The following is a 144,179-nucleotide window of genomic DNA, read 5'->3' as shown; positions in this document are numbered from 1 at the left end:
GGACAGACAGAAGCAAATCCCTTTTGAAAAGGGATAGGATGAAAGAAGATGGATAATAGAATAAGTATCATGGGTAAGGGAATAGGATGGAAGTGAAAGAGTTAACAATAGTAATCATGAAAAAGAAAAAAGGGTGAAAAATTATGCAAAAACTATTTATAGCAACTCTTTGTGGTGCCTAAGAATTGAGAATCAAGGGAATATCCATCAATTGAGGAATGACAGAAGAAGCTGTGGTATATGATTGTGGTGGAATGGTATTGTGCTATAGGAAATGACAAACAGGATGATCCCAGAAAAATCTGGAATGACTCATGACCTGATGAATAGTGAAGTGAACAGAGCTGGGAGGACATTGTGCATAGTGACAGCAGTATTGTTCAATGAGCAATTATGAATGACTTAACTACTCTCAGCAATGCAATGATCCAAGACAATCCCAAGAGACTAATGATGAAGCTTACTATCTACCCCCATAGAAAGAACTGATAAAAAGGGCACTTGTGGATTGTCCATATATAACCTGGTTGTGGTCTTGTGGAGGGGGGAGGAAAGGGAGGGAGGGAGGGAGAAAAATTTGGAACTCTAAATCTTATGAAAATGAATGTTGAAAACTACCCTTACATGTAACTGGGAAAAATCAAATAAATGTTTTTGATAAAAAAGAAAGAAAGAAAGAAAGAAAGAAAGAAAGAAAGAAAGAAAGAAAGAAAGAAAGAAAGAAAGAAAGAAAGAAAGAAAGAAAGAAAGAAAGAAAGATGCATGAAATTTGTTTAATAAGAAGCATCATTTTTATGCACAAAACTATTGTTTCAATGTCGAATATTTATTATTCTTGTAAATATTCCCTCCTCTGATGTTAATGCCAATTCCTCCATGCCTTAGCAATTTTTCATGAGTTGTTATGGCAATAGCATCATCATCATCAGTAACAGCAATGAGGATGGAGTCAATGACAATTATCCTTAGCTCAGGTCAAACTCCTGGATAGAAATATCCCAATTTTCCCTATGCTAGAGATCATTCAATGAAGATAAAGTCTATTGCAATATTTATATTAGACTTTTTTCCAGCTCGTTAATATCCATCAGCTCTTGTTTGTATAATGATAAAATTTTCTTTGAGAAAAGAAGATCACCTCAATACAATTACAATATCAAAATAGGACTTTAGAGTGTTATTAATAACAAAAAAAGATCTGTGGCATCTATATGCAGATTGAACCATGATGTTTCTAATTTTTTCTTTTTTGAGGTTTTTCCATTTTGCTCTAATTCTTCCTTCACAGCATGACTAATATAGAAATATGTTTAATGTTATTGTACATATATAACCTATATCAGATTGTTTACTGTCTTAAGGTGTGGGGGTAGGGAGGGAAGGGGGGGGAGAAAAATTTGAAACTAGAAATCTTATAAAAACAAATGTTGAAAACTATCTCTACATATAACTAGAAAATAATAAAATACTCTTATGATTTAAAAAATAATCAAACAAAACTATTTTACAATTAACCTTTTGTAATTTGGGGATTACATGTTTTTAAAAAGAAGTTTATTTTCATCAATATTTATGAATAACTCCTGAATAATTCTAACCTTTCACATATGTGTAATACTGCAGTGACCTTTTGAAGCACTCTTTTCTAGATCCATCCATAATATTGTTTATAAAGGGCACAGCGAGATAACACATAAATGGCAAGATTTCAGTTAAAATCCAAGTATGTAAAACAATAATCATCTTTAACCCGAGTCAATATTTTTATAATAGTTCTGCCAGCTATTGATATTTTTAAAAGCCATATTCATTAAGATTTTTTACACAGAACATTTATTGTATAGCTTTATCCTTCACTCATTAAAATCATTACTGGCAACTTGAGCCTGGCAATGTTTAATTAAATAAAGAAGCCTGTCTTCATAAAGCAATGAAGAGTAAAATATGAAACTGAATAGAGATGTGAAACTGAGAGATAGCCTTTAATATTTAATCTATATCTATTCTCATATATACTATCATAATCATCATAATTAGGGGGAGAAAGGAGCAAACAGAGAAATAAGGGATTTATTAATGTAGGAAGAGAAAATGAGAATAGAAAGTATAGAAAATCATTATTCTGATTATATTTAGCAATTTAGTTGTTTTTTAAGGTTCATGAAATTGTATATTATTAGAACTGGAAGAGACCTTGGAAGTCACCTAGTCCAACTTCCTACTGTATCCAAGAATATATTTTGAACATTGCTGATATATGTGGCTGTCAAATCACTCCTAGAGGGCTAAGGAATGAGTCATCACAAGGCAGCTCATGCTATTTTTGTACTGCTCTAGCAGGAAGTTATTTCTCATCGAATAGAAATCTTCCTTTCTCTAATGCCTTCTCTTCAGTCTCTCTGTTCCCTGCCCCACACACCACATTCCTACTTATTATAGTCTTTGGAGCTAAATAAGATTGTGTTTCTGAGACCTTCATGCATTGTTGTGAAGTCATAACTCCCTCATTATGGATTTAAGTATTGACTTTTTGAACCTAAATATAAAACTTTACATTTATCTCCTTTAAATTGTTATCTTCATAGTTTGTGATACTCATTCCCCAATTGTCAAAAACTCTACAATTGGGTTTTCTTCCCGCTTACTGTTTTCATCATCTTCCCTAGCCTCACATAAAGAACAGAAATAGGGAAGCTTCCTGTTTTCAACCAAATTGCTGATTTTTAAAAAATGATAGGAATGTGACTTAGGGAAGAGCCCTTTTTTATGCTAGTACTGACTTCTCTCAAGCTTGAGTATTTAGATTTGAGTGCCAATCCTCTTAATAGTATTCTACATTCTTCAATCATGTCTATGAAGAAATTACTGCCACCTGGCCAAAATCGATTTTTCTTCCCTACCCTTCCCCTTTTCTTTCCTCCCTTCCATTCCTCTTCCCTTTCATCTCCAATCATTTCCTCTCCTCTTCTCTCTTCCCCTTCCTTCTCCTCTCCCTGCTTCCCTCTTTCCTCCTTCCCTTTCTTTTTCTTCTCCCTCTTCTCCCCTCCTCTCCCTTTCAGTGCCCCCCCTTCTCCTCTCCATTCTTCTCTGCTTTTCTTTTTTTTCCCTTAAATTTACCTTCTTCCCCCCCCCCCTTCCTTAATCCCCCTTTAGTTTAATCTGGATTTGGTCTTTCTAATATTCTATTTACAGGTTCATGACAATTTTAATATATTGTTGACTGTATGACTTTATTTCACATTTATATTTATTTGTACTATAAAATCTTCCTCATTGAAAAAGTCTCTTAAAACCACATTTCTTTGACAAGGAATAATTTGTGATAATGTTGCAAAAAATTTTTAAGGCAGCTAAATCTCTATTCCCTGAACCTTTTGAATTCAACTTTTAAAACAACTACATTGTTAAAGAGATTATGCCAATCTCCCTATTCTTTGCCATCTGAAGTCTCAGATGGCATGGTCACTTTATCCTAAAGTTCTAGTAACTTCTATTTCACTACTTTTTCCTTTATGGTGAGAAATAAAACAGAGGATCAATTCCCTAAATAAAAAAATTAATTGGTATGTAAAAGAAGTAAAAAAAAAAAAAAGGTCAGATTCAGCAAGTTCTGAATAAATGTGTAGCTTTCTCTGTGCAGTTAATGATAATGTTTCTTGAAGGGATCTCTAGTGTCAGTCACATAAATGAGTATTTATTATGTACATACTATGTGTCAGTACTGTGCTAAACCCTAGGATTACTACTACTACTACCACCACCACCACTACCACCACCACCACCACCACCACCGAGAGAGAGAGAGAGAGAGAGAGAGAGAGAGAGAGAGAGAGAGAGAGAGAGAGAGAGAGAGAGAATGTTCTCTACCCTGAAGGCACTTAAATTCTCATGGCAGAAGATAACACATAAAAAAAGATAATCAAATAGGGAGAGGTCTGGTATTGGAATGAGGAAGAACTTATATAAGGGAATATTGGTAAAATGTAGAAAATGAAGGATTTCTGGTTTGTGCCTTTCCTCAAAATGGATGTTCCAGAAATCTCATTGATGGGAGAAAGAAGTACTTGAGCAGAGAGAGAAAGCAAAGAATCATAGGTGGCTGTTCTGGGTCCTTCCTCAAAATATATGTTTCAATTGCAAGGACTTAGAGTAAGCTTGCTATAGTTATGAAATAAAAAAATTTAATTTCTTAGAATCATATTTTTAGAGCTTAAAAAGTCAGTACAAAACCAAAACAAAACAAAATATTGTCTTTAGAGTCAGAAGCAAATGTTTTAAGTAAATGGTGCCATTTACTATCTGTGTGACATTGAGTAAGTCAATTAAACTCTCTTGGCGCTGGTTCTTGATCTGTAAAATGAAAAGACTGGACAACATGACCCCCAAGATGTCTTTCAGCTATAAATCTATGAAAATATGAGATAATATAGTCTGGATTCATCATTCTTTTTTTTTTCACAGTAGCAGGCGATATTTATTGGTCAGCACTGATGGCAGGGCTGTTGGCACTAGGGACAGCAGAGCAGCAGATGGGGACAAACCCCCCTCAGTCTAACACAAATTCACAGAGTCAGGTTCGTGAATTTCCTTTCTCATCCTCATTCTCCAACTGGTAGGCTGGTTCAAGGCAACATTCTTTGTATTCTCCCGGCTGCCAAGTGAAGTGTAGCCCCAGTTATACAGGATGCAGTAAGGAACAAACAGTTGATGGAGGAAATCCCAGATGTCTCTATATGTCCAGTCCAGTAGTGGGTTGATGCGCATATACTGGGGCCAGGCTGGGTTGGTGGGACTGAGGGGACTGAGGCTTCGGGATGAAGGATCCGTCCTCCTTGTACCCATCAGCACAGCCTCCAGATGGGGGTTCTGTGCCCGAAGTTCACTCAGTGCCTGCTTCTTGTCACCCTCAGCCTGTAAGACCTGCAGCTTATACCTTTTGGCTGTCTACTTCAAAAACTGCTCCAGCTCCAGGAAGGGGGAGATGCTATGGGCCGACGTAGAGAATCTGCAGTGGGACCTTGGACTCTGGGAATTTCCTCTGTACATCAGCGTGGAAGAGGTGCAGGAGGGCAGTGCAGTCCTCTCCCCTGTTGAAGCCCACACAGAGCTGGGTCAGGCTGTACCTTGACAGGGCCTCCTCCATTGTCTTCAAGGGCCCTGCTACCTTCTTCGCCAGGGGCGTCCCTGACTGGGCTAGTCTGTACACAGCCTCTCCAGCCTGCTCCACTGCAGTGGGCACAGATGACACCAGGGCTCCAGGGGGGAGGTGGGCAGTCAGGTAGGCCTGGGCTAGTCTGTACACAACCTCTCCAGCCTACTCCACTGCAGTGGGCACAGATGACACCAGGGCTCCAGGGGGGAGGTGGGCAGTCAGGTAGGCCTGGGCTTCCTTCACCACCTCCTCCTCATCTGAGTCCAGGGTCAGCTTAACCTGGTAGTAGTTGCTCCTCCAGTCTGGATAGGAGCCAATGACAAGTCGGTGTCAAAAGTAGGCCTGTGCTTCTGTGAGGATGGGAGCGACTGACGATTCCTCCATCGTCAGGTATAACTCACAGAGGAGGAATTGCATCCCTTCATTCCTGAAGAGATCTGACAGCCCCCTGAACACCCGCTGCTGCCGTTCTGTAATGCCCGGGAAGAGGTAGACATTCCGCACAGAAACCAGGGGGAATCGGAAGGGCATCCTGGTACTGACTCTTGTAACCATAGTGGAGACGGGCAGTGGAGGGCACCTGAACCAGCTTCTCTTTCCCTGTGCCTCCCAGGGCCCTCACAACTTCTTCCAACTCAGGGTGGGGCTGCAGTTTGTCTCCAAAAGCCTGGACTACAGCCTCAAAAGTGATATCGTCGTGAGTGGGTCCAATACCACCGGAGGTGAGGAAATGGGTGAAGCGGATGGAGACGGAAGCCAGCCCTCTGCAATGGCCATCACCTCATCTGGCACCACAGAGATCAGGGACACGCAGAAATCGATGGAGCGAAGGGTCTGGCACAGGAAATACGTGTTGGTGTCATGAGTATAGCCCTTAAGGATCTCATCTCCGATGATGATGATGATGATGCCAGCAGTCACATTTTTCCTGGGCATAGCCATGGTCTAACTTCTTCGATCTGACAGTATCCTCCAGTAGCCACCCAGGCCCCTAGACAGCACCCGGAAACATGAGGGTCCCGCCAGCTCTACAGAAAATCAGAAGCTATGGCTCAGTGGAGAGATTATCAACTCACTGTGTGACCTTGGATAAATCATCGGACTCTCTGGGTCTCCGTTTCCCCATCTGTGTTCTTAATCACCCGCCCCTTGGGCCCTGCCTCCCCTTCTCCGGGCCCGACTGCGAGCTTTTCCGAACTGTGCCCCCAACCCCGCTCAGGCCACGATTTCTCCGCTCTCACTTGCCCCCTTTTCCCCTTTGCCCCTTCTCTAGTTGCCTCCTACAACTCCCTCCCAGCTGTCCCCTGGTTTCATCATTCTAAACATTAACAAACAGAGGTCCTGAAACTTTTTTTTCTTTTTTTTTCTTTTTTTTTTCTTTTTTTTTCTTTTTGCGGGGCAATGGGGGTTAAGTGACTTGCCCAGGGTCACACAGCTAGTAAGTGTCAAGTGTCTGAGGCTGGATTTGAACTCAGGTACTCCTGAATCCAAGGCCGATGCTTTCTCCACTGCGCCACCTAGCTGCCCCGGTCCTGAAACTTTTAATGAATTGCTTAAAGTCATGGAGCTACTTAAGAGGAGGAAAGTGATAGTATTTGAGGAGGAAAGTGATAGTATTTGGGTCTTTGATTTAGGAATCAAGTACTCCTTCCACTATATCAAAAACTCTTACTTTTTCTATTGTCTTATAATGTTTGTTATTTATTTTCTCATCTTAATTTTTAATCATCAAAGTTTTACTAACAACACTGTAGCTATGTTTGAAAAAAAGTACTTAAATTCACTAAATATCTAATTTATTAACTAGGAGGTGACATAGTAGTAAGGAAAAGAAGATTTAACATTTTTCATACAGGAAAGTTTTTTTTTTTCTTGTCTAATCTTCCTTAGTACTTCCCCATACACCTTATTCTTCTATGCCTGATAAATTTTCAGCCTCTTTAAAATATTCCTCCCTTCACTTGCTTATAATAATCAGACTTTGCCCTTATTTAATAGAAGGAAATAACAGAAATAACACATATATAAGACAATACCCAGGGCCAAATGACTTCTGTGTGTCACTAGTAAGACAATCCTGAGTCTGGCTCCAATACCACTATACCATACTGAGTAATTGACATTTTCTTTTCCTATTCTGTGCCAAAGTAAAAATGGAGTTTTAAAAAACGTGGAAAACATTAAAAGACAGTATAAAAGTAGATAGTAAACTGGCAACCTCGGGTTTACAAAGTCTTACCTCTGATATACAAGCTATGTGGCTCTAGGCAACTAGCTGCTATTCATTGTTGAATAGAATATTCTCAGAGGTCCCCATACCAAAGAAATTTCAGTCCTAGAAGAAGCAGGAAGGAAACAAGCAAATAGAAGGAACTAGAAAGACCTATTAGGAGAACATGTTGGGGGAGAAAGGGAAGTTTTGTAATAGTTTAGTTATTTCTGATCTCATTCCTCCTACTGGTAAGCAAACCATTAAATTTGGTAGCTTATTTATGCCTTATTTGTCACTCTCTTGGTTATTATTATTATTATTATTTTTACTAAGAAACTGTTACTTAAACAGAAGCAACAGGCTTTTGGTTTTAAGCAGCTTGTTATCCATCATACTGAACTATAGTTATAGACCCAAATTTAATCCCTTATTATTTGTGAATACCATCACACAATTTCAGATCTAGTGGTAATACTTTTCATTAGCAATAGGGAGTTGTTTTCGTCCTGTTAAGAAAATATATCATTATTATATCAGGTCTATAGAAGTAATCATAATTCTTTCATGAAATATTTTATTTTAAATATGTTTTGTTGTCTGGATTTTTCTTTACATCACTGAGTTAGAGAAAATACCAGGGCTTAGCTTGGGATATAGAAGACCTATTATATATTCTAGTTAACTGACTCTTTCTCTTTTCCCCTGCTCCTTTCAGACTGAACCCTCCTTTGTAACACACAAACACACACACACACACACACACACACACACACACACACACCAAGAAAAAACACTCTAGTAACATCCCATATGACAATGTATGTGGCATTGAGCCCTAATCATCTCTTGCTTCTGTGCATGAAGGAAGGAGAGATGTTTCATTATCTCATCTATTTTCCAGGGCCATCATGTTTTTTCAGTTACTCAATGTTCACCATACTTTTTATCAATCTTTCATTTACATTGTCCCAGTCAATATATGTATGCTGTTCTATTGGTTGTACTTATTTCAACCCACTTCAAATAATACAAATCTTTGCGATTTAAAAAATTCATATTTAGCATTGCATACAGCATACAACATCATGTGGTATATATTAATAATCCAGAAATTTTTATAAATTTCCCAATCCATAGGGATCCACTTTGCTTCTAGGCTAATGATATTTTTTGTTTGCTTGTTTGTTTTACTTGTGGAAGTTGGGAGGGAGTTGTTGTATGTTTGTTTGCTTTGTTGTTGTTGTTATTGTTGTGTTGTTTTCCCACAGAAAGTATGCCAGTGTGAATATTTTGGTTATGTGTTAGAGTTTCTCTCTTTTCTGTTTTCAAATTGACATTAGAGTAACAAAATTTATGGAATTACTTTTCTTGCATAATTCTAAATTGTTATTGTAAACATTTAGGCCAATTCATAGCTCTCTTAACAGTGTACTGATGCCCCTATCTTTTTAAAGTTCCTCTAATTTTATTATGTCTCCTCTTCCTCCTCCTTTCTCTTCCTCTTTCTCTGTCCCTTCTATTTATTATACTTCTTCCTACTTTATTCTTTTCTTTTTTATACTCAAGTATCATATCCTTTTGAGCAGCTAGGTGATGCAGTAGATAAAGCACTGGCCCTGGATTGAGGAAGACCTGAGTTCAAATCTGACCTCGACACTTATTAGCTATGTGACCCTGGGCAAGTCACTTAACCCTCATTGCCTTACAAAAGAAAAAATATATATAATGTGTGTTTGTATGTATGTATGTATGTATATATATGTGTGTGTGTGTGTGTGTGTATATATAAATAAATAAAGTTAATCATAATTTCTTCCAACCTGCTTTCTTTTGCACGCAATTCTTGTCAAAAAGTGAGGCCTTCTGATAACTTGTTTTATGAGATTTATCAATAACTGTTTTACATTGCTTCCATTTCATGCTTTCCTAATCTTTTTCTGTTTTACAATTCTATTTTTAACCAGAACCAACTAGTTTTGATGACAACTGCTTTATATTATGAAGTTTGTTAGTCCTAAAAACCCTTTCACTTATATTTCCCTTTGTTTCCCTAGTGATTTTGATAGTTTTTTTCTTCCAAATGAATTTTGTTTTATTTATATTATTATATAAAGTCTTTCTTTGTTAATTTGATATGTACAACATTAAATCCATAAGTTAATTTAAATAATATCATCATTTTTATTGTGTTGGCACAGTACAAACACTTCATAAACTATTAAGTATCTGAATAGTACATTGTAAATGCTTACCTTTCTGGTGAAAGAAAGTGGTTGGGGGCAGCTAGGTGGCACAGTGGATACAGCATTGGCCCTGGATTCAGGAGCACCTGAGTTCAAATTAGACGTCAGACACTTGACACTTACTAGCTGTGTGACCCTGGACAAGTCACTTAAGCCCAATTGCCTCACTAAAAAAAAAAAAAAAAAGAAAAAGTGGTAGAAGAAACATTGTTAGAGTCCTTTGACTTGACTGAATTTTCTAAAAATAGACTAAATATGCAAATAAGAATTCCTATCTCTTGAGTAGTAAGTTCTATATAACATATGAAGTTTGATGTTTGGGGTGGGGAGGAAAAATAATTTAATCCAGTGATTATAGTATAATTGTAGTCTCCTTTCTCTTCTCCTTTATAGGCTAAAATGTTGGTCATTTGGTAACAAAGCCTTCCTCCATGGAATCTTCATACTTTTAATCTACCATAAAGTTATGACTTACTGACTTAAAATAAATTAGGGATTTAAAAATATTATTTTGTGGAAAGCTCTTTCATATTAAATAAATTTTAAATTAAAATCTGAGAAATAAAACCATTACCCTGGTTTCCATAACTCATACCTTTTATATTTTATAGTGATTCCTTTTATCGATACCTTTGTCCTTTCCTATCAAAGTCAGGTACAAATAACTTTTTTTTTTAAATGAATTTCAGCAAGTATGAGATAAACTTTTGTCTGAAGTTCCACACTTAAAAATTAATAAATAAATGCCTGGCTACTCAAATTCAACATCATATTAAAATCCAATATTTTTGATTATCCTGATGGAAGATTCTGAAAGGCTTTTTTTTCTGGCCATATTTATATTTCTTTCTTTTTTTTGGGGGGGGGGAGTTTGTTTTGTGGGGCAATGAGTGTTAAGTGACTTGCACAGGGTAATACAACTAGTAAGTCTCTAGTGTCTGAGGCCGGATTTGAACTCAGGTCCTCTTGAAACCAGGGCTGATGCTTTATCCACTGCACTATCTAGCTACCCCAACAGATTTAGATTTCTTAAAAAAGAAATTGTACCAATAAGGAATAATATGAAAATAAGTTACTCATCATTATCTAAGCATTTCCCCAAAATAACTAATTTTAAGTGTCAGTTTAATTATATCATATTTAGAGTCAGTTCTAAAACTAATGGAATGTGACAGCACAATTAGTAATAAATTTGTTAACATATGGAAATCCTATAATAATTTCTTTTTTAAAATAGCTTTGCATAACGTATAATTGTACCTGGAAGTGTCCAAATACAAAAGGTTCATGAAAGTTTGTGTTTGTCAGGAAGCAGTGAACTTTAAAGATCCAAAAGCTTGTGGTTGTGGTGTACTTCCCTGGATGTTGTCTGTGTGTGTCTCTGTATTTATTTTTGAGGGGGTTGGGTACATGAGAAAGAGAAAGTGAGAGACTAAGAGACCAAGAAAATCATGTTAAACCAGGTTGAGAGTAACTGATAGGCCTCAAACCAATCAGTGAGTTAGTGGGGTATCTACCTCAACTATGTGAAGATTTTCCCCAGCAGAACAGATGGATAAATTTGGTTTTTGTTTTTGTCCTCCCCACCCCTCACTGTCCATGAAGGCAGATGAAGAAGTCTCTGTGGAGAAATTAGAGATTATGCAGACATTGCAAACACCAAGGTCATCCACTGCATTCTGGGCCATCACCAGTCATCTTGACTTTTGTCTTCTCAGTAAACTTTCAGGACTCTGCTAAAGAGAGTGAGACTGAGGACTTTGTGCAACTCTGACTTGCTTGAATCCAATTCATGGGAAAGCAAGGTATCCTGGGCTACCAGGATATTATTGGTACTCTTGGAAAATGGACAAACAACAATGTGTATACATATATGTATACCTATGTATATGCATATATGCATATTTACATATATACCTTTCTATACATACATATAGATATTTTGTTTCCATCTCTATTATTTTGCACCTTGTTAATTTTAACTCATTGTTGACATCTTCTTCAATCTTAAATTTTTTCCTTGGATCCAATTGTTATTTCACTGTCTTCTATCATCTATAAATTTGATCATTTTGCCTGTCACTCTTTTCTCCAAATAGTCATTAAGATAGGTTGATCAGGATGAGGTGGAAACAACTCTGTGCTAAACCAGTACTTCTTTGCAAATTGATATGGTTCCATATGTGCATATACTTTAAGTAAGACTCCTCGGGGCAGCTAGGTGGCGCAGTGGATAAAGCACCGGCCCTGGATTCAAGAGTACCTGAGTTCAAATCCGGCCTCAGACACTTGACATTTACTAGCTGTGTGACCCTGGGCAAGTCACTTAACCCCCATTGCTCCACAAAGAAACAAACAAAAAAAACCAAACAAGACTCCTCAAAACCAGCTTTACATTGTCAGTCAATAAACATATATTAAGCCCCTATTATGTGTCAGGTACAGTGTTAAGAACTGGAGATACCAATAAGAAAAAAAAAAGTCCCTTCCCTCAGAGACCTTATGATCTAATGGGGATAGACAATGTGTGAAAGGAAGCTGAAAAGGGAAGGGACACCAATGGGATCTTGTGAAAGGGCATAATGTTCATGGAATGAAACCCAAGCAGAACAGCTAATGGAAAATAAAGCATTAAAAATAAAGTTTCAAGCACTCTATAAATGAAGGCTTTGGGAAAAAGTTTACTTCTATACCCTTCCAGGCTTCAAATCAGATTGGGAGCTACAACTGAAGGTGCTGAGGTGTTGAATATCAAAGCTGAGTCAATTTGCATGATAATGAGATTTCAGGTGATGAATTGATCCTGAGGGAGGTATGATGTTGATGGAATAGAGACCAAGCAGAGCTACTGATGGAAAATGAACTAACTGTATAAATTGATTAGAGTGAAAAAACAAAACAAAACAAAACAAGCAAACAAACAACAACAATAACAACAAAACCTGGGTTTTTTAGGCATCAAAACCATTTCCTGCTCTTTGGTTGTAACTAAAGGAACAAAATAGAAAGAAATTGAATACACACACACGCACACATACACACACACATATATACATATATATATATGTATATATACACATATATATATATAGTGAGTTTTTATAGTACAAAACAAAGGACAAGAAAACTTGGTTTCTATTACAAAAATACTGCAAAACATAACCTTTGAAGCAGTACCAAAGCTAAATTAGCACTTTAAAAAATTACTTGTCCAGTAGGTTTCAATATATAGCCATACTTTTGGAGGGGAGGAGGAGTTTGTCCACACTTCATTGAAATATCATTGTTAAATTTATCATCCCTTATCAACTGGGCTCTCAAGGCAATTTTTCATTCTATTCTCATTGATTCTCCATTTTACTTGCCACAGAAGTTATTACAAAAGTTCTCATCTTTTCTCAAGCTTCCCATAGATTCACCAACCACTCTTAGCTGAGGACCTAAAAGCAATCCTTTATAGAGAAAATCTAGTCTCTTTGCCATGAGATATTATTCCTCCCCTTTTCTTCATCTCAAAACCTCTTTTCATCCCTCTCCCACACTCCTCCCCAATTTCTCTAGTTGTCAATAATGAGATAACCCTTCTGGCCAAGTTCAACCCCTTTTCTTCTGCCTTCAATCCCATTTCATCCCATCTTCTCCAGCATATAGTTCTCTCAATCATCCTTTTCTACTAATTGTAAAGAACTATGTTCTTGTTCCTTCTTTATTACCTACAAGTATTCCTATTTTGCCTCGTTCTTTGAAAAATCACTAGACCTTACCATCTCTTCAACCTATGGCAAACTATTTCTCCATCCTTCCTTAGACCAATTTTGAGAAAAATTTGTCCCCATTTATTGCCTCTGTTCTCTCTCTTCTGACTATGCTATCTAGTTTCTGATGTCGTTACTCCAATGAAACTGTTCTCTCCAAAGTTACCAGTTATCTCTAAATTACTACATCTAATGGATTTTTTCTAAGTCTTCATATTTTTATCTTTTCTGCATTTGGTCACACTGACCCTGCTCTCCAGCATACTCTTTTTCCCTGAATTTTTTTTATCCTGCTCTCTCCTAGTTCCCCTCCTAACTATTTTGACTGTTCCTTCTTATTCTTCTTTGTTTGTTCATCATCTATATCATAACCCTTAACTATGAATGTTTCCACAGGCACTGAACTGAGAATTCTGTGTCTACCCTCTCTGTGTCTTCTTTTGTGTCTGTATCTCTCTATTGCTGTCTCTGTTTCTGTCTCTTTGTCTCTGCCTCTCTCTGTCTCTCTCTGTCTCTTTCTCTCATTATCTCCTATATGTTTTAGGTTTAAATATCAACTTCATACAGATCCAGTTCAGTCACTCTCCTCTAGGGTATATTTCCACACCACTACATCCCTATTAAATATTTCAGATACAGAGATATCTCAAATTCAATACACCCCAAATAGGAGTCATTATCTCCTCCAAGCCTCTCTTCTTTCAAATATCCCTATTTCTATGCAAGGCATCACCATTATTCTAGTCTCCCAGATTCATACCTTTAGTATTACCATCAACTCATTACCCTTCTTTATATCACACAACTAATCATTTGCCAAATCATGGTACTTTTATCTTCATAACATCTCTCATATCAAATCTATGCTTCAAAGTACCATAACAATAAATCTTTAGACGTCTTTATTCAGGTATACAGTTAATGTGGTTTAATTTGGAACAAGTGAAGTTCAGTTCTTTGCTGTCTATCATTGTTTCACAGCATTCTATCTCTTAACAAGCTTTGCTGGGCTAAGCATTTGCTCAATTCAGTTTGTCGGTTTTTGTTTTTGTTTTTGTTATTTTTGTAATTTTGTATCTCACTCACAGTCCTAAAACTAAAACTGACCAGAATAGTAGATTTGACCTGCTCAACTTTCTAACCTAGTGTGGTTTGTTCCTAATTGGGCAGTCTGGTGGACCTCTGCAAATATAGTTATCATTATATTAATGATATATTTACTGTAGACAACTGATTGACTTTAGCCCTATTGCAGCTCAGAACTCCCAAATCCAAACAATCCACCAGTCTCAGCCACCATAGCAGGATAGATGAGAGGTGCATGCCTCTGTTCTGCAAGGATGACAGCTATGCTGTTGAAGCTACCATCCATTAGTTACAGTGAACTTCTCAAGAAATTGGATGTGGTATATAAAGTGAACAAAAGCAAGCTTCATAGTGTGATGTAAAAATTTATCACTAAATTTTATTACTTTTAATAATTTTTTATTTTCCCTAATTGCATTTTAAAATAATTTTTAACATTTGTTTTTGTTAAGTTTTGAGTTCTAAATTATAATTTTTTTGACCCTCTATTTCTCTAGGACAGCAAGATCTTATAACTTCTTGTTTACTGAATTTGTTTGTTAGTTAGTTTTGTTTTGTTTTGTTTGTGAGTCAATTAGGGTTAAGTGACTTGCCCAGGGACACATAGCTCATAAGTGTCAAGTGTCTGAGATCAAATTTGAACTGAGGTCCTCCTGAATCCTGGGCCGGTGCTCTATTCACTGTGCTACCTAGTGCCCTTTGCTGAATTTTTATTATAGGAAGTCTTCTATATAATTCTTGGCGAGTTTTTCAAACCATGAAAGTGAGAGAGAACTGCTTTGGTGGCCACCCAAAATGAGAGTTCTCTAAAGAGAATACTTCCCAAAACAGAAAGAATATATTATGTATTTCTTTATTAAACTATCTTTGAAAGTTTCCTAAAAATCATTCATTATCTTCTCTCCAGAAAGTCTCCATGTGGAGATTCTTCTGAAGGTTTTAGACAAAATTATATGTTCATTTTTTCAAGTTATTTAAGATTTTATGGTCATTAAAAATATACGCCCTCCTTTTAAAATAGAGATCATACTTGAAAAAAAGGCGGCTAGCAAAAGATTGTCTTTTCATCACAGCCATATGAACTATAACTGTGCTAATTCTAAATTCAATTTTACTGGTTGGAACTGGGTAGAGAGGGAGTATTTTATTAGGGTCCCTACATATAACTATATTACAGGTGATGTTGTTTAAGTCAACGATGATATTTTCTAAGATATCTAAGCAGGTGAGTCCCTGATAGTTATTTTAAATAAATGTTAAGTATTTATCCCTGTGATTTTCAAGTATAGAGCTTCTAGCATTATACAATCATATTATTTTATACCAGAGAGGATATTAGTAATCATCAAACCTAACCCTTTGTTTTCATATGTCAGAGGTTGAGACATTTACTTCAGATCCTAGAGAGAAGTTCTGATGGACCCCAAAATTAAAATTGTTGACTCCTAGCCAAGATTTCTTTTTATGTTGTTGTCTCTTCATCACTATTTCAAGAAATGTTGTCTCCTTTCCTCCCATCTCCCCAGTTAAAAAGAAAAAGAAAAACTGCTTCTCTGACTTTTCACAGTGTCATTGGTTCATTGAGTTTAAGGAGGTTTCTATATGGAAGGAAATACATTGTGATAATCGCTTCCAAATACAGTTCTATTCAAGTGAATAATTATGATCAGTTTGTTCTTCTGTGCTTCTATGTGTTCCATGATATGAATGCCTTGATGATAATATAAGAAATAACATCTAAACACAAATGGAGACAGCTAATATTGGGGGAAAATTTCACCAAAATAACTTGGCTTTCAATTATTGGCAGGGCTGTTAAGAGCCATTGCTTGGGATCAGTTAAGACAGTGACTTCACCAGGGAGCCTTTTAAGATTCTTCTTTCTCAATAGTTTCAGTGCTTGGCTCACAATCTTTCTCTTCTCAACTCTTAATATTACACTAGGGAATTTCAACATACATACTGATATTCCCTCAACATCCTAACCTCAAAGTTTTTCAACTTACTCATCACATATGGCCATTCCTCCAACCTACATTAGCCATCACTAATAAAACACCATTTCCATGTACATGAACTTTAAATTCTCTTAACTGATCACAATGTATTGTGTTTCCATAACTCTCTCTGCCTTGCAGCCCTAAGCTCTAGCTTTCATCTTTACCCTTACCTCTAATTTCTCAACCCCTCAGTTCTTTACCAGGTCATCATCAATGCACTAGCTCCCCTCTTTTTTCTTCCCCATCTTGATCTCTAGAGGAACCAAGTCAACTCCACATTCTCCTTTTCTCTTGAATCTTTTGTTCACTTATTGCATCTCAGATCTCATCCTGCCAATCCCCATCCTTAAAGCATTTCTACTTCATTCCTACTCATGTGCTGCTAAAGAAATCTGGGGAAAATCATAAAACTATTTTGCTTGAGTTCACTGTGTTTCAGTGACACTGGCATCCTTGCTATTACACATGTAAGACATTATGTCTCCAGCCTCTGGGCATCTTCATTGGCTATTCCAAATGTCTAAAATGTTCTCCCTAAACATATCTGCTTCCAGGCTTCCCAAACTTCCTTAAAGTTCCAGATAAAAGGTTTCCCTTCATGATTCTCATCAGACTTTGCTGATACCTCTTACTACTACTGCCTTCACTCTGTTGATTACCTTCAATTTATCCTGTATATATCTTATTTGTATGCCTCAGAGTCATACCTACATCCTTCTTCAATCCCTTCCCAATGAATAACTGAAAGTGATGAACTTGTGCTAAGACAAAAGCTGAGATGTGGCGGGATTTATTAGGATATAAAAAATTAATGTTAAAAATATGAGGCCTAAGTACATGAAATCTATGATATAGCTCTTATTCACAGCCAGGTAAAATAACCATGTATCAGTAAGTAATTAGTAAAGAAAAAGAAGATAATTTCTCCTCAAGCCCACCTCACTATTTCTCTTTCCTTTAAAGCTACTTCAGCATGACATTTGCCACATTTCATTGATGACATAGGATTTGAATGAGGACTATTGTTCAAATTTTGTTAAGCATTAAACTCCAATACATTTTACTGTCAAACTCCTTACATATTAGTACCTCACAGCAAAACCAGAACTTTCTTTGCTTGAAATATTCTTTTTAAAGGAGAAATTCGTTAAACAGTGGCTTTCTTTTGATATTGTTATAATCTGGGCCTTTGGAGAAATCTGTGGTAAGATTTCATGACAGTGCAGCATGGGTTAACCCACAGTGAAGCAAATATAATGGTTTCTATTTGTGGTACGGGATAAGAGTGAAAAGAAGAAAAGGGTATTGGCATAAATATTTTTTGGGAACTTCTGTATTTTCTGCAATGCTTAGTATTTTGGCTGTCAATTTCATGTGGCATGCTTTTAATAAGGTTTTTGGAAATCTAAAGGTTTTAGGAAATCTCCTTGGATAAAAAACATCTTTCTAATTGGTTTATCGCAATGCCTGAAGTTCCTACCATTAGTGCCTTGTTCATATGAGTGAAATTAATGACATCAAGGAATTCCTGTTAAAAGATAAATATACTTGAGGACAATAAGCCATTTTAGACATTAACATTTTGACATTAATTCATAAGATTGCTTTCTATTTAGCATATGTGGGTGAGTAGGGGGCCTGGGATCTTGGTATAAGGAAGCTGAGATTAGGACATAGAAAACTTCTCCTACACATTTTTTTTTTTAGTGAGGCAATTAGGGTTAAGTGACTTGCCCAGGGTCACACAGCTAATAAGTGTTAAGTGTCTGAGGCTGGATTTGAACTCAAGTACTCCTGACTCCAGGGCTGGTGCTCTATCCACTGTGCCACCTAGCTGCTCCACCCCCCACACAAAAAATTTAAGTAGATAGACATATTTTTTCCATTTCCTAATTATTTTTTCTTCACTCATTTTCACTTTTATAAAATATTTCTTACTTTCAAGCTCTATGAACTCCTTCCCATCAACTCTACTCACCTGTGAACATACAGAAAAGTATCTGAAATAAAATGTAGATTACTTAACATTATTTTGATTTAAGTATCACTTATAAAAATAAATCTTCTTTTTATGGGAGGGAGGGGTCAGACCCTATGAAATCCTTAAGCCAAATAGATAAATTGAAAGATAAATAAGGAGATAATAAGGCAGTAACTGGCTAACTCAGGAGAATTACATTTTTATATATTGAAACAATTGGCAGATATGATTATTAGTATTCTTTGAAATATAGAGAAAGGGAGAGATACTTGAAGTATTAGAGAAAGATATGTGACTCATTTTAAGGGTTTGGGGGTACAGTCTTCAAATCATTATGGGGCAGCAATCTTGATTTAAATTCGTAATTATATTCTAAAATGGCTTATTAAAAGAATAGTTAGTGAAAATTTAGGAAAGTAGTTATCGAGAGAGAGAGAGAGAGAGAGAGAGAGAGAGAGAGAGAGAGCCTGAAGGAATTTATCAAGTACAGTTCATTACACACTGAATAGATTTCCCTTTTTTGACTAGGATAATTAGCTAATATAGTCAGAGAAATGTTGTTAGTATAGTTCACTTAGATTTTAGCAAATTATTTGGTGAAATCTCTCAGTAAATTCTTATGGAATAGGTGAAGACCTCTGTGGCTTCTGAATCAAGTGGAAGAGGTGGTTTTCTGGAGCTTTCAGTGAAAAAATATAATGCTATCAGATAATTGGTGACAAGTAGATGACAGGAAACCTTTTGCTGACATTTGGAGCAGGACTTTGTTGCATTGCGCATACATAGTTCTGTGTTGTGGTCTTAGGATAAGGAGAAACACTAGCAGGAGTGGGAACCCCCTTTACAATTTCAGAAAGAAACTACTGGTCACTCGCAGACCAAGGCACAGGGTAGGAAAGCAGGGACCATGCAGTCCATACAAACTTAGGAGAACTTAAAACTCCCAGACTCCCAAAACTAACTTTGAAAACAGCAGCATTAAAAATCTAAATCTTGGGACAATGTCCCCTCTAACTTAAAAGCAGAGCCCAACTTAAACATAAACTCAAATACCTAGAAATAGGCTGAAAAATGAGCAAGCAATAAAAGAGAACCTGACTATAGAGGGTTTTCTCCTTGAACTGGAAGCTCTGCAATATGAGCATAATATTCCTGGGTTGTTTTTTTTTATTTATTTGGGAGACAGGGGAAAAAAGCTATTTAGTGAAATTGATGACTTTTAATAATCCTGATGAAAAGACCAGATCTGAATAGAAAATTTGACTTTCAAAAATACAATGAATCCAGAGAAGCATAAATAGGTAAACAGGAAAGAAAAATACAAAGGAAATCAGTAAAGTCAAACTATTTGCATTCCTACATAGGAACACGATACTTATAATTCCTAATAAATTTATCATTAGGGCAGCTAGAATAAGTATACCTAGACAGAGGGCATATTTGACATACAAAGTCAGAAAAAAATGAAGTCAAAGCAGCTATAAGCAAAACCTAAAAGAAAAATGTAAATTGGTCTCAGGCCCTAGAAGTACTCAAAAGGGATTTTTAAAGTTAAATAAGAGAGGTAGAGGGAAAAATGGAGGAAAATGAGAGTGATGCATAAAAACCATGAAAAAAGATTTGATAGCTTGGTAAACAAGGCACACACATGTGAAAACTATGGATCAATTTCCCTAATTAATATTGGTGAAAAATTTAAAATATAATAATAACAAGGAGATTATAGCAATATATTAGAAAGATCACACACTATGATCAGGTGGAATTTATACCAGGAATGCAGGGCTGGTTCAATATTAGGAAAAGTATCTGCATCTCACATAGAGAAAAGGCTTTTGAAAAATTACAACAATCATTCTTCTGAAAAACATTACAAAGCACAGGAATAAATTGATTTTTCCTTAAAATGATAAAAAGTATCTACCTAAAACCATTAGTAAGCATTATTTGTAATGGGGATAAGGTAGAAACCTCCTTAATAATATAAGGGGTAAAGCAAGGATGCCCATTATCTACACTATTACTCAATATTGTACTAGATATGCTAATTATAGCAATATCAGAAGAAAAAAAAAGAAATTGAAGTAATTAGAATAGAAAATAAAGAAAGAAAACTATCACTCTTTGCAGATGATATGATAGCATATTTAAAGAATCCTGAAGAATCAACTTTAAAATAATTAAAATAACAATTTAGTGAAGTTACAAGATATAATATAAACCCACAGAAATCATAACTATTTCTATATATTATGAACAAAGTCCAGCAGCAAAATATAGAAAGAGAAATTCCACTTAAAATAATGGTAAACAATATTAAATACTTATGAGTCTACCTGCCAAGGCAAATGGTGAATCTATGTGAACACAATTACTAAACACTTTTCAAACAAATAAAGTAATTTATATATAATTAGAAAAATATTTATTCCTCATGGATAGGCTGAACAAATATAATATAAATGGGAATTCTGCCTAAATTAATTCACTTTTAAAATGTCATACAAATCAAATTACCAAAAATATAACTTATAGAGCTAGGAAAAAAATAACAAAATTCATCCAGAACAACAAAAGGTCAAGAATATGAAGGGAAACAAGGGGGAAAATGTAAAGGTATGTGAAGGTGACTCAGCATCAGATCTCAAACTGTATTACAAAGCAGAAATAATCAAAACAGTCTTGTAGAGGGGTGGAACCAAGATAGCTGAGGAAAGGAAGTGATTTGCCTAATCTCTCCCCAAGACCCTTTTGAATACCTTCAAATAATTCCATAGGACAATTCCTGATGAAGCAGTACTCACAAAAGGACAGGGTGAAATAATTTTCTAGCCAAAGATAACTTAGATGGGCAGCAAGAAAGGTCTGTTGTACCAGGGTGAAAGTGGAGTGCAGCCCAGCACAGACTGGACCAGTGGAGATTGAACCTCAGCACAGACCCAGCCCCAGTGAACCAGGAGCAGGCCTCAAGTGGCAGCAGCGACCTCTTTGAACTCAGTCCAAAGATACTAAGGGGGTAAAACAATTCGCCAGAAAGAGATTACAGGGGTCTCTTTGCTAGCACTGAGGCAGGATTCTGTTGTTTTGCCCATACTCAGACCCAGGTCATAGTCTTTGGTGGTAGTCCCAGGCAGGGGAGGAGCACAAGCACACCAGAGTTTGCAGACACAGTAGAGCAGGATTCTGTTCATGATTCCAGGGCAGAATAGCAGGTTTGTGGTTGCAGACTGGAGTGCAAGCATGGAGAGTAGTAGACATACCTCTCCTTAAATCATTCTAGCTTAGAAGAGTTAAGGACTTACAAGTTCCTAAAGGTATCTCAGAGAACAGCTGCTCAAAACCCCTGAAGCTTGGGACAATGTGCCCTCCACCCTAGAAGTAGTGCTCCACTTTAACAAAAAATTAAAAGTCAAGAATTAGCCTGGGAAAATGAGCAAACAGAAAAAAGTTTCTATGGTTACAAGGGAAGATTAAAATAGATCCTCTGAAGAAGATAACAAAGTCAAAGGTCCTACATCCAAAGCTTCCAAGAAAAATATGAATTGGTCTCAGGTCGTAGAAGGGCTCAAAAAGGACTTTGAAAATAAAGTAATATAGAGGTAGAGGAAAAAATGGAAAGATAAATGAGAGTGATGAAAAAATATAATGAAAAAAAGTAAAGGACACACATACACATACACACACACACACACACACACACACACACACACAATACTGAAGAAAATAACACCTTAAAAATAGACTGGGCCAAATGGCAAAATAAGTACAAAAAGCCAATGAGGAAAAGAATTTCTTGAAAAGCTGAATTGGCCAAATGGAAAAGGAGGTACAAAAACTCTCTGAAAAATATAATTCCTTTTAAAATAAGGATTGAGCAAATGGAAGCTAATGGCTTTATGAGAAATCAAGAAACAATAAAGCAAAACCAAAGGAATAAAAAAATAGAAGGCAATGTGAAATATCTCACTGGAAAAACAATTGACTTGGAAAATAGATCCAGGAGGGGGACAGCTAGGTGGCACAGTGGATAAAGCACTGGCTGTGGATTCAGGAGGACCTGAGTTCAAATGTGGCCTCAGAAACTTGAAACTTACTAGCTGTGTGACACTGGACAAGTCACTTAACCCTCATTGTCCTGCAAAAAAAAATTAAAAAGAAAAAAAAAATAGATCCAGGAGAGATCATTTAAAAATTATTAGACTACCAGAAAGCCATGACCAAAACAAGAGCCTAGGTATCATCTTCCAAAAAAATTGTCAGGGAAAATTGTCCCAATATTCTAGAATCAGAAGGTAAAATAGACATTGAAACAATCCACCAATTATCTCCTGAAAGAGACCCTAAAATGAAAAACTCCAGGAATATTAGAGCCAAATTCCAGAACTCTCAAGTATTCTGCAGCCAAAATCAGAATAACACAAGATCTAGCAGCTTCTACATTAAAGGATCATAGGGCTTGGAATATGATATTCCAGAGGGCAAAGGAACTGGGATTACAACCAGGAATCACCTTCCCAACAAACTGAGTATAATCCTTCAGGGAAAAAAGGGTAATTAAATGAAAGAAAGGACTTTCAGGCATTCATGATGAAAAGACCTGAGCTAAATAGAAAATTTGACTTGCAAATACAAAACCCTAAAGAAGCATAAGCAGGTAAACATGAAAAAGAAATCATAAGGGATATTAAAAAGTTAAACTGTTTACATTGATAAATGGGAAGATGATACTTGTAACTCATAAGAACTTTTTCATTATTTGGGCAGCTGGATGGAATATATTTAGACAAAGGGCACAGGTGAAAGTCAAATATGAAGGGATGATATCTCTTAAAACAATAAAATTAAGCGGGGAGAGGAATGCATTGGGAGAAAGGGAAAGGGAGAGGTGGAATGGGGTAAAGTATTTCATATAAAAGAAACATGAAACAGCTTATCCAATGGAGGGGAAGATGGGAGAGGTGCTGGGGAGTGAGATAATCTTACTCTCATCAGAATTGGCTCAAAGAGGGAATAACATACACACTCATTTGGGTATAGTAATATATCTTACCCAGTAGAAAAGTAGATGAGGAAGGGGATGGAGGGGTGATAAAAGGGTGGCAGATTGGGGGAGGGGGAAGTCAGAAGCAAAACACTTTTGAGGAGAGACAGGGTGAAAGAAGATAGAAAATAGAATAAATGTCATTGGGAAGGGAATAGGATGGAGGGAAATGCAGTTAGCAAAAGTAACTCTAGGGGCAGCTAGGTGGCACAGTGGACAGAGCACCTGCCCTGGAGTCAGGAGGACCTGAGTTCATATCCAGCCTCAGACATGTGACATTTACTAGCTGTGTGACCCGGGGCAAGTCTCTTAACCCGAATTGCCTCACACACAAAAAATAAATAAATAAACAAAAGTAACTGAAAAACAGTATTTGAAGCAAGTTTGTCTGACAGGCCTCATTTCTCAAACACATAGAGAACTGATGCAAATTTATTAAAATAGGATCCCTTCCCCAACTGATTTATAATCAAAAGATAAGAATTTTTCAGATGAAATATACAAAGATACCTAGAGACATATAAAAATGCTCTAACTCACTATTGATGGGAGAGATGCAAGTCAAAACAATTTAGGGGTACAATTTCATACCTATTGGATTGAATAATAGGACAACAGAGGAAAATGACAAATACTGTAGGGGATATGGGGAAATGAGGCATTCATGCACTCTTGGTGAAATTGTAAAGTGATTCAAACATTCTTTAGAGAAATTTGGAACTATAGCCAAAGGGCTATAAAACCATACATACTTTTTGAACTAGTAATACCACCACTAGCTTGATATCCAAAAAGAGATAAAACTCAAAAAGTTGAATTTCAAATTGAGGAGATGTCCATCAATTGGGAAATGAATGAACAGGTTGTGGGATGAGATTGTGATAGAACGTTATTGTGCAGTAGGAAATGATAAGCAGGATGCTCTCAGACAAGCCTGAAAAGACTTACATGAACTGATGCAAAGTGAAATTCACTGTATTCAATATAACAGCAATAATGTAAGATGATCAGCTGTGAATGACTTGGCTATTTTAAGCAGTACAATGATCTAAGACAACTCTGAAGGACTTAGGAAAAAGACAATCCATCTCCAGAGAAAGAACTGATAGTGTCTGAATACAAATTGAAACATAATATTTCGTTCCTTTTTCTTAATTTTTTTATCTGCTTTCTCTCACAACCTGACTAATGTGGAAATGTTTTCCATGACTACACATGCATAACTTGTATTAAATTACTTGTATTCTTAAGGGGGTTTTGAGAGGGAGGAAAGAACAGAATTTGGAACACAAAGTTTTTAAAAAACGACATTAAAAGGTGTTTTAAATGTAATTTTGGGAAAAAATGAGATTCCAAATAATTAATTTTAAAAAAGTCTTGAGGCAGCTAGGTGGCACAGTGGATAAAGCACTGGACCTAGATTCAGAAAGCCCTGAGTTAAAATATGGCCTCAGACACTTGACACTTACTAGCTGTGTGACCCTGGGCAAGTCACTATTTAAACATCATTGCCCCAGGGGGAAAACAGCTTGTACTGGCTAAGAAATAGAGTGGTAGATTTAGTGGAATAGATTAGGTACAAAACAGAAAGTAGCAAATGACTATAGTAAACTAGTGTTTGATAAGTGCAAAAATTTATGTTTTGGGGAGAAGAACTCACTATTTGAAAAATACTGCTGGGAAAACTGAAAGCAGTATGGCAGAAACTAGTTGTAGAATAACATCACACATTATGTAGGAAGATAAGGTCAAAATGTATGATATCATGAGCAAATTATGAAAGCATACAGTAGTTTACCTGGAAGATCTATAGGATGTTAAATGAATAATTCTGATTACATAAAATTACAAAGGCTTTGCACAAACAAAACCAATATAGCCAGAATTAGAAGAGCCAAAACTTGTGAGGTTGGGGGAAATTTATAGCAGGTTTCTATGACAAAAACCTCATTTTCAAATATATAGAAAAGTAAGTGAAATTTATAATACAAGTCATTTCCCAATTGATATATCAAAGGATATGAACAGGCAGTTTTCAAATGAAAAAATCAAAGATATCTATAGCCATATGAAAAATGTTCTAAATTTTATTGATTAGAGAAATGCAAATTAAAACAACACTAATATACCATCTCACACCTATCAGATTTACTAGTATGACAGTAAAGGAAAATTATAAATGTTGGAGGGGATGTGGGAAAATTGGAACAATCATGTACTATAGGTAAAGCTGTGAACTGATCCAATTATTCTTGAGAACAATCTGGAACTATGCCCAAAAGGCTAAAAAATTTTACATAAGCTTTGTCCCAGAAATACCACTACTAAATTTATATCCCAAAGATATATTTTTAAAAAGAAAAAAGGAACTATATGTACAAAAATTTATCATAATACTTTTTGTTGTGAAAAAGAATTGAAAATAAAGGGGATACTCATCAATTGAGGAATGGCTGCAAAATTTATGGTATGTGATTGTGGTGGTATTGTATTTTGCTAGAAGAAATGATAAGAAGGATGCTTTTAAAATCCTGGGAAAATTTATATTAACTGAAGCAAAATGAAGTGAGCAGAACCAGGAGAACATTGTACACAGGAACAGCAATATTATAACATGATCAAATGTGAATGACAACTATTCTCAAAATAAGTGAAGGACTTATCCTATCTACCTCCAGAGAAATAACTGATGAGATCTGAGGGAAGATTTAAGCATCCTATTTTTTATTTTTTATTTCTTTATTTTTCTTGGTTTTCTTGGGTTACTTTTGGGGAGGGGTCTGTGTTTTCTTTCACATTACTAATGCAAAAATTTGTTTTGCACCACTGTACCTATATAACCTATATCAAATTAAAACATTCTCAATGAAGGGAGCAAGGAAAGGAGAAAATTAATTCAACAATTTTTTTTTTTTTAGTGAGGGAATTGGGGTTAAGTGACTTGCCCAGGGTCACACAGCTAGTAAGTGTTAAGTGTCTGAGGCTGGATTTGAACTCAGGTACTCCTTATTCCAGGGCTGGTGCTTTATCCACTATGCCATGTAGCTGCTCCAATTCAACAGTTTTTAAACAATCAAATAAAAAAAACTCGCATGTAATTTGACAAAAATAACATTTTTTAAAATGGGTATATAAATTATTTCAAAGAGACTTGAAAAGACTTGTAAGAAATGCCACTGAAATTACAAATGGATGCAGCCACATATTCAGAAGTTTGGTCTTAGGGATACATTGCCAGTTAAGCTATGACAGTATAAAATTGGAGTGCTAAGTTGTATGTGGACAGCAAGCATAAATGAGGTCTTGGAGTGGTATACTCTAAGTTGACCTTGGACAGCATGAGGGTGCTGATTTATTGAAACTCATGATCAGAGATTGTGATGTACATAAATTTAAAAGATAAATTATATATTATATCATTTTGGCAACGTTTGATTCTCCCTAGGTTAATCTTCTACCAAACTTATTGGGTGGATGCTCAATAAGAAATGCTTAATCATTTATTTTTTTATTGAATTCTGATTTAATCCACTTTCAACTCAAGAGATCAATCCAAAACCATTATTTATTAATATCTTACTATGTTCAAAGTACTCTGCTAGGCACTGGCCCAGAAGGAATGTTCCCACTAAGAATGAACATCAGGTAAATAAATAGCTACTTGTGTTGTGGCCAAGAATATTTGGAAAGGTAAAAGTCTAGAGAAGCCAAACATGGACTAAGGCCATGGCTCAAATATACTGCAAAGCTGTCATCTGAGTCATGTCTAGGATATATTGTCCACAACACATCTATGCATATCATATCTTGGGAAAAAATGTCTAATCACAGTTGTCATAACGTTGGCTTTTGCTGTTACTGATGTTGAGGTCCCTGCCACTGTTGTGGACTAGCCAGAAAGGGGAGACTGGGAAGAATGGTTTACATGGTGGCAGAACACAATCAGTAGTACCTATGGAATCAGTATGTCCCTACCTTGTCCACAGCAGAAAGTGAAGCAGCTTTCTTCTAGCATCATCTTCAGATCAGTATGGCCTTCCACCTGTAGGTAAGGATCAAACCTCTTAGTTTGTCAAATATGGGAGTACTCTGACTCCCTTAATGAGAACCAGAAGGGATCTGGGAGCCATGCAAAATATAGATTATGGTTAATTGTCCTTTAGCAAGTTTATGGATCAGATGAGACAGGCAGTCAAGATGTCAAGACATAGCTGGTATTGAAAAATATCATGCCTTTGGTCCTGCAGTGCTGACACTACTATCACATGCTTTTCAGGGAAATCTTTATTTACCATGACATTGGGAGGAGATCTGCTTCCCAGAAGAGTCATGTTTTAAGGAAAGACTTAGATGAAGGAATAAGGTTTAAAAGGTCCAAACAAAAAAAAAATCTATAAAATGAAGGGAGTATGTAGCAAGAAATTGACACAATAGTCTGTGAAGGGAGTGAGCCATCTTCTTATTGGAAATCTTGCATCTGATGCTTAAAGAGACATATAATTTGTAACCATGGAGTTAAATCCTGAACTTTTTCTTGTTCTTCAATTTTCTTTAAGTCCATACCTTAAAAGATGACTGGTCAAATAATGTCCTAGGAATTAATGATAGTAAAATCATGACTCATTTTTATATGATTATAGTTATAGTAACATGAAAACACCCTTACCTTGATTTTGCAAGATGAACTAATGAAAACTGGCATGAGCATTTTCTAGTCACAACGTATTTTGACTGTATTGAGTCAGAAAGAGCTAGCTAATCAGATAAGTGTGTTACTTATGTGCTTCCAATAAATATCCCAAACATTTGTGCAAAATACATTTTCAACAGCATCAGTCCTTCTCTTTAGTTAAGCAATCAGTCTTAGTTAACTCAGATCCCTCAGAATCTATTAGAATAAAAATTTATTTTTATTAAAGCTCTTTAGTACAGATGATATTTTAAAAATCTTACAGAACAGAGTAATAAAAGGCAGTAAGAAGAAAAACAGCATATTTCAGAGGACCTGAATCGAATGGAGAATCAATGATCAGGAAAACATACACGCACACGTATACACAGCAGTGCATTGCCTAATATGAACAAGAATCTGAGACTTGAAATTGGTCAATTTTGGTAGAAAATGCCTTAATCACTACACCAACTCCTTTTGATTTGCATGCTTCCGATGGTCGGATGGAAACAGTCATCTTATCTTTTACACACAAAACACAGACTCCTGACTTGCATAGTCAAGGTGAGACGAGTTAGTTAATGCGATTCAGTCAGGGACAAGGCCAATTTCAGGTGGTTGTGGAATGATTAATGAGACAGCCAGCAATCCCAGCCCCGTGCAGAGATGCTTGGATGTGGGGATTTCAGAAAAAAAGCATAGGGTCAGAGAGAACGCCAGTTAATGCGAGCACCAACCACAGCCAGCCTGAACATGCCATACAGTTGTTCCAGCTGCTGCCGCAAGGCTTTCTCGTTCTCATGGCAACCCAGGGTTCGGCTGCAAACTCAACTCAGGCTATGCTCTGAAGTTAGGTATCAGCTACCCCAGTTTAACAAATACAAAAGAAAAGAATAAGGGTTAAGAGAGAGCCTGCACTGTTAGTGTTTGCGAGAAGAGAAGCCGACCAGGAGCTAAAAAGGTCGGTGGGAGGGAAGGGGTGAGCAACGCAGTTTGGCTGCTGTTTCAGGGGAAGAGAGAATTTTTACCATTTTAGCTTTAAAAAAAAAATTGAGACCCTTTCATGCCTGACGATCCTCATGAGATCCCCCCGTGGAGGATGGAGTCTGCAAGTCTTCTCCCTCTATAGGGAATAGGGTGACAGTTACAAAGCCTAATCAACACAGGTTGCATACCAACCTCCCCAAGGTGCGCTCAGGTGCCCTAGTTATTCAGTTGTGCCTGGGGAAGGTTAAGACCGGCTCGGCCTTCTTCTGCCCAGCTAGATCACATGGGTTTCTTCGTGAAGAGAAATTCTGAATCCAAAATGAGTTGGGGAAGAAAATCAGTCAGCCCTGAAGAGCTGGGCTGTCTGGGGACACAGAGCCAGTGGAAAGGTTGGCTCTCTCTCTCTCTCTCTCTCTCTCTCTTTCTCTCTCTGTATGTGTGTGTGTGTCTCTCTGTGTCTCTTTCTCTCCCTCTCTGTCTGTCTGTCTGTCTCTCTCTCTCTCTCTCTCTGTTTCTCTCTCTGTCTCTCTCCTCTCTCTCCCTCTCTCTTTCGCTCTCTCTCTCCGACAGGGATATTGATCAAACCTGAACCAACTTGGCTCTCTAGCTTTGAACCAGAAAAGGCTTTGTTTTTCTTTTCTTAATTCCAGTCTATACCAGAATCCCAGACCATTCTCCCTTTCTAGTAAAGGAAGCCCCACCTCTCGTAGCCCCTGATTCGCCCAACACTTTTTAAGCTAATTTATGCCAATATTTTGCTGATCTTATTGGTCACGCTGGCTCCAGTCCTCTCAGCATCTGATGCTACCTGTTTGGGGGCGTTTTTCCGTCCTCACACTCTCCCTTTCTCACTGGGGTACTGCTGAGATGGTAAAATAAGTATTCTGTTTGGAGATTAAACTAGCACCCTCAGAAAGAGAAGAACTAACTCAATGGATTCTTGGAAAAGTCCTTTTCTTTTTCCTTTATTCCTATGGAGTCACTGCGGAGGGGTGAGGCTCCTGCTCCTGTTGCTGATTCTGCGTTTGGGGACTTGGTGAGTACAACTGGGAGAGACTTAAGCCTTTTCCCCTATTTTCTTGTCTTTGATTGACCATTCTGTGTTCAGTGATGAGCATTTTATGGGAAAACATGTTACACATCTTTGGCTATTCTAATTAGATATGGATATTTAGAGGGTTGACAGTCTATCTCTCAGCATAATCATTTTACTTTTTAAAGTAAAGTGCTACTCTGTCTTCTAATATATCAACAATTACCCTTGAAAGTAAATATCTGTTGGTCGAGTTGTTGAATATACACTAATGATATCAAAATTTCCTTAATGATTCTTGATTATAAAAAAGTTTGGGGATTTTTGCAGAGACCTGTTACACTTTTGTTATTCATTTGGGTATTGCTCCTCTACCTACTTCCCCTCCATTTTTCCCTTCTCTAATTTCTCTCATATCTATTATTCTTAGAACTTAATCTTATATGTTGTATGTTATATAATCATTATAGGGGGTTATTTAGTCTAGTTTATTTAAAAGCTGGAGGGGGGGATTCCTATTTGGTCAGAAAGAAAGGGATATTTAAGGTCATCCACTAATTGTAGGTACCGTATTGAAACAGTTGCAAGAGGAATTTTCAAAATCAATTTATTGAGTACATTTTAGTTAATTTTATAATATTTTCATCCTATAATTGAAGAAGTATTTTAGTTATTTTCATAGTGTACTAAAGCATATCATAAATAAATACATGAATAACTACATACATAAATACATATATAAATACCACTTCCCACTCTTCTTTTCCCAAAATGAAAACAGTTTGTCTTTCAGTGAAACTCTCATATCATTTTGGAAGCACAGTAAAATGAACAGAGATTTCTATTGGATGGCTGCTTAAGAAGAAAAAAATAGCTGTGAATGAAGTGAATGTTTACTGTCAAGATTTTAAACCATTTTTATAACATACACTTTTCGCTTTTAATGAGCACCCATTTTAAAATCATAAAAACACATTATATTACTCTATTAGAACCCAAGAGTAAATATATGACATACTTTTACACATCGCCCTTTCATCATTGTTAAAATGAAATGTTGTTCAGTGAGTTGGGCATTTTAACAGGACAAATTTTTTGTCATTCATAGCACATGATGCACCTGTACATTTTTCCTCTTAAGAAATCAAATAATATGTCAAAATGTTTTTGTATCTCTATTCTTTTAAGAGTATTCTGATTTGAGCCTATTATCTAGATTAAACATGCAGCTACCTAAACTCAAAAATAGAATAGATTAAACATTTTTCAGATAAAAGTCTCATCTCTTAGATCTCACTTAAGAAAAAAAGATGGTTGATGAGTTATTGAGATATTTTAGGAGGAATTAAAGAGCAATAATACCAGCCCAGATATTCAGTTCTATACTTACTCTACACTAGGTATCAATAATATCAGAAGTATGGAGAAAATCATCCTGAAAGAACAATCTGAATGCTCAGTAGTGAAAAGCATTGGACTTCCTTTCAATGTATAATCCATAATATCAGGTGAATAAAACTTTTAATCCATAGCAAAGACAAAAGATATAGTTACCCTTAAAGAAATATCTCTTTTCTGATAAAAATTGTTCTGACTTTGGCATCATATTTTTTACATCCCAGTCTATGCAATTGAATCTAATGTCATATGCAAGGTTTTGAGAGGCAAGACCCTTGATTGGTGAAACACTGAACAAACATGTGTAGTCATTTTTCTGATGAGAAATTCCTAATGAATAGTTAATTGGATAGATAAATCTTTAGAGAGAGAACACACTGAGGTTAGGCCTACACACAAGCAAAGTAGACTGGAGACGTTTCTAGTGCATTGAGAAAATGTTGACAGTCTTAATAGGTAATCCCATCCAAAAACATATTCATATGCCTTTAAGAGCTCTTTTTACTTCAGTTTTATGGATAAGAGCCTAAGTTGTCCACTTCACTTTGCTTGGGCAGAGTTAGTCTCAGTGTTTCTTAAATGATTTTCTTTTCAAATAAAATTCAGTGCTCAACACAAATATATACATGTAGGTACTCCTCCCAATCTCTCTCTCTCTCTCTCTCTCTCTCTCTCTCTCTCTCTCTCTCTCTCTCTCTCTCTCTCTCTCTCTCTCTCTCTCTCTCTCTCTCACACACACACACACACACACACACACACTTTGCCTTAGTCTGGCTCTGGGGAAACTTTCCCAAAGCATCCACAGACAGGCCTGTTCATCAAAGTTCTAATCATTAACACAGATTTCACTTTAAAGGGGATATATTTTTGGATTTAAGGATTAGAAAGCCATTGTTCCTTGAATCTGATAAGAACTATGGCTTCCTTGATTGCATTCCATTAAGAAGATAGAGGAGGAGAAGTGTATTGATTTTAATATTATTGAATTAGGAAACATTGTCTTTTTATTCTTTTCTAATATTTGGAATTAAGAATAATCAACTGTTTTCTGTATACTACTGTCATCCATATCAAAGAGCTACTATTTTTGGAAATAACATACTAGTTTTTTTTTTCTCTTAAGTGTCAATTTATCAATGTTTAATGTGGGTTCAACAACTTTTTTTTAATGTCAGGTCTTTGACATTGGAGGAGTATTTTGAGGGGATATTGGAGGAGCTTTAAAAAAAATCTTGCCCTGTTCTAGCAGTCCATGGTAACACTGGTTTTGACATTACCCTAGGGTAAGGTAAGGTCCCAAATGGAGGGAGAGTAGAATTTAAATCTTCATATAAGTGGATGAAAGAAAGCTTTATGACTGCTGTCCTATAGCCAGAATGAAAATATTGAACCATGCTCCTTTATTTTCAAGTTTAATATTTGAATAGATTTTATCATTGCTATTATTGGGAGAGGGGAAAGAATAGACTAAAGTTTTCTGGTTCCTGTCAACTTCAATTGATAATAACCATTCTGTTTACTGATATTTTATGGGAAAATTTAGCCAAATGATATTTATTTAATGAACACATTTCTTTCCTCAATTCTACATGTTTTTATATTATAATGGAAATAAAATAAATCTCAGAAGAAACTGGACCTATTTCTTCAGGTTAAGAAGAAATAAATAGAATAAACATATACTGAGAATTTCCTGTGAACAACTGCATATTTAGGTTAATCAAGACAATGATTATTACTTTGTTTTTCTAGACTCTATCTTCTTAGTGATAGTCACTCAAAGTCTAAAAGTACAAATAGGAAGGAACAGCAACAACAACAACTACTACTACTACTAATAATAATAATTTGTGAAGCATGTAAGAAAACTAATGGTTTTACAAATTTGGGGAAAGGAGTGAGGCAAAGAATTTAAACAATTAGACATGCATGTAGAACTGACTAGAGAAGCAAAAGAAGGAAAGAGGTGATAGAATGGAGAACAGAACTATAGCACATTATATAATGGAGTAGCGAAAGTGAAATAAGAAGGTAGCTAATTATAATCTTTTTTTAGTAGGTTTTAGTAAATAAATTGAAATTTTCATATTCAGTAGTTACAACTCTAGTCAGCTCTTTATAAGCAGTTCTAAAAGAAGTATTTGAGAAAGAAAAGATAAGTAAAAAGTTGGTCCCATAACGATAAATGGTTCTCAGTATTTGAAAACATAGTCAAAGTGGTTTAAAGTCTGAAAGAGGATATATGAGGAGCATTCATTTTTAAATTTTGAACTATAGATAGAGTACAAGGAATTTGCCTTGGATATTAAGCAAAGTAAGAATATATTAGAATGACAGAGAATGTGTAAAAGATAACCATTTCTTTCTTTCCACCATGCCTATGCTCTCTGAACCAGCTGCACCTCAATAGAATTTTAGACTCTATTCCTGAGTCTTATGGATAGAATAGATGAGCTTTTTCACTTATCTGGCCAAGTCCAGGCCCTCTGTACCACTTCTTGCAGGCTCCGTTTCATTCCTCTACTCAGATATAATCCTTTTTTATCCACTTTCCCACAGTCTCTTGCCTGTTCTCTTTTATCCCTATGATCTTATTTTTAGAATGTAAGCTCACTGAGGACAGGGAATGTCTTGATTGTTTGTATTTGTATCTCTGGCACATAGCACAATGAGTGTCATTATAACTCCTCAATAGATGTTGTCTTTCTGACTTGATATCAATTACTATGTCTATTTCTTATAGGGGCATATTGACATAGTTTTTAAATGTAATATTATCTATGGGGCTTTTTTTGTATTTTATTTTGTTAAGTACTTCCCAATTACATTTTTTTTGGATGAGGCAATTGGGGTTAAGTGACTTGCCCAGGGTCACACAGCTATTAAGTGTCAAGTATCTGAGGTCGGATTTGAACTCAGGTCCTTCTGAATCCAGGGCTGGCACTCTATCCACTGTGCCACCTAGCTGCCCCTTACTATGTCTATTTCTAAGGCAGAGAAATGTAATAACATAATGTGACCCCTCATGAAAGAAGTGAGTTGTTAAAAAGAAAAAAAACAACATGAGTTTATTGGGAATTTCCCTGATATGATCATTTACAAATGCTTATTTCTCCCACATGAAATTGCTTATCAGTCCTTTTAGTCTTTTTTTGTTTGTTTGTTTGTTTGTTTGATTAGTTGACGGGCCTGGACTCCTTCTGCAGCTCCTCATTTGGGAGGGAGAGGGAGAAGCATTCAAAGAAAACAGTTGAGTGGAGTAATGAGGCAATAGTTAGTCTGTACAGGGGACTTTCGGAAAGTCTTTTTTTCAGAATTAAAATGAGAAAAAGACATCCTAAACTTCACAGGAAGATGCCATTATCACAGACTAATCTAGACCTGCTGAAAACATTCCTTGCTACATCATAAAAGGGACTTCATGAAGACTCTCCTTTTTGCCATCTGCAAACAATAACTGGCAGGGGCTTTGGTTTGTGGTGGTGTTATTACTATTAGTAGTAATTTTTGTTTTCCCTATGACTAGATTTTCACATGAAATACTCTCAGGCCAGGATTTAATTTTCTACCTGAGATAAATGGACTATCTTGGGCATATGAACCCATCCTTAAAAACATTGTCTTATCACTCCCAGACCAATCCGACCAGGTGGATAGGAACATTCAAACACAGTTTCAAAGAACATAATTACAACTGTTGTAACAGGGAGCTGGCCAATGGGAGTCCTGCCCTCAAGTCAGTCCATGATGGTATAGATTCTTAGTTCATTTCAGCAGACAATAATAAGGCTTTTCTATGCCATGTAGTAAGTGGTTAGGAAACAGTCAGAACAGGCTTGTGAATGCTCCAAATTACTAAGTCACACTCTATACATCATGATTCCTTCCAAAAGCAATATCACAACATCTATATGGATTGGCAGCAGGTAGATATTTCTGCATGTGCTCTTAATGCTGAGCTCCTATTTGTCAATCCCTTATTAACTAGGTACAATCTTTCCTTAAAAAATGACAATATGCTATAGGGAAGGCTAAAATTATTGCTTATTTTTCTTTTGAATTGGTGTTTGGCTTAATGTCCAGAGATTACCAGGAAGCATTGGAAAGAAATTCGTAAGAAGCCTGAAACTACTTCTTTTTTTTTTGGTGAGGCAATTGGGGTTAAGTGATTTGCCCAAGGTCACACAGCTAGTGTCAAGTGTCTGAGGCCGGATTTGAACTCAGGTACTCCTGAATCCAGGGCCGGTGCTCTATCCCCTGTGCCACCTAGCTGCCCCTAGAAGCCTGAAACTTCTAAAGGTGATTGTGTTCTAGGCATGAGGAAAGTGAGCAGAAGCAATGAAGCTTGTACCTTAATAATAGGCTCAGCTTATTAGCAACAAAAAACAGCTCTATAAAGTATCTATATTGTGGTAATACTAAATGCTGTCATCAGATCATTCCATCTTCTAAGGATATAGATGCTTAAACTTATGAAATCATTTCTATGTAATGGTATTTTACTAGGTGTTCTTTATATCTGATACATTCTCCTTTCTCCTCCCCATTTCCTAACTTCCCTGGTTTTGTTCAAGGCTCAGCTAAAGTGGGATCTTCTGCAAGAAGCCTTTCCTCATTCTCCATAACCTAGTGCTAGTGCCTTCCCTCCATTGAACTTAGATGGTGGCCATATGAGTGGAGAGAAGGAAATGAATATGAAAAATATGGTGGAGGAAAATTCAACAATACATGGTGACTGATTAAATTTGTGGGTTGAAGGAGAGTGAGCAGAGGTGAGCCTGACCCTGAGGTTATATACTGGAATGACTATAGTGGGTGACCATACTATGAACAAAAATAGAGCTGTTCCAAATCAAGGACAGTAAGTTACAGGGATAGGGAAGAATAAAAATAACAAGACTTCTTTTGAACTGAATTTAAGGTTTCATTGGGACAAAAAGCTTAAAATGTGCAATATTTAGTTGATGATGTATGACAGCAGCTCAGAAGAGAAATTAAGGCTGGATATAAAAATCTGGGATTAATCATTATAGATATTATAACTGAGTCCATGGAAGCTGGTTAGCTCATTGAAATAATATATAGAGATAACAGGACCCAGAATAGATTCTTTGGATATGCTCACAATAAGAGGTTGGTCATAGGTAAGGTATAAGTAAAAGAGGATAAAGAGTGATACAGATACCAGGAGAACCCAGAGTATTAAAGTAACCTTGGTTTCAGAAAGACTTTGGCTCAAGTCGTACCATGCACATGCACAAACTGTGTGACCATGGGCTTTTCCCATAGACTATTTAACATTTCTAAGGACTTTATCTAAGACTCTACAGTACAGTACACTGAGGAAATCACAGGATATCATCAACAAACAAGCAAAAAAACTCCTAATTTTATGTTTTTTGTTTTTGTTTTTTTGCTTTAATGTCTTTTATTTCTGAGAGCTTTCTCTTTGGTCCTTTGCCTTTGCTTGCTCCCAATCTAAACCAGATAGGGATGTGCTAGTTAAAAATCTCTTCACTAGCTGTGTGACCCTGGGCAAGTCACTTAACCCCAATTGCTTCAGGAAAAAAAAATCTCTTCTCAAAGTCTGATGGCTCCAATCAACATCACTGAAAATATATAACCAAAGTTCCTGCTGTTTCTTGATGAAAAGGATACTATACAGCACAGAATTCAGGCTATTCCATTGTTGAACAACTCCATATGAAATTTTTCCTTTTTTATCTAAAATCTGCTTCTGATCAACTTAGGTAGCACATTAGTTAAAGAGCTACTGACTGTTGATTCAGAAAGACCTGAGCTTAAATCCTTCATCAGATATTAGCTGTATGACACTGGTCACATAAGCTCTTTCAGCTTTAGTTTCCTCAATTGTAAAAGGGAAAGGAGGTGGCCTGAGTGGCCCCACAGATTACTTCCAGCTTTAAATTTATAATCTGCTTCTATCCACTGGTCCTAACTTTGACTTCTGTAGAAAACTATACCCTATACACAGGCTACAAATCAGGCAATCAAAAAACATTTATCAACATCTACTATATGTCAGAAACTGGAAGTACTAGCCAAAAAGAGATAAAAGATACTGCCTACACTGAAGGAGTCCACAATTAAATACTTATTGATAACTATCATATCTAATCCATGTCTTCTCTCATTAGACAGATTTCCCCATTATTCCTCAAAGAACACATTTCTAGTCCAATAATCATCATGTTTCTGCTTCAGTTTGTAATAGTTCCACATTAAATATAAGGAGTTACTCCTTTTATTTCTATAGAAATTTCCAGAATGCTGTTACATTAAAAAAAAATTCTACCAAGAACTGAATTTGAGGAAAAATGTAACTACTTTCTTTTTTCTAGATAAAATGCTTCTGTTAATGCATCAGATACAGCTAGATCCCAATTATTATGAACAATGAATCACAAGATGTTATTGCCTATATTCAAATTTGTACCATTCAGAAGTTATAATTCTTAAAAAAACTGTAATTGGATCCAGTCCAATGGAAATACAGAGTGTCAATTTATTCTCAGTAATGGAGACTTTGCTGGTAATTACATTAGTTTCTTTAGCTTTTGCAGCATATTGTTATCTCATATTGTATGTAAATAAAACTACCAGGTCTTATGTTAAATACTAATAAATAACTTTTCTATATTTCTAAATTTCTATTTAATAAGAAATTACATTTAATTCAGTTAAATTTAATTTTGATTATTTCACACTGATGAGATGTTTTCAAATCCTGATTTGTCATCCAATATATTTGTTATACTTACCATATTTCCCATATTGTGTTGTTTACAATTATAATAATCACCCAAGTTTCTGATTAAAATTTTCATTGGACAAAACCAATATAGAGGTCAGAGCATTAATCAATCCATTAATCAAACAACTTTGCATATAGCTGTTCAACCAGCTGTAAATCTGACTAACTGTATAACCATTTAATCCATATTTTTTACCCACTCCACAAGAATATCATGAGAATTTTTTTTAATCAAATATATTGGGGCAGTCTAGAAATATTTGGCTTTTAGAATTTAACTAATACTAGTCTGAGAATCTTGTTGGGGAAAAGGATATTAATTTTCATTTAACTTATTCTTGTTAAATCCATGTTGTATTCTAATTATCACTATTTTCCTTTTTAAGCGTTCAGCAGTACCTGCTTAATACTCTATTTTGGAATTTTACTCGGGAAGAACGAATCTGATGCTTCCAAAATCCATCCTATACTACACTCACACCTTTGGAAATTGGGACATCATAAACCTTTTCCCCTTGTCATATTCCTCTTATTTTTTCCATAATTTCTCAAAGATCATTAGTGGCGTTTTTGCAACTACGTTAGCACATTCTTACAATAGAGCTTGAAGATGTAATTTGCATAGCCTTGAGATGTCAATGCATTTGAAAGAGCTAGGTACTCTTCCTATCTCCTCATCCATTATGAGCTTTATTTTTTGCTTTATATTTATGTCACAGACCTTAAGAAAAAATTGAAAGGAAAACAGAGCTTTTGATGGTCTTCAGTTCCTCTTTCAACTTTTTACCCAATACTATCTGCACCCCCCCCAAAATGGGCCAATAGTTTTTAAAATTCTTTTTTGCAAGTTTCAAAAATATCAATTTTTTTGTCATTAGCATCCTTTGCTAAGCTTCAGCCTGATTCTGTGCATTGTGTGTATTCCTGACAGCATTCTTACTATTTGTGTACTCAATTCTATGTGTCCTTTGTTAATGACCTATCAATGTATCTGTTATATGTATCCTTTAAAAATGTGAAAGGATTAGAAATGAAGGTAAAATGGCCTGAGACACCTAATTATTTGCTTTCTCATCAAGATCTCTTTTAATCTCTTGTAAGAATTATATTTTTAGATACTCCCATTTCTCTTTTTTTGGTGTGTTTTTTTTTTTTTAAGTGAGGCAATTGGGGTTAAGTGACTTGCCCAGAGTCACACAGCTAGTAAGTGTTAAGTGTCTGAGGCCGGATTTGAACTCAGGTACTCCTGACTCCAGGGACAGTGCTCTATCTACTGCGCCACCTAGCTGCCCCACTCTCATCTCTCTTTGAGCATATTTCACTTTAGAGTATCAGGTCTAGGGATCATATGTATTTTTTTTTTTTTTTTGCGAGGGGCAATGGGGGTTAAGTGACTTGCCCAAGGTCACACGGCTGGTTAAGTGTCAAGTGTCTGAGGCCGGATTTGAACTCAGGTCTTCCTGTCTCCAGGGCCAATGCTCTATCAACTGCGCCACCTAGCTGCCCCAATGTTTTTTTTTTTTTTTTAAATCAAAAACAAGACAAGAAAAAACTTTTTCAAAATCTAGCATATATATCAGATTTGACTCAGTGTTACCTTGGCTATTACAAAACATCAAATATCCCCCAAAATTACTTTTTCATAAAGTTTCTTAATTCATTACTTCATATACTCTTGAATTAGATCTGTATGACTATTCCCTCCACTTATTAGATTATCAAACCCAAATAATCAGTGTCATGGTAGAGGCAAATCTCTGCCGCAGTAGCATCTCAGAGATCTAGACTTGACTCTGTCACATTTATTAATGACAGATGAAAACATAAATGGAATTCTACTGAAGATCCAAAATTGGAAAGAATAGTTAGCATGCTGTGTGACAAAATTAGGATCCAAAAAGTCAACAACAGGATCCAACACTGAACTACATCTTTAAAAAAAAATGAAATGTAATAGAGATAAATATGCAATTCTATACTTAGATTTGAATACAGAATTGGGGAGGTGTGGCTAGGCAATACTTGATTCATTAAGAGTCTCTTTTTTTAGCCCTGTATATATGTGCTTTATTTTTTAAAAAATCAAATATCCCATAAAGCAAAACAAAACAAAATTAAAAAAAAAACCCAACAGTTATAAGACTTTTCTCCAGCCTACCTCTGACTTGCTAACGTTTTAGCTATTATCTGATAGCAGTGTACTTCAGAGGCCTGGCATCAGAACTAGGTTTCAGGGTTACATTTCCAATATTTCTTAAAATTTGATTCTTTTACATGCCCCTTAAGTTAGATCAGATTCTGTGTTTGTTGATCTATAGTAACAATAGTAAAGGGCCTTTTGGGATTTTCTGTGCTCATTTGGTTTCCAGTTACTTTAAAATGGATGCCACCAAATCATCTCAGAGTGCTACAAAGGAATGATATATTACCTCCACAGTCAGTTTCTAAGTTTTTTACTTTGTTCTTATCCAGCTATGTCTATGTTTTATATGTATTTACTCTGATCTCCACAGCTCCCAGTAGAATTATCCTGTTATCCCCCTTATAGGTAACATCCTCTCTCTTCCTCTCTCTCTCTCTCTCTCTCTCTCTCTCTCTCTCTCTCTCTCTCTCTCTCTCTCTCTCTCTCTCTCTCTCTCTCTTTCTCTCCCCTCCATCTATCTCCATTTCTCCTTCTTTAAGTATCTTTCTTTCCTTTCTATGTCCCAGGACTTTTCTCCCTTTTTAGTTTAGATGAAGCTATTTTCTAACACAGATTTAGGAAATGTAAGTTGTCCAGTGAATAGAGCACTAGGCTTGAAGTCAGTAATATCTGAATTAAAATCCTACCTCAAATAGTTGTTGGTTTTAAGATCCTGGGCCAATCACTTAAGCCTTCTCATCCTCAATTTCCTCATATAAAAAATGTGGACATTGGTTTAAATGGCCTTCAGGATACCTTCCAGATTTAAATCCATTATCTTACTTTCTTATGTTGCTAATAGGGCAGTACTCATATTTAAAGAATTTTCTTGCTTTATCATTTTTCATGATGTCAGTGTCCATTCTAGCTTCCCTCCAGTTCTCCTACATCTTGCCTTACTAAGGAATGTACTAGGATATTGACATAGATATATAAAAAAATTATTTTTTTCAATTACATTTAAAAACTTTGTTAACATTTAAAAAATTGAATTCCACATTAGCTCCCTCACTCCACCCCCTCCCTCCTTATTGAGAAGCCAGGCAATTTGATGTAGATCATACATGTTCAATTACGGAAAACATATTTCCACATTACTTACATTGTGAAAGAAAATGCAGACAAAAAAACCCTGAGAAGAATAAAGTAAAAAGAAATGTATGTTTCAATCAGCATTCAGACTTCATCAGTTCTTTCTCCAGAAGTGAATAGCATTTTTCATTATGAGTCCTTTGGAATTGTCTTAGATCATTGTATTGCTGAGAAGAGCTAAGCCATTAAGAGTTGATTATCATACCATATTACTGTGACTGTGTACAATGTTCTGGTTCTGCTCAATTCACTTTGCATCAGTTTGTGTAAGTCTTACCAGTTTTTTTGTTGTTGTTTTTTTAAATTGTCTTGCTCCTCATCATTTCTTACAGCACAAAAGTATTCCATCACAACCATATAACAAAAATTGTTCAGTCATTCTCCAATTGATGGAAATCGCCTAAATTTCTAGTTATTTTCTGCCACAAAAAGAGCTTTTATAAATTCTTTTATACATATAGGTCCTTTTGCTTTTATTATATCTTTAGGACACAGACTTAGAAGTAATATTTCTGGGTCAAAGTTTATGTATAGTTTTATAGCCTTTGAAGCATATTTTCAAATTTCTTTCTGGAATGGTTATATCAGTTCATGACTCTACCAAGAGTGGATCAGTGTTCCAATTTTCCCACATCTCCTCCAATATTTGTCATTTTACTTTGTTTTCATATTATCCAATCTGATAAGTGTGAGGTGGTAACTCAAAGTTGTTCAATTTACATTTCTCTAATCAATATTGCTATACAGAATTTTTATTTAATTTTGATTACTTTTTCATCTAAAAACTCTGTCTTTTGACCATTTATCATTCAGGAAATGACTTGTATTCTTATAAATTTGACTCAATTCTCTATAGATTTGAGAAATAAGGCCTTTATCAGAGAAATTTGGTGAATTCCCCTTCTCCCAGATTTCTGTTTTCCTTCTGCTCTTGGCTATATTGGTTTTGTTTTTGTAGAATCTTTTAAATTTGATATAATGACAATTATGCATTTTTCATCTTGTAATGCTTTCTCTCTCATTTGGTCTTAAATTCTCCCCTTATCCATAGATCTGAAAGGTAAATTATTCCATGCTCCCTGTTAGCTTATGGTATCTATTGGCATATACATTAATGATTCATAGCTGTTCTCCTATACTTTAATAATAACTTCAATTCCTATGATCTTTTATCATTTAGAGTTGATTTATTCTCACAATTATGTGATATATCCAGTGCAAGTATATTCACTTCCTTTTAATAGACAAAGGAACTGCAAATCAGAGAGACTGCTATTTGCCTAAAACCATATAGCTAATAAGTGGTGGATTTGTGATTTAAATGTATGTCTTCTGCTGCAAAATCCAGTATACTTTCTACTATATTTATGTGGCTTCATTTCTACCTTAGTTGTTTTGGGTTGAACTGTCAGATATTATCATATGTTCCAATTTAATTTCCAATCTAGAGACAAACTATATTTGATTATTTAAAATGTGTCAGAATGAAAAAGATTTTCCTGCCCATTCGGGCATTTGTTTCTTTTATCAAGTTCTTTCCACAGAAAATCAAGATTGGAACGCATGTCAGTGGCTATCCAATCTGCTTGAACAAAAATTCACTCTAAAGCATATCCAACAAATCACCATTGAACGTTTAATTGAAGAACTTCTTTGAGCATACACTACCTCTCAAGGAAACTAATTTCAAATTTGGATAGCTTTGTTGGAAAATTTTATAGTGCTCTCCACCTCCACCCCTGAAAAAACAAACAAACAAACCAACTCAACTATTTGCAACTTTTGTCATCCTTTCCAGTAGTGAATACCCAAAAGTTTCTTCCCTTTCATTTTGCCTTCCAGAGTAAAACAAGCTTATCCCATCTTCCATGGGAAAGTTTGTAAAATGCGTGGATGGCTCATATTCTCCCCAACTCTTTTATCCAGGAGGAACTTTATTCCTGTAACCATTCCTCCTATTGCTTGATGTTGGGACTCTTCACCATCTTAGTTGCCCTCCCCTGGATACTCTCTAGCTTATCAATATCCTAACTAAATGGAACGTTTACAAAGTAATTTAAACACTCAGATGTGCTAATAATAGCTGGCTAACATTTATTAGTACTTTAAGATTTGAAAAGTGCTTTAGAAATCCTGTCTCATTTGCTCTTCAGAACCACAGGAGATAGATGCTATTATTATGATTAATAATAATAATAATAATATTTCCATCTTACAGATGAGGAAAGAGGCAGAGTGAGGTTAAGTAACTTGCCTAGAGTCAAGCATCTAGTCAGTGCACTAGAACTCAGGACTTAATGATTCCAAGATCAATGCTTTATCCACCAAGCTTACAATCTGCCCTACTGATCTGACCAGTACTGAGTAAGGCAGAATTTCATTAGCTTTCTTACTTGCCCTATCACAATGTTAACAAGAATAACTTGCACTGAAACCTCAAGATGTTTTTTTCCACTAAAAGCTTATATCTAGGGGGCAGCTAGGTGGTGCAGTGGATAGAGTACTGGCCCTGGAGTCAGGAGTACCTGAGTTCAAATCTGGCCTTAGACACTTAATACTTACTAGCTGTGTGACCCTGGGCAAGTCACTTAACCCCAATTGCCTCACTAAAAAAAAAAAAAAAAAAAAAAAAAGCTTATATCTAGCTGTTGTCTACCCATCCCTCATTTTATCTAAATGATCTATTCCCCTCCATGTACCTGTCACTATACATAATTTAGCTTCCAAAATTGAGAAAATTCATGGAAGATAGAACTGTAACAGGACAAAGCCAAAGAGGTACTTGGAAATACGTTCTTAATATTTCAAACTGACATCAAAAAGAAAAAAAATATGCATTTCATTTTCAGAGACAGAAATCTGCAGAGAAGAGACCATGGATCTAACCCTAAGAGTGTAGTCTTGATTTTATCTATGTTACTGTTAAATATTTCTAATTATATACAGAATATTTTCCTAATATCCTATGATTTATATTGAATGTATTAAGAAAAATAAATTATTTATTCAATATTATTCCATTCAATGAGGTTCATTCATTAGATTGCTAGATTTGGAGTCAAGAGGATTTGAATTCAAATTTGACTTCAGACATGTGCTAGCTATGACAAGGCATATGCTAGCTGGGCAAGTGAATAAAACCACTGTTTGCCTAAGTTTCTTCATATGTAAAGTGTACATAAAAACAGCAACTAACTCCTAGAATGGTTGTCAGGATATGATGACATAATATTTGGAATGTACTTTGCAAAGCTCTATATAAGTACTAGATGTTATAATATGCTTCTTATTGACTGTTTTGATATTTTCTCTATCCTTCAATGCCACTCCACTAATGAAAAAATAATCTTCCTGTAACATTTCCACTTTTAAGAAGAAATAAAAAGTTCACCAAACAATGCTACTGGCTATAAATGTTTAAATATTTAATGAGTATTTGAGATGTGCTAGGAACCTTATTGATTCACCTTCCCATTAATATTTCAGAATTATCTCTCTTCTAATAGTTATTTATCTACTAAATACAGCTCAAATAATTGATCTACTTTAAGTAATTATTACTTTTATTGAGTCTGCAAGGAGAAAGTTACTATACTACTTTAAGTATAAAATTGGCAAGAGTAGCCCACACAAAAAGGTTTTAGGACGTAAGTGGCTATTGCATGTAAACATCAAAATTTAAACACTCCATTATATAAGATGCTAAAACAAATCCCAAAATTAATTCAAATATTTGGAACTTATAGAATATTGTTAGATTAAAACAAACACTTTTTGGAGTCTCAGACATTCCTTAGATTCTATATTTAAAGTGATTAGGGGTTATGTTTATAAGACTTTTATAAGATTAATTTTACATATCTCAGATATGTAATTTTAAGTATAATTGTTGATATATTCCTCTTGAGCATTAGTACTCTATTTCCATGTGGAAGGATAATAGGAATTATCATAATGATATTAAAAGACATGTGAATTGGTAATGAGCAAATACATTTAGTCCATTTGCTCAGGATGATGCTTTAAACTGATTCAAAAAAACTGATTTACATATTGTTTCCACTATTGCAGATACACCTTATTCACACATTTTTTATCCTCTTGATTCATGTTCTACTTTTCTCCTAAATTCATCTTAGAGTATCTATCTAGTATTCAAGAAGCTTTCTTTTATGTCCTTTATCATTTCACAGGTATTAGTCTGATACTTAATCTATCCATTATCCCTTCCTGTCATAACAAGATGTCCCACTTCCTTCTCTGACTGTATGTTTACCTGATGATGGATGTCTTTTATGATATTTAATCAAATATTCTTCAGAAAACAAGAGAATTCAAGATTGGGAAAGGTCCTTAATGGAAATATGGTACAACCTATTGGTCAAAGAAATCCTCTCTATAATATACCAGGCAAATAGTCATCTAGCTTCTACTTTAAGAGCATTAAAGAAGGGAAACCCACCTTCTTTGCAGGAAACTAATTCTATTTTCGGACAGTTTTAATTCTTAGAATATTTTTTTCCTTTTCCTGACATCAAGTATATATTTCCTCATTGCAACTTCCACTCATTAATCCTGGCTCTAGTGGTTGGTACTCTCAGTCCAGACAGAACAAGTCTAATTCCTCCTTTCAATTACTTGAAGGCAGCTAGCATGTAAACCACAAATATTTTATTTTTCAAATTAAACATGCCCAATTCCTTCATGGACTCAGGGCCTTTCACCATTCTGGTTGCCCTCTTCTGTATAGTCTCCAGATTATCAATGTACTTCTTATTTCATGAAGTCCCCCAGAAGAGTTCTGATGAGGGTAAAGTACAGTGAAACTATCACCTCCCTGGTCTTAGAAGTTCTGACTTTAACAAAATACAAATTATATCTAACCTTTTAAGTTTTTGCATGATGCTTCTGACTAGGTTCAAGCTTGTTATCCACTAAAACCTCAAAATCTTTATAGAACCACTGTTATCTATCCATACTTCACATATATATATATTTTTTTTTATCATGGGGTAGATATTTCTACTCAAGTACAAGATTTTACAATGATCCCTATTAACTTCTGCCTTATTAGAAGCAGCCCTGATACACTAATGTATTATACACACACACACACACACACACACACACACACACACACACATACATATTGCGGTAAGATTATTGGAATTTGGGTGACTCATTGGAAGGGGCCACACCTGGCCTTCCCTGAAGTGACATATGCTACTGATGTCAGAAGGAGAAAACCACTCTCCACAGGCAGTTTTGAAGGAACTCCCCTTTTGGGGGAGGATGATTAAATGCTCTTTGAGGGGAGTCTCAGTCTCTTCCAGAGTCTCCTTGTTTCCACCACAGGAGCAGATGTCCCAGGGGTTGAGTTAACATAAAAGCCCTGATTTCTTTTGAATTAGCTGAACTTGAACCTAGTTGGGGATTGTATTTTTTTAATGGGATTTTTGCCTTTTTTCAAACTCTCCCATCTTCTATGATCTTTTGGAAATCACTTAAAATCTATCCATTCTCTCAGGAACCAGGATTTAGCTCCTCTAAGCGAGGTGACTAATTCATCTAAATACTTTCATTATATATTTGTATATCAATATTCATAGTCATTGATGTTCTGTTATTTCCATAGCAAATGTGATGCTTCTTTTCAATGGGAAAAATAAACAAAAGCATTTGCCAGCTCTGTGTTCTTTCTATTGTCACTTTTTCTCCCATGAACCCCAGAGAAAGGTCTTCTCTTTTTTTTAATCTTTCTCCTTCTATTATAGTTAAATGCAAACCTTTTGCTCTCTTTAGTTTCTTTTGCCAGTTTTAAATCCTTTGGAGTTTTAGCACTCAAGACACTATTTTCATAAAATTGTGTCACAACCCTTTATTTTGGTCCTAGAAATTACTTCAATAATTGTGTGTATACACACATAGACATATATACAGAGGTGTAAGAAAAGATAATTAACAATAGAAATATAGAATACCCATTTCTTATTGTACTTATTTTTCCTAACTGCAAAGGAGATTGACTTTTGACCTGGTCATTACAGAATATAAATTACTTTGGTTCCATATATGTATGTATACATACATATAGATATAGCTACATGGTTGATACAATAAACAAATATAATGCACATGATCTTACCAAGACATATATGTGTATACTTGCATAATATATGTATATACATATATATATACCCTTTATATGTATGTGTATATATATATGTGTGTGTGTGTGTGTGTGTGTATATATATATCCTTTATATGTATAGATATAGAATTGATACACAAATATGTTTTGCAATTTAAATTGTTCAGTTTTCTTTGGATCAATAACAATCTTGGAAATAGCAAAAATCTTGTTTCCCTCCTCACTGGTAGTATTTCCCTTTGTGTCAACAGAATTTGATTTTCGAACATTTCCTATCCCCCCTGAGGCAACTTCCCTTAAATCATTTTACTCCATTGGATCCTGAGCCCCTGAACCCCTTGAACTATACTTTCCCATTGACTTGCTACATTATCAGACTACATACAGATTTTTTTTCCTTCATCATGAACTGAAAGGGTATAGTCACTTCCCCAAATATTCTTATCATTTCCATTCCTATGCAAAGTTTGTTCCTATTTATTAATGATACTCAAATGACAATATTTCTATTTTTATTCACCTGTTGAAAAGTGAAATTATTACTAAGGTCACTCAAGAAGTTATTAGTTGCTCTGCTTATTGTGGCATATCCAATAGAGGTCTAGATAATTGAATCCCCCATCACTATTATCATGTTTGAATGACAGAATTGTTATCTCTTTCCCAAACTCTTTATCTATTTTCCGAATAATTAGAGCATTAAACATGGTAATTAGAGTATGTTAAAAAATAAAGATTAAGCAGTCTTTAATGGTCTTTTCCTTGCCTTTGATCTTTAACCAAATATTATCTGTTATATTTCCACCTCTGGCTCATAGATTTTCTCACAGGAATGTACCTTCTTAATAACTGATGTTATTCTCCCATTTTATTTTCTAACCTATCCTTAGTCTGTTTGTTTGAATAAATTATAACCATACTTTGAAGCAGTTCCACTGATGTTTTACCCCAGTAAGTCTCAGTGATAATTATGTGGTCAAATTTACTCCCTTTTATTTGGACCTCTTGTTTAAACTCTGGACATTCATATACAACAGTTAAGATTCTGAATTTTACTACTGGCTCATTTCTAGGATTATGTCTCCTATGAATTTATGGTCCTTTAGTTGCTATTTTTCCTTCTTTGTGATTGGTCTACAGTATCTAACTTGGGGGATTAAGCAATCTCCCTCTCCCCAACGATCTTAATTTAATTTTTTTTTTTTTAGAAATTAGATTTAAAAGTCAACTGGGAAACACATTCTTACTAGTCTTCCTTACGTGAACTCTGGCTAGAAATCTGAATTGTAAACCATGATCCAGACATTCAAAATCTTTCCTCAGAATCAATCTTCTCAGACAAATATTCACTGCCCAAATTTTTCAAGGGTTTCACCAATTCGTTAGCCATAGCCTTAGCCACCTTCTCTTTCTGGCATGCATTAATCTTCTACCTGTTTAATCAGTTTGGCCCTTCTATCAATTCAAAATACCAATTTGCTGAATGTTTGATTTCTCCACTTACCTTTTCTTGCTTACCTTATCTTGTCATGCCAACTATCTTCTTATCTTTCTTGAATCTAACTCTCCATGTTCTACTCCTAATCCTCTAGTTCCTTTGGAATCCTCCTTGAGTGCTCTTGATTCCCCATAATTTAGAAGTATAATCTGTACCAGTATCTTAATCTGGAGTTTGTTTTCCAAATTTTGCTGAATTTATTTATGCTAATTCTATCAAACTTCCTTTCCCTACATTCAAATTTTGCTGTGTTTAACTAGTTCAAGTTTTTTATATTTTTTTCTTCACATTCTTGTTCAGTTTAAGAATTTATATCTGTTCTCTTGTGTTGTTCACATAATCTTCTCCCATGAAATCTGAAACACCCTCTTGAAAACTATTCCCAAAGTTTAACCATCTTATGGTTTATTACTGGGGAAAAAAAAACTAAACAAATTGAACTTGCTTATGCATAGTTTCTCAAAAAGTACAATTAAAATTTTGTGGTAAGACTGCAAAAGGAAATTATGGAATTAGGGTCTACATGAGTTGAGAAAAGTACTCATGGGGTACAAAAGAGATCAATAATATACAATGAAACATGATTCAAAATCGGACCCATTTATTAGGCAAATATTGTATGTAAATTGCCATGTTGGTTATTTGAGATAAAATAATAATTATGATTAACATTGATAGTGCTATGAGATTTGTGTACATATAAGTACATATGTGTATACATGGACAAAGAATCATGATATAATTGGTTCTCTTCAGGAAAAAAAGGATGAACAACAAAACACGTGTACATATTTTATATATGGAGATACATGCACAGAGATGTGAATATAATGTAAGGTTTGACTGTAAATGTATACATATGTATCTATAAATGTACATGTATATAACAAAATATAACACTATGCCAGCTATAAGTATTAGAGATGCAGATATATTTATATTGTATTATACAACTGTAATTATATATGTACATACATGTACACATATACAGATAACATCAAATCTTCCATGAATATGTGTATATCTACATATACACATATGTATACATATACCTTCATTTAATGAGATTGTGCACAATTCCTACTCAGAAATAACTTAAAAATATTTAACCATGAGTTTGTTAACATGGAGAGATGGTTTAAACAATCTTTCAAGATATTTCCATTTTTATTTTTCTAAGTAGCAAAATGCTACATCTAGAACCATAATTTAGAAACATATCAACTTAAAAATGTTCCAAATGAATACTCTAGTGACTATAAATGGTGACTCCCTGCCTGTTTTACAGTCTAGAATAGATCACAATGGGAAGAATTAACTAAAGAAAAGAATCTGAGGGGACAATGTAACTAAGAATTACTGAACTTAAAATGTTAGCTTTCCCTGAGCTTAATGTGGTTGATCCCCTATAGGTATGAACATCCCCTTATTAAGCAGTAAGACTTTCTGGAAACTGGGAGACACAGATAGGAGGATTATATAAAACAAAGTACTCTGGCTTCAGTGTAATTTTCAGGTAAATAAAACTGTCTGTTTACACTATTTTCTTACTGGTTAAAAAGATTGAAGTCTGTGGGGAAAATGTGGGTATAATGGAAGAAGGATATTAATGTATCAGTCCACATATTCAGACATCCAAGTTGGTGTGGTTACCTCTCTCCTCTGTGACTATGTCCTTCTGCTAACCTGTGAAAAGAAGTAAACAGTATAAAAGTTTGTTTTGCCCTCTTCTTTTTGCTAGAATGTCTTAATAACCACTTTGGGAGGAAAATATGAGAGGTAAGAGGGCCTGATTTTATCACCATGAAGGGGATTAGAGTCTTGTTGGAAATGAAGTGATTCATTATATTGGCACTAACAAGTTACTTTTTATTTAACCCTACCAAAATTATAAAATCTGTAGCTTGAGTCATTGTATTATAGGCCAATCTTGCTAAGTGTTTTTGTTGTTTTAGCCTTGGTGGTTGCATTCAAAAGATTCTTCTTTGAATTTGTTTACCAGAATTTGTTGTTTGAATTTCTTACCAGACTCTTGGTGTATGATATTGATGGCAAAAATATAGTATCATAGATGAAAGAATCTTAGTGGTTATCTAATGCAAGTCCCCCATTTTAGATATAAGAAAAGGAAGGTTTAGAGTGGTCTATTAATTTGCTTAATGTCATGCTGATTGGAAATGGCTGATTTTGCAGGGTTGTGAGAGGGGAATCAAGGAGAATCAAGATGAAAACTAATGTGAGGGTATAGCAGGGTCAAATCACGAAGGCATTTGTTTGTTTCTCTTTTCAGGGTAAGTGAAAATTGAACATGTTTGTAGTCTGATGAGAGAGGACCTGATATTAAGGGAGAGATTGAAATGGAAATAAATTCAAATGAACCCATTGCTGGAGCTAAGAAAGAATTTGAATCCAGGTCCTCTGACTATAGGTCCAAATGATTTTTCATTGTACATACTAGACTATTATAGAAATCTGTGCTTTTGCCACAAGTAATATAGAGATGAATTTTAATAAGTATATATTCAATTTAATATTTATCTAATTTGATTAATTAGATATTTTTTGATAATTATAGATGAATTTGATTGTTATTTGAGAAAGTAACTTATACTAGCTAATTAGTTAAAGGCATCATGTATAAAAGTTAAGCTTTGTAGTCAGGAAGACCTAGATTTAAGCCCTATCTCTAACATGATCTAGTGCTGCTCCATGGGAAAGTCTTTTGATCTTTCAATTCTCTCAGCAGACTATTAATACCTGAAATTACAGGTGAGTTATGAATTTACATTAGTAGAAGAGAGGTGCCACCCTGGGAGGTTTACATGCCAGTGGAAGAACAGGTCTCAAAGAAACAAAACAAATGGTAATAGAAAGATGACTATATCATCCTTTTTAGTCTCTGGGGAGAAAAACATTTTAAAAATAACAATTGTTTTAAAAATTTCTTACATTAAGCAGAATGGAAGTTTGTCAGTATAGCTATAACATTAACACTCTTCTAGTTCAGGCTTGATTTTGTCATGAAATGAGGTACTCATAAATTATTGAATATTTAAAAAGTGAACTTAACTTTTCTCTAACACTGCAATGACATGTAACAGTAATACAGTGGCTTCACTTTTACTTAGTTTTTCTGGACACAATCCTCATCTCCATATGGAAATATGTTCTGTTCAGTATATGTGATCACAATATTGCGACTTGAGTACTCCTTGGTATCCAAAAAAGTCTGACAAGCCCAGACTTCATAAGACTGTAATTTTTCATTCTCTTAGAAGATAACTAAGAAGGTAGGGCCAATCAGGTCTTAGAGGCTGCATTAGGGCCATTCTGGTTCTGTAATAGGATTATTAGGCTCTCCCTCCATTTTTTTTCTGCCTCCTCCCCCTATTAGATTTTATGCTCCTTGAGTATAAGAATTTTCTTTTTCTTAATTGAATTTCCAGTGTTTAGCATAGTAACTGGCACATAGTTGGTGTTTAATAAGTATTTATTAGATTGGATTGGATTGGAGTGAATTGAATTCAGATAAAAACAATCTATGTCCTAAAAGTATTTTCGTTTTATTTAGGTAAGTTTAGTTTGGCTTGGTTTTGCTTCACAATGTACAGGTTTTAGGTATGCTAGCAAAAATATAATAAAATTGCAATACATTTCTCATAGTGATTCTATAGAGTATATATATCATTGTTTCCAAAGTGTCATTTTGAGCTACAGATATTGGATAGTTTTTGTTTGTTTGTTTTAAAGCCAGAGAAATTATTTAGCATTGGCCCAAAGGTAATAAAGTATTAGTTCTAATGTCTGAGGAAGACAAGGTTTGGTTTTACAAATCATACCCTTTACTACAACCTAACTTAGCATTTGGGTGTGCTAATAGGCAAAGATAAGAAGATATACAGCTTTCCTGTTTTTACTTATTTAAATGGGGAGGAAAAGATAATTTCTTCCAGAAATAGGTTAATACACAAATCTATTGATTTTAGCAAACATATTTACTTACGACTATGAGAAGGGCAATTGGTAGTATACTACTTTCCAAAACAGGGCTTCATAACTTTTTGCGGAGAGAGGGTGGGTAACAGATCCCATTACCAGTCTGATGACCTCTATAGCCTCCTTCTTGGGATAACACTTTTAAATACATAAAGTAAATTAATTATATTACAAAGGAAATCAATGATAATAAAATATAATTGTCAAACTTAAAAAAACCAAACACTTCCATGAGCCTAGGTTAAAGACCTAGAGCTATTTTTCTCCTGCCTCTCCCTTGCTTTCATAGTTTATTCATCTAAATTTCCCTGTTTTATGACACATCCTCAAAGGAAGTTATTAATGAACTTCTTGGTAAAATTGTAAATAACCAGATTGTTAATTTTCCTGAAACAAAATTTGCATTTACAAAAGAAAATCTTGAATCATCCTGCTAACCCTGAGGCATGAATTTAGTTCCTCTGACTGATATGTGGAAAAGATGATGGATGGATCGATGGGTGTAATATAAAGATACACTTAGAAAGATATAGATACTTTTGAGGAAGGACATCTGTTGACATTCCTCAAATCATAACAATTAAGCTGTCTTACCCAACTAATTTAGAAGACCATCCCTGATTTTATTTATTCAAAGTTCAGTTTCTGAGGGCATACTATATACATTGATAATACAGTTGACATTATTATGTAACATATTTATCACCACTTCTATATTTTGATAATGGTAAAAATATTTATCTTCTTGAACCAATAATCAGAGACCTCAATCAGAACTTGAATACCCACACATATTTATATATAGGGATATTATAGGAATTGGATCTTTTATTTTATTGGTCTAGGTGAGGAAATTCCCTCTGTCAGGCACCTTTTTTGGGTATGCCTTATAACTTGTTTTAAAGAGGTGCCTAGAAGGTTGAGAGGTTCAATGATTTGCCCTGGTTAACGTAACTGCTATGTGTCAGAAATGGGACATATGAATATGAGTTTAACTAATATCCAACTTAGAAATGAAAGTTGTACCCCATAGAACATAAGTGCACTTTAAGAAAACTTTAATGGAAGTTAAATAAAGGAGTTATTTAATTAGTTGACATTATTTTTCATTTTACATCATCAAAAGCTCATACATGCAGAGGATATCAGATTGAAATTCATTCTATCTCGTTGCCTCTCATATTTTGCTCCCAAAATAAATTCATATTTTTCATTGCAATTCCAATCTCTCTCTATTTAAGATACTTATTCCTTCAGCCTTCCAACTCAGATCTCTCCTACCTTGAAAACAATGATTAAAACAAACATCCCTAGACCCAGCTACGCTCTCAATTTATTGTCTCTCTCCATATCTTCAATATGAACTCCTAAAAAAACCACACTTATATTTATTAATTGATTCCATTTATTTGGCATTCACTTACTCTTTAAACCTTTGCAGTCCAACTTCCAACTTCAATTCTCTGCTGAAATAAATACCTTTATAATGTCATGTTTTTTAATGAAAAAACATTTTCTTTCTCCTGTTTCCATTTATTTTGGCTTCTCTGTAATGTGTAACCCTGAATACCCCTTGCTCTTTCTTTCTTTTTTTTTTTGAATAGAATTTTATTTTCCAAAATATCCTCTCTCCCACTGTATTCCAAAATACAGTACTTTCATGGTTCTTCCTGCTTCTGAATTTGTATTTTTTTCTAGATCTCTTCCCCTTTTAAATATAAAGGTTCTCCAAGGATGTTCTGAGCCTCTTTTCTTCTATCTCTATTTCTTTTAGTGATCCTATCAACTTCCATGTCTGTCACTGACTTTTATTTGAATAGCTCCAAAACCTTTATTTTTAACCCTATCTCTATCATGAGCTCCAAGATATATAATTGACTTTCTCATGTCTTCTCTGTTTCACTAATAGAACCACATGCAGATGTTATCAAGGATTTTAAGCTTGGAACTATCTTTAGCTTTTTCTTGTTCCTAATCCCATAATTCAATTGATTTCAGTTATCCTGTCATTCCTATTTCCCTATTGATCTTCATATTTAGTCCCTTATTTCTTTTTCTTTTCTTTTCTTTTCTTTCTTTTTTTTTGTGGGGCAATGGGGGTTAAGTGACTTGCCCAAGATCACACAGCTAGTAAGTGTCAAGTGTCTGAGGCCGGATTTGAACTCAGGTCCTCCTGAATCCAGGGCTGGTGCTTTATCCACTTCGCCACCTTGCTGCACCCCTTTAGCCCCTTTTTTCAACTCTCACTATAAATATCTAAATGTAGGACCTTGTGTCTTCTCACCTAGACTATTGGAATCACCTCCTAATTGGCTATCCACTTGCTAATATATCCCATTCCAATCTACCTTTCACATAGTGGCTGCCTGAGTATTCTTCCTAATGTACTACTCTTACCTTTACTCAAAAAAATATTATTGCCCAGAGAATAAAAGTTTAACTCATCTCTTTAAGATTCATTGTTGGGAGCAGCTAGGTGGTGCAGTGGATAAAGCACTGGCCCTGGATTCAGGAGGACCTGAGTTCAAATCCAGATTCAGACATTTGACACTAGCTGCATGACCCTGGGGGAGTCTCTTAACTCTCACTGACCATCAAAAAAATAAAAAATAATAAAATATTCATTGTCTTCCAAAGTCTGCCTCTAATCTTCCTGCCTAGCCTTGTTTCCTAATAGTTTTAAGCAACAGAAATAAGCAAATCTCTGTCCCCCATTGTTATTTTCACACTCCCTCTCTCCAACTCTTATCTGTTGAAGTACCTCCTTTGTTTTGTTTTTTTTTCATACCTCACTTTGGATGCCACTTCCCCTATGAAACATTCCTTGACTCACCCCTCCCCACTGAATGAGAATTATGTGTTGCTCTACAAATTTGCCATGCTCTTTTGTTTTTACCTCATTGTCTCTATCATAGCTTTTTGCTCTCCCCAACCCTTGTTCATTTGATAGTAAACTATAAGAGCAAGACATGTTTCTTTTCCAATTTTGTTTTTCTAGTATCTGGTCTAGTACCTTGAACATAGGTAGGATTTAAATGCTTGTTGAATGGATGAACTGATACATCTGCCTCAATTTATTTTAACCAAAAACATTTTCTTCTGCTTAGGAAACTGTGGAAAAGATTTGAATATAGCAAAACATCATAGTGAATGCTATAAAAATATAATTTATTAAAATAACATCAGTGAAGTACCTTTTATAATCTTGTCATGGGGGAAAAGAGAATCCTGCTTCAGCCCTTGCTAATAGTTATTCTCCAAGCCTTTATCATGACAATCCACCACCTACTATCAAACCCCTTAGGGGTGCTGGCAAGATGGCTCATTGGCTCAGTAGAATTCCTCAATGATCACACCTGGAGTCAGACTCAGAATAATAACAGTCCCATAATCTTTAAATAGCAAGTTCCAATAATCAGTACTGCAACTGAATTTACTTCTCAAGGATCACATATCTTAGATAGCAAGTATTAACTATACTTGCACTTCTGTTAAGAAAATGCTTCTCATCTTTAAGTTAGTGTTACACAAATGGATTTTGCTTTAAGATGCTTAATAAAAACCAACAAAAGAGTTTTGATAATTGTAAATAATCCCAAATTGCATACAGAGATCAGACTAGAAAATGTTTCACATAACAGTATATAGTTTCAGTTATTAGCCATGTAAGCATAAACATATGATACTGTCTTCAGAGTTCCTTAAAATAAAGGGAATATCTTTAAGGTAACTCAACTAGTTTGCATGCAGTTCCACTCATGTTCTAATTCCAGATTAAATAACAAACATAGGTAAACTTAGATTTCCCATTGTAACAGAAAATTTGTATTTTTTAAATTTGACATCCAGATTATAAGAGAAATTGCTTTTCTACCATAGCTGATATAATTGTTGAACAATTTATGTCATAAGAAAATTTAAAACATTAGAAATTTTTTTTTATACATGAAACAAAACTAATTAATTACCAATCAGGTGTTCTTAATTCAGTTGCATATTCTATACTTTATACAGAAAATCTATCATAATGCCTGATGAGACAGTAAATGGAACATTTTCTTTTTCTAAGGACTAATACTTTTAGCACTTTAAAAGAAAAAGACTATTATCCATAAATTCATATAGTATACTTGATAATGTGGTGAGTTTCTCACCTATATTTAAAATTTTTTTTCTTCCTTTTCTCGAAGGAGCTAAAATCTCCACCTTTACCTTAGAAACTTATCAAATTATGAGTGAGAGTTAAAGTGTGGCCACTTTTTCCCCCTTTACTTCTACTGCAGTGACCTTTCTTTCTTTCTTTCTTTTCCTTTTTTCTTTCTTTCTTTCTTTTTTTTTTTTTTGGCCAAGGCTTTTATGGTGTGATGTTTAAAACCTAAATGCATGGTCTCCTTAAATTAGAAGCTTTAGAACCAGTCTTTGGGCATTAAGCATTTATTAAAGCATACCATGGGGCAGCTAGGTGGCACAGTGGATGGAGCACTGGCCCTGGATTCAGGAGGACCTGAGTTCAAATCAGACACTTAACAATTACTAGCTGTGTAACCCTAGGCAAATCACTTAACCCCAATTGCCTCACCAAAAAACCAACCAAACAAACAAAACCATATCAGGTATTAGTAAAAAGGAAAACACATGAAGTTCAGAAAGTTAAGAAAAGGCCTATCTAGCCTAGAGTTCCAGCCTGGTCTAGTTCTTCAAGTCCTCTGCCATGAGCCTGCTTCAACCAAAAACTGCCTCTCAAACTGACTGTGGAAGCTTTTTATAGGTCTGGAGCAGAGGTGGTCCTTACACATTGCTTCAAGCTGATAGGTAGGTGTCATCCAAATCCATTGGTTCACTGGATTTGAAGGTGGTCTCAAGTTGAATTCAAAGTCCTTAGCTTCTGAGAACAATACCTTCTTAAGGGCTGGCCAGGGGTGGTTACAATCTAATTAACTTGAAGTAGGCTAATCCACAGTCAATTACTCTCACTTAATTCAGTTTAGATTAATCTCCAGGTAAACCTTTGAGTATCTGCCAAATCCCATTATTTTCTCACATTGGCCAGCAGGTCCCAAAAGAGACAGGGTGTGGCCCATTTTACCAGAATGAAATAATTAAATGAAAGCCAAAACCTATGCTTAGGGCAATGTTGTTCACTGGTTAGAGACCTAAAAAAAACAACTTTTCTTTGGAACTATTACACATTACAAATAATTCCTCATTTTAAAAAATTTCACTACAAAAGATTTTACAAAAACAAATAACAGATTTTAACCACATTGAATGTTTAGTCACTAGATGCTATCAGATTGCTCTGCTCCCCCATAGCAAAAACTGCAATGAGGAAAGAGGGGCTCATCCCTATAGCAGAAACTGCCACATAGAAAGAGAGGGGCTTTAGGACACGTGGTGTCCTCCATTTTGTTTCTAGCCCCTCTGTAACCATTTTGGAAACTTAAAAAATATCCCATCATACTCACCCTTCTTGTGGTATTGCAGTGATTAAACTTGTAGGATTAGAAGGGCAAATTTACAGATTAAGAGAGCCTTCAGCAACATTAGTTACTTAAAAAAAAAAAAAACAACAAACACAGCTTCTACAAAGTTTATCTGAGGCTATAAATGCCTAGTAGAGAATTTATATTCCAGTGCCAGATTCAAATTCTGAGTAGGTCACAATGTGAAGACATCCTGTAAATCAGTCTGATCAACTACAAGCAACAATTTTTTGTCCGGACACGGAAATACAACACTAGATAAACACATAAATGCACATAAGACACACAAACAACTGTGAGATAGTGAACTATAGCTCCCCCACAAGTGTTGAAGTAGCTGATATGGCTTAAGGCAATGAGGGCTTTCTCTAGCATTGAATTAGCCCATTTGTTCAGTTCACTAAAGGAGAATCTTTCAGAGTATTATCTCTTTGCCCCATGGGCGGGTCTGAACACGTTTCAGACTTTATGCCAAGCTTTTCATGAGCGAGAGAGACAAGATAGCCCATCTTGCTTCTTAGGTGTGTGTGTGTCCTGATATTTAATTGGCCAAGATAAACTTTAATATTCCCTTGAGTCCTTGTTATGTCTGTCCTGTCCTAGGCCCCATGTCAATCTCATGTTTATCTTATTATTTTTAAAATTAATCTTTTTCAATTAACAGACATTTACTTTCTCTATCAACCTGTCCTTAATCTGGAAGGAAAAGGAATAAGGAAAAATAAAACCATCGTGACAAATAAAGAACATCAAGCAAAACGAAATCTCCTATTGGCCACATCCAAAAATGCAAATCTTATTCTTGAACTGGAAAATAAGGGGGTACTAATAAATTGTGGAATGGTTGAACAAATTGTAGTTTATTATGCCTAAAGGGCTATAAAGCTGTGTATACCCTTCAATCAAGTAGTACCACTACTAGGTCTGTATCCCAAATAGATCATAAAAAACAGAAAAGGACACACATGTACAAAAATATTGATAGCAGCTCTCTTTGTGGTGGCAAAGAATTGGAAATCAAGGGAATGCCCATCAATTGGGGAATGGCTAAACAAGTTGTGGTATATGAATGTAAAGGAATCCTACTGTGCTATAAGAAATGATAAGCAGGCAGATTTCAGAAGAAAACTGGAAAGACTTAAGTAGACTGATGCTGAGTAAAGTGAGCAAAACCAGGAGAACATTATACACAGTAACAGTCATTTTGTAATGATCAACTATGATAGGATTAATTCTTCTCAGCCATACAATGATCTAAGACACTTCCAAAGGACTTATGATGGCAAATGCTCTCCACATCCAGAAAAAAAAAGAACTGTAGAATCTGAATGCAGATTAAACCATAATGTTTCTAATTATTTTTTCTTTTTTGAGGTTTTGCCCTTTTGTTCTGATTCTCCTTTTTCAACATGACTAATGTAGAAATCTTTAATGTGATTTTATATATATATATATATATATATATATATATATATATATATATATATATATATATATATATATATATATATATATATAATTGCTTTCTGTCTTGGGGAGCAGGGAGGGAAGGGAGGGAGAAAAAAAATTTGAAACTCAAAATTTTATAAAACCAAATGTTGAAAATTATCTTTTATATAATTGGAAATAATAAAATACTTTTAAGATTAATAAAAAAGAAATTGTAGTTTATAAACGGAATGGAATGATTGTGTTGTAAGAAATGACCAAGGTGGGGGCAACTAGGTGGCACAGTGGATAAAGCACTGGCCCTGGATTCAGAAGGACCTGAGTTCAAATCCTGCCTCAGACACTTGACACTTATTAGCTGTCTGACTCTGGGCAAGTCACTTAACCCTCATTGCCCTACCAAAAAAAAAAAAAGAAAGAAAAGAAAAAGAAAAAGAAACAAAGACAGAAAGAAAGAAATGACCAGTTTCAGAGAAACCAGCAAGTTTTGCATGAGCTAATACACTGAAGTGTTTTGGAATTTCTAAACTTTTCCTAGTTTATTCATTGTGAATGCCATTAACTTGTTGGCCTAAATCAAATCTTCATACCTTCTAAAATCTGATATTTATAAATATGATTAGCTTATTAAAATATAGGTATGGTTTCTATTTCTATTGGTAAATTGTCATGCTGCTAACCTGAATTGAATATAGTTGAGAAGCTATTTAAATTTAAAATTGACTTTAAAATGCAAATTTATTATTTTTTTTTTACCAAGGACTAGAAAAATGTGATAACTCAGAAATTTAGATAGTTAAGGGATTATATTGAGAAAGATTCTGCTCAATGTTTCTTTCCAGCTTCTTCTTCTTCTTCTTTTTTTTTTTTTGGAAGCAGCAGTGATGATGAATTCTCCCCAGCAGTAAGTACAACCTGAGCTCAAATTATAAAAGGACATATACAAAAGATGGAACAAAGCAGAGGTAGGTAACTAAGGATAAATACAAAAGTGTGACATGACCTATAAGAAGAGTGCTGGTTAGGTAAAAGCACAGAATGAGCCAAAGCTTTCAAAACAAATTACAAAGGACCACAAAAAAGCACATATTAAGGTATACCTAGAGCAATATGAAAATCACAAAGGTGACAGGTCTGTTGCTTAAGGGCAATGGGCACTATTAAAAGATGAGAGAAAACTGGAGCTTTTTGACTTAGTCTGCAGTCTGTTTCTGTCTCCTATGTCAAGCAGAATGATGAGATTTTCAAAGATAGGACTGAAAAATTGATGAGGGAATCAGAGCACAAGAAAGGTAAAGAAATGATTTGAGAATGCTGACTTTATTTTTTCAATTCATTATTTTATTTTATTTTTAGACAACTTTTAAGACTTTTTTTAAGTTTTGAGTTCCAAATGTTCTCCATTCTTCCCTACCATACCAGTCCCTGACATTGTAAGCAATTTAATATAGGTTGTATATGCCCAATCATATAAAAACATATTTCCATGTCATGTCATAAAAAGACAAACCAAAAGAAAAAACATCATGAAAAAAAATAAGCAAAGTAAAAAATAGTATGCTTCACTTTGTGTTCAGACTTTATCAGTTCTTTCTCTGGATGTGGACAGCATTTTTCATCATAAGTCCTTCAGAATTGTCTTAGATCGTTATATTGCTGAGAATAGCTGAGTCATTCATTGTTGATCATACAATATTGCTGTTACTGTGTATTGGCTTGAAATGAACTTGTCCTCTACTCTATAAAATTATGCCCTAGGATACCAAAATTATTTTATGTGTAACCATTCAACCAATCAATGAACTTTAAAGAACCATAGAAAAGGAAAGCATTGAATACAAGAAAATTATTTTTTCCCTGCTTCTCAGCAATCAAGGTTTGAAAATTATAAATAATGAACTTGATGTTCTTTTCCTGTCATATTTGAAGTCAGCATTTTAAGCAGATTTTTGTGACCATTTAAAAAGGTTATCAAACAATAGAAGACAGCAGTCCATTTTCTGAAATAAATTCTGTTCAATTCAGTTCAACTGTGATCAATTGCCAAATTAGGGAAATAAAGATAAAAAATATATCTAGGTTTAAGCAAAATATTTGGGAAAAAAACTCAAAATATCCAAATGGATAACTTAGGGAACTGTGAATCAGGCATATTTAATTCAAAAGATGCATAAAGTATAGGTCCTACTTTTAGAAGCACAAGTAAATGTACTATTCAATAAGAAACCAAGAACCATGGGGCAGGTAGGTGGCTCAGCACTGGGCTAGGAGTCAGGAGTTCAAATCTAGCCTCAGACACTTACTGGCTGTGTGACTGGGGAGAAGTCACTTAACCCTGATTGCCCTTCCTTCTCAAATAAAATAAGGCCAAGAAGTGTTACGTAATGGACTACAGATAAAATGGGTAGAGAACTCTAGTAATATCTCAATGGTCTCTGTCCTCAACCCTGTCCTATTCATTAAAAATAAAAACAAGACAAAGAAAAAATTTCAATGAAGAAACAAGTTATTATAATGTTTTTAATGATTTGATGCTAAGGATAGCTAATATTTAAGAAGGAAGAATTGGAATCTTAAAAAAAAAGACCTCAATAAGCTACAATGCTAGTTTGAATATAGTAGAATATAGCATAGTAAAACACTAAACTATATATTATACATATATATGTTTATAATAATATATTGTAATAATATGTATATATAATATATAACATTTATTCTATATTATATTAATTATGCTACATGATACTATATACACATGTACATTATATGTTATATGAGAGTATAATTAATATAATGAAGCTAATATAATATAATTAATATAATATAAAATTCCATAAGGTTCTAAGAAGGTTCTAAGTCTATGTTCAAAAAATTAGTAAAGTACTTAACCAAAGATCTGGAGTTTTCGTAATCTATAAACTCATCTGAGACAACAATTCAATGTGGTAGGGAAAAAAAAGAAAAGAAAAAGCTAATGTCATCTTAAACTGAATAAAGAGAAGTATTGTTTCCTGAAAGAAGGGGAATTTTAGCAATGAGAGAGAAATGTTTTGGAGAAGTCTGAAGGAGCAGAGATGGATTGAAGAAGGTGGTCTCTGAGCCTTCTTTGAACTTGAAGATTATTTGTGTTGCATAAAGAATACATGGAGGGGAGTAATGTTTAAGAAGACTAGAAATATAAAAAGGAGCAAAACTGAAATAGACTAAGTCTTCCTGTGCAGAGTTGATGCAATTTATTTAATGATCAAGAGGTTGGGAAAGATTTTTTTCACTTAGTTTAAATTTTTGGATTGGCTGATTAATTGAGACATGTACTTGGGTGATAAATGAATCAGGGATAAATAAGGTGAAGAGGTTTTGACAATATGCAAGCATACAAGAGTGTGTACATGAATATAGCGTTATAAGCATGGATGTACGTATGCATATATGTACATTGATATATGTGTGTGCATATATATATTAATGTGTGTACACATGCGTATTATGAACCTCTTATGAACATATATTCTGAACTTAAACAAAAATATAATTAGCATTTTCATCTATGCTACAGAACAGAAATGGATTGAATGTCAAACTTTCGATATCTATTATGCAGAGCTTGCTTTTCTTTTTGAGTGTAAAATAAATATAACATATAACTTTCTAACATTCACTAATGGTGATTTCTTATGGCATTATTTCTATTCTCTTCTTGTTTTGTTTTATAACCCGATCCCCAAACTCTTTTTCATCCCTCCTTAATTGAAAAAGAAAAAAAAATCCTCATTAAACACCAAAAATGGATAGGCAAGCAAAAACAAATTCCCACACTGTCCAGATCCAAAAATATATGGCTGATTCTACATTTTTGGACCCTAACATATCTGTCAGGATGTGACTAGCATACTTGAACTTCAGGATCATGGAATTAATGAGGGTAAATACTTTTATCTGAGTCATTTAAATACTTTAATTAAATACGTTAAATGCGCACATATTTAAAATGCTTTTATCTTAACAGTGTTGTTGCCAAAACAGGAGAACAATGAATATCATAACAGGTCTTTTTTTTTATCACATGTGATCAGACATACTGAGGCTTCATATAAAACACCTTGTCTAAGTATGCATTGTAGATACTCTCCCAGGTTTCTGGAACATCCATAACCTGGCTTCTTTCTGCCTTTCCAGTCTTCTTATTCCTTACCCTTTCTATGTCTTCTATGATTTTATGATTCAAGCCTTCTTGTGCCTCTTTATTCCTCACACAAGATACTCCATCTCCTTACTAATCTTGTATATTTCTCTAGCTGTCCCTGATGCCAGGAATTTTCTTCCTCATCAGCTTTGGTGCCTGGTTTCCTGAATTTCCTTAAAGTCATCCACTAAATCCTAAGATATTACTAGTCATCTTGAAGTTATTTATATGATGCATGAGGGTTCCAAAGCAGCTGGACTTTCATTCCCATCCCCAAGGGTTTCACTGTATTGTTGTCTGACAGTGAAGACACTAAAACAACTTTACCTCTCTTGTAGTTCAGAATTCATACATTCAAGATATCCCATAGGCTTAGCCTCCCCAGGATCAGGGAGCATAGGTGTGCACTACCATGCTCATTCCAAAAATCTTTTGCTACCATGTACACTATATTCATATTATTTTTGTTGTTGTGGTTGTTCGGTTGTTTTTTTGTGGGGGAAATGAGGGTTAAATGACTTGCCCAGGGTCACACAGCTAGTAAGTGTCAAGTGTCTGAGGCCAGATTTGAACTCAGGTCCTCCTGAATCTGGGGCTGGTACTTTATCCACTGTACCACCTAGTTGCCCCATATTCATATTATTTTAACACACAATTTCCTTTTACCTATTCATATAAAACACAAATCTTTAAAAGTAACTGATACTGGGGCAGCTAGGTGGCGCATTGGATAAAGCACCGGCCTTGGTTTCAGGAGTACCTGAGTTCAAATCCAGCCTTGGACACTTGACACTTACTAGCTATGTGACCCTAGGCAAGTCACTTAACCCCCATTGCCCCACAAAAAACAAACAAAAAAAAAGTAAGTGATACTTTCCAATTTTCTTGTCAAAGTAAAATTTTTCAGTGCTGAAGGTTAAAAGATTTTGAAGTGAATCATAAAAATTAAATTCATATTCTCTCTTAAATTGACAATAAATTGTATAATTTTTGAACTTCCAGGATTTATTTTTTCCAAAAATCTATAGTATAAGAACACATGTAATGATCCTAATAGTTACACTCTTATAAATCTCAAATATATCAACCCCAGCAAGTGAATGTAAGAACTAGAGAAACATTATGATGACTTAATCTTATCAGTATGTATATTTATATACAATAATAATAAATTATATTTTATTATGTCTAATATTTATCTATATACTCTATATTGAATTTATGATTTGTAGATTGTCTGTAGTAGACTCTATATGCATAGTTAATTATAACTGGCCAAAACATTAAAATCTTGCTTGAGGAAACCAGATAGTTCATCCTGAAAAATACAAAAGTAACAACAAAAATAAAACCTGACCTTCAGAGCATGAGAGCTGTTGAAATCCCAGGTCAACTTTAACTTCTCCATCCAGACAGACAGACAGAAAAGTTGCCTGAAGAAAATACCAGCAAGAATTGTCACTGTTGGGGGGGAGCTAGGTGGTGCAGTGGATAAAACACTGGCCCTGGATTCAGGAGGATCCGAGTGCAGACATTTACTTAGATGTGTGACTCTGGGAAAGTCACTTAACACTGATTGCCCATCGAGCAAGTGCATGTGCACACACACACACACACACACACACACACACACACAAGAATTGTCATTGTTTTGGTACTTTCTCTGTTTTGAAGTTAACAAGATTAAGGGAGAAATAAGTAGGAAATGTAGAAAGAAATGTTATATTTTTTTCAACAAGAGAAAACCAAAACTAAGATAGTTTTGCAATCTAAATAAGTTATTTCTCTTTGTAACATGATGATTATTATTTGGCATAACTTACTTGAAATATCTAATCTCCATATAATTCAGGCAAAGAAAAGTAAAAAGATAATCAAATGAGAGATACCCTGGATATAAACCCTCCCAACAACTAAATAGTACAAATAAGTTGAAAATACTCATTTTCTTATTTCTTAAAATAGTCATTACTTATGGAATTTATGTCACTGGGATTTCTCTAGAACACCATTTGCTTGAAATGCAAGCACCAAGTAGAGAGGAATATATTGAAAGTAAGTCTGAGGATGTCATTAGAAAGTCTTCCACAAAGAAACTAGAGATAGAATTTTGATGCTCAAAGAAAAAATGACAAATCCACTGTCTTAAATTCTTAATCCTCAAACAAACATTTAAGAAAAGAGCCATTGTTATTTTTTCCCAAATCACAAAATAAACATATTTTCTCTGGAGCATAGTTTATATTGAACATCTGAGAAAATTCTCTTCTTGAAGAAATAAATATGTTATAGATTCCTATGTAGAAATAAGTAAATTCAAATCTGTGATAGCAGTTTAATTATCAATCTATGCTTTCTTTGTGAATGTCTTGATTAGGGCAATATAATTTAATGGCTTGGATGTAGTGTTCGTGACTATGGAGCCAGAGGGATGAAGGAGTGATGAATGATGGAGGTGGAAAAATTCATCCTGGAGGAGTATTTAAGTCTAAACACATTTGACTGAGATGGAAATAAAATTACTTATAGGCATTTTTTATCTTTTTTACAATTATATCCATGATTTCCAGATCTACACCTAAACTATTGCCTTTTCTGCAGCGAATTAAAAATGAGTGGAATGTTTGACTGTTGTGTTACTATTTCACAGTGGCCTGAGCACTTCACTGAAAGTCTACCAATGAATAGTGTTCAGTTGGTCAAGTCAAATAACTTCTCTCAGCTTTAATTAATTCATCTGTATAAAAATCTAAGAAAATAGGCCACTATCTAATATTTCTTTTCTTTCCTTCTTTTTTTTTGGGGGGGGAGGAGCAGGGCAATGAGGGTTAAATGATTTGCCCAAGGTCACACAGCCAGTAGGTGTCAAGCGTCTGAGGCTGGATTTGAACTCAAGTCATCCTGAATCCAGGGGCCGCTGCTTTATCAACTGTGCCACCTAGCTGCCCCCATATCTAATATTTCTAAGGTCCATTCCAGCTCTAAGAATCAATTTTCATATCAAATCAAACTTAAGCACTAGAGATCATTTACAATACTATAATTTATTTACTAAATGAGGTTTCTGTTGCAGTAATTCTTACATAAAATAAATACATAAGTCAAACCTATTAAACTTTTTCAGTGATATTTCATTTATCTTCTCATATATTCTCTTTGTTAATAGGTTATTTCAGAATACTTTATAAACTTCTCTTATGCCTTATTTTCCCTTATTGGGGGTTGTCTATGGATGCACATTGCACTTGTATGTTGGGTTAAACATGTTGAATTATAAATTGAGTGGCACAAAAAGAGCTTGGTTTAGAATTCAGTAACTGATTGTATTATTATTATTGTTATTATTATTATTTATATACTATACATAAATGCCTAAGATTATGGAATTATTATAAAATTATCTGATATTACATACAATGGTTAGTTTTACTTTTCTTATTTTTTTAAAATTTTTGTTTAGTGTGGACAAAGCTGATGATGAAGATGATGAGGATTTAACAGTGAACAAAACTTGGGTATTAGCACCAAAGATACATGAAGGTGATGTCACACATATCCTGAACTCTTTACTTCAAGGCTATGATAACAAACTTAGACCTGATATAGGAGGTAAGCTAATTTTATTATTATACCATTTTGTCATTTTAGGAGGAAATGGAAAAAATGTGTAAAATGGTTGTCTTCATGGCTGAAAACACAATGGCTTAAGTATGCATTATGAAGGTGTATATATACATATGTATGTGTATGTACAATGTATATATGATACATGTTTTATATAGAATTAAATTTTAAACTACCCCGTAGCAATTTAGCAATTATTCTTTGTATACCATTATTCTTTCAAGAAAGGCATACCATTTAAGGTCAGAGTAAACTGTTTTCTTTTGATGATTTTCTTATTTCCTATCATATTAAGGCCCCTTGACTTTGTCAAGCTTTCTCATCTATTGTTGTAATTATCTAGGAAAATGAGAAAGATAGACTTTTAGAAATTCAGATAATCAGACAATAACCCATTTTAAAGAGGTAGATCAGTCTTGGATCTAAAATCTCAGTAAAAAGGCAAGAATTACAGGTGTAGAATGTACAATTCTCTTAGACATGGTTGCTCTATTGCTTTGTATAGCTTAAATAATTTTGTTGGTTACAAAGAATAATTTCATGGGGGCTATACTCAGAAATGATTATAATGTAAAAAAGGAAATGGTATTTTAAAAAATTTTAGAGATAAATATTCCTCTTAAAAATTTTCTTTTAGGAAATTGTAACTTTCAATATCTCAGTGGTGAGTCAAAGCTGGATTGACTTGATCTAAGGTTCAAATACAAATATATAATTAATTAACCTAAGGAAAGAGTGATTATCTGGCACCAGTCAGTTATAGTGAAATCCCTTGATTACAACAGTAGAATCAGTTGAGTGTCTTGATATATTGGAAGGAAGTTATTACAATAGTCAGTTGAATTTAATAAAAATCATAAACTTGAAATAAGGACATTTTGTGTTATGGGTATTATAGCAAAAAATTTTTAAAACAGAAATAATAGCCTTAAATTTTTAAATTGTATTTTAGATAAAGATTGACCTCTGTTTATTATGGTGTAATTGAAGACCTTATCATTTTACATTTTGCATATTGAAAGAAAATCTACAAAGGCTTTTTCTAGTTCTTCCATTCCCTTCATATGTGTATGTGTATGCTTATATACAAGCATACATATTGATACATATGTGTATAACTAAGATATGCTTATTTATCTACTATAGAATACATAATATTCATATAAATATATATTTCTATAGATATATCCCTAAGTTTATCTATTCATTCACATTGATAGAACTATATCTACAGACCCATCATCTGTCTGTCTTTCTGTATCTCTGCCTTTCTGTTCTTGTCTGTTTCTCTGTGTATATGTATGTATGTCTATAATCTAATCTAATATAAATAACTCATATATTGAAAGAAGCATGGTATAAATATATGAAAAAAACTGGCTTCAATGCCAGTAAGACTTGGTTTCAAGTCCTTACCCTGGTAAATCCTGGTTGTGTTTTCTTAGATAAGTCACTTAATTTATCAATGCTCTAAATCAGAGGTATAAAATATGTAGCCTGTGGGCCATGTATAGCCCACAACACTCAGTGCATCCCAAACTAGATTAAAATATAATTGGGACATAATCAACAAAATAACACAATAAATAACTATCACATTTTAAAATAAAGATATGTGGCCCACAGGGACCCATATGTATTGATTAGTTAGAATAGTATTCCCTATTCTAAAAGTGACACCACTGCTCTAGCTAACTCTCACCAACCAGCACTGGTAGAGAGATTATTCTCATCACAGAGTCCCCCTACCAATGAAGTTACATGCCCTGTCCCTATCCAATATAATCTACTCTTTTTTTTTTTTTTTTTTTTTTTAGTGAGGCAATTGGGGTTAAGTGACTTGCCTAGGGTCACACAGCTAGTAAGTGTTAAGTGTCTGAGGCCAGATTTGAACTCAGGTGCTCTTGACTCCAGAGCCAGTGCTCTATCCACTGCGCCACCTAGCTGCCCCTATAATCTACTCTTAATATATGCCATCCAGGTAAAGGACTTTACTTAGCATTTTAATGATAAATAGTGTTTTTAAAATTCAAAGTTAGTTTCATATTGTTACATCTTGACAATTGGGGTTACTTTAAAAAGCCTGATCTGTGACAGTAAGAGGTAAATTGTCTATGGAAGTGTAACTTCCCTTTCTATAGGATTTCTTTCCTAAGCCAAAGTTAACCATCTCCCTAGTCTCGCAAGAGTTTTGACTTCTTTAGCCTTCACTTCCTTATGTATCTTATCTTTTTTTTTATTTTTATTATTCAAACTGCCCACATAGTCTTAAGTAGGTTCCATTCCTAAACTCCATGATTTTCTCCTATTCCTAATTCTTGAAGGTCTTGATCTATTTAATTTCTGGTGAGTTTACTAGATGCAAACAGAATTATTAGGCAGAAAGGAACTTTAATTCATCTCTACTCTTTATACCCAGGAAAAAAATATACTACAAAGAATAATCATTCAATGTAAGGATCTTTCCAACTTGTTCATAAAGGATTTTGCCAAATATTTTGCTGAAACCTAGCTATATTATATTTTCAGTTTTCTCTGATCTCCAGACTAAAAACCTTGACAAAAATAGGATGTACTTAGCATAAAAATAATGGTTGTAATAAATTGCAATCACTGAGCAATTATGTATTTTTCTCTGTCCACTCATGCTGGCAGACATTAACTAGCAATAGTTTAAAAACCCATATAACAAGATAAATTCAAATTTCACTTTTATTATTGTGACAGTCATGTCTGTTTTCCTACCATCTGGAACAGCAGTACTTTTTTCTCTTCATAAAATAATTATTTGTAATTTATTTTAACATTCTTTTTAAAAATTTTGCTTTTCAAATGTTCTCCCTCCTTCCAGCCACCACCCATTGAGAAGGCTAACAATATGATTATCATTATACACATGGAGTCATGCAAAATATTTCCATATTAGTGATGTTGAAAAAACACAAGAAAAATAAAGTTTTAAAAGTGTGCTTAAATCTGTATTCAATGTTCATCAGTTCTCTTTCAGGAAGTGAGTAATATTTTTCATCATGAATAATTTGGAATTGTCTGTGTTCATTTTATTGATTAGAGTAGCTAAGTCTTTCACAATTGATCATCATTAAAATATTGTAGTTACTGTGTAACATCTTCCCTTGTTTCTTCTCACTCCACTTTGCATTATTTCATAGAAGTCTTCCTACGTTTTTCTGAAAGCATCCTGCTTGTCATTTCTTTTAGCAAAATAATATTGTATCAAAATCCTACACCACAATGTGTTCAGCCATTCTCAATTGAAGGATATCTTTTCAATTCCCAATCTTTGTCACCACAAAAAGAGCTGCTATAAATATTTTGGTGTTTATTGCTCCTTATACTTTTTCTGTAATCTCTTTAAAATATGGGCCCAGTGGTAGAATTGTTGAGTCAAAGGGTATCCACGGTTTTATAGTCATTTGGGCAGAGCTCCATATTGTTCTCCAAAATTATTAGACTGGTTTGTTCCACCAATGCTGAATTAATATACCTTCCCCTTACTTTCCATATACCTTGCAGCATTTGTAATTTTACTTTTCTCTCATGTTAACCATTTGGATAAGTATGAGATGATTCCTCAGGTGTTTTAACTTGAATGTCTGTAATCAAATGTGATTTAGAAAAATTTCAAATGACTTTTGATAGGTTTGATTTCTTCTTCCAAAAACTGAATGTTCATATCTTTTGACAAATTATCAATTAGGGAATGGGTCTTATTTTTTTCTAAATTTGACTCAGTTCCCTATATATTTGAGAGATGAGGCCTTTATCTAAAATTGGATCTCTTAATATGAGATATCTTTAAAGAAACATTGGTACACACATCAGTTATAACTATAAACGTTGTTATACATACACATATGTAAAACTATTTCAATGCAATTGATATCCTTTTTATTTTAATTTATGCATTTAAAAACATTAGTATGAGAAGAGATCCATAGGCTTCACCACACTGGCGAAGAGTTCCATTGCAGTAAAACAAAAACAGAACAAAAAATTTTAAAAAGGATAAAAATCCATGAACTAGAGACTATACTCACCAAAACTCCTCATATTTCATTCCCTGTTTTATGCAAATTTATAAACATAATTATAAGTATAAGCTATACAATGAATGTAGGGAGATAAATCATATAAAATAAAGGTAAAATCTAGAAATAAAAATCCATTAAATTACAATTAAAATTATAATATAGAACATAAAATAATGTTACTTTTGTACATAGTATACAAACACACACACATATACATAGTATAGCTCAATCTCTTGCTCTCTGTAACATGGAAAACTGCCATCAGAGTTACAAGAGATCTATCTTGTATTTTATAATATTATTGACCAGAGAAAACACAATTACATGTACAATAGATTTCTCTTATTAAAATGCTGTAAGAAAAATCAAGAAAATATCTACAACTAGAGGCTAAGTCTTAATCAGAAATATGTACTATATTTAATTTGTGGTTAGACTAAATGGTTTGACCATTATAACAAAATGTATTGTATATAATACATATATTCAAATGTCTATATATATACATCAATACACATATACAATACACACAAATACATATATACACATATTTCATACATGTATGAAAACATAAATGTAATATATAATATCAAACAGATTGCTATATCGATTATTCTTAGTAAGATAGTAATCATGAACTAGTAACATAAGAATATATGTGTGTATATGCATATGTATATGTATATACATCTAATCTTTTAAATAAATACATACACATATCTATATATTCTAGGTATGTATGTGTATGTATATATAAATATACACACATATATGATCCATTCCAATCCAAAAACATTTTAAGTACCCACCATATGCCAGGTATTATGCTAATAGCTATGTATAGAATTTATAAAAAGAAAGATAGTTCCTGCCTTCAAGAGGCTTATGATATAAAATAACAGTTATTACTCTAGCCCTCACTGCCTGAAGACTATATGTGTCACATTTTCCTTCTTCCCCAGGGTTTTCAAATATCCTTAGGGATTTGGGCTATCTCTCATCTCTGCCATTGATTGGTTCAACCTTCCATCACTTTTGTTAGACCCCAGTTTTAGAGATCTAAGTACCCCAGTTCCATTTAGCAATTAACAGTTGACTAATTATTAGCTTTTACAAAGGAATATTTTCTCTAAAGGTATAATGAGAAAAAAACTCATAAATATTTCCCCCAAAATGTCAGGTGTATTATCCTGATATAGGGTTTCCTCTTTCCCTACTTCAGTTTCTGGAAAGGAAAGGGTATATATACTATTTCTATATAGCATTACTTCCAAGTCAAAACTACTCCTGGGCTTGCATTACAAGACTTCTTAGGGCTTCCCTGCTCAATTGCCAAAAATTGCCCATGATTCCTAATTCCAAAGTTACCATGGCTTGAGTACCAGGGACTGGGATTCCATTCACACATCTTAAAAGTGAAAGACAAACAAAATAGAGCAAAACTTAAGTCCTCTTTTTTGTAGTCCCAAGGCCTAAAGGAAAGAGGAAAGTGGCCCTTTCCCTTACTCCACTCAGATCAACAAGATCTTCACCCCAACATCACACCTGAAAGAGAGTAACTGTGCTTCCTTCAGATAGATTTAAAGATGCAACTAGTTCCAACTAAGCAGCCAATTGAAAGAGGCTGATCTCACCCATAATGTAGGGAAAAGCATGTCTTCTCCCAGGATCTGTTCTCTGGCATCTCTTACATATATGATATTGAATCTAACTCCATCTTATGTGGTATAGTCATCTGTCAAAGGTAATTTTTACATGCATACATACACCCATATATATATATATATATATATATATATATATATATATATATATATATATATATATATATATATATATATATATATATATATATATATATATATATATATATATATATATATATATATATATGCATACAGACATATCCATATATATTTTCAAGTTATGTGACATTCTCAGGGTCACAGAGCCAGTAAGTGTTCAATTTGAGACTCAGTTTGAACTCAGGCCTTCCTGACTCCAGTACTCTATCCACTTTGCCACCTACCCTCCATATATGTGTATACTATATACACATGTATTATCCATAAATACATGCATATATGCCCATATACTTATATATACATATATTCATATACACATAGATATATGATAGACAGATTATATTGTGCATGTGAATGTGTATATACATATAAATATACACATACATATGTGTGCATATATATGGTTGTAGGGCTAGGTAGTAAAACTGATAGAATGTCAGGTCTGGATTCAGAAAGACCTGAACTCAAATTGAACTTTAAACCCTTACTAGGTGTGTGAACCTGAGAAATTAAATCCAATCCAGTAAACTTTTTAAAGTACCTACTATGTACAAGGCACTAATCTCTGTTTACCTCAATGTCTTCAATTTTAAAATAATGACCTCCCAGGGCATTTTGAGAATTAAAAGTGAACCATATTTTTAAAGCACTAAGCACAATGCCTTATGCACAGTAGGCATTAAATAACTGCTAACTATTCTATAAACACATATATTTCTTTCAACAAACTGAAAGCAACTCAGAAGAGCCACTGTGTTTAGCATGCTTTGGTGTATTAGCATCCCTATTAAATATATGGATTTGGGGGATAATAGATTGAATTGATTTAGCTAAGATACTTTTTTATTTCTACACAGAAGGATCTAGGTCAAATATGATAAATTAAAATTTCATACAAATGCCTTCTTGAGAATCTCAAAGAGCTTTGTGTCACTCATTAGGGGCAACTTTTAAAAAAAACAAAGTTGGCCTTTTGATGTTAAATAGTAAAGCACCATTCAGTTACTTTGTAAGATGCTTAAGGTTAAAAAATTAGTACACATAAAAGTTATTTCTCTTTAAAATTTGTAATGAAAAATGATTAAAATAAATATTTGTCTTTCATTACTTTTCATCTTTACTTGATGAACCAACTAAACGTGTTTATAACTATCTTTTTGGATAGACACAAACACACACATATATGTATATGTGTATATATGTGCATATATGTATATATATACACACAAAAATATATACATGCATATATACTATTTAATATAATATATACACATAGTATACATACATACAAACACACACATATATACATATATATACTATTTAATAAAAGATAATAACAATGGGGAGATAACCCTACTTTTTCTTCAAAAATATGTAATTAATAAGATATAAATAATGGATAATCAATTTAAGATAATAATACACTTATAGTGGCACTAATGGAAATACATTGATGATTATATAATTTTAAAGGGATGAATATAATAAATTAATATAAAAACATTAAGTCGAAATACCACATCAAATTCACAGTTTTTGTATGACTACAAAAGAAAAATGCAAATCAGGAAATAACAGTATTTACAAAATCAAATCAATTTGAAAATCTAAATATTCAGTCAATCAATAAACTCTTTTCCCCATGACATGAAACACTCAAATATGACAAAATATTTTTGGCATTGACTAGATATAACCTATGTTCCCCTTTGTAGACTTACTTGATATCAAGGAGAACACAACAAGAAAGTAGCAGCTAGTAAGGAAGACAAAACTTAGGGCAAGAATCAAGAAGGTACTAAGAAAGTTGTGAGTATCAAAAGCAAAGTCAATCTGCATGGTGATAAGATTTGAAATCAACTCATGCTGGGGGAGGCATGATGTTCATGGAGTTGAAACCAAACACAGCCACTGATAGAAAATGGAGATTAAGCACTCAACTTTAATTTTTTTCAGTGAGGCAATTGGGGTTAAGTGACTTGCCCAGGGTCACACAGCTAGTACATGTTAAGTGTCTGAGGCCGGATTTGAACTCAGGTACTCCTGACTCCAGGACCGGTGCTCTATCCACTGCGCTACCTAGCTGCCCTCAACTTTAATTTTTAGAGACTATATTCTTCTATTCCTCATAGTGATACTAGCCCAGCAGAAAGATATATGACTTTTGTTTCACTTTGAACAAGGAGGTCATTAAGACCATTTTTTTTCTCCAAAAATAATTCAGAGCAAATTCCTCATCTTCCATTTTTATATTCAGGACCTCACATAATATAATAACTTATGGCCCTTCCCAGAATATTTCATTGTCTGGATGATAGACATGCTTCTTCTATTTTGTTTTAGGTTGTTTTTTTTTCCTTCATTTTTCCCTCTAAGGATAATTGGACCAAAATTTTAATGATGTGGATCTCATTTATGAGACTGCAATATTATTTTGATTACTATGATCATTTCAAAATCATCCACCAACAATAGCATATGAAAGACCCTGCCATTAGCAATAGGAAACCCCTCTTCCATTTGGACTCATCAAGCAATGGGGATTTTCCAATCTTTCTTTGGGAGTAGATGTGCCCTTCTTTTATATCTGACTTGGCATATATAATCCAATAAAGTTGTCTCACATTTTTTCAAGCAATTTATAATAATATTGATACAGCTATAGGAAATACTGAAGAGGTCCCTTCAAATCAACTCCATAAATCAAATACTTTTTTACAACCCCAAAAACAAAAATCACAGTCTTATACTTCCATGTATTTTATATTTTATGCCTTTTAGTCAAATGTATGATTATAATGATAATGTCTACTATAAAAATGATCTGCAAATGCTTTCCATCCAATCATTTCATCTAGGATGTCCTCAACATATGTGTAGTGTTTTTTTTTTACATGGAAGTTTTCTCTTGTATCCTAATTTTCTCCTCAGAAATCATAACTTATTGGATTTGGGAAAAATGAAATAGGGAATTATCTGAAGCCCATGAAACTTGGGTAACTTGTGCATATTGTTAATGAGTTTCTGGTATGGGATTTGAAATCAACTCTTTCTAACTCTCAAACCTACATTCTGCCTCTGTCCTTCTGCTCCTGAAGTCATGAAAAAATTAACATTTAAAAAAATTAGAGGTAGGAAAGTAAGCATATTGTCAATAATTATGAACAACACTACTCATTTTTTCAGTACCAGCAGATTCTGAGGTTGTTGAATTTGTTTGTTTTCCCAATCCTTTAGCATCTTTCCCTTTTTTAGCTCCCTTTAGGGGGAATTGATTTCTCAATCTCATTATAATGCTGTTATCCCAAGTGTGTATCTTTTCTCTGTAGGTCAGCTGTCAAGTCCATTTGAGATTTCCTTCTTTGTTTTCTTTTCTGTCATTTCCACTTTCTCAAGAAAATACCTAGCATTGCAACATTTAGCCCAAATACTCTGACTATACAGTAAGCAATAGAGAAAAATATTTATTATATTATTTCACAGATTTTTTCATTTTCATATAGTGAACAACTGAAGAAAACATGTTTTAGTCAGAAGATTTGAAAACTTGGTAGAGAATATCAATACTATCAAAACATTTGAAGGCTTGTAATGCAAAAAAGGAATTAGACTTACCCTCTTACTTTTTATCTCATAAGTCAATAATAACTAGGATCAGCAAGTTAAATATTTTAGCTCCATAAAAGCAAGAAATTTCTAATAGCTCTCTAGCATTGAGATGGGTTGACTTGAAACAAACTCATTGGCACTGGATTCATTCAAACACAGCCTAGACTGTTTCCCATCAGGAAGATTATAGTAGGGGTTTCTATATTAAATAGGTATTAGACTAAGTCACCTCCAGGGTGTCTTTCAATTGTTTGGCTCTATGAATATGATCCATTCAAGATTTGCATTGCTTAAATATTTTAATGCTTATATTTAATTTTGCTCCCTCCTTTTTCAAATTTCCTCCTTCCTTCCAGCCTTTTATTTTCTCCTTCCTTCCATTTCTCCCATTCTTTCTTTTGCCTTCCTATTATCAACTTTTACAAATTTTTAAGTTTACACTATAAAATTGACAGTAAGTTGAAAGGTATTATGTGATTCATAAAGTAAAGCTTGTTTTCATGGTCTAAGTACCTAATTTTAATTAAATAATATAATATTACTAATTTAAAATTTGTCTTTATACAGCTGAACATATCTGTAACTATTTTTGGTGCTATTGTTTTTCAGTGAGACCCACAATAATTGAAACTGATGTTTATGTTAACAGCATTGGACCTGTTGATCCAATCAATATGGTAAGTTGTAAATTAATATTAAGAGTGAGAAATAGTTTCCAGTGAAAGCACACTTGAATGAAGATACTGAAGTAATATATTGTTAATTAAATTGTTTCTTGCCTTGGGATGTTACAGTTGCAAAGAAAAACAAAGTTCTTTTTTACAGAGATTTTCAGTCCCTTGGTTATATAAGAAAGGCTGAATATTTCTGTATTGTTTGGGGTGGACATCTTTTTTTAAAAAAATACTATTTTCTTTTCACTCAATTACAAATTAAAACAATTTTAACTTTTAAAAAAAGTTACGAGTTTTAAATTCTATCACTTTTTCCCTCCCTCGCTTCTCCCCTCCCTGAGATATTAATCTAGGTTAAATGTGTGCAATCATATAACACATTTCCACATTAGTCATTTTGTTCACAAAGACAGAACAAAAACAAAATAGAATGAAAAACAAAAGTGAAAAGTAATATGCTTCAGTCTGTACTCCTTAAATAAGCATTCATAGCTGGAAGTAATGTTAGTGATTATCTAGTCCAACTTAATCATCTTCCTGGTGACATGATGGAGGACCAAAAAGTTTAGAAGACTTGCTAAATATTACACAGATAGTAAATAAGCAATGTGGAACATGATCTCAGGTCTTTTTATTCCAAATAAGTACCTCTTTCCCCAAATAAAAAGGAATGTGTGGGAGGGAGATAGGGGAGTATGGTCTTGTTTATGCATGTATTTTATTTTTAAAACAAAGTCAATGTGCTAAATATTCAAGAACAAGGAAAATCAATAATATCCAATAATCTGTCATTCAAGCTATTAGAGACAGAAGAATGCTGAATGTTGGATATATCGCTCTAAAATGGGAAGGGAGAGGAAGTCCACGCCATTGGAATATCTATTTTTAAAGGCAAAAAAGGAAGATAAAAATAAATCATTTGCATCCTAGTGATCCAGAATAATGATACCATTTTCAATTATATTTCATGGCTTTTACATTCCAGATTGCTCCCAAGCAAAACTTTGAAGGTGGCAAAGTTACTTTATAAGATCTTCATCTTCTGTGTCTATAATCATTTAAATTATCTGGTCTTCAGTTTCTTTCATCTCTACAATGAAGTAGGAGGAACAGATGGCCTCTAAATTTTCTTCCATTTCTAATTTAATACTCTTGTATACTTACTTCTCATTAATCTATCCCTTTCTTTGATTGGGTACCCCCTATTTTGGTTAAATTATTTGACTATGCTTAGATACTAGTGCAGTGGTGACATTGCACTATTCATCAATTTAAAATTTAAAAGGGACCGCTAAAAGAGGCCTTCATTTAACTCAAAGGAATTAATGTCTAACACAGAGCTGTTGCCCTCAAATCCCTTTCAGCTTAAGGTGGTGTTGAAGCAGAGGAGGTCCCAGCTTCCCTGAAACCTATGTAAAGAACTTTGTAAACCATAAGACACAATGGCAAGGTTCTTATTATTAACACACTATTTCTGTTAGTTGTAGTAATACTACAATACTAATAGTAGTATTCTATTACATTATGTAAAGACTATGTCCTCTACATGTTCATAAGACTGTATCAGGTTCCACTCAATGATTTATCTTTCCATTGAAAAACTGACATTATTGAAGATTGGGGAATTCCAGTCACTATGGCATTTGCAGAAGGACAAATGAATCATTACAAATAGTAGTCTAGTATCAAATATTTAATATACTCCTCTGCCCATAATAGATGGTTAAAAATACTTGTTAAATTGAAATAAATGGAATTTTCCAAGAGACCTAATCCTTAAATTATATTAAATTATCTAATTCATTTGGTCATTGTATACTTTATATGAAACAAGGATTATATCTTAATCTGGGTTTCTATGATCATTATGTTTATATTATACAAATTTAATAAGCTTAAATATTAATTTCACAAATTTAAAATCAGGTGGGCATGATGGTTCAACTAGTACATATATTTTAAAATATATATGTAATTTTTAAAAACATTGTTTAATATTTCACAATACAAAGATATCTCTATCTCTTTCTCTATTTCCAGTATAGGCATTGTTTTAATGCTTTATACTGGGCACTGAAGGAGAAAATTTATAAATGTTTATCATATATCTATCCATAAAATATTACCATCGCCAATATTGTTTACAACACATAAATAAAGTCTCTTTATATTATTCTTCAAATGAACAATTATTCCATTATTTTAAGTAACATTACTATTCCTATTCAGTTTAAATAAACCCAGTTATCTTCTGTTCTCTCCCATCTAATTCATTGCTCAGACATACTGTTTTTTTCATCTGTAATGTTTTTGAACCAGCTCCTCATTCCTGAAGTCAAAGCTCAGACCACCTAAGTGCTCTTGGTTGTACTTCATTTTCATCTTCACCTTATTGGTCCAGCAATATCCCCACCACTCCATTCTTTTTCCTTGCCTTTTCTACAGTATGTATTTCATACTGTCCTGGGTTTGTTCTAGCTGCCAGGACTTGTAAAGATTGTTTGAAATTTGTGATTATGTCTTTGATTGGTGACTGACATCTTTAATCTCTTAGTGACCTTGTTAAACATTAGCAAAAAAAGGGTGTGGATATGAGTGTATACATACACATAAAATATTTATACTTTGTCTATATAGACATATGTTTATACATATATGTATATGTGCCCATATACATAAACGTATTGTTGTTTGTTAAAGAATAAAAATAAATTAATTAATTTGTATCTCAAATCATCATTTTTCCCCCCTGTTGAAGCTAAGTATATACCGAGGTCCATAATTACTATGGGATATCCCACATGAATGTGCCACTGGCAGTTAAATCTTACCCAACTATCATCATTATATTTTATCTTTCTCCCAAAAGCCACCCCACATTATGACATCACTCTTTCTGTGTATGGCACCACCATTATTCACCTAGTCTCCATGTTTTTAACATCAAGTTGTTTTTGACTCTTGTTCTTCCCATGCATTTGTTCTCTAATGAGCTGTCCCCATTTGTTTCACCTCTATTACTCTGATGTTTTCTTTACCCTTCCCATTCCTATCACTCTACTGCCTGCAGGACCTGTCCTCATTACTACCTATTCTAATGATTGCAAGAGTTTCTGCTTATATTTTCCTTTAGTTCTCCTGTTTCTACCAGTTCTCACCTTGCTTACCAAAGCCACCTTTCATAAGACTGTAAGAATAATAGGTATTGTGCATAAATCTCATCATGTCAGCCTTCCTTTCTTCTGCTCAAAGACTTTCTTGGCTCTCCATTTCTTACCAAATAAAATCTAGTTATTTTTCTTGGCCATCATGTTTCTACATTCATATAATATCTTGTATATGTCCTGTTCTTTCTATTCACATAGTCACTGTCTAGTTTAGGTACTAATCACCTCTCACTTGGAGTGAATAGTCCAATAGCCTTCTAATTGGTCTCCCTGCTTCATGTTTCTCACCACTATGATCCTCCACTCAGCTGCCAAAGTGATTTTTCTGAAGGTCAGTCCTGTAACCTTCCAACTCCAACCAAAAAGTCAGTGTTGCCTTATTACCTCTATGATCAAATATAAAGTTCTTTGTAACATGGCATCTTCTGGGTTTTCCAATCTTTTTTATGCTTTACTCCCCTCCATATACTCTATGGTTTAGTTACACTGGCCTAGATGATTTTCCTTGAACATCTCTTCTCCCATGTCTATGTCTTTTCATTTACCATCTCCTGGGTATAAATTTCCCTCTCAACTCACTTTTGTCTCTTAGCTTCTCTGACTTCCTTCATCCCACCTGTCTTGTCTGCCCTACCAACCCTCAATGGTTGACTTAAGACTTGTCTTATGAGATTCCTTTCCATGAATTAGTTGTATTTCTTGTATGTATTAAAACTACCTAATATATTTATATACAACTGTATCAAAAACCCTCTGTGATGTCTTATCCTTCTTATTTTGCTGATAAGCTCCTCGAAGGAAAGGGGCTAGTTGTTAACCTTATATCTCACCATTGATCTAAGCATGGTAGGTAGGTCATGATGAATGGTTTTGTTTGTGATTTTAATTGGAAGGAAATTAAAGGATGGCATATCCTTTTATCTTTATATTATTTGAGCTAGTTCTTGAATTTCAGCAGGATTCTTATGATGAGAGCTAAGGCAAAGAATACTTGGGGGTGGAGAGATAAATGCCACTGAAATACTGAATTGTCAATTCTGACGTTGTTGAAATGCTTTTTAGATTTGGTTAACTGCATTGCAGATCAAATGAGATTTTGTAGCTGTCCAGTCAGGTTGCATGAAGTTGTGGAAGAGTCAATGGGATCTAGTGGAAAGAATTCTTGCCTAGGAAGCAAAAAACCTGGGTCTTATGCCTGGTTCTGACACTAATTGATTGTGTAACTGTAGTTAAAGTTAGATAACTTCTTGGTAGTTCTGTTTTCTCAACTGTAGATTGACTGGTATTGATGAAGTCTAAAATAAATTCAGTCTCAAACTCTTATTTCTCTGATGCCCTTCACCTATATCATAGGTTTCTTCTGAAAATAGGTTAAGCAAGTATATGGGAAACTGTTTTGAAAGATATACATTGTAAGGTTTATTTGTTTTTTCTATTAGGAAAAGAATGTGTCTCTAAAGCATACAACTTCACATCTTTTAATTTTCCAATAATATCTTCATTAATATTAAAAACAGAAACTGCCCTTTCTTATTCAATTTTTTTCATAATCTATTCCACTAAACTTTCTTTAATTTGAATAGTACATTTTCTATATTAAGCTTTTCTTTCTCAGTAATTATAATAATATACAACATTTATGGACTGCTGTAGACTTTTGAACCAGTTACATGCATCAACCAATATAATTCTTTAATACTAAAAAGATGGTGGTTGATTTTTTAAAGAAAAAAAGAAAATTTACAACCCTAATAGGACTTTGACAAAAATAAGCATAGATCCCCTTAGTGTTTTCAACTTTGCAAAACACTCATAACCCTGCAAGGTAGGTAACATGAATATTATTATTCCTGTTTACCAGAAGATGAAACAGGCTGTGAGAGATTAAAGTATGTTCTCAGTGATAATATGTATCTGAGAGAGAATTTGAACTTAGGTCCCCCAATTCCAAGTTCAGCATCCTATCAACTATATTACATTGTGTTACATGTTTCTTTCTGGAAATTTCCAAACTTACTTTCCAGATAAAAAATTCAGCCTATAAATTTCTTTCCCTCTGGGGAATTTCTACCCCTATCATTGATCAAAGATAACTTTTAAAAAGTCCAATTCATTAAAATGTAAGTAAAGAAAAAGAGTATAATTATAGTGCAGCTTAGAGTTGTCATCAATGTTTTATAGATTTTTTTAAATGTCCACAAAAGTAAATTAATAGGAATCAAAAAGCAAAGAGGGTCATATAACCATTGGGATATGATAAAATTCTATTGACTTTACTAAGTTTCAAGGAAAAAAGACAATTTAACTAATTACAAAATCAGTGGGGTATAATTATCTGAATCTTGTTTCAGATACTATGTCATCCTGAACACATCACTTACCCTCTCTCAGTCTCAGTTTCTTTATCTATAAGATGGGAATAACATAACCTATAGCTTTGAAAATATAGGGTTGTTGAAGGGAGAATCAAATAAGAAGATGAATGTTAAATTTTTCCAAGCCTTAATGTTTCCCAACAATTATTTTATAGTTCCTGTAGTAGGATCTGCATAACATGGGACAGCATATCTTTGGATCTCAATCTCTCTCTCTCTTTCTACATATATATGTGTGTGTGTGTTTGTGTATGTGTATATAGGTACATGTGTATGTATGTGTATATATTTATGTCCATATATACATACATATATGCATATGCACATATATACACATATATGTTTGTGTACATACATCTATGTATAGATACACTTCTATACATATATATATATATGTATATATATATATATACACACTTGTGGAATAGTAGTATAATTTTCATATGGAAGGAATACATTCTGGGGAAATAACTCATGTTCATGGCTTATAAATAGCCTTCATTCTTCAAATAGATACTTTTTATCTTGTAACTACAATCTAGGTTCATGTTTGGGTCAATTAATATTCCCACTTAGGTGACTTTGATTTGATCAGCTTTAAAATATGAGTTATGGAAGTCTTTTTTTGACCAGATTTTCAGGGGAGGTGGAACAACGTAAATTTGGATTTGTAGTGGTAGAATTGCTAGAGCATTGGCCTTTAATATGGCTCTTCAAGGCTTACAGACAAGCAGATAATCTTAGGCCTAGACAAAAGATTCAAATCTTGGCAATAGGATGGTATAAAAAAGAATGGAGCCTTATTCTTAAAAAAAATAATAGATAGACAGGTAGATAGATAGATAGATAGATAGATAGATAGATAGATAGATAGATAGATAGACAGACAGACGATAAACATTATTGAATTCTTACTAACAGGCAGAAGCTAAGCTTAAAATGATAAAAATACAAGTAAGACTGCCTTCAAGTAGCTTTAAAGCTAATGGAGAAAGCCCTCTATAAAGATGGTCTAGAAAAGGTGGGGGGAGGAGTAGGGGGGAACTACACTCTGGGATATAATATGGAAATGAGAAGTGCCAGAGGGCTGATTCTTGGAAAAATAAGGTAAAAGATCATCTATCAGAACTGAGACATATATCAGAATCAAGACACTGTGGAAGGAGATAAAGATGGTGGTGAGGTAGAGGCAGCATGGTGAAGATATGATGGAGAAGTGCTATAGAGGATATGTCATTGATTGTTGTTGCTGTTGTTGAGTTGTGTCCAATTTTTTGTTAACCAAATTGGGGTTTTCTTGACAAAGATACTGGAGTGGTTTGTCATTTCCTTCTCTAAATCATTATACAGATGAGAGAACTGAAGAAAACAAACAGGTTTAAGTGAATCGTCCAGGGTCATACAGCAAGTAAGTGTCTGAAGTTGAACTTAGGTCTTCCCAAATCTAGGTCTGGGATTCTATATGCTGCACTACCTAGAAGCTTCACCTATTGGTGCAATCCAGTGCTGGGCTTCCTCTTTGGAGATAATAATTGGCCCTTTCATTTGTTTGATCTTTTGGTAACAACATTCAGTAATATGATTAAACATCATTAAGGCCATGTTAACTATTTCTCTTTGATAAAAACAAAAAGAAACAATTTCAGTTAATTAATATGAAGTAGTTTGGTAAATATGTTGCTGCCTTAAGGTTATCCAGAAAGTAAAAACAAAAACAAAATCTTTGTTTCCTGTGATAACATTTCCTTATATGATACAGAAGTTTTCTCTGTTAATATTTTATCATTTACTGTTATAATATAAAGGGCAGCCCTTACAAGTCAGGTACTGCTGTATATGTAATCATGTTTAGAGGTTGTTCCCAAGAAGGATCTATGCCTCCAAACATCTTTGTCAATAATGCCACAATTTGAGGTATGCACCTTTGATATTCTTTTTTTTTTTTTTTTTAGTGAGGCAATTGGGGTTAAGTGACTTGCCCAGGGTCACACAGCTAGTAAGTGTTAAGTGTCTGAGACCGGATTTGAACCCAGGTACTCCTGACTCCAGGGCCAGTACACTATCCACTGCGCCACCTAGCTGCCCCCACCTTTGATATTCAATGCCTGGCTCTCTCTCTCTCTCTCTCTCTCTCTCTCTCTCTCTCTCTCTCTCTCTCTCTCCACTCTCCCTCTATTCAATCTGTTCCCATTTCCTATGGATCCTATTTTCTCAGCATCTCTCCTATATATGCCATTATCTCCTCTGGTCCTGGCACACCTTTGTGCAGTAGCTTATCTCTTCATCCTGGATTGCTTTTCTTATTGCAAAAGCATTCTCTTGGCCTTCATATCTCAAGTGACTCTATTCCAGTCTATTCTCTAGTCATGTATTAAAATAATCTTGCTTTCTTGAAGGTTTGATGATCACATTCCCCTATTCAATAAACTTTATAAGCTCCCTATTAAAATAAATTCCTCTGTTTGACTTTTCTTTTTTTGGTTATTTAGAATTTAATTTTCCCCCAATTACATGTGAAAAGAAATTATAACATCCATTTAAAAAATGTTATGTTCCAAATTATCTCCCCTCCTCCCTCCCCACCCCACTCCCCTTTAAGAAGGCAAGCAATTCAATATGTTACATATGTATAGATATTGCTTGTCACCATAGTAAAATGAGCAAACATTTCCCCAGCCTATTTCTTGATTTTTAACTCTTTGTTAAAATGTGGCTCTGCTTCCAGGGTAGAGGGTGCACTGTCCCAAGCTTCAGGGGATTTATGCAGCTGTTTTGAGAAATATTTCTAGAGATTTGTAAATTTTCAGTTTTTCCAAGGTGGTATGATTTAAGGGGTGATATGTTTACTACTCTCCTGACCTATGCTCTGGCCTGCAAGATAACACAAGCCTGTGTTTCTTCCCTATAACTATGAGGAGCTTCCAGCTCCACTGTGGCCACAAGCTCTGGTGTGCTAGTGTTCCTCCTGGGCCTGGGACTGCCACCCAAGTCTGAGACCTGGATCAGAGTATGGGCAAAGCAACACAGTCCAAGCTCAGTGCTAGCAAAAAGGTCCTGTAATCTTCTTCTGGGCAATCATTCAATCCCCTTGCCCTCTGTGGGTTGAGTTCCAGAAACAGTTACTTCTCCTCCTGCTGATTCAGTGGATTCCAAGTCCTGCTGCTAGTTTTCTGGGCCTGGGGCTGCACTTGTGTGGCCTGTGCTAGACTGTTATAATATAAAGGGCAGCCCTCCACTCTCACAGACCTTTCTTGTGGACCTTCTAAGCTGTCTTTGGCTGGAAAATTATTTCACCCTGTCCTTTTGTTGGTTCTGCTGCCCTAGAAATTGTCTTATGGCATTATTTGAAGTTATTGGAAGGTTCTTGGGGAAAGCTCAGTAAAGGTAATGCCTTTTCTCCATCTTTGCTCTGCTCCTCTTCTGTTTAGCTTCCAAAATGTTTTATAACCTGGTCCATTTCTTCCTTTCCAATCATCTCATACCTTACTCCCTATATCTCCACCCCCACATACTCTAATATATAGTCACTCTGGTCTCCATGCTGTTTCTCACAGTCCATCTCCCAACATGTTGTTTTCATGAGCTATAATCCAATTACAAAGGGTTTTTTTCCCCTTCCTTATCTCTAACTCCTGACTTCCTTGGCTTCTGTCAAATATGAGTTCAAATCCCATTTTATAAAAGAAGCCAGTACAGATTCCCCTTGATGTTATTTGCATCCCTCTGAGTTTATCTCCAATTTTCCTTTATGTGTCTTGTCTGCACAAGATTATTTTCATTGAGAGCTGCTTGAAGAAAGTACTGCTTTTGCCTGTCTTTGTATTTTAGCACCAGGTCTGGCACTTTAAAGGATCTCTATATTTGCTCTCAGGTTTGGGCCTTAAAGATATTTAGTTTTACTTGAGTGTTCTAGTGAAATATAAATTTGTTGGGTGAAGGAGGAAGAAAGATAATTAACATATTAGTTTCTATTATTATCATTAGCATTTAGCATTTATATTATACATGCTGTGGGCTAAACATAATACTAAAAGCTTTACAAATATTTAATTTGATCTTGTTAGTAACCCTGGGACGTAGATGTTACTACAACTGAGACTTCTGGAGGGTCAAACAGCTAATAAATGTCTGAGACCAGATTTGAACTCAGGTTTCCCTTAGTCCAACCCCATTGTTCTATTCACTGTGTCACCTAGTTGCCTCTAATAAGACGGATAGTTCAATTGATTGGTAAGTAGATAGATACATAGATAGATGATAGATAGGTAGATAGACAGACAGACAGATAGATAGATAGATAGATAGATAGATAGATAGATAGATAGATAGATAGATAGATAGATAGATAGATGAAGCACTTTATGTGTTGACTATCTACCGGTTATAGTAGTAGTTCGAGAAGAGAAGAGAAGAGAAGAGAAGAGAAGAGAAGAGAAGAGAAGAGAAGAGAAGAGAAGAGAAGAGAAGAGAAGAGAAGAGAAGAGAAGAGAAGAGAAGAGAAGAGAAGAGAAGAGAAGAGAAGAGAAGAGAAGAGAAGAGAAGAGAAGAGGAGAGAAAAAGTTCTGTGTGTATTAGAAGACTGAAAGCTCATTATGATTTAACAACGTGAAAGGATAGCCAAAAAAGTAAATATAAAAGTAGCTACAATTAAGTAGTAGCATAGCGTTCAATGTTAGGAAGCCAATAGTCCCACTCTACTTTGTCCAGGACAGACATTATCTAGAATAATGTGGTCAGTTCTAGAACCCATATTTTAGAAAAGATTTGCAAGGTTAAAGAGTGCGTAGGGGAAGAAGAACAGGATTGTGAAGTGTTTTAAAGATAATGAACTATGGAACTAGGAATGGTCATTCTGGAGAAGAGAAGAAGTAGAGGATACTGTGGTAGCTATATTCAAATGTTTTGAAATGCCACTTGTAGAAGAGCAATTATATTGCTTAACGTAATCCCAGTTGTCAGGTAAGGGATAGTGAATATCAGTTTCAAAGAGGCTAATTTGTACTTCATTTAAAGAGCAGACAAACTTTTTAATAAGGAGAGCAATGGTAAAATTAAATGGTATGCCTCAGGAATAAATGGGTTCTCTCATCACTAGAGGTCTTTAAAAAAGCTGGATAACTTCTTGTTAGATATATGATGGGGTAATTTTTTTCAAGTATGGGTTGGCTAGATGAATTCTGAGATCCTTTTCAATTTGGAAAGTCTTGACTTCAATGTTTCTCTGTGATTAGATGACAACTAAGAAAAAGATGTGTGCCTAAAGGCATGAAGATGGGTATATGAGCATGGAGGACAGGGATAGGGAAGTGAAGACAAATTTTACCTATTGTATACTCTTTTATTTCTAATGACTGACCCTGTTCCTGAATATAACATTAAAAATAAATTCACTCCCTGGCCAGTGATACTATAACACCATTTCACTACATAAAACATTTAAAACTTGGCCACATGAAATTTTAAAGATGTGTCCAATAAGATTGGTGGTTTAGTAGGAAGTGTTGCACAGAAGTACACATTTTCATGGCCTCTTATGCTCTTATTTATAATACTTGCTGCTTAAAGAAACTCAGTGTGGTATTAAACTTGTAAGTTTTTTATAGATTGATTAATTGTTTTGAATGCAGTGTTGCTACTTCCTTCATGGTGGATTTAAACTATCTTTTCTTTAGCAATTAAAATCAATTTGGGAAACACAGTCATTTTTGAATAAGGAATAAATAAGTCTGGTATTGGAAATAATTTTCAAACTATTGTAATAATGCAAATCATGCAGCAATCCTCAGGATTTTTCACTTAGAAATAAAAATATCAAGAGCTGGTTGTGGACTAAGAAGTCAATTTAGTCATGTACAAATGTGATACAAACACTCCCTAAAGGAATGCATGTGCGACGCTTCTAATAGCCCAGTGAAAGCATTTTATGATTGAAAACACCTTAATTTTCTGCATGAGGAAGATGGATAGTGGTGTATTTTTCCCATAGGATTTTAATGACATAAATAAATACAAACATCAGACCATGCAATGTAGAGTTTACTGCCAATTTTTTTTCAAATATAGGGTTTTATCATGCTTCAGCAGGCAGTCTAATTGAGCCAGCAAGAATTGTACTTTGAATATGATGTCATGGATACTCAGAACTAGCAAGACAAGCCTATTATGAAATATAAACTCTACAATGTGATAATCTAGCTATATTAAGTCAAATTCAGAAAATATAGAGGTCACATTCAGAGATGTAAAATATTTAGCTTTTGGTGGCTATTCTTCATATGCTTTCTACTGTTTTAGATTACAAGTTTTTTTTTTTTTATGGTTAGAGACTTTTCCTGTGTTGAGTATAGAAATTGCTTTAATAAATAAGTGGGATTATTATGGCATAAGATGTCTTTGTATTTCAGCCTCATATAAGTAGTTGCATTTATATAAGAAACATTGAATATTAGTATGCATGATGAAAAAGCATGATAAAAAATGTCAGCTTTGTAAGGATTGTTTCCTTCAGTGCAATATGGTTATAGCTCAAAATGTTGGGGAAAAATAGGATCTGTATCTGTATCTATATATACCTTAATACCATCTAATTATTGCTTTTCAGACCCTGACTATAATAAATGCCAAATTAGTGGGCTAAATTTTCAATCTTCATTCCTCTTGACAAAGCACATAATCATAGATGTTGTTGTTGTTATAGTTTTTGCATGTATGTAACTTATTGATCAGGATACCCATTTAAACATTTTTTGTTTTGTTTTGTTGTGTTCTGTTACTTTGGGGATTCAGTAATATGATTTCAATGGATTAGTTCATTTAGTTGTACAACTCTACTGTAGTTTTGTGATTGGCCTGACCCACTTAGTGTTTCAATTAGAGGGGTACTTTGACCGGGATCTAGTTTTTTATAGTAGTCAGAAACCAAGCATATGACTGTCCCTCCAGAGCTTAGACTCACATCTTTTGTTAGCATTTAAACCAATGCCAGAGAGGGTTAGAAAGTGAACCAAGTATTCTTTACCTGTCACTTACTCTTAGAGCATCTTGCAGTTACTTTCTGCCTTCCCTGAGCTTCTTTATCAGTAGTGTGGTTTACTTAACTCTATGGGTTGGCATTTCCACCTCAGGTCAATGGCTAAACCTCTTACTCCAGGTCCCCCATTGGCCCTCTTACATCTATTTATCCTAAAGTTCAATTATAAAGTTGTAACCACATAGATGTAGAAATGGAAGATCCCACAAAAGCTACCTAATCCTTCCATGTATTTTTTACACTTGAGGAAAATTAGTCCGAGGGAGGTTAAGTGATTTGTCAGAGGTCCTCCAGCTCCTGGTCCCCGATTCTTCCTCTGTTACATGGTGTTCATCTTAAGATTTTCTTTGGAAGAGAAGAAATCAATGTAAATAGTTTGACAGTATAGCAATTGTGCATTTCCAACACACAAATTCAGTGCCTGCATTAGACCCTCAGAGTGATTGGGCATTTTAAGGTTAGGAGCCCTAAGGATTCTGAACCTTCCCTGTTTTTAGTTTTTGTTTGTTTTGTTCTGTTCTTCTGTATTTTGTTTTGTTTTCCATCATTCTAGATATCATACTACTTTAGCTCATCTATTCCCTTAGAAGCTCAGAATAATGCTAAGCATTAGGTATATTCTGAGCTACATGTGATCTCAGTCCTGCTTTCCTCATATCTAGCATATTTAATTTCATTTGTTCCCCACCTTTAATATTGATCACCTAGTAAAATAAAGTATACAATGATCAAGTCCTTTCTTAAACTGAACTGCCAAGAATTCAAGCTCTAATGAAGAACATGTAACTCAGATAAGCTGGCCACATCATTTGAATGTCAAGTGTACATTGACTTAAAAGACTATTTTACAAGGCAAGCACTCACAAGGAAGGCAAAAGAAGCCACAAAACGGCACACTAAAGGTCTTTCTGAAGAACTTTGACATCAGTTGTGAGACATGGGAGATATTGTCACCTGACCCACCCAGCATGGCATACCTACATTAAAGAATGGACTATATGAGCAAAGCAGAATTTCAGTAATTCAAAGGAAATGCTAGAGACATCACAACTCCAAATGTTCATATAGACTATGTGTGACCAACCTGTGATAGAGCCTTCTGAGACACAATTGGACATACTGTACATTGACCCCAACATAGGGATATCATTTTGGTCTTCTTTGAGTATGAAGGACAACAACCAACAGTACTTAAGTTTTAAGGGATTTCCTACCCATCCACCTATCCCTCCCTTCCCTCCTCCCAAGAAAAGGAGAAAGTTCCTGATTATCATCTTTAAGCAAAGCAAGCTAGCAAGAAGAAAGGCACAAACTACTGAAAATAATGACATTTTGCAAATTTCATTCCCTATAGCCAAAATCCATCCAATTTTGTAACACCTCTCTTTCCCCCTAAGCATTTTCTGTTAGCACATAACTTGACATGCTCCTAGCACTATTTGCCTCCAGAGCTCTTTGTGGATGAGGCAGAGATGCTGAATTTGCAACTGTCAACAAGGTACATTAGAAATGTCTTTGCTGTTCTGATTTTCACACAGAGAGCGCTCCAGTCCAATGAAGCACTACATTATCTTTCTGTCTACTAGTCTTTAATATTCTCTTACCACAATATCAGCATGACAAAATTCATCTTGTTTTTTCTCATACTGACCTTCACACATGCAATAAACAACTTTTACTTCTCCCCTTATTTTTACCAATTGATGTCTTTCCTAACTTAGCTTAGGTGCCTTTGTCTTCCACACACACGCATGCATGCATACACACACATGTACATACATGTATACATGCATACAAATACACACACACACACACACACATATATATATATATAAACTTTAATGCCTGGCACGGAGTAGTAGGCTGTTGGGGAAAATTTATTGAATTGAATTTAGCATAATTAGGACATGGACTTCAAAAAAAATTACAGGGGCAGCTAGGTGGCACAGTGGATAGAGCACTGGCCCTGGAGTAAGGAGTACCTGAGTTCAAATCCGGCCTCAGACACTTAACACTTACTAGCTGTGTGACCCTGGGCAAGTCACTTAACCCCAATTGCCTCACTTAAAAAATATTACAACACAGGAAATTTTCCCAAAGTCATTTAACAAAAGATTAAAAATAGGAAACATCTATGTCCCCTTTCTATTTTTCAAAGCAAAGTGATTAAATTATATAATATAAAATAAGTTTAAGAACAACTAGAAATAGAAAATAAAGAGTGCTAGTAAATGAAAGCTTTGCTATACAAATGTTTGAAGATGTTGTTGTTTCTGTCAATTAACATTTACTTTACCCGTACTATATACCAGGCACTGTGCTAAACACTGTGGAACCAACTTATTTGGTGCCCTAGAGGCAGCTAGGTGACCCAGTGGAGAAATTGCTGGGCCTGGATCCAGGAAGACCTGAGTTCATATTTGATCAAAGACACTTAGTTTTATGACTTGGGGAACTCACTATGTCTGCTTCAATTTTCCCAACTATAAAATGGGGATAAAAATAGCATCTACTTCCTGGAGTAGTTGTGAATACTAAATAAGATAACATTTGTAAAGCACCTAGCACAGTACCAAGCACATATTAGGTGCTTAACAAATGCTTTTTGGGGGGGTATCTAGGTGGCACAGTGGATAAAGCACTGGCCCTGAATTCAGGAGGACCTGAGTTAAAATCCAGCCTCAGATATTTGACACTTACTAGTTGTGTGACCCTGGGCAAGTCACTTAACCCTCATTGAACTGCAAAAAAAAGCTTTTTTTCTATCTTGCCTTCCTATTTGGTCTAGGAAAAAAAATCAGACTCAATATTAATGTATTACATGATGTGCTGCAGGATAAAAAAAATTGTTAATAGAAAGAAATAACACATCTGAGTTTTTCAGCACAGGTTAGAGACCTAAAGATCAAATAATTTTTTATGTAGTTACATCAGATGGTTGAGTGCATCAATGCTTCAATGTCTTAAATTTTGTTGATAAACATAAATGACATCCACACTGAGGTTCTCCCCATGATGAGAGAACCATGATAAGTTTTTGCATAGAAGTAAAGTTAATAAGTATTTGGAGAGAGAGAGAGAGAGAGAGAGAGAGAGAGAGAGAGAGAGAGAGAGAGAGAGAGAGAGAGAGAGAATGAATTTTGGGTTTCCTGGTTTTATAGGAGTTAAAGTTCCTAGAAGTAGACTCCATATACTTAGGAGATCATAATCTGCCAAGAGCCAGCCAGCTTCCCTGTAGCAGCCCTGGATTTGTAATCCAAAAACCAGCATTTGAATCCCAGATCACCACTTACTACCTGTGTAACAGCAAGGGAAGTCTCATAACCATTTTGAGCATGGTTTTCCTCACTGTCAAAAGTTTTCATGGGGATTAAATGAACTAATGCATAAAATTATACTTATAAAAAATTTGTAAACACCCCATAAATTTTAGGATATATGATTATTTTAATAGTTTATTTTTTATTATTAATGCTATCATTGTCATCATCATTGCTGTACTATAGAAAGCAGTGAGTAATATATAGTACAGTGAGTAATATATAGTACAACCACATTTTATCAGTGTAAATGAAGATGCAGAATCTAAGGAAGGTTAATATGTTCCACCCTGGAAAGCTTTTTCCTCCCAAGGAAACAATTTATATTTCCTAAATGATAAATGGAATATTATATTCATTTAGTATAATTAGTTAAATCTTACAAGTCTACAAACTTGATAGTAAATTATCTTTGGGAAAAAGAATAAAGGAATTCTTTTAATACCAGGATCAGTGAGTGAAGGGGGTGGGTAACTAGGGGTGGGAAGAATGGGCAGGGGTGGGGGTGAGGGAAGGCAGTACAGAATATTTGTTACAAAGCAGATTGCTGCAATAGATAAAGCAAATGAGAATGGTTTGAGTGGGATTGCTTTTTGCTTCATCAGCTTCAGATGGAGAAATCCTTAATGTACATTTGAATTGAATTACATAAAACTAAAGAAAACAATTCTATTTTGTTGTCACAAGAGGTGGTCCCCTAGTAGATACAGCACGTTTATATATACAGTTCTGATTACTTTCTTGTGGCTTATACAATGTTCACATCTGAATGTGATAGCTTATTTTTTAATGAAAAGCCTTAGAATCTTTCTTGTCAACATAATTGCTCCATTGGTTTCTGTATTTTAATTTAAAAATGTATTCTCTTTTTTTTTTTTTTTTGAGAGGCAATGGGGGTTAAGTGACCTGCCCAGGATCACACAGCTAGTAAGTGTTAAGTGTCTGAGGCCGGATTTGAACTCAGGGACTCCTGAATCCAGGGCCGGTGCTTTAACCACTGCGCCATCTAGCTGCCCCAAAATGTATTCTCTTGACAACTTTTGAAGCCCAGTCACAAATCAGTGTTACTTAGAGAAACTTATTTTAATCCAATATTGAAATTTTGGCAAGAGACAAATAGTAGGTCAGGAATAAGGCTGTAGGAAATTGAATATTGGTCTGGCTAAGACAAAATAATAAATAACAATTTAGTCAGGTTAGGTACTTGATATGTTCTTTGTCATATGCCTTTCCTCTCTCTCTCTCTCTCTCTCTCTCTCTCTCTCTCTCTCTCTCTCTCTCTCTCTCTGTGTGTATGTGTGTGTGCATTTAGAGAATAGGATAAAGATTGAACCTTAGATTTCACTGATATAATAATCTCAAAGATAAGGAAACTTCCTCTACTACTGAGTCAGGTTGGCTTGGCCCCTTCTCTACAACTTGTCTTAGGAATTGCTGACAGCCTAGAGAATTTAAGTGAGTTGTTCTGGGTTACAAAACCAGTGTTTCTAAGGCAGTGGTGGGAGGAAGAAAGGGAATGAGACCAGTGGAACCCACATCATCCTCATTCCAAGGTCACCTCTCCACCTAGAATGAAATATTGCTTCTCATACAAGCGGACATAATGCACATAGTTATTTGTATAAGAATCATTTCTCTACACACTTGGATGAGAAGTAGCATTACTGAATGGATAGAGAGGTAGCTTTGGAGTCAGGAACACTGGAATTAGGAGTTAATGTAGTCTCCTTTCCCTAAATGTGCAAACAATTGAGACTGGTGAAGCTGAGCAAGTCATTTAACATTTTAGAGCTCTAGAGGCTTCTCTAAGTGCTTTAGATGCAAAACGAAGAGTAGTAGTTTAGGTAGAACTAAGGCTTAAAACCTTTGTCGTGTGCTCTCTAAATGACCTTGGATAATTGACTTTACTTTCCTGGGCTTTTCTTTCCTCATCCATGAAATTGTAGGGTTTAGAACTAGGCCCTTCCATTACATGTCCAGCTCTAAATCTCTTACCCTATAATCCTAAATGAGGTATACAGGAGAAGGGAAGAATCAGGGAATACTTAAAGGAGAAGGTGGCATTTAAGTTAGGTTTTAAAGAATGAGCTAGAGTTCATTTAGGAAACTGGGAATACAGATATGCCAGGCATAGGAAAGGGCATGAGCCAGCCACAGGTGTATAAAAGCTGAGGACTTGATTAGGGGATAGCAAGTAGCCCAATTTATTTGAGTAGTCATTTTGTGATTGTCTTTTAGAACATCCCTTTTCTAATATCACCAGAAAATAAAAGACCTATTTATTAGTTAGTCCAATAGGAGTTAGATAATCCTAAAACATGCAGTGTGTAAATTAGGAAGTTATGTGACTTTACCCATGATTTACTAGAGAGCAAAAATGTCAAATAAGTCACAGGTGACTCAAAACATTCCTGGATGTGGCCCAAACCAAACTAACATGTAATTTTAATTTCTGATGTTAATGTGTTGATATATTCATTTCTAAAAAAGAAATATATAGGCCCATGTGGTTTTGCAAGTCAATATGCAGCCTCCTTATGCATGAATTTGATACCACTGCTATAGAGCATACTTTTCTATTGACTTCAATATTCATGTATATTAGAAATAGTATCACAGAATCTCAGTGTTGTAATGGACCCTGGAGATGAACAAATCAAATGCAATCCTTAACACGTATCACAAATACTTACCTGACAACTGTTCATTCAGCTTTTAGTTAAAGATCTCCAATATGGGAGAAGTTACTAGCTCATAAGGCATGACATTAATGCTCATTATAGGTACTTTCAGCCACAATAACAAAATACAAGATGTCACTTTCCCATGTTGTCTTTACTTATATCTTTGAAGACTTTAGAGTTTCCATGAGGTACTTTAAGAAGCATTATACTTCAGCATTTAAAGAATCCATGATTTTCAGTATGGAGTTTCCTTCCACTCATTCAAAGTGCAACTATTGCATGTCTTAGTAGGTTTTTGGAGTTACCTTGGGGGCCCAGTAGGGGATGTGGGAGGGAGGGAGGTAGAGATCACCCTTCAGTGAACCTTGTAATAAGAGTCTTTTAATGGCAGATCTATAACCCATCACCAGGCATCCACTCCATCACTTTCTACTTTCAGAGAACCTGCCAAAGTTGCATAGCCTTTATGAATACAGAGCCATTGCCATGCTTTGATAAAGAGTCTAAGTAGGAATTCAGTGGAGGAAGAAGGAACATAGAGTTTGAGGAATTTATTACCATGTTAATAAATTGTGCCCAATAAAGAAGATAACTTAATATTTCCTTCTATTACATTTGAAATTGAACAAACTGGCCTCCTTAATTCAATGGACCATTAAATAGGGAATAGTAATTTGAGTCCAAAGAATATGTCCTATTTGTAGAAATAGTCTTTCTGTGTCCAAGGCTTCTTAAAATGTACTTAACACTTTTTAAAATCATACAGATTTATCATAGCTAAATGTTTTCCTTTTTTATTGTAATTATTCCTTAGAGGATACTTGGAGACATAGTAGTGGTAGTGCTGGGATTAAAATCCCACCTCTGAGTCATACTACTGCTTTGTTGATTGACTGGTAACATAAACTCTTTGTACCGCAGATAATCCCCCTAGGACACATGTAGTATATCATAAATGCATTTTTTGCATTAATATAGGGAATTCCCACACTGGAAATTCCTCACACTGAAAAAAACAATAGTCTTCATATTTAGCATATAATTATACCTATTTTTATCTTACTAATTCTTCCATGGAAGGGATCTTACATTTCATTGCTTGTATTGTATAGTGCTTAGCCTACTTAAAAAGAAAGTTAGGTAAGAATTTCTAGCTTGTATAGAGTATATATGAATATAGTCATGTACACACAGAATATATTATATATATGGATATACCTAGAGAGAATGTGTATGTATTAAGTATCTTTATTTGAAGCAAACACAATATTGAGTGGTAATAGAGAATTAAATTCAATATTTTACTAGTAAACATGCCTGTTAACTGCTACTAAAATTTACATGAAATCTGAAAATCAAATTAAACATGAGTGACTGAATGAGAACTAAGAATTTTAACCCTAGATTCATTATTTAACTTTTTTTAATGAAAAGCATTTATTTGTAAATAAACATCATTTATTTGGAAAAAAAAGTAAAAGAATTATATTGGTCACTTCCCATAATAGACATCATTATTTGTAAGAATGTTGAGATACTATAATGAAAAGGGAAATGAGCTTTAATTTATAATATTGTGAACAGAAATTAAGAGCCTATCATATGCAAAGTATGGGACTAGGCCAGGAGCTCTCACCCTGGGTCCACTGTGATTTCTGTTTGTTTCCTGTTGTTTCTATAATGTTGATAACTACTGCAATAAAATTGATTTTCTTTGTAATTTTATGAATTGTTTATGATATATTTGAAAGTTTTATTATTCCTTTGAGTCCACAGGCTTATCATATTTTTGAAGGGATCCATGACTCAAAAAATGGTTAAGAACTGTAGGCCCACGGGGCAGCTAGGTGGCACAGTAGATAAAGCACTAGCCCTGGATTAGGGAGGACCTGAGTTCAAATCTGACCTCAGACACTTGACACTTACTAGCTGTGTGACCTTGGCAAGTCACTAAGTCACTTGACCCTCATTGCCCTACAAAAAAATTTTTTTTTAAAGCTAGCTTTCTTTATAAGCCCTTAGCAAGTTATAAAGATCTAATAAGTTTTGGGAAATAAATATTAAGTACCTACTAAGTGCAAAGCACTTTGGTAAGCATTGCAGTATTTGCCCTCATGGAGCTAGCTTAGAACTTGACAGAAGAACTTGACATCAATGCAAATGAAAGAAATATAAGATGTAGTTATCAAATAAAAAAAATCCTAATATGCCCTTATATTTCTGGTTTTCTTTTCAGGAATATACCATAGATATAATTTTTGCCCAAACTTGGTTTGATAGTCGCTTAAGATTTAATAGCACAATGAAAGTCTTGATGCTTAATAGCAACATGGTTGGGAAAATTTGGATCCCTGATACTTTCTTCAGAAACTCAAGAAAATCAGATGCTCATTGGATAACAACTCCCAACCGACTGCTTCGAATATGGAGTGATGGAAGAGTTCTCTATACCTTAAGGTAATATTTCTGTTGTTATTTAATTAGAAAACTATTTATCTTAGTAGTGTTATCCATAATAATTCTATAATTCATTTAATAATTTTTTTCTTTTTTTAAAATGGAAAATGCAGAAATGACATTTCCATAAATCAAATTTACAGACAGTTTCCATACATACAAGTTTCACAAAACAAATGAATTACAGAATGTTCAAAAATGCATTCATGTTACAAGGATGGTTAAGGGTCATTAAGTACACCATTTTTAGAGGTGATGGACAGAAAGCAATGAATACAGATAGAGTGCCAAACTACCCCTTAAACAGTATGTTGTTGTTATTGTTGTTGTTGTTTTTCTGTCGTTTCAGTCACATTTCATTCTTCATGACCTCATTTGGGATTTTCTTGGTGAATATAATGTAGTGGTTTGGCATTTCCTTCTCCATCTCATTTTACAGATGAGGAACTGAGGCAAACAGGGTTAAATATATTCCCCAGGGTCACACAAGTAGTAAGTGACTGATTTCAATTGAGGAATAGTCTTCCTGATTCCAGGTCCTACACCCTGTCCACTGCACCACCTAACTGCCCAAACAATATGTAGGTTTGCCTTTGAAAAAAAAATTAAGTGAATTTTCCACTCCAATTCCCCCCCTACTGTCCCTGGAATACTCAAGGTTCCCTATTGTGCCACCTTACCAAAATCTACCCTTCTGCTCAGCTTGCTATCAAAGCCTTTTTATTCCTGTCTTTCCTTTTTTCCAAAGTCCCCATCAAAATATAGCTGTCCTATATACGACTTCCTCAGACCCTTTTCTCTTCAGGTATTAATAGACATTAATGAGATTTCTTATAGAATAAAATTTGTAAGTGATACAAAGAAAAATGGGAAAATTCATGGCAGAGAGCTGTAGAATTTTATCCATCATGACTTTCTCATAAGAAGTGTCAAAAAAGAATGATGAATGACCCAAAAGGTGGTTAATCACTTAGTGAGTGTGAGTGAGAATTAACAGATGAGCAGCCTCCCATCTCTAGTTTTTAGTGCATCCACCCACACAGATTTTATAGAATTGTTATCAGATAGTTTATTTTACCCCTGCCTGGTGTATTCTGTATTATGCTTAATCTGTGTTCTTATTGTGTTCACCATCTCCAGTAGGATGTACATTATTTAAGAGGAGGGAGCATTTTGTCCTTGTTTGCATATAATACATAGCACAGTCTTTTGCACTTAGTAAGTTCTTAATAAATAATTATTGGATGGAATCATATCTATTGTAGTGGACAGGGAGAGCCACACCAGGGAGATAGCAGTTCAGTGCAGTATTTTTTTTTGGTGAGGAAATTGGGGTTATGTGACTTGCCCAGGGTCACACAGCTAGTAAGTGTCAAGGGTTTGAGGTTGGATTTGAACTCAGGTCCTCCTGAATCCAGGGCTGGCACTCTATCCACTGCGCCACCTAGCCACCCCTCAGTGCAGTAGTAAAGTAATGGGTCAATGTATTATTCTCCATAGATAGCATACTTGTATTTCTATAGGGGCTTATTAGTGCTCAAGAAAAAGCAATAATTCGTGGTGAGAGTTTCAGGTACTAAAGGAAGACTGTAAAGGGAGGCATTTGGGGGAAGGAGCTTCTCCAGGGAATTCTAAATAATATCACATGGGAGCCAAATTGTTCTGTCTAAACCCAAATGTGTCAATAAACAGATGTTTGGTTATTTGGTATAGGAAATATCATATGATATCTACTTTGAAAATTTCTGCCTCTAAGCCTTCTCCCCTCCACATCATATTTATATCTGGAAAGTAATTTGCCTACTTTGGCTTTACCCTAAGATGTTAAAATAAATCATGCCTTGTTTCTTCTAGTACATTCAATTATCACATTTCTAGCCTTCTATTCAATGTCAAACCTCTTGGAGGGGAAAAAATTGGTTTAACTCCAAAACCTATACAACCCTGATATTTCACTCTCTTAACTTTTTTTGCATTCAGGCTCCTGATCCTATCATCCGAAATTAATTTGATTTTTTAAATGACACCCTTCTTAATTACCAAATTCAATGGATTTTAAAAAATCTTCCTTCTCATTGACATTTCTTCAATTTTTATGTGGGTAGGGGCAGCTAGGTGGTGCAGTGGATAGAGCACCAACCCTGGATTCAGGAGGACCTGAGTTCAAATCCAACCTCAGACACTTAACACTTACTAGCTGTGTGACACTAGGCAAGTCATTTAACCCCAATTGCCTCACAAAAAAAAAATTATGTGGGTGACTACCTCCTCCTCCAGGTTATTATCTTCTCCCTTAGCTTCAGACACACCACTGACTCCTTGTTTTTCCCCACATTTAATTTCTCTTTTTCTTTCCCTGGTTATTTTTTTTCCCTTTAGTCCCTTAGTATGTGGGGGCGGGGGGGGGGAGGATTCATTATGCCACAAGAATATGTTCTTCACTCTTTTTTTTACCCTTTGTCCTTCTTCCAGGACAATGATTCACTTTCAGTTTCAACTACTGCTTCTATTAAGACGACTCTCATTTATGTATTCTCAATCCTGACCATTATTTTATCTCCTGGGCCCAAACTTGTAGCTCCTATCAGCCAAAAGACATTTGCTCTTAAAATTGTCATCATCACAATTTCACTACCTAAAATCAAGCTGATTATCTTTCTTTCTAAAATCTGCTTCTCCTTTTTACTTTACTATATTTATGGTACTGTTATTTACTTTGTTCCATAAATTTATAACATTGATTTTATCTAATCAGTCACCAAATCCTGACAACTTCCTCTGTACCCTTTCCATCAGGCCCCTCCTACCTATTCCCACTGCCTTTGTCTCAGTACCATATGCCTGGATTATTTCAATAGCCTTCAACAGGTCTTCTAACTCTACTTTTCTTAAAACCCTCAATTTATACTTCATAGTACTTCCAGAATTGTTTCTCTTTCTCTCTCTCTCTCTCTCTCTCTCTCTCTCTCTCTCTCTCTCTCTCTCTCTCTCTCTCTCTCTCTCTCTCTCTCTCCCTCTCCCTCCCTCCCTTGCTCACACTCTTACCTATACATAGATTAAATTTATATAAATATTGGATAGATATAGATAGATAGATAGATAGATAGATTGATAGATCTTTTATGTGGGACTTATCACTTTGCACCCGTGGCTCCAAATCTCTGGTGGTTTCCTCTATTCTATAAAATAAAAACTATTTGATTTTCATTAAGATTCTTATTAAAGTCCCACAGTTTGGATCTATTTCATCATCTATCTTCATCTCAGTTATCCATTTCCATTCACTTGGTATTTCAACAAATTTGGACAACTCTTCTCTATAAGTACAAAATCTCCACTCCTGGCCACCTACCACCCCACTGCTCATGCTCATCAACTCCTTTGCTTTTGTTCATGCTATGCCTTATTTGAGGAATGTTTATCCTACCCCAACTATTGAATGTCTAACTATCCTTCAACTCTTAATCAATTAGCAGTTCTTTTGTGAAGACTTTCCTACATTTTCCAGTTAAACCTCATATAGCACTTTGTCTTCTGTCTCTGTAATATACTTTAAAAGTGAACCTTTCTGTACTTGAGTGTCCTCTTTGTTAAAATGGAATTTAAGTAGGGGGCAGCTAGGTGGCACAGTGGATAAAGTCCTGGCTCTAGATTAAAGAGGAACTGAGTTCAAATGTATCCTCAGACACTTGACACTTACTAGCTTTGTGCCCCTGGGCAAGTCACTTAACCATCATTTCCCTGCAAAAAAATATGGAGTTGAAGTAGATGGCCTATAAAGTTCCTTTCTACCTACTCTTCATCTATGATCCAATGAAAAAACAAATATCATGGTTATCTGAATGTCTTATTCTTCTTCTAGAAACCAAGAAGAAAAGGACTATGTCTTATCTGTCAGCATCCAAGACATTTTCCCCCTCACACAAATGCACACAATAGGTGCTTAATAAATGTTGTTTTGGGGGTAATTGTGTCAGGAGCTCTGTGCCTTTAATGTATTTCCTCCACCATCTTGGCACCACCCCCTGAAGTCTGAAACAATAGTTTCTTAACAAAGCAGATGGAGGATTGTGTGAAAAGAATTTCTTGGGGGACACAAGGACCCTGTTTTAGTCAGGTTTCTCTCTTCAGCTCCAACTTCAGAAAGCATAGTTCTTGGAAACTTTAACTAATCCCTTTTGTGGGACCAGCCCTGGGGCCCATAGGCAGATTCATAGAAATGCAGATAGAAACCACACCAACCTGAATGCCCTTCCTTAATAAATGTTGAATGGATGAATGGATGATGACTTGTGGTGTGCCCTATGACACTAGTCCCCTCCAAATCCACCTCTAGCTAGACTTGTAAATTTGTTTTTATAGGATCTGTGTGTGTGTGTGTGTGTGTGTGTGTGTGTGTGTGTGTATATATATATATATTCCCCACCTCCCTTTAGTCACTGAGCCCAACTCCCAAGATAAGACATCATTAATCCTCCTGCCACCACGGAAGCTTTAATAGTGTTGCATTCTTGTTGCTTCTCCTAAATCTCTCTATAGAGTAATGTGTGTGTGTGTGTGTGTGTGTATTTACACATAAATATGCATATATGTGTGTATGTGTCTAGGTATCCCTTTAATTACAAGCTGTAAGTCAAAGAGATTTTCAATAACTTACTCCTGCTCTATTGCAAAATTCCAGTTCTTAAACATCTAGATGGTCTATTTCTGTCTATATGTATATGTCTATATGTGTATATGTATATATGTGTGTATGTATGTATAAGAAAATTGTTCCCCCATGTGAATCCTATACTTTGCCCCAATAGCATATTACACGTAGGTTTTATGATTGGGTAGAAGTGTGAGAAAATAATGGCATTTGGCAGATACTCAAAGGCTCACCTGGAGATTAATCTAAACTGATTGACTTAAGTGAGAGTGATTGACTTTGCTGATTAGCCTCCTTCAAGTAAATTAGATTGTAACCACACCTGGCTGGCCCTTAAGGAGGTATCTTTCTCAGAAGCTCAGAACTTTGAATTCAACTTGAGACCACCTTCAAGTCCAGTGAACCAATGAAGTTGGATGCTGCCTACCCATCAGCTTGAAGCAGTATGTAAGGACCACCTCTGCTCCAGACCAAAAAAAAGCTTCCATACTCAGTTTGAGAGGAGTTCATGGTTGAAGCAGGCCCGTGGCAGAGGACTTGAGGAAGAACCAGGCCAGGATGAAACTCCAGAACTCTAGGCTACATAGGCCTTTTCTTAACTCCATGTGTTTTTTTTTTCTAATACCTAGTATGCTTTAATAAATGCTTAATGCCCAAAGAAAGCTAAAGCTCCTAATTTAAGGCAACCACTCATTAGATTTTAGATATCATAGTTAGAATTTTATCTCCTTACAGAAGGGAAGGATAAAGAATGTAGTTTGAAACATTTTCTTTTCTGACCATGTCTTTTTCTAGGGACTTAGTGAAGTCAGAAGAACCCATGCTCCAACATCCTGTACTTGGCTATTAAAAATTATTTTAAAGGTCCTTTCAGCCTTACAATTTTCTCATTCTATAAAAATATACCATCAAAAGCTGTATCCAATATGTGTGGATTTATATCTCCTGATGAGAACACATTTTTTGTTTTGTTTTATTTTAAATTTAAACCATCTTTCCTGGATATTCCCCATTTCTATCTACCTCCTGCAGAAATGCCCTTCTCACTCTCTGTATATTACCTTTAGCACCTCAGGGGCTCTTTGATTCATATGTCTGAGTAGAAACCATTAAAGTACTTGAAAATGCCACAATGAAAATGACCCTATGATGAATTTCAGATCAACTCTTAAGGAAAGTTGTTCAATGGACCTTTATAAGCAAAATAACAAAAGCCTTAAATAGGGCAGTATTTTTCTATTAAATCAAAATAAATGAATATTCAGATTTGAGCTAAAATATGATAAATGTATGCAGGGAAGCAATTCATCATAGGTATCTAAAAGTTTTGCTTTAAATTTAATTGAATTGCCTTTGAAATTTACATTTTTTAAAATGCCATCTATAAGTTGCGTTAAAAGAAATGATTTTAAATGGAATAACAGTTATCCCTGGTTACATTTTCTAGTCTGCCATTACTAGATATAAATGGCTGATAATTATAGACTGAGACATTTTTGGCAGTGCTTAATTTGTGAAATATATTAAATCTTAAATGTCAAAATAATATCATTATCTATATTATCAAGTATCTAAAAGCTTGCATTGAATACAAAAGCTGGTTTGTATCTATCTTTCCTCATTTGAAATATATCTTTTCTGATACCTATTTAATCTTTCTAGAAATTCTAACATCTCTTTTAAAGTACTTTATGCCCATTTGTACCTGACTTTGTTATAGAAAGTGACTTCGGTCTGATACCAGTGATTTACATTTGTCTTCTGCTCTACCCAGTGCAGATGTTACCAGCATGGAACTCTATTTTAATGGAAACTTGATGCTATTATTGTGTCCCCAGGATAGAGTAAGATGAGAAATGGTTCCAAAATGTACAAGATCTGAGGAGGTAGGGAAATAAGCTGTCTACTAAAGCTACCTAAATATGCCATTAAGATTATTGGCTGATTCATAGACCTACTGAGGGCCTGGAGGCTTTTTATTCAGAACACAGGATTTTAAGCTATTCAAGGTTTAGTTATGAGAATTCTGACGGAAGGTATGTACAGATGGAAGTCCAACTGCCTCCAGATTCTTTTGATGTTTGAATACCTGTCAACTGCAACTTTTATACTTCTTGTCTGCCCAACCTCATTCATCCCTTCCCAGCATCAATTGTGATTAGATAAGAGTGATATTACTAATACTTTTGACCTATATAGCACATTCATTTCTTAGAAAATAATTCACTTTCATCTTTAATACCTCCAACACCTACAGCAATTACCACATAGGTTTTTCATGGGCATCACATAAAAAAGATTTGATACTTCAATAACTCTATATTAACAAAATGGGAACATTGTCCAACAATGAGTAATCCATGTGTGAATGTTCATCTTTTCTGACTCTTATCCATATCTTTTCAAATATCCTCAACAGTCTACTCTGGGGCCTTCTGTGTTTCTTGACATTATTTAGATACTAAGAGAGCATGAAGATTGTCCATCAATTATCCTATATATCACCACCACCACCACCACCACCCTCACAGGTGTGTGAGTCTCTGGTCTCATTCTCTGCACTTCTGTACAGGATTTTGTTGGTAATGTACAGTAGCCTGCTCAGACCAATCATATATTTCTCTCTTATTCCTTGGCTTCATGGAAACTTTAAATTTATGTATGCAAAAGGATTTTCCAAACCACAAGGAATTGTGGAGATGTTGAATAAGCATTATAATCGTCACCTCCACGACCACAGCCACTACCACCACTACTGCAACCACCATCACCAATCTTCCTCTTCCTTCTTCAGTAACCCTACATAGTCACTGCTGCTGTTGCTGTGTAGTCATGGCTGCCTCTTTGTGACCCCATTTCCGATTTTCTTCACAGAGATACTGAGGTGGTTTTCCATTTCCTTCTCCAGCTCATTTCACAGATGAGGAAAATGAGGAAACAGAGTTAAGTGACTTTACTAGGGTCAAAGAACTAGTAAATGCCCAAGGCCAAATTTCAACACAGGAAGATAAATCTTCTTGACTTCAGGCCCAGCACTGTATTTACTGCTCCCTCTAGCTACCCCTACATCATCATCTACCATACCAATTTTAGATGGCCACTTTGAGATGTTAAGATGGAGAACAACTGAGGCACAGAACTGTTCATGACTTATCTAGGGGTATACCTGGGACTAGATATACAACCCCCTCTGTTCTTCATTAGACCACCCACTTAATAAACTGTCTTGGGCAGAAATTAGTACGTAAAATTTGAGAATGAAAGGCTATAAAATATTGTTTTCTTTCCCTTCTGAGCCCTAAAAATAAGCATTTTATATTAGATGAACTCTAAGGTACCTTGCTAGCCTTGAAATTCTATTATTCCATGATTTTCAATCTTGTGGCTAAAGTATCCAAAGAGAATCAAATATAAATATCATTCAGAAAGTGAAATTTCCTGAATTCATTGTCTTGGTTCCCTGACAAAGAAGACCAAATGCTTTGCCTCTACTGGGCATTTCGTATTATACTGTACTTCACTAAAACCTAGTTTTAAAAATTTGTTTTAAAAGTATAAAAATTTTACCAATAAAAATATTGATAATAGAAATATCATTTTTTTCTATGAAGTCTGGCCTGCAGTGAAGTGTGCACAACATTGAACTGTTATTACTTCCAGAAATTTTCTGGTTGCTCATGTTAGAATTTGCCACATGCAAATGTTGAACTTTTTGATAATAGTTATAGTTTGAAAATTTGGTGTTATTTTCTTGTATATAGCTGCCTATCCAGTGTTCATTTTAGTATAAGATTACATCTTAGAACTATCACATTGTATCATATTGCTTAAATATTGTTTGTTACTTACCAGATTTTTATTTCTTTGAATTAGGTTGACAATTAATGCTGAATGCTATCTTCAGCTACATAACTTCCCTATGGATGAACATTCCTGCCCACTGGAATTTTCCAGCTGTAGGTGGTAAAACGCTTCATAATTTTATCTAATTTTAAATTCAGAGATTGTTCATTTGATGATCGCAAAGGAGGAAATTATGGTCTTTGATTTCCATAAATGCATGTTAGGGTTATCTAATATAGATTAGACTATGTAAAAACCATTCACCACTTAATTTTCTCCGTTTAATCTTTAAAAAATGACATATGACTTAAAACTTAATTGGACATCTCAGTGATCATACTTTGTGAATATTAAAATTATTCAAGCAGTAACTATTTATTCTGACACAGTTGAACAATGTTTCAGAGCTTGTCACGTGAGATTTCAATAACATACATAGGTACAAATGTCAAATCTGTGGTGAGACTTTCTTACAGAGGTTTTAGAAAACTTTATTAGTGTTCTCTATGCTTTGCAGAAGCAGGATTTGACTCTATTACTCAGACTTGTGTAATTAAATTCAAGTTAACAAAAAAAATTCAAGTTACCAAGCACTTTTAAAGATTTGTTTATGCTTGTTTACTCATTGTGCTACAGTGGATGATATAGACACCTGGTTTTGGACCTCAGAGAGTTTACATCCTAATGGACAATATCATTCCTTTTGCTAATACTCATTTACCATGGAGAAGAGTTTTTGGTTGAAACTGGATGATAGAGAGTAGGCAAGATAGAAAATATGAAGGTTTTGTTTTACTGCTATTGATAAGAAAAAATGAAAGACAGAGAGAGAGAGAGAAAGAGAGAGAAACTTCCTTTGCTTTTAATAAGCTTCTCATCCTTTAAGGGAGATGGCACATATGTAGATGTGATTATATTAGAAAATCAGACAAGATAGTTATATGAGTTAAAAACTAGGAGAATTTAGGCATATTTCATGAAGTTGATATTTTCTTGGGTCTTAAATGAAGTAAAAAATTTCCACAGGTAGATATTTGAAAGGGTGGAGACAGCAAATCAAAGGCATAGATGTATACCTTTATACAGAAGTGAAACAAAGGTATGGAGGTACCTTTTAGAGAAGGTACCTAATAGTATCTCATAGAATAGGTATTTCATAAACCTCTATTAAATATAGCACTGTCTACTATTCTTGAGAAAATCATGAAACTATGCTGACTGGATCCACCAGAAATTTGGGTTACAAAACCTTAAGTGGACCCTCACTAAGACAAAGAGATTCATTTATGTTCTTCCTCAATCAGTTCACTATCTCACTCATCATAATGGCTTTTGCAATCCTTTTCATCCCTCCTCAAAGCTCCCATAGGATTGCTTCCCTCGCCCTTTCAGTTGAGAATCCTGGCTTATATATCACACATAGCCCACCAATTTATTGAGATCTCATTGCCATCTCTTCTTTATCTCACAGCACAATCTTCATCAATCTTCACCAATGTCTCACGTGAAGAGATTGCGCTTCTTACCAAAAAGTCCCCCTCTATGTACACTCTTGATCCCATTCCATTCCATCTTCTATGGCGTATTGCCTCCTCCACTTCCTTCAATCCCTCACTAATCTTGTCTCCTCCTACCTAGTCCCTACTTCCCTGCTGCCTGAAAACAAAGTCATGCCTCCCCCATCCTAGGCAGCTAGGTGGAACAGTAGGTAATATGCAGGGCTTGGAGTCAAGATGACTTCTAATCCAGCCTGAAACATTTATGAGCTGTGTGACCCCAGTCAAGTCATTTAACCTCTCTCAGATTCAGCTTCCTCATCTGTAAAATAGGATAACACCTCACAACTTTGTTGGGAAAGTCAAATGAATGAACATGTGAAAAACTCTTATCAAATCCTAAAGGACTATATAAATGTTGTTTTGGGGGTTGTTCTTTTTCCTTTCTAAAGGATAATTCTCTTTTGATATGACCATTTTCACTAGGAATTTGCCTGACATATTTGAGGAATTGTCAGAAGTCCATATTGGCTTTTTTTTTTTTTTTAGTGAGGCAATTGGGGTTAAGTGACTTGCCTAGGGTCACACAGCTAGTAAGTTTTAAGTGTCTGAGGCCAGATTTGAACTCAGGCACTTCTGAATCCAGGGCCGGTGCTCTATCCACTGTGCCACCTAGCCACCCCCATATTGGCTTTTAAAGGACTGAGCATATGAATGAGGGTAGTGTGAGATAAGTCTGCCCAATTGAGTTGATACCTATTTGTGAAAATCATAAATACTGATTATATAATACTATGTCATGGAAATGCTTGTTTTAGTCTATAAATTAAAAAATACTGATTAATGCATTAGAAAATTTATTTATATTTATTTGTTTGTTTGTTTATTTATTTTTGTGGGGCAATGAGGGTTAAATGACTTGCCCAGAGTCACACAGCTAGTAAGTGTCAAGTGTCTGAAGCCAAATTTGAACTCATGTCCTCCTGAATCCAGGACTGGTGCTTTATCCAGGAATTTATTGATTAGGCAATAGAAAGTCCTTCCTGAGGGTTTTTGTTCCTCCTGCTCCTATTATATTTTATCATCAGATTTCCATATCAGAAATGAGAATGGACTAGATATGGGGAGGTATTAAATTAGCAAGACTGCTAAGGAGGTATTAAAATAGTTCAAGTAAGAAATTAATATAGGTTTATTCTTAGGATAATGTTGAACGAGAAAGAAGAGGGGTTAGCTATTGAGCAGCGACTAACAGAACATGTTTACTAACTGGATGAGGGAAGATATTTCAATATGAAATTGATGTTATTACAGATGATGCTACATGTCAGAGATTTAATGTTTTGATGTGACTCAAGAGTTAGCAACCTTTTCAAAGTTACTTTCTGGTCTAAGGCATCACAGAGGAAAAAATGGAAAAGTCATAAGTGAGAAAATAGCAGGTGGAAAGGAGAGGGAAAAATACAAAGGGGGAGAATAGGAAGCAGAGAGACACAGACAGAAAAGAAAATAGGTGACATTTTCTGATGTTGGATGTTCTCCTTTTTGCACAGTCTTTGGCTACTGGGACATTTTTGATCACATAGATTCCTATGATTTTTTCCAGATGGCTACCCTAGAAATGAAATAGAATACAAATGGAAGAAAACCTCTGTGGAAGTAGCAGATCCTAAATATTGGAGATTGTACCAATTTGCATTTGTGGGGCTACGGAACTCAACAGAGATCTCACATACACTATCTGGTAAGAAAAACAGCCATCATAACAAAACAGGGCATTAGTCATACTTTAAAAAATTTTGTCTGTCTTTGGATATTTTCATATAGATCTGTATCTTTATGCATATTTTAATTGTGTAAATAAGAATGTAATGTTTTGGGTACATTATAGAGGGGATGCTTGTGCAGGAATAGATTGAATTAGGCATCCTCTGAGGTCCCTCTCAACTCTAATTTTCTGTGACATTGTAACTATAGTATGCCTTTTTTCACCCTTTTCTTTTAGGGGATTATATCATCATGACAATCTTTTTTGATCTGAGTAGACGTATGGGTTATTTTACCATTCAGACATATATCCCGTGCATATTAACAGTCGTCCTTTCCTGGGTATCATTTTGGATTAACAAAGATGCAGTACCTGCAAGGACATCATTGGGTATGAGATATTGAAATATACTGTACTGTAATATTTCTTTCTATGAGTGTACCACCAAATATATCACAGTCTATACCACTAGGACCTAAATCAAAAGCATTTCATGGGATCCCTTCATAGTACCCTGATTAGAGTGACACTAGGAAAAAAATATTATAGAAGTTACATTTTAAGCCAATTTATCCTTATCTGTGCAAATGAGGGCATAGGAAAATAGAACCAAGGGAAAGTTGGGTAAATTAAATTCTCCTTTGCCTCAACATCATTTTATTTCATAATGCTTATCATTTCCAAACTAAACCTTTTGCCATAATTACAAGGAGTAAAATTGACTGCCTTTTATTGCCCCTGTTTGTTTTTGTTGGTGGTTGTAATGAGAAGCAAAAGATCTAAGAGGCAGAGAACCAAAGTAAGAAGGATAAGAAGCCAGGAACTGTCTAATCTATAAATTGAGTAATCAGCCAAGAAGACATTAAGTGTGGCTGGATAGTAACAATGATTAATAATGTGAACTGTTATTCACAATTAATAGGTTTGCTTTTTGGCATTAATTTTTAAAAATATATTGGCACTTTTTGTATAAGACAGATATTTCCCAATAAACACATATCTTCCCCACAAAGTACTTCCTGAAAAAAAAGATATCCAAAACCATGTGCTGAGTATGATTTTACCTGTTAATACATATCACTTTGCATCTGTGTATTTTACTAATCTTTTCAAAAAGGATGCATCCTGTAACACTGATAATGTTAAAACACCATCTGTTGCATTTCCTCAGTTTTATTTCTTTTTAGAGGTCATTTATTTCCAAAGTTGCAGTCATTGTTATTTTGTTTTATTAAATTTTTATCATTTCAAACAATTCTTCTCATGTTCTCTGAATTCTTCCTATTCATCATTAGTCAAAGCACAATGAAATTCTTTCATATTCATGTATCATACTTTCTTCAACAATATTGTAATCATTGGGATAGCATTTTGATTCCATCTTTATATTATCATAAAAATATTCTAGTTACATAAATCTGTTTGTGAATAGGGGGTCTTCTCTTGCATTCATCACCTTTCTTTTTCTGTGTGTTGTGAAGACATTATAATAACATTAAACTATTTTGAAAATGAACCAATTATTATTTTAAAGTCACATAAAAACTACCTCCATTTGTACAATTCATTTATAAAGATAGCTTATTGTTCAATTGATTCAATCCAATGAAAAGTATAGCTCTCTGACTACTGATACTGATTTTATGAAAAAACATAAAAAGCTAAGGGCAGAATTTCTATTTTTAATCACAAAGGGCCCCTTCATGTGGTTGCCTGAGATGGCTGGTGAAGATCTCCTTTTAATAATGTATAGTAAAATGTAAATGACTTGGAATCATCAATATTAAAGCTCAAACATCTAACTCTGCAGCTGGCAAAGAAATTGCCTTGGGAGTCTGACAAAGATGTAGATGTTGCTAATAGATTATATTCTATACCTCTCTTTACTTGGTTTCCTATGATTATTACTTTAATAAGAAATCCAGTTATGTTTCCAATACACATACCACTTATATTCTTCTATCTATTACAATTTGCAATTATTTTTTTAAATTGTAACTACATGACACTATGGATTTTAAATGTTATTTAATAAATGGTTGGGTTTTGGAGGGGAGGGGTTAAAGGAGAGACTTTGGTATAGTGAACAGATCATGGGAACTGGGAGTTGGGATGACCTGGGCTCAAATTTTTTAAAATGCTATGGTAGCTTTGTTATAATGGATAAGCTAGGCATTATCCATTGCTGAGCCTAGGCTTTGTTGTATGTAAAATGGAGAAAATAATACCTACTTTACATGGCTATTATGTGGATCAAATGAAATAGTATATCCACAGTACTACTTTGTTAACCTTGCTGTTGTGTGTCCCTCATTCCCAAAGAAGACCATGACATTAGAGTGATATCGTGACTTACACTGAATTGGATTTAAGTGAGGGAGAGCTGTGCAAGATCACCAACCTCACTCTCTCCTCCAGAGTCATCTGGGTTGAGTAGCAAGATACATATCAGGATGACTGGAGATGGCCCCATGTTTTTAGGGCATTTGGGATTTAGTGACTTGCCCAAGCCAGGCCAAACCAGGCCAAGCCAGGCCATAGTCTATTTTGTCATCTAGCTTGTACAGCAGCCCCATTATTCTGGAGAATTACTCTCTGTCTCACTCTGTCTTTGGACATAGAGATAGAGATAGAGATAGAGATAGAGATAGAGATAGAGATAGAGATAGAGATAGAGATAGAGATAGATAGAGATAGATAGAGATAGTGATAGATGATATATACACATTGATATAAACCTATAGATACATACACATATACATATACACATATATATGTACATAGGAAGCTAGATATAGATAGATGGAGATAGAAAAAACAGATAATATAGATAGATTGATAGGTATATCAGTAGATAGATGATACAAATATATTTATGCCAGACATTGTGAGCTACTTGAGAACAGCTATCCCTGAGTTTTTGTTTTTCTTTTTGTTTTGGATTTTTATCAGCAGGTCTTAGTTTAGTGCCTGGAACATAGCAGGCACTTGATAAAAGCTGTTGGTTAATTGGAATACTTTTCTACCTCTACTATGCTTTGTATCATCCCATGTTTTTGTGTTAATTTTTAAAAGTCAGTGTTTATTTTTAAAGTGCCTGAAAAACAACTCTATTTTCATTATTAGCTTATTTTTATATTTCTTTCTGGGGAAAAAATGTTAGGTTATTCCTATCATTAAGTTTATATGATGCCATATGCCAGTGCATTACAAAATAGCAAATATTAATTATGTAAGCATCATATGTTTGCTAGTATTTAATATTTTGAAATATTTAAACACAAATATGATTTATCAAAGACTTTACATTCAAAATTTTGGTTATAACAGTATCTACCTGGCAAAACATCTTCAGAAAATGTGGACATAGTTGGACTATCCACTGGAGAATTTTGAGTGACAAAAGCAAAGTTGAAATCTAAAGCTTTCAACAAGAGACAACATTAAATAGTGTTTGTTGAAGAGGCATCTGATCTAGATATAATTTTGAAGCTCACCTCCAACACATATTCATTTTCCAACCCTGAGCAAATTGCTCAGTATTCCAGGCTAGTCTATAAATAGCATTACTTACTTTATTTCTACCAAATCAAGCACAGCGCCTTGAAAATTGGAGCTATATAATAAATACTTGTTGAAATAAAGGAAAACGAAAACTTATCCTTCCTGACCTTGATCTGTGTCAATATGGGTCTTATGAAGGTATAGTTATTATTTTTCCTATATTATTATTTAAATAACAGAAGATGTGATATAATGAAGATAATCCTTTCCTAAGACAGACCTAGGTGCAAGTCCTGCCTCTGACAGACATTTGGCAATTCAGTTAAACTTCCAGTACTCCCAAAGAAGTCTCCAAAACAATATATTGAGAACTGCTGATCTTTAATGGTAAATGGAGTTTCTTCATTGGGCATTCTATACACCAGTGAAATTACAGGTCCAAACAAAACAAAACTCAATTTTTAAAAAATTTTGCATTTTTTTTCATTTTTAATAGATGTAACTTCTAAATGTTCTGCTATCCAAATCAGAACAAATACTACCTTGTGGTTTTGAAATGCAAACAGGGTTTAATTATAATGGGGTTGACATATGGGAAAGATCTGAATTATCTGCCTTTGACTACCCTGGGTAAATATAGAAAAGAAAGATGGAGATGTTGTCCAATTTGAAATATTTAAACCTTTGGTATAAAACCTTTTTTCTTCTAGAGAATGATGGAAAGTACTACATAATAATTGGGACCTAAAATGTTGTTGTGAGTGCTGTCAAAAGGAGATTTGTGTGTGTGTGTGTGTGTGTGTGTGTGTGTGTATATATATATATATATTGTAGAAGTATAATTATATAGATGTTTCTACCCATGCCATTATATATATATGTATATATATATGTATGTATGTATGTGTGTGTATGTGTATATATATATATATATATATGCTTCTTTGGTCAATGTAAAGATTTATCATGTGCAATACTTGCTTTTTACTAAATACCTCAGTGTTAGCAATATAATGTCGTAATTATTCACTGCACCTATTATTTTGTAAAATTAGCTTTATTTTTTTTACATTGAATTTGAAAAGATCATGTAGAATCATGGAGGCACATTGTGGCATAGTGATTAGAATGTTTAGAATGTCAGGATTCACATTGGAAAGACCTGGGTTCAAGTCTTGATTCTCACACTCCCAAGTGAACATAGGCAGGTCACCTAACTCCTTTAGTTGGTAAATTAGCTGCTAATGATATTTGATTGATTCTTTTTTTTTTTCTTTATGAGGCTATTATAGGTACATCCTATGATTCTGTCTATTTATCTCTGTTGTAAACAATGCAGTCTATATATGTTCTAGCTGTGTGACTCTGGGCAAGTCATTTAACATCTCTGACCCCAAACAACTCACTAAGACACAAGTTATGAATAATTTGCATCAATGGAGGAAATTTTTGCACTGAAAATACAGTCACAGATCCAGATCAGAAGTGAAATGATTTATATGTGTATGTGCATTCATACATATATATATATACACTTATGGGGGGAATGAACAAGCATATGTTAAGTACCTATTATATGTTAGCTACTGTGCTAAGGTCTTTTCAAATATCTCATTTGATCCTCACAATAATCCTGGGAGCAAAATGCTATTATTATTCTCATTTTCCAGTTGAAGAAATTAAGGTAAAGTGATATGCCCAGGGTCACAAAGCTGCGCATGATGCTCCATGGTCTTTAGATGCTTCAGGTCTGTTTTTTGACTGAGAACTATTTGCTGTCCACTGAGCCACACTGCTTTTCAAAAATCAATCAATAAAAGTCAGTTCTTATTTTTTTCAAAGCTTTTGTGATATTAAAGGGAAATGATCATAAAATAGTAGCATAAAGTATTTATAATAACATAAAATTGAAACCTATAATCATATTTATCAATAAGTACTCCTCAAAATGACAAATTGTAGTAATTTTATTACATGGTATATTAATTATTCTCATTTTAAAAGAAGTTTTTGTCATATTAAAGAAAGACTGATAATATGATATAAACTCTTTTAAAGGCTTTTGATTACCACTACAAAATTGTAGCATGTTATAATTATAATTAGCAAAACATATTCCCTTCAAAAAGCATTCTAATAAGCATAATTTTATTGAATTGTTTATTTACCCCTAAAAATGTCTGTTATATAAGAAAAGAGTGACCCATAGAACTACCTGATAACTTTCCTTCTCTATTTGTCTGAATGTAGGTATAACCACAGTGCTGACAATGACAACACTAAGTACCATTGCCAGGAAATCCCTCCCTAAGGTTTCATATGTGACAGCTATGGATCTCTTTGTTTCTGTTTGCTTCATTTTTGTTTTTGCCGCCCTGATGGAATATGGAACCCTGCATTATTTCACTAGCAACAAAAAGGGGAAGAAGCCTAAAGATAGGAAGTCCAAACATAAGTCTGGGGTATGTTGAAGCTTACATTTCTATTGCTCCCATCTACCTATAAATACCATTTTGTATATTTTTGCAAATGTATGTTTTTTGTTTATTAAAAAAATGATAATTGAGGCATGGGGTATGATAGCAGGTAAGTGAAATGAAATGATTTTTAAAATACTAGTAAGCATTCCTCCAATGTAAAGACCACCCCCAAGACTTCCAGAAGACCATTTCATATAAGCATAGATTTCTTCTTTCAGTTTAGCTCCTATGAAATTCTGAACCTTTTTAATGCTTAGGTCTCCGCTCTTCCATTTTAACTATGCTATCAGATTCTAGGTTCTAGCTAAACTTGTTGCACTCCACTGAAATGACTTTTGTAAAGAAACATGCTTTTAAAAGGTGTGATACTACTTCTTTTTCATTGCCAAAAAAAAGTAGAATTTGGTTTACCCCTTCCTTACCATCTCCCCTTCTAACACATATTCTTTTGTTTGGGATAGGAAGTTGAAGTGGATGATATAATACTTCCAACAACAAATATACCATGATCCACCACTTTTGGTGAGCTTGGGAAATTTAGCCATCTGCTTTTTCCCCTAAATTTTTTGTTCAAATATTTAATGCCACCTCTAATAAATATTTTAGAAGTAGAAAACAAATATTCATTTAATGATAATTAAATAGGTGAAAACAGCTTATAGGAAAAAAGTATCCAAGGTTCTCCTTGCATCTAGAAACAAGGAAGGATGAAACCTAGATCATCATCTTCTTCCCCTTGAAAATGCTTCTTTTTCAGTTTTTTCTCACCTCATTTTTCCTCTTTCCTCCTTCACTTTTCACTCTCATTCACTTCTGGGATATTTTGCAATTCATTTAAATGAAAAAAACATTTATGTGAGTCTCAGTGCCAGAAGTCTGATTGCTTGGTATACTTTCATGGGCACACAGATATACCCAGTTGTCTGACTAGTTCCTTTGGGAATCAATGAGATCTTCTCACTGAAAATAGGAGATACATCTCAAGAGAATGGAGCCTATTATCAGTCATGCAGCATTGCAAATTTGCATTCCAGAATTAGCTTCTGACTCTGCCTTTACTTGAGATTATTTTAGTTTATCTCTCATACAAACCATAGTCAATAAATGAAACAGCCCTTTAGAGAGCATTCAATGCTGATAGACCATTCCCAAATATGTTTCAAATGGAGAAAAAGCAACTTTTCCACACTTCTGTTTTAACTCAAGCTAAACATTCCCTTCAATGTCAAGTTTCTCCATATGTTCCTCGGTAGCCATGTTCAATTATTCCTTTAAATACCAGTATTTAACATATTTCTTCTCAATGGAAATTTTTATCCGATATTTCTCAATGTTAGATTTGGAAGAACTTAAAAATTGGAAAGCACATTCTAAAGAAGCAACATCTGTCAGTGATATTGATCTCATATGATTGGAAAAAGAAATAAAACTCACAAACCCCAAGTCATGTTATCAAAAGGTTTACAAGTAACAGTCAATATGTAGAAGAGAGAGGCAATTTGACATAGTGATAGAGACATCTTAAGAGTCTTTAAGATTTTTTTTTCCAACCAGGCATGGGACACATTCTGGCTATGCAACCTTGGGGAAATCTCTTACTATCTCAATGCCCCCAGGCAACTCTCCAAAACTATAAATTGTCATGTAGGAGCTGCTTCCCCATTAAGAAATGAGGGGAAAGATAATGAAGAAGAGAAAGTTTGGTACAGGATTAAAGATAAACTCCAGAAAACCTGCATTCCATTTCTGTCTGTGCTACTTACTGGTTGTAGGACCATGGACAAATCATTTATCATCCTGGACCTAGTAAAAACTCTAAGAGTAAACTATTAAGTTATAAGTGGGTTCTAAGAAGTAGTGCTGGAGGTGTCCTTAGATCCTCAGTATATGAAGATGCTAAGATTTAAGAGTGAAATAGTTTCAGTTATATTATTTTATTTTAAGGCTAATGTATCCTTTGCAGCACCCTGTTACAAATGTTAATAAGTTGATGTCTGAAAATAGGACTTTGAAATTACATGTTGTGCTCTTACTGAGGATTAAACAAACAAACAAACAAAAAAGTTTTCCTTTAATACCTGTTAAAAACTGAGCACCAAGAGGATACCTAAGGAATTCAAAGCCCCTTTCCTTTCTTCTTAGGTTGGTTATGCTGCCTTGCAAATTCTTTCAACACTAGATGGCATGCTGAGTGAAAAACAGTACTGATCAGTGATCAAATCTTACTCTCCACCATGGTTCAGTGTTTAGCCATATGGTTTTGTTAATCAGGTGGATTGTAGCACATTTTCATGGTGTATAGACAGCTGTGCATACTGCTGTCTACAAACCATATACTTGAAGTCCTGGAATCTTTGTCTCCTTTCTGTTCCAGACTAAGTAACCAAACAGTAAGCTCAGTGCCAAAAAATCTGCCCATTATCTAGCCATAACATCTGTTTATTCTCTTCCCTCATGTTCTCCTTCATACATTTCTCCCTGAAAATATAAGCTTTTAGAAGTCTAAATTTCAGATAAATATATATGTATATGTTCTTTTATATCTATGTATAATATTGTCATTACATATGTAATATGTGTGTACACACAAATATATGAATAGATAGGTAGAGAGAGATAGATAAATAGATCGATATTCTTTTTGCACATTTCTTCATGGAATTCCTAGAGCCTGAGTCCACACATGCTGGGTGAGAGTAGCTAAAAGATCAGGGCATCCTCCTTGAAGCACAGAGAAAACACATTCTATAACATAATGGAAAAATATCAGACCTGTAGTCCTTGGATTCTTTGCTTAAGGTACATCCACACCTTCAAAATAATTAAGGTATACCTTCAGTGAGACATGAAAGGATAATGTTTTTCAACCTGACAATTTCTCAGAACGTAGGAAAAGAATTATTCATTTACATTAATTCTTTTGATCTACATGGATATTATTGTAGTGTCATTTCCATTGGTCCCTAATTTTATTTCTAAATGGTTAGATCTGTTTTTAAAGAAAAGCTACAAGGGGCAGCTAGGTGGCACAGTGGATAAAGCACGGGCCCTGGATTCAAGGAGAACTGAGTTCAAATCTAACCTCAGACACTTCACACTAACTAGCTGTGTGACCCTGGGCAAGTCACTTAACCCTCTTTTTCCTGGAAAAAAACACTATATAAATTAAGTAAAGCATGATGAACTTAAATAGAAAGATATCTGTATGGTACAGTCAAAAGCTATTGGGGAACAGCAGTAGTTATTCATCCACTGGGTTTCTTTAACAGGGATAGTCACCTAACATCATCAGATAAGCTAGCTGGAATTTCTATTTTTCCAAGTCCACATAATATCCACTACTGAGTTCTTAATCCATCAAAGAACCCAAGCAGATGGTTAATAAGAAACAAGGGGACCAAGAAACCTTCATGGAAGAAGTAGCATTTGAGTTTGACTTTAAAGGAAAGGTAACAATTCTACAGGAAAATCAAGGAAAACAGAGAGAACATAATAAAGGCATTGAGACAGGACAGGGTAGGACAAGTTGACAAAATAAGTGTAGTTTGGATGATCTATAGTGGACATGGAAGGGACCAACATGAAATAAGGTTAGAAAGGTAAAGAAGTGGCAAATTACAGAGGCCCATGAGTAGTTAATTTTTACTTGGTAGGTAGCCAATACACTGTCACCAAAGATTAGTATATGGGGCTTTGTTGAATTGTCAGGATTATGAATAATGAAGAACATTCTGGAAGAAATAAAAATGACAGTTCAGAGAGTGAGAAAGTAAACATAAGAAGAGAAGATTTTTTCAAGATTCTAATGCAGAGTGTAATAAGTGTCCATATCATGGTGACAGCAGTAGGAAGATGAGGAGAGGATGAATAGGAGAGATATTATATCAGTGGAATTGAAAGGAGATGGTTTCCTGATTGTAAGAAGTGATTGCATTTGAGAAGGGAGAGTGAAGTCTCAAAGATAAAATCAAGTTTTCAAACATGAGAATAATAAAGTAATGACACTCTGGGAATTAGTTAAATTAAAAGTAGGAGCAAGTAAAGAATATAATGAGGATGTTTTGAATATATTGAATTTGAGGTTATTATGGAACACCCAGGAGGAGACAGAGAAATTTTAGAGGGGTGAATTTATATCTCGGAAAAGAGAGCAAGGAAGGAGATTTTCACGTGGAATTCATCTTCATGGATGGAGTGAGTAACTTTAGTAACTTCTCTAGGACTCAGTTTCCTCAACTCTAAAATAAAGAGGTTGGAGTAGATGAAATCAAAGATCTCTTCCATTTCTAAATCTCTAATCCTGGGAACCCATGATTCAATGAGATTTAATTTTTAATTTAATATTTATTTCCCCCAAGTATATTTAAATATAACAATTTTAACATTCATTTAAAAAATGTTGAGTTCCAAATCTTCTCTCTCCCTTCCTACCCTACACCTTGTCTCCCACCCCCTGCACTGAGAAGCCAAGCAATTGGTTATTGATTATACATGTGTAGCCATGCAAAACATATTTGTATCTTAGTGATGTTGCAAAAGAAATCATAGACAAAAAAAAGAAAAATAAAGTAAAGAAAAAGTACATTTCAATATTCATTCAGACTCCAACAGTTCTTTCTCTGTAGACAAATAGCATTTTTCATCATTAGTCCTTCAGAATTATCTTGGATCATAGTATTCTTGAGAATAGGTAAATTATTCACAACTAATCTTGGTACAATATTGCTGTTACTGTATACAATATTCTCCTGGCTCTGCTCATTTCATTTTGCAGCAGTTTATGTAAGTCTTATCAGTTTTTTCGAGAGCATCCTATTGATCATTTCTTATAGCACAGTACTATTCCATCACATTCATTTACCACAACTGATTCAGGCATTCCCCAATTTATGGACATAACCCTCAATTTCCAGTTCTTTGCTATAAAAGTTAAAATAGCTGCTATAAATATTTTTATACATATAGGTCCTGTTCCTTTTGTGGTTTTTTATCACTTTGAAATACAGAACTAGTAGTGGTATTGCTTAATCAGAGTGTATACATGATTTTATAGCCCTTTGTCCATAGTTTCAAGTTCTTCTATAGAATGGTTAGATTATTTGACAATGGTACCAACAGTGCATTAGTGTCTCAGTTTTCCCACATCCCCTCCAACATTTGTCATTTTCTTTTTCTATCATATTAGCCAATCTGATAGGTATGGGGTGGTAGCTCAGAGGTGCTTTAAATGGCATTTCTCTACTTAATAGCAATTTAGAGCATTTTTCATATGACTATAGATAATTTTGATTGCTTCATCTGAAAACTGCACATTCATAACCTTTGACCATTTATCACTTGAGGAAGGTCTTTTATTTCTATAAATTTGACTTGGTTCTCTATATATTTGAGAAATGGGTCATTATCAGAGAAATTTGCTGTATTTTTCACAATTATAATTACTAACTCTGTATTTCCCTCCATTCTATTTCCCCCACCCTGTTTATCCTACTCTCTATTTCCCTTTACCCTGTCCATTCTCAAAAGTGTTTTGCTTCTGACTTTTATCTTTCCCAATCTGCCTTCCCTTCTAACAGTCCCACCCTGTTCTCTTATCTCATTCATCCCCTACTTTCCCATAGGGTAAGTCAGATTTATATTAACAAGTGTATATATTATTCTCTCTTTGAGCCAATTCTTATGACAGTAAAGTTCATATGCTCCCACCCCCCACTCCAGCTATTCAATGATATTTAAATGGGGAGTCAAAAAAAGGAAGATTAGTAGGCCACAGATAGAGGATATGGAGTCCTTACCTTAAGTATTTAGTAAGACAACAAGGTGCCAGCAAAGGAGAAAGAAGAGAAATTATTAGAAAAGTAGAAGAATGCAGTATCTTTAGATCCAAGGGTACAAAAACCATCCTTTTGCAGGGATATCTAACAATTTGGAAATCTAGAGAGGTCAAAGAGGATGGGGACTGAGAAAAGGTCACTGGGTTTGTTGATTAGCTCAACAAGAGTGTCTTTTGAGAGAGCAGTTTTAAATGTGAGGTTTCAACACATTAATTAGAGTGTGGATAACAAGGAAGTGGAACATTGAATATAGATGAATTCTTCCAAAATTGTGACCATGAAGGATAGGAGGAAGATGGCATAGAATTTAAATTAGGAAGAAAGGTATTTTTTAATGACTGAGGAAAACTTAAATGTGTTAGTAGGCAAATGAAAATGAACTGGTGATGACAGTGATTGAAGAGACTTATGTATCCATCTGTCATCTGTCCTGTGGAATGTTCCCCTAAGGAGTCTTCTTTGCCCAGTCATACTACCATTACAAAGCCTTGTGACACAGGCATCACAGCCATAGCCTCTAAATCTTTTCTATGTCCAAAATAATATAAACATATATGTTTAGGATACTTTAAGAAACTCTCCATCTCTCTTAGGGAAATAACTCTCAAAAGAGTGTTGAGGGTCCCAGAAAGTGACCAAAACACAGCCATATTCTTTTCAGAGAGATAAATATCAGCAGGAACAGAATTTTCAGACGTGTTAAAAGTTTCCCTGTAAATGGCATTTGGCAAATTTCCCAGGAAATATGTGACAGCGGTCATAACATGTAGCTTACTTCAACAGCTGTGATGGGTCAGGGAACCGACTAAAATATGTTAAAGTGACCATTTTGTAATACTGTGATTGGGGTCCCTAGTGTCTGTACCATAGGTTAATTAGTCACCAGGAATTATTTTTTAAATGGATAATTACATAACGCTAGGGATTTGATTTTTTATTTCCGCCCCAAAGACAGAGCCATTTCTGGACATCATAAGCTCCCTGGTACTCTCAGGGACTGTTTCCTAGCCATAGAAGTTGTTATTGTAGGTAAAGACATGTAAGTGAAAGCCTAGATTCCAACCCATTCCACAGTATTAAGCAATTAATAAATTTACATGAAATCTCTTTCTCTCTCTCTCTCTCTCTCTCTCTCTCTCTCTCTCTCTCTCTCTCTCTCTCTCTCTCTCTCCCTCCCTCACTCCCTTCCCTCTGTGTGTGTCTACATTGTTATTAGCTATTACTATGCTTAAATGAATTTGCAAAATACATCTTTCTGGGTTGCAGCAGACAGACCTCTACTGATACATTTCTCTGGCTAATGCTCCAGTGGTTTCCAGGATACAAATTGATATATCCCCAATACTTTATTCCATAGCTGGAGTGACAACTATTTAGTCACTTAGCTAAAGAGAGTCATGTGTGTATTTGTTTTAAAAAGCAAGGTTATTTTAACACATCGCTTCTATTTTCGCTTTTCAAGTTATTTGCTGTATATATTTGTCATGTAAAAATTATTTCATAATTATTGTTACAGTCATTTTAAAAATTACATATCTTCTAAGTAGGTGCTTTATAAAGATTTGCTGCAAAATATTGATGTCCTCAGAGGAAAGAAAAATATCTCTCACTTATAAGACACTTTAAATCTTGAAAAACACTTTATCTATGACATTTCACCTCAGTTTTTGTACTTTTGCATTGTCATACCCCATATGTGGAATTCACCCTTTCCTCACTTCTGCCTCATAGAATCTCTCACCATCTTCAACAATCTGTTCAAGCATTACTTTCTACCAGATGTTTTCCTAATTCTGCAAACTACTCATGCCCCTTTTCACTAACTACCTTTTATTTACTTACCATATCTATATCATATTTATTCTATATGCATTTTTTCTATAGAAAAGTTAATGTTTCCATGTTATCTTTCCTCATACAATAAAAGCTCAATAAGAGGAGAGATTGTTCCATCTTTTATTTTTGTATCTTTAGCACTTAGCAGATTGCTGGACATGGAAGGTTCTTAAAAAATGGATTGGTTGATTATTAATTTGAATCTTACAGAAACACTGTGAGGTACCTACTGTTCATTAGGCACTATATCTAATGTGATTAGAGCTCCAAAATTAGAAAGCACCTTGGATTGTGTTTTTGCCCCCTTTAACTTATATGGATTCCAGAAATAAGTTATGACAAAAGAAAAAAAATAGACTTGTACAAATGTAAAAAAAAATGCACATTTTCATTATGCCATTAGTATCTTTTTTGAGGTTTGAATGGGCAGGAATGACATAATATGTGTAAACCTTAAAGCACTACATATATCTCAATAGTTTTAATGTTATATTTACTGTTATTATCCAATCAGAAAAATATAATATATCCTTTTATTCAGAAATCACCTGCAGTTGCAGTCCGCCCTGGATCTACATTGATTCCAATGAATAGCATTTCTCATCCTCGACAACGAGATGATGATTATGGATATCAATGCTTGGAAGGCAAAGACTGTGCCAGCTTTTTCTGCTGTTTTGAAGATTGCCGGACAGGATCTTGGAGGGAAGGAAGAATACACATCCGTGTTGCCAAAATTGACTCATATTCCCGTATATTTTTCCCAACAGCTTTTGCTCTGTTTAATCTTGTTTATTGGATTGGCTACCTTTACTTATAAATCCCCACTGCTCCCAAATATTGACAAAGCCAAACTAAGCATAGATATTGTTCACTGTAACTTAGTAGCATGAAATTTATTTTTCACAATGCTGAAAAACAATGGTTACTTTGAACATTCCATCACTCTCTTTTTGAGACTTCTAGAGTTGTAGCATTTAGACCAAAGTTAATTAAGCACATATAAATTGTTTTGACACTGTTAGCCCTTACTAACAAGAATATAAAGATACTATTTCTTTTACCTACAGTCACTTAATTTTTTCTTTCTCTAATTTCCATAAACACATTTTCAAAGATATAAGCACTCTCTTGTGTCTGATGTTATGCTGAAATGTGTATTTGCTGTGTTTGTCTAGAGAGTCAAATTCTAGAAGAGGGAAATGCTCATTTTTTTTTTATCCTAACCATTTTTTTTTTCAGGTTGGAGGGGTTACTGTCCTAAACTTACTGAATGTATATATAAAAGTTTAATTTTTTTAAGTTCATAAGATTTTAGTATTTTTCTCTCAAATATACCCCTTCACTGAAAAAAATAATCTTTGTAACCAATATACAGTCAAACTAAAATAAGTATGTGAATTTTGGGGGGGGGAGTGGGGTGAGGAGAGGGGTACAATAAGGATTTGATTTGATTTTTTCTTTTTATATCATGTATGTTGATTTTTAAAAGGATTTTAAGAAAACAAAACAAAATAAGGTTAATTTTCTCTTTATCATGGTCTGGAAGTAGACCTCTATTCTTAAAGCCTAAGCCAGTTGAAAATAATCTCTGGGGCAGCTAGATGGCGCAGTGGTAAAGCACCGACCCTGGATTCAGGAGTACCTGAGTTCAAATGCGGCCTCAGACACTTAACACTTACTAGCTGTGTGACCCTGGGCAAGTCACTTAACCCCAATTGCCTCACTAAAAAAAAAAAAAAAAAAAGAAAAGAAAAAAGAAAATAATCTCTGCCAGGCTTTACCCAGCTCCAAGCTGGAAAAGTTTTGGATACAGGCTTGGAGACAGACTATTCTCTGAGCATCAGCCTAATGAGTTCAGAAAGACCCATCATCACTGGATTGGCTTCTTAATTAGGATTATTTTACATACATACATACACACATACATGCACACACACATATATACATACACATGTATGTATATATATACACACATAGACATACATATATGTTTATAAATATATATTACATATATGTATATATAATTCACCAATTAGGTAATGTGTCTATAGTACTTTTGTAAATTGTGAAACACTATGTTTCCTCTTGTTACTATTGAGGAAGTGGTTGATTTTCATTCACTATATGTGATGGAATCAAACTCTTCATAAAGAGAACACAAGCCACTAAAGGCACAATTCCTAACCTTCTAAAGAATGATACAAAATTATAACTTTGCCTTTGTAGATCACAGAACATTACACCCTTCTGACCTGACTACTCTCACATTATGCCTTCGGTGATTTGGGAGCCTGGAATAAATCCACTGGATGATTTTTTTTTTACAAGCAAGTTGAAATGCTGAGTCTAAAACCATAACACCTTGCAAAAAATAAATAAAGATGTGAACATAAAAATATTACAATGAGCTAACAGTGAAAATAAATGTAAAAAGGTAACAAATATCCTTTTTTCTTCCATAAATTTGCTGCTGAATTTCAAAATTAAGGAGCAATGCTTTTAATTTATCAACTCTATCTACTTGTTCATTTGTTTCTTTGATTTCTGAAAGCTGTATACAATATTCTGGGTGATGATTAAAACATCTTTTATTTGTATATATCATTTAGTTTATTTAAAAAAAACATTTATGTGCACTATTATATTGTCACTATCCCTTGTGTCCCAAAGGACACATTACTATCCTCATTTAATAAATAAGAAAATCAAGCCACAGAGGTGATGGGTGAATTGCTGACAATTACTTAGGGAAGTGATAGCTGAATTAATACTGGAGCCTAGTTTTTTTCTCATTTCCATACACCATTTATGATGACATTATGAGATATTTAATATTATAACCCTCAAGGGCTCCTTGTCTGACTCAGAACAGGGAAATTTAGGAAGTGTTCTACTAAGTATCAGTCTTTCTAATTTTGCTTTAGTCTCTGCTTCATCCTAATCTCTCCAATGTATAAATTAAGAGGAAAAATTAGAATAATTGGCTGAATCCAATAATATCACAATTTTGTCTAGCACTTAAGGTGGGTCTAGCCAGAAGTCCTTAGTATCATCAAGGAATTTTTTGGAACTGGCAGAATTTTTCATTTATATATTCCACAAATATTTATTAATTTCCTGTGATGTTCAAGGCACCATCCCTAGTGTAAAAACTTCACTGATTGCACATATTGGAGGGGTTTTTGTTTTGTTTAGTTTTTTATTACACCTTCAGTAGCCACCATGGATAATGGTTTAAGTTACATGGACTGGGACAGTGCTATTTTTTGATGTCTCATGCTTTGGGGCCCATTATCTTGATTTCTATTGCAGGAGGCCCTTAATGTATTGGATGTTACTGGAAGTGATATCAAATCAAAGGGCTATTCTGGATTTCTGAGATCACTGATTTCCCAATACAGTAGTGTCATTGTTCCTTAAATCTTCAAAGACAGAATTCTTAAAAATGGTGAACCCTAGTAAAAAACTAATTCAATGTTTTATAAAGCATATTTGCTTTAAAAATAAATGAATTGATACTGAGACAATATTTTAATTATGGATTACTTCAGTGTAGTTTTGATGATGGTAAAATATTAAAAATTGTTATTTCAAATGATTTTTATATTATGTCCATGTTGACCTAAAATGAATAGCTGGAAAAAATTAGATGCTTAAAATGTGTTTTAAATGAATAGTCTAGGTATGATAAAATTTGTACAATTGTTTAAGAATAATTTTGTCTTTAAATAGAGAAAGATTTTTCCATCATGATCTAAGCAGCCTAAGTCTATAAAAAGCTGTCTGTGGAACTTGAATTGATTTTTCCTTCTATATAAAAATTTCCCCTTAGCAAGCTTTCAGCCTCTTTCCATTAACATTAGTATTCTGCTCAGAGTACTGTATAGTAGATGTCTAATAAAAAGGTGGTATTCTTGATGGAATGACCCAAATTTTCTTTTCTTACCCTTTTATAACTTCTTTATTCAAAGATAAAATTGCTTCATATTGGGCCAAACGAAAGCAACTAGGAAGCAAGTGATGTTAAGCTGCTCTTTTCCTATTCTTCACTTCCAAAGAAGCAACTTGACATTTTGTTGACTACTATCAGAACAATTCCAACTTTATTGAAGAGCCATAGAAAAACAGTTACCAAGTCATTTGCATGGTCTAAAAGTCTCTTCTAAAAAGAGTATACAAATAACTTTCTTTGAATTACCAAAACAAAATAAAATATGATCTTGTCCCTGCATTTGTTTTTACCTTTCTTTGGCTGGATATTCAATTCAACTCAATGGATCTGAAGTACCTATAATGTATGAAACAGAGAGGGAATATAGAATCATGAATCTAAATCTATCTTCTAAGTCAGGAAGATCAACGTTCAAGTACCCCTTCTAACAAGTACTGGTTGTGTGACCCTGCCAAATCATTTAACTTCTCAGTTTCCCTAGGTGACTCTCTAAGTGGCAGAATAGACACTAAAGTATGTTAATAGTTATAGCATCACATACCAATGAAATCATAGGTTTATTTTCTTATTAATGTATGAGGAACTTTGCTAGCCACTGAGGATGCAGAAACAAATCAATCCTTGCCCTCAAGGAGATTTGAACACTGACTAGACCCTAAAACTCTGGGCCATGGAAATGATTCTGACCTACATAGGCCTTATTTGAGAATCCCCTGAAGCAAAGAATCCACGGGTCCAACATGGGACCTGAGATTTGAACAGAGCATCGAGTTCTGAGATAGGTAACTTCTCTATAACTAATAATCTTTGAGGGTAGCCTATGATACTGACATATTAAGTGACTTAGTTAAGGGCATGCAGCTAGTGTATGTCAGTGGCAGGAGTTGAACCCAGATCTTTTCAGCTCCATTTAAATACAAAATAATTACAATTTCACTGTGGAGGAGTAACTTGGAAAGACAGGCAAAGTCCCCTGTGGGATGTAGTGCTTCGGTTGAACCTTAAAGGGAACTACTTGTTCTAAGGGCTAATGGTGAGATTAGAGGGGGACAGCATTCCAGGCATAGGAGGCAACCTATGCAAAGGCCTGGAGAAAGGAATTGTAATATTATAAGCAAGGAATTATCAAGGAAGCCAGTTTGGCTAGAAAATAGAGCATGTAGATTGGACAAGGTGAGGAATGTAAAATAAAATTGGAAAAATCAGCAGGGTCCAGATTATAGACTTTTAAGTGCTAACAAGTGGAATTTGTCTGAAACTGCCCATGAAAGAGTGAAGACAAATGGTGCACTAAAATAAGGTATAATGAAAGGTCTGAATTACCTACTTAAATATTATATACACTTATGTGGGATTTCTCCTGTAAGAAATCATTTGTTAAGATGATCAAAGGAAAAATGAGTAAAATGATATTCTAATGTATTTTTGGAATTTCAGTAAAAATAAAATTTAATGGAATTTTTCTCCAATCTTATTCATTCCTGGTGTCTAACAACTACACTGGGGCATAGAACCAGAGAAAGAAAATCTTCTGAAGTGAAATCAGGCTCAGAAGTCCCTTCCAGCTGTACATCCATTATCCTAGGCTTTTACAAACGTATACTCATATGCACTTGTCCCTCACTAAGTGAGGTGTTTCCTCAAAAGAGGGAAGCCCTGAATTCCAAGGCAAGAGATCCAGGGAAATTGTTGTTGTTTGTCCTTCGTTCTCAAAGAGGACCATGACATTGGGGTGATGTCATGACTTACACTGAATTGGATTTAAATAAAGGAGAGCTGTGCAAAATCACCAGCCTCACTCTGTCTTCCAGAGCCAGCTGGGTCCAGGACAAGATATACATCATGATGACTGGAGATGGTCCCTGTTCCCATATGTTTAAGGTAATTGGGGTTAAGTGGTTTGCCTAGTAAGTGTCCGAGATGAAATTTGAACTCAGGTCCTCCTGACTTTAGGGCTAGTGCTCTATCCACTATGCCACTTAGCTGTCCCCTCCAGGGAAATTACTTGGACATAGGAAATTGGGAAAAGACAGCTGTCTTTTAATAAATATGCTTGTACTCACACACTAGAAACTTTGTCAGTATAAGGATAATTATTTTGTCTTTATTACATGCAAGAAATACTTAAGTCTATATAAATTGAAAAGAATGTCCTAGAGGGACCATATGAAATAAGGTCTGGTAGAAAGAACAAGGCACAACATAATAGATATATGAAAACAATATTGAAAGACACTAGAAGTCAAATCAATGCAGTGACTATTTCAAGCTTCAGTGAACTGTTGTTGAAACATGCCTCCCTCCACTGGGCAGGGAAGTGGGAAACTCTAGGGGTGGATGAGGCATACAAACTCCAGCATACCGATTTGTTTCTCTTAGCTATAGTTGGCAGTGAGGGAGAATAGTGAGGTGAATGGAAGCTATTGGGAAGTGACAGCAATGAAAAAACAAAAAGCACCAATAAAATGTCAATTATTTGCTTTTTAAAAAGATGATCAAACTATTTGGAGTCAGAATACTCTTGCCAGATTTGAAAGTTAATATAACCTTAAACAAAGCAGCATGGAGTAGTGGGAAACACATTGGAATTGAAGTCAAGAAGACGTGGGCTAAAATCTCACCTCAGAAAAGAACTAGCTGAGTGACCCCAGGCAAGTAATTTGGCCCCTCTCTGCCTTAGTTTCCTCATCTGTAAAATGAGATGATTTGACTAAGTAACCCCTATACTCTCTTCCAGCTCTACATGTATGATCCTATAAGCCACTCAACCTCTGTGAACATCAGGTATTTTTTTTTAATCTATAAAAGGAGGATAAGAACATTTGCACAACCTACCTCAAAGGGTTGTAAAAAAATGTTAGGATGCTTAAAGTATCTGTTAATTATTGGATTGTAAATTTCAGAAAAAAAATAGTACTACAAGGTGGTTAGGTGTGAGCTAAGCAGGTCAAGGTCACACTGAATGGAACTGTTTTGTGTGAATTTTACTTGGTAATGTATTTGATATAAAATGACAAGTCATTTCTAACTACATGTTGTTTGCAGTTGTTGTCTATAGCTACTTAGTATGGTGAAACTTTGTACATCGTGAATGTAATATTTTTGAGCTCTCAAGTCATTTCCTTATAATTCATCATTTTCTTGGGGAACTTTTTAAAAGGTAAAATCCTGAAACTATATTGTTCTATGAATGCTTTCAGGCCTGGAAATATCATACTCCATACCTTGATGCAGCATCAGATGTAACTTTCTAAGTGTTTTCCATTAGAATGTGCATGCAAATGTCTACTTTTGTGTTTTGAGGTATACAGATGACCTTCAAAGAGCAGACTTTGTAATTACAAGCTAATCAACAAACTGCCTAAAGAAACAATTAATATTTAGTCCTGGAAATTGGGACTAGGATGTTCTTTAGATTTTCAGGGCCATTGAAATATTTACCCAGTTTTAGGGAATTTGATTGAGTACTACTACCTCAAAATAACTTAGATAAACTTCCATGAAATGCCTCCTCTGTATCACTAGATCACTAGGGAGGATGACATAGTATGACCCTATGCCTTTTGAAAAGCTCAGTCAATAAGCCTTTATCAAATGCCTGCTCTGTGCTAATATAGGAATATGTACCATGAGTACCAATAGATATCAGTTAGCCTCCAAAATATGTCTTTCAAAATGAAAACCCTTTTTTGGAAATAACCAAGGTGTGGTGTGTTTCTTTATGGAAGATTAATATATCTGTCTTTGGCAAATATTTGTTCCCATGCTTTCCTAAACATTAACTTTAACACCAGTACACAAAATTAATACTTTAACATTCAGTAATGGACATCTTCAAGTCCAGATGGTGTTCAGGCTTGGGAGAAATATCCTTGATAACTCATACCCATACTAAGATAATGCTTCTTCAAAAACGATCAACTCTTAACTCTCTTCAAAAGGAGATTCACTTAGAAAATGAACTGTTGGACCCCATGCCAGACTCTGTATCCTTATATGAGTTTTAAATAGCTCAAATATTTTCATCCATATGCATTAAAATCAGGCATTTGCTGTGCCTTTATTGTACATCTTCCTATTTCTGAGGGTCCACGAATACATCAGATATCAGTCACATTGAGACAAAAGACAGAAAGGCACTGGAATGTAGAAATGTTTCAAAGACTCCCTTAATTTCAATTCAATGCAACAAACACTTCATGTGTAACTACTATGTGTTCAACTCCATCCTGAGTTCTAGGGGAGAGTCATAGATCAAATAAGGTAGAATCTTTGTGCTTATTTAGTGTGAAATAATTTGAGGATCTCCTCTGGTATTTGGAGTAAAAGGTAAGGTGTAAAATATTGTGAGTTATCCTGTCTCATTTTCAATTAACTTTGCTAGTCTGTATGAATTTATGAAAAATGACTTCTGTTTAACAGTGTCTATTAATATTCAGCTGTTGGATTTATATTATTTGGAAGGAAAATTAATGCTGTTTTAATTGACCTTCTAACAGACATTCAAGGAATCTTCCATGTTGTTTGTCATTTTGCACAATTAAAAAAAAACCTTTTATTTTTGTGGGTATTTGAATTGCAAACTTTAATAATTAAAATGCACATACTGAAATGTTGTAGTAAAGCACATGAGTAATATGAGAAGTGAATTAAATATTTATTCAAATAAAATTGCTCTGAAAGCACTGCTTAGGTGTTCATAATATTAAAAGTTGTGTATTCTTTCCTATTTTTTTCCAAGCAACATAAGATAGTTTTATCTTTAACAAAAAATGCTATTTCAAGTAAAAATTATTAAAAATAACTTTACCTCTTACAGATTGCCTTCCTTTTTGCTTAAAACATCTTTTTGATTTCCCTATTAAGAACAATGGTCTCTTCCAATTGTCTTATCTACTTCAAGTGCTACTGAAATCATTATGGAGAAACATGCATTTTCATTATAGAAACAGATTTACAATACAAAATTTAGTAATGCATTTCTTTGGGAAAAGGCACTTTAAGGTCTGAAGTCAAGGAGGAAAGAAATGAATTCACTATCATACCCTAAACACTTTTGCCATGATCTTTTTTATTAAAAGTTAAAATAGAAAAAAAAGTAAGGAATTTTCTACATTTCCATTTCATTTGCTATGGTCAGGCAATTTTAAAAACTCAGTCCCTTCTCTAATATTTGATGGGGTCTCATATGTTAATTTTTTTATTATTGTATTTGCCTTGTGTCCATCCACTGATTGATTGCCCATCAAGTAAAAAATGACAATGGAATCAAATAAATATGATCACAAAAAGCATGTCTTCATTGAAAGAACAGTACATTTACCTATTGAGTAAAACAACTTGCCTTATGAACAGCTAAAAGGGTCTTGAGTTCATTGGGAAGGGATGATTTTGATGAGTATGATGTGAAGCTTGGGAGGAGTGTTTGCTTTACGTTTAGCAACAACGCTAACCATCATCTAGAAAGGGGATACACTCAGATTCAAGGTATTAATATGGAAGTTACTTATGAAAAAACATATTCAGGACAATGCCTACATGGATCATAGAAGCGACATTCTATTTTGATTCATATCATCTGGTCTGTCCAAAAGACATTTATTATACATATAATTTACAAATTTATTATTTATTATGCAGAATGTACTGGACTAGGAGCTCGGGATACATAGCCAAAAAAATACAACAGTCCTTGACTTCATGAAGCTTACCTTCCCATGGGATCCAGAGATTTATAGGAGGAAGATTTCGATTAAGGGTGAACCAGATTACTCAATCTATGCTCCCAGAGGTTTGGATAGTTTGGGGAAGGGTTCAATATTCTTTAATGAAAATGCAAACCTGCTAAGAGGACATATATGGTATTATTCTGAAACATCTACTTCAAAGAATGGATGGCCAAGCTTCCAGAATTTGAGAAACAGAATACATGTAATAGTGCCAGTTTTCCAAGGGTCATCAAATCTAAACTACTTCCATTTAGAAAGAATTCTTGGGTTTCAGAGCAAAATCAACAAGTGGAGGATGAATGAAGAACAGTGCTTCAGGTATGAAAAGAAGACATCATAGAATTTAAAAGACATTTTTGAAATTGTCATATTTTTTAGCCTTTTGAATACATGATCTCTCCTGTTGCTTATAATTTAATCAGGGGCTGAGTTATATACAGAAATGTCCACAGAATGGAATTTTACATGATTAGATTCCAGGAGACATGCAAATTGAGTATTAAATATTTGAAAGATGCAGAAACATTCTTCAGAACCAACCACAGTACTAAACCATGACTCAGAAATTTATCTTTTTTTTTCATCGGCTTCCCGACTTCATGAACCTTCCCACGGAATACAGAACTTGTGTCATAGACTCTGCTGTTACCAAGAACTCTGCCTGTCCTGACCATTTCCATAACTAAAAGCTACCTAATATTTTCATCCACTTTATCTAAAGTTATGTCATTCCCCAACCCCGATCTAGATGTTAATCCAAGTATTCTTATCCATATTGCAGTGCTTTATACTTAACATTTCATTTCTAAAATTTGTGCATTTGAAAATTCTTTTAAATTTAGGGAATTTTCTTTAATGAAGTATTTCCAAGGTGTCACTGAAGGAACCTGGGAGGCACTGATGTTGTACAAGCAGCTGATAGGAATTGGAAACATTTTTTAGAAACCACTGACCTTTCGTGCCGTGGAAGTTCTCTACAGAGAGAAAAGCAATCAAAACCTAGTACTATAGACATAAACCAGTAGAGTCAGAGAGGTGACAACTGTTGCTCAAGGTCAAACAGGTACTTAGCTATAGGTACAGGGTTAGAATCTTGACCTACATTTTATCAGTGCGTCCCTCTTTTCTCCCCCATCAGAAGATATGTTGTTATTTATTTAAAGAATAGGGAGAAGAACAAAACTACAAAATATTTTGCTCTGCATGTTAAATCAAAACATTTCAATGCAGAAATAACAAGTATATTGGACTTTAAGACAAAATAGATGGCTTTAAATTCCATCTCCATTTTCTACCTGGATGACTTAGGTAGCTCATTTAAATCCTGTGGTTCTCAGTTTCATCATTAAGAAGATAAGCATTGAATAAGAAACCCTCTTGTATAGAGGTCTTTAACCTTTTGTATGCATGCATATGTGTGTATGTATGTATGTGTGTGTGTGTGTGTGTGTGTGTGTGTGTGTGCATTGCATCCCTTTGGCTGTCTGGTTAAACCTATGGACACCATGTAAAAATAATGTTTTAAATGCCTACAATTGTGAAGAAAATAATTTCTTATATTTCCCAAATATATGTATATGTATTTTTTTTAGTGAGGCAATTGGGGTTAAGTGACTTGCCCAGGGTCACACAGCTAGTAAGTGTTAAGTGTCTGAGCCTGGATTTGAACTCAGGTACTCCTGACTCCAGGGCCGGTGCTCTATCCACTGTGCCACCTAGCTGCCCCCAAATATTTTTTTTAAATAAGGGATTCCACGTTAAGAATTCCTACTCTATCTTCTTATGACTATGACTTTATGATTATGTGAACAAAAGACTCCACAGTGTTATATCATTCTAATAAAGTAGCAAAGAATTTTTGTTGCTTAAAAAATATCAAAACATCTATCATTTTTTGAGCAGAAGGAAATGGAAATCTTTACAGTACATATATAACTGTGGGTAAAATAATATATTAAAGAATGGGAAACTTTGAATATAAAAAGCAAAGATTCTGGCCATCAACAAATTCTTGACTTTCTACTATGACCCAGAACTATGCTCATCATTATTAAAACTATTCTGGGGGCAACTAGGTGGCTCAGTGGATAAAATACTTGGCCCTGGATTTAGAGGACCTGAATTCAAATCTGGCCTCAGACACTTGATGCTTACTAGCTGGGCCCCCCCAACAAAAAAAAATGCACACACAAGAAAATAAATAAAAACAAATAAAAACAAATGTTGATTGATTAGTCATTTAAAAAAAAAAACTATTCTAATCTTGTAGGATAAGAAATCCAAACACTTAGTAAAATGCTTGTCTAAACAAAAGCTTCTTAAACTATGGGTCATGACTCCATATAGGGTTGTGTAACAATGTGGGGGGTCTTGAAAAATTTGGCAATAGCATAAGATTATGTATACCTATTTTATATGCCTATATACCCAGGATCACATAAATTTCTTAGGTGAAAAGGGGTCCCAAGTGGGAAAAGTTTAAGAAACCCTGGTCTAAACTATGATTAGAAACTGTTTCATTAAAAGATTGATTTGTCAATGGTTTATTTATAATTGTAGTCTTTGAATAAATTGTGTATGGTCCCATGTATTGCATTTACCCCTTTGGATCAGCTGTAAGAGGAAATAAAAATACTTGGCACTTCCTTACTTTTTAGGGTTTGCAAAGAACTTTACACATATAACCTAATTTACTCCTTAAAATAATCCTAAGAAGTAGGAAGCTAATATTATCCCCATTTAATATATGTATAACTTAAAGCTCAGAATGAAAAGATGAAACTCTTCCAGGATCTCATAGTAAGTATGTAAGGCAGAATTTGAACCCAGGCATTTCTAATTGGAAATTTCGCTACCCAGTCTCCATGGTTCATCTATATTTATTCAGGAAGGTTCCGGTGACACTGAAACTTTGGGTACATAAGAGTGTCAGAACTTTCCGCCTTCAGCAAATCTTCTCATGTGTTCGTTCCTTGCTTTATGTGAGTAGAACATATATATATATATATATATATATATATATATATATATATATATATATATATATATATATATATACATATATATATGTATATGTATATATATATACACACACACACACACACACACACACACACATGGAATGTAGTATATCCTAGAAATTGTTGAATAAATAACAATTGAAAACAAGCACGCTTTGGAGTAAGAAGATATGGACTAAGTAGATCATGGAGTTAGAACTGAAAGGAACCTCTGAGATCCTTCACTTCAACCCTCTCATTTTAGAGATGAAGAAATTGTGATCCAGAGAAATTTTTGTGCTCTTTCAGATTATTTAAGCATTCCAGAATCAAATGTCATTCTAGCCTCTGCTTAGACTGACACATTCTTATTACCTAGCTTTGCCAATGGCCATAACCAATACTAGTGTATATGTTATGAATCAATGCTGCATACACTTAAGAGGAGGGGAATCCATGAACTCTTAGAATTATTTCATCATTTACCACTATCACAACATTGTGTCCAGATGGAGCAGAGAGCATTTTGGCCTTGGAGTCAAGGGACTTGGAAAACCTGTATTAGTTTCAGTTTCTTCATCAGTAAATTAAAGATAATGATATTTCTACTATCCATTTCAAAAAGTTGTTAGGAAAGTGTTCTGTAGAACATAAATAACTACATTCATTTGAGTAATTTTGTGATATATGGAATATTAATATTTAAATAAGAAAAACAAATACAAAAAGGCTTTTATATCAACACAACCCTGTTTGCCTTAGTTCCTAATCTATAAAATGAGCTGGAGGAAAAAAATGGCATACACTCCACTATCTTTGACAATAAAACCCCAAATGGATCACGAAGAGTAGGACATGACTGAAGTGACTCAACAACAGCAACAACAACATCGACAAATTTATTTCTACAAATTGAACATTTTTTGACACCTTGACTAAATATCATGAAGCAGAATAGGAGGAAAGTTAGAAGCAAAGAATGACTAGGAATTAGAGTCAAAGACATGTTAAATCTTCTAGATTTTTTCATAATTCATTCCTAGAGGTGGAAGAAACTTAACTAACATTAGTCTAGGAGCTCTTAAGAAGGGGACCATTAACTTTTTTTGGGGGGGGGGCAATGTGGGTTAAGTGACTTGCCTAGGGTCACATAGCTAGTAAGTGTCAAGTGTCTGAGGCCGGATTTGAACTCAGGTCCTCCTGACTCCAGGGCTGGTGCTTTATCCACTGTGCCACCTAGCCGCCCCTAGACCATTAACTTTTAAAAAAAACATTTTCATAACTGTATTTCAATATAACTAAATAAATTATTATGAGTTTTGATCCATCCATAGGCTTTTCCAGATTGCCAAAGGGGTTAGCCATACACACACACACACACACACACACACACACACACACACACACACACACACATCTTGTCTCATCCAATCTATCATGTTATTCCAAATCAACCCTCCTAAACAGCTGGTGGCATAATATATCTGGTATTCTTTGACTTTGAACTTCTTTGAACTTCATCCTTGCACCAAAGGATATACACCTTACACCAAACAATTGGTCAGTCATTTGCTTTTCACTATTTTGTTCAGACTTCAAAGAAGCTTGAAATCTTGAGCAGAGACAGCATGTAAGGTTCAGACCTTAGCTCATTGATTGGTTTATTGAGCCATGGGGATTCCTACTGTGCCTCATCACAGGAATTTCTGATGTTTTTTTATGTTGAGAAATGAGAAGTATTACAGTTTGCTGAGCTTTTCAGAAAGATATATATTCCCTGGTGCTCTTTAAAGCATCCACTACTGAACTGTGACCTCTTTCCCTCAGTATATCAAGACCAGAATTAATAGAAGTGATGACTCTGGGAATAGTATATCTCATAAAATAAACATTGGATTTAATCGTACTACTGACTAAGTGACTCTCAGGGACAGTGTCAGCCTCTCTAAGAGATGTATGAACTGTCTTAGGTCACTTGAGTAGCAATGATTTACTTAGTGATGTGTCCTCCTAGAAAGCAGCTGACTTGTTAACTCAGGATTGGAAAACAGAATTATAAAGCATTAAATAATCAACAAACATTTGTTAAACCCCTTTGGTGTGCCAAGTGCTGGGAATACACACATAAAAGGAGAGTGTACAATCCCCAAAGGGGTTCATGTTTTAATATGGAATTTCAACATGTTTACAAATAAGTAAATGCTGTAGATACACACTCTAATTATGTAGGGGTAGCGGGGTTTGGAGGGTCACTAAAGACGGGGTGATTCAAAAAAGGCCTCCCAAAGGATATGACATTAAACTGTCTTGAAGAGAGCTTGTAATTCTAAGAGGTCCCTGTAAGGAGTGAGCATTTCATACATGAGTAACAGCCTGTGAAATGCATGGAGCTGAGGTAGTTTGTTCTGGATAGGGAACAGCAAATGGTCCACTTTGTCTGCAGGGGAGAATTTGTGATAGAAAATGATATGGACTCACCCTGGAATTATAGGCTTAAACTAGACTGTGAACAGATTTGGAATGCCAAAACAGAGTTTTTATTGTATTTTAAAGGACATGGGGGAGGGGGCAGCTAGGTGGTGCAGTGGATAAAGCAGCAGCCCTGGATTCAGGAGGAACTGAGTTCAAATCCAGCCTCAGACACTTACTAGCTGTGTGACCCTGGGCAAGTCATTTAACCCTCATTGCCCCACCAAAAAAAAAGGACATGGGAAGATAATGGAGCATTTTGAACAGAAGAGGTTTTATATAGGATGAGGCACCTAAATTAGACTTTAAAGAAAAACAGAGACTAAGGGATTATAGGTCATATATTGTGAGCCAGAAGAAATTTGGAAACGATTGAAGACAATCTTCTTATATTACAGACAAGGAACATCAACAACAATGAAACAATTATGAATGGAAAGAATAATATTCATATAGATTTATAAGGCTTTCAAAGTACTTTACATAGATAATCACCTTTGACTTATGGAATATGGGGTAGAGAGATACTATGTGATTTGCCTACACCATCCAGATAGGGAATGTTTGAGGCGAGTCTTAGATTTAGATTTAAGCCCAGAGCTATGTTTTCTACATAAACTTTTTACTTTAAAGGTTGGGGATAAAGGTAGGAAAGGCATATCTAGAATGGAGACAATGAATAATCCAGTTTTGTCTAAAATATAGAAGATGTGAACAAGTGCAATGAAATATGTTTAAAACAGTAGAAGTGGGAGAGATAGTGGAAGGCCTTAAATGTCAGCACCAGTGATATATATATATATATATATATATATATATATATATATATATATACATATTTTCCCATGGGCAATTGGGAAATACTGAAGGGTTTTTTTGTTTTTGTTTTTTTGAGTAGAGGGATGACATGTCCAGTGGTGAGAGACTTCTATAAGTTATTATGAAAGTCACTAAATATCTCCTCACAAACACCTGATTCCATGTTCACAAGTAAATATTTTCACTGTTACTTAGATTCAATGCAAAATGATAATTCTGACTCTCAGTGGAAACAATAATTCTTATCATCTTACTCCCTAAAATTTACCCCCTCCAAATATCCCCATTTCTGTTAGGCTGCCTCTATTTTCTTAGTTATCAACTTGTGAAGTTGATAACCCCAAATTCATCATTGACTCCTATTTCAACACAAATCTAATCATTACCAAATACTGTCAATCCTGAGTATATACACGCAAAAATGTTGCTGTCTATCCCCTTCTCTTTCAGGACAAAATATCCTACTTCAGGTTGTCAATTTTTTTCTCTATTTCTTACTCATTGGTCTTCCTTCTTCTAGCCTCTTCCCTTTCCAATTCAGCTGTCATACAGTTGCCAAAATAATCTTCCAACATCAACTTACATGTTCAAAATGTTTCACCACCTTGCTATTCTTAGTAAAAATGACATATAAATGCCTGTGTCTTAAAATTCAAGGTTTTGCAGGAATTGGCTTCAATCTACCTCTCCAGAGATATTTTAAATTACTCCATTTCATATACAGCCACACTGGAATACTACTTCTTTCTAAAATATGACATTATATTTCTCACCTCAAGGTGTTTGCAAAAGTGTTTTTCCATACCTTTAGTGCAGTCTTCATCTCTACCTGTAAAAAGCTTCATCTTCCTTTAAAATTCAATTGAGTTTCACCATGCTTCATAGTTCAAGACTCCCTAAAGTGTACTAATATACACTTTCCTGTCCAATATACTCACGTTCATATTATAACCTTCCTTTCACATACATAGAGTGGAAGAACCTTGTGGTTAGGACCTAACTCATTTTTGCCTTTGTATCCCCAGCATTAGCAGAATGTATTATTTCCAATAAGAAAAATGAATAAGTTTGTCAGTTGAATATAAGAATAGCATGAAAAGAATCAATGAATCCCTCAAGTGCTATGCAAGTTACAATCACTTTACTAACATGAAACCACCATATACTTCCTAAATGCCCTATATAATATGATAATTTGTAAAGAGATTTCATCAGAAAATGCATGCAAGGAGTTGAGCCAAGATGACAGAGTACAGTCAGCAACCCGGATTAACTTTCCCAAACTCTCCTCAATACAATTTTAAAATAAGCCTCAAATTGGGGCAGCTAGGTGGTGCAGTGGATAGAGCACTGGCCCTGGATTCAGGAGGACCTGAGTTCAAATCCGACCTCAGACACTTAACACTTACTAGCAGTGTGACCCTGGGCAAGTCACTTACCCCAATTGCCTCAGCAAAAAAGAAAAAGAAGAAGAAGAAGAAGAAGAAGAAGAAGAAGAAGAAGAAGAAGAAGAAGAAGAAGAAAATAAGCCTCAAATTAAATTATGGAGCAGCAGAGTCAACAAAAAGGTGAGATTTTTTCCAGCTCAAGACAATATGAAGGTCAGTATGTGAGGTCTGTGGCACTGGTGTAAGGGCCACCTGGAAGTCAAGTGGTAATAGCAGCTGTGAAGCATTAGAGGCAGTTGTGACAATGGTAGCAGCAGCAGCAGCAGCTTTAGGAGCTGTTAGCCTAGAGATAGTAAGAGAGCTGAACAAGTAGTCAGAAAGAGAATACAGGGACTCTTTGCTGGCACTGGATGCAGTTGGCATTGATTGACAACTATATTGCCTATACACAATTCTAGAAAGTAGTTCTAGGGCAGAGAGGATCACTTGTGGTGAATCATGAGAGAAAAAAGGGCCCTCATCATAGTTCCAAGGTAGAAAGAAGTTCTAGTATTGTGATTGCAGGAGAGTCAGGGACATGGTCAGAATTCCAGGGCCAAGAGGATTATTAGTGCTTGTGGTTGAAGAAGAGCAAAAACCCTTCCTGGGCACAGGCCAGGAGAATAGTGACCACACCTCTTCCCATAACACACCATCTTGGAAGCAATGAAAATTTTCAGGCACCCAGAACCAGCTCTGAAAACAATAGCACAAAAAAGTCTAGAGTTTGGCAAAGTACTTCCCCACTTCCAGGTGAGAAGAACAAAACTTTAACATAAAGTTCAAAGTCAAGAGATAGACTGGAAAAAATGAGTAAACAAAAAAAAAATCATAAAAAGCTACCACAGTGGCAGGGAAGACCAATACACAAATTTAGAAAAATAATGTAAAAACGGCTGTAAGCCAGACTTAAAAGTAAACTTGAATTGGGCACAAGCCCAACCAAAATTTCTGGGTAAGTTAAAGAAAGAGTTAAGATGGTGGAAGAAAAATTGGTAAAAGAAATGAGAAAATTATGAAAAGAGAATTAACATCATGGTAAATGAGGAACAAAAAATGCTGAGGAAAATAGCATCTTAGGAAACTGAATTGGCCAAATGATAAAAAGGGGATAAAATTTCACTGATCAGAAATTCTTAAAAACCAGAATTGGTCAAATATAAAAAGAAGTACAAAACCTCATTGAGGAAAATAATTCTTGAAAAGTTAGAATATGACAAATGGGAGTTACTGACTCCATATGATATCAAGAAACAATAAAATGAGGTCAAAATAAAAACAAATAGAAGAAAATGTAAACTATCTCATTGGAAAAACAACTAACCTAGAAAATAGATTGAAGAGAGATAATTTAAAATTATTGAACTTGCTGAAAACCATGAGCAAATCATAACTGTAAATGTGAATAGGATTGACTCACCCATAAAATGGAAGCATGTATTAAAATAGATTAGAAGGGGCAGCAAGGTGGCACAGTGGATAAAGCACCAGCCCTGGATTCCGGAGGATCCAAATTCAAATCCAGCCTCAGACAATTAACACTTACTAGCTGTGTGACCTTGGACAAGTCACTCAACCCTCATTGCCCTACCAAAAAAAAAATAGATTAGAAACAAGAATCCAACAATGTGTTGTTTTCAAGAGGCATACTTGAAACAGAAAGACACACACATAGGAAAAATAGGAATGGAGTAGAATCTATTATGCTTCCCTGAAGAAACAAAAAAAGATAGGGGTAGCAATCATAATTTAAGACAAAGCAAAAGTAAAAGTAAAATAATTAAAAGAGATAATGAGGAAAACTATATTTTGTTTAAAGTTATCATGGCAATGAATAATAAATTAAAATAACAGCAAAATTCTTAAAGGCCTAATTTTTCAAATATAGAAGAGAATTATATAGTTATTATCATTATAGTGTTATACTTTTACTTATAAAAATAAATCATTCCCAAATTGATAACTGATCAAAGGATATAAAAAGGAATTTTCAAAGAAGAATCAATAATAATCAATATTATCTCTAATTATATGAAAAAAATCTCTAAAGCACTGTTGATTAGAGAAATGCAAATTGAAACAACTCTGAGTTATCAACTCACACTTATCAGAAATGACAAATGCCGGAAGAGTTTAGTGAAAATACTTTGTGTGGAGTTGTGATCTGGTCCAATAATTCTGGAGAACATTTTGGAATTAT

The 144,179-nt window shown here is 34.6% G+C and overlaps 1 protein-coding gene and 1 pseudogene across 2 annotated transcripts; one reads left to right on the top strand and one right to left on the bottom strand.

Annotated features, from left to right (window-relative positions):
* Positions 1–4,551: 4,551 nt before the first annotated feature.
* Positions 4,552–6,277, bottom strand: LOC122732071 (annotated as a pseudogene).
* Positions 6,278–29,587: 23,310 nt separating this feature from the next.
* GABRG1 (gamma-aminobutyric acid type A receptor subunit gamma1) lies at positions 29,588–130,337 on the top strand. Of its 2 annotated transcripts, XM_043973526.1 has the most exons (9): positions 29,588–30,165; positions 67,833–67,981; positions 78,072–78,139; positions 98,949–99,169; positions 107,694–107,776; positions 110,766–110,903; positions 111,165–111,317; positions 116,682–116,893; positions 125,123–130,337. In XM_043973526.1, exons 1-9 carry the CDS (start codon positions 30,062–30,064, stop codon positions 125,399–125,401), a joined length of 1,407 nt encoding a protein of 468 aa, XP_043829461.1. In that variant the 5' UTR covers positions 29,588–30,061; the 3' UTR covers positions 125,402–130,337. The 2 variants fall into 2 exon arrangements, with proteins under 2 accessions (XP_043829461.1, XP_043829462.1); XM_043973527.1 differs by lacking the exons at positions 67,833–67,981; positions 78,072–78,139.
* Positions 130,338–144,179: the final 13,842 nt, after the last annotated feature.

The sequence above is a fragment of the Dromiciops gliroides genome, chromosome 6 (assembly GCF_019393635.1).
Source record: "Dromiciops gliroides isolate mDroGli1 chromosome 6, mDroGli1.pri, whole genome shotgun sequence".
Taxonomy (NCBI): Eukaryota; Metazoa; Chordata; class Mammalia; order Microbiotheria; family Microbiotheriidae; genus Dromiciops; species Dromiciops gliroides.
This window is presented reverse-complemented; position numbering and strand designations above follow the sequence as displayed.

Bases quoted from the DNA above. Each gene is read 5' to 3' on its own strand.
- GABRG1 (XM_043973526.1), top strand. From the start codon at position 30,062: ATGGATTCTTGGAAAAGTCCTTTTCTTTTTCCTTTATTCCTATGGAGT. The intron at 107,777-110,765 runs GTAGGTGGTAAA...GATTTTTTCCAG, and splicing joins CCCACTGGAATTTTCCAGCT to ATGGCTACCCTAGAAATGAA. The intron at 110,904-111,164 runs GTAAGAAAAACA...CTTTTCTTTTAG, and splicing joins GATCTCACATACACTATCTG to GGGATTATATCATCATGACA.